Source organism: Elephas maximus, chromosome 20 (assembly GCF_024166365.1).
Source record: "Elephas maximus indicus isolate mEleMax1 chromosome 20, mEleMax1 primary haplotype, whole genome shotgun sequence".
Lineage (NCBI taxonomy): Eukaryota > Metazoa > Chordata > Mammalia > Proboscidea > Elephantidae > Elephas > Elephas maximus.
Window position 1 is genome coordinate 41522785 of NC_064838.1, and position 140037 is coordinate 41662821.

Consider the following 140037-nt stretch of genomic DNA (forward strand, 5'->3'; position numbering starts at 1 on the left):
ACATGTACATACTCCTACGTAATGAACAGGAATGTCTTTTTTCTCTGAATCTTTATAAGTACTGGGTGTTAGCACTGTTTTTAGTTTTTGCCAATCTCATGAATGAATATTATTGTTGTTCTGTGTCGTCGAGTCGATTCCAACTCACAGAGACCCTATATGATAAAGTAAAACTGCCCCATAGGGTTTCCTAGACTATAATCTTTACAGGAGCAGCCAGGTTTTTTCTCCTGTAGAGCCACTGGGTGGGTTTGAATGGCAAACCTTTCTGTTAACAGCTAAGTGCTTAACATTGCACCAGTAGGGCTCCTTGAATGAGTATTAGTATCTCATTACTGCCTGAATTTGAATTTCCCTGACTACTGAGGTTGTGCTTCTTGGATTTCCTCTTTTATGAATTGTCTGCACATATCATTTACCCATTTTCTATTGAATTTTAATTTGTAGAAGCTCTTTATGTATTAAGGATAGTAACCTTTGTGTACATATTATAATATTTCCCCTGCTTTCTCCTTTGTCCTTCTACTTTTTAATGATATCTTTTATTGTGTTGTTGTCGTTAGCTGCCATTGAGTCGGCCCCCTGATTCATGGCAACCCTGTGCACAACGGTATCAGGCCATTGTGATCCATAAGGGTTTTATTGGCTGATTTTTTTGAAGTAGATTCCCAGGCATTTCTTCCTAGTCTTATAAAATATTAAAAATTTGAAATAGTTAAATATGAATATCTTTGCTTTTATACCTTCTGGATTCTCTGATAAGCATAATGTATATATACACTTCTGTGTTGTATCTTCACTTGAGATATAATTATTCCCATTTGTTATCGTCCTCAAAATTATAATTGTTAATGGCTGCATAACATTCCATCTAGTGGATGGTGCCCTAGGTATTGACTGTGTCATGGGATTTAAAGAACATACTCAACACAATCCCAATCAAAATTCTAACAGCCTTCTTTATAGAAATGGAAAAACCAATCCTCAACTTTATATGGAATGGCAAGAGGCCCCAAACTGCTAAAGCAATGTTGAAAGAGAAAAACAAAGTAGGAAGACTCACACTTCCTGATTTTAAAACATATTATACAGTTGTAGTGATCAAAACAGGCTGGTTCTGGTATAACAATAGACATATAGACCAATGGAATAGAATTGAGAGTCCAGAAATAAACCCACACATCCAGGGTCAACTGATTTTTGACAAGGGAGCTAAGTCCATTTGATGGAGAAAGAAGAGTTTCTTCAATAAATAGTGTTGGGAAAATTGGATTTCCACATGCAGAAAAAATGAAATAAGACCCATGGCTCACACCATACACAAAAATAAATTCAAAATGGTTTAAGAACCTAATTGTATAAACTAAAACAATAAAATTCTTAGAAGAAAATGCAGGGGCAATGCTGTGTGGCCTAGCTTTTAATACCAGATTATCTAATATAATAACAAAAGCACAAACAACAAAAGACAAAATAAATAAATGGAACCTCACAAAAATTAAAAGCTTCGGTTTATCAAAAGACTTTACAAAAAAAGTGAAAAGACAAGCTACAAATTGGGAGAATAGCTTCAGAAACCATATGTCCGACAATAATCCAATAAACAAAATATATATAATACTTCGACAACTTAACAACAAAAAGACAAATCATCCAATTATAAAATGAGCAAAGTACTTGAATAGACATTTCACCAAAGAGGACATTCAAATGGCCATGAAACACATGAAAAAAATGCTCAGTGTCACTAGCCATCAGAGAGATGCAAATCAAAACCACAATAAGATACCATCTCACTCCCACTAGGATGGTTAAGATAAAACAAACAAACAGAAAACACTGAATGTTGGTGAGGATGTGGGAAAATTGGAGCTCTAATCCATTACTGGTAGGAATGCGAAACGACACGGCCATTGTGGAAAACAGTGTGGCAGTTCCTCAAAAAACTAAAAATAAAACTACATATGACCCAGCCATTCCATTTCTAGGTATACACCCAAAAGACTCTAAAACAGAGTCTCAAACAGACTTTACACCGATATTCCCACCACGTGTCTGTCAGTTTGTCATACTGTGGGGACCTGTGTGTAGCTGTGATTCTGAAAGCTATGCCACCAGTATTTCAAGTACTAGCAGGGTCACCCATGGTGGACAGGTCCCAGGCTAAGACAGCTTAGGAAGAAGGACCTGGTGGTCTACTTCTTAAAAAACTGGCCAGTGAAAACCTTACGAGTAGCGATGGAACATTGTCAGGTAGGAAGGCTCTCAAAATACGACTGGGGAAGAGCTGCCTCCTCAAAGCAGAGTCGACCTTAATGATGTGGATGGAGTAATGATATGGATGGAGTAAAGCTTCTGAGGCCTTCATTTGCCGATGTGGCACAACTCAAAGTGAGAAGAAACAGCCACAAACATCCATTAAAAATCAGAACATGGAATGTACGAAGTATGAATTGAGGAAAATCGGAAGTTGTGAAAAATGAAATGGAAAAAATAAGGTCGATATCTTAGGCATTACTTAGCTGAAATGGACTGGTATTGGCCATTTTGAATCAGACAATCATATGGTCTACTATGCAGGAATGAAAAATTGAGGAGGAATGGTATCACATTCATCATCGGAAAGAACATTTCGAGAAACCCTGGTGGCGTAGTGGTTAAGTGCTATGGCTGCTAACCAAAGGGTCGGCAGTTCGAATCCGCCAGGCGCTCCTTGGAAACTCTATGGGGCAGTTCTACTCCGTCCTATAGGGTCGCTATGAGTCAGAATCGACTCGAGGGCACTGGGTTTTTTTTGGGTTTATCCCAAAGTACAACAGTGTCAGTGATAGGATAATATTATTATTACTATTATTCAAATTTACCCAGCAACCATTAATGCCAAAGAAAAGGAAATTGAAGGTTTTACCAACTTCTGCAGTCTGAAATTGGTCAAACACGCAATCAAGATGCATTGATAATTACTAGAGATTGGAATGCAGAAGTTGGAAACAAAGAAGGATCAGTAGCTGGAAAACATGGCCTTGGTGATAGAAACGAACCTGGAGATCGCATGACAGAATTTTGCAAGACCAACAACTTCTTCATTACAAATACATTTTTTCAACATAAACAGCTACTTAAACATGGATGGAAAACACAGGAATCACATTGACTTCAACTGTAGAAAGAGACAATGGGGAAACTCAATATCATCAGTCAGAACAAGTCCAAGGGCTGCCTACGGAACAGACCATCAAGTTCAAGTTGATAGTGAAGAAAATTAAAACAAGTCCGTGAAAGTGAAAATACGACCTTGAATATATCCCACCTAAATTTGGAGACCATCTGAAGAATAGATTTGATGTACTGAACAGCAGAACTCTTAACCACTGCACCACCAGGAGTCAGAACTACCATGTGACCCAGGGATTCCTCTCCTAGATATATACCCAAAAAACTTGAAAGCAGAGACTCAAATAAATGCTTGTACACCAGTGTTCCCCACAGCACTATTCACAACAGCCAAAAGGTGGAAACAACCTAAATGCACATCAACAGATAAATGGGTAAACAAAATGTGGTACATACATACAATGGAATACTACTCAGCCAGTAGGAGAAATGAAGTCTTGATACATGATGGATGGAGCTTGAAGACGTTACGCTGATCAAAATAAGCCAATTACAAAAGGACAGATATTGCATGACCTCACTTATATAAAAAGACCAGAAAAGGCAAATGCATAGTGACAAAATTTGTTAGTGGTTACCAGGGTTGAGAGGAAGGGGGAAAAAAGGGGTTAACGGTGACGGAAAAAACGCATTGATTAAGGGTAGAGTTGCACAGCTGATTATTGTAATTGCTGTCAATAAGTCATACACCTGTAAAAAAGCTGAACTGGCAAAAATGGTGTAGTAAATATATTTACAATAATGACAAAAAAAAAAAAGAGTGGCTGGTGAGGCTGTTTATGTATAACCAAACACCTCGTGGGATTTTGTTCCTTAGTTTGGAGGTCTAGGGTCATGGTTTCATAGGATATCTCAGTTAATTAGCCTAATAACTTATTTAGTGCTTCTGTTCTACCTCCTAGCTTGTTGTGTAGTGTCTGGGGCCTTAAAAGCTTTCAAACAGCCATCCAAAGCACAACAATTGGTCTCTATTCACCTGAAGCAACAGAGGAAGAAGGAGCTCAAGAATAGGAGGAGGATATGGAATGTTTGGCTAGCTGCCTCCATGAACAACTGCCTTGAGACCAGAACTGGATGGTGCCTAGCTACCATTACTGAACATTTTGATCAAAGATTCCATAGAAAAATCCTGATCAAAATGGGGAGAATGCAGAACAGAATTTCAAATTTTCATGGACTCTAGACTTTCTGGAGCCATGGAGGGGGGTGAATGGACACCTGAAACTATTGCCTTGAGATAATCTTTGAACCTTAAAGCAAAAATAACCCCTGAAGTCATCTTAAAACCGAATACTAGTTTAGCTGAACTAGTAAAAAATATCTGCCTTGAGTGTTACGCTCTTTTAAGAGCTATCTATACGTGATCAAATTGACAACAGTAATTTAAAGGATTAGATAGGAACCTTAGGGTCAGCGAGGGAGGAAAACTCAGAAAAAAAGGCTGATAAAAAGCTAGAAATAGAAATACCATATGATCAAGTAATCCCATTACTAGGGATATATCCTAGAGAAATAAGAGCTGTCACACGAATAGACGTATGCACACCCATGTTCATTGCAGCATTGTTCACAATAGCAAAAAGATGGAAACAGCCTAGGTGCCCATGAACAGATGAATGGATTAACAATTTATGGTATATACACACAATGGAATACTATGCAACAATAAAGAACAATGAATCTATGAAGCATCTCACAACATGGATGAATCTGGAGGGCATTATGCTGAGTGAAATGAGTCCATTAAAAAAAAAATTACAAAAGGACAAATATTGTGTGAGTTCACTACTGTAAAAACTCCTGAAAAGGTTTACTCACAAAAAGAAACAATCTTTGATGGTTACAACGGAGGGGAGGGGTGAGAGGAAAAAACACTAAGTAGATTACAGATAAGTGGTAACTTTGGTGAAGAGTTAAGACAGTGCGCGATACTGGGGAAGTCAGCACAACTTGTCCAACGCAAGGTCATGGAAGCTCCATAGACACGTCCAAACTCCCTGAGGGACCAAATTACCAGCTGAGGGATATGGGGACCATGGTCTCGGGGAACATGTAGCTCAATTGGCATAACATGGTTTATAAAGAAAATGTGCTACATGCTATTTTGGTGAGTAGCGCCTGGGGTCTTAAAAGCTTGTGAGCGCTGCTGGTGGGAATGTAAAATGGTACAACCACTTTGGAAAGCTATCTGGCGTTATCTTAAACAGTTAGAATAGAACTACCATACAACCCAGAAATCCCACTCCTCGGAATATAAAAAAAAAGAAAAAACTCCTCCTTTTTTTTTTCTTTTTTTTTTTTATACCCTAGAGAAATAAGAGCCTTCACACAAACAGATATATGCACACCCATGTTTATTGCAGCTCTGTATACAATAGCAAAAAGCTGGAAGCAACCAAGGTGTCCATCAACGGATGAATGGTTAAATAAATTGTGGTATATTCACACAATGGATACTACGCATCGATAAAGAACAGTGACGAATCTGTGAAACATTTCATAACATGGAGGAACCTGGAAGGCATTATGCTGAGCGAAATTAGTCAGAGGTAAAAGGACAAATATTGTATAAGACCACTATTATAAGATCTTGAGAAATAGTAAAAACTGAGAAGAACACATACTTTTGTGGTTACGAGGGGGGGGGGAGGGAGGGAGGGTGGGAGAGGGTTTTTTACTGATTAATTAGTGGATAAGAACCGCTTTAGGTGAAGGGAAGGAAGGACAATACTCAATACATGGAAGGTCAGCTCCACTGGACTGGACCAAAAGCAAAGAAGTTTCCGGGATAAACTGAATGCTTCAAAGGTCAGCGGAGCAAGGGCGGGGGTTTGGTGACCATGGTTTAAGGGGACTTCTAAGTCAATTGGCAAAATAATTCTATTATGAAAACACTCTGCATCCCACTTTGAAATGTGGTGTCTGGGGTCTTAAATGCTAACAAGCGGCCATCTAAGATGCATCAATTGGTCTTCAACCCACCTGGATCAAAGGAGAATGAAGAACACCAAGGTCACAAGATAACTAAGAGCCCAAGAGACAGAAAGGGCCACATGAACCAGAGACCTACATCATCCTGAGACCAGAAGAACTAGTTGGTGCCCGGCCACAATCGATGACTGCCGACAGGGAGCACAACAGAGAACCCCTGAGGGAGCAGCAGATCAGTGGGATGCAGACCCCAAATTCTCACAAAAAGACCATACTTAATGGTCTGACTGAGACTAGAGGAATCCCGGCAGTCATGGTCCCCAAACCTTCTGTTGGCCCAGGACAGGAACCATTCCCGAAGACAACTCATCAGACATGAAAGGGACTGGACAGTGGGTAGGAGAGAGATGCTGATGAAGAGTGAGCTAATTATATCAGGTGGACACTTGAGACTGTGTTGGCATCTCCTGTCTGGAGGGGGGATGGGAGGATAGAGAGAGTTGGAAGCTGGCAAAATTGTCACGAAAGGAGAGACTGGAAGGGCTGACTCATTAGGGGGAAAACAAGTGGAAGTACGGAGTAAGGTGTATATAAACTTATATGTGACAGTCTGACTTGATTTGTAAAAAACGTTCACTTGAAGCTCAATAAAAGTTAATAAAAAAAAATTCTTAATGAATTTTGAAAAAAAAAAAAAAAAGCTTGTGAGCAGCCATCTGAGATACTCCACTGGTCTCACCCCATCTGGAGCAACGGAGAATGAAGAAAACCAAAGACACAAGGGAAAAATTAGTCCAAAGGACTAATGAACCATAACTACCACAGCCTCCACCAGACTGAGTCCAACACCATTAGATCGTGCCCAGCTACCACCACCAATTGCTCTGACAAGAATCACAATGGAGGGTCCTGAACAGAGAAAAATGTAGAACAAAATTCTAACTCACACACACACAAAAAAGGACTAGGCTTACTAGTCTGACAGAGACTGGAGAAGCCTTGAGAATATGGCCCCCAAACATCCTTATTGTTCAGTAATGAAGTCACTCCTGAGATTTACCCTTCAGCCAAAGATTAGACAGGCCCATGAAACAAAATGAGATTAAACGGGCACACCAGCCCAGGTCAAGGATGAGAAGGCAGGAGGGGACAGGAAAGCTGGTAATGGGGAACCCAAGGTCAAGAAGGGGAGACTGTTGACATGTTATAAGCTTAACAACCAATGTCACAAAACAATAGGTGTATTAATTGTTCATTGAGAAACTAGTTTGCTCTGTAAACCTTCATCTAAAGTACAACAAAAAAAAAAAATTAAAAAATGACTTTACAAACCAAAAAAGAGAAAAGAAAAGGAGGGTGAGAATGGTTGCACAACTCAGAGGATGTAATCAATGTTACTAAATTGTACATGTAGAAATATTGGTGTACGTTTTGCTGTGTACAATCTCAACAATAACAAAATAAATAAAATTCAGGAGAAAAAAAATACCACATCAAGATTACAAAATTGTGGTACATTTTAGATGTTTGATTTAAATAACACTTTCAGGGCATATAGACATTGCATTTGTATCAGTGTTATTCTCAAAATAACTACAGAATTTTATATGTACGGATGGAGATACATATTTCTCCTTTTTGGAATGTATAGCTATATTTTAAAGTCAGGAAATATAGGACGAGCTTATTTTTATACAGTATATTAGTTACATTTTTTAAATAATATGCTCAATATTTTTTTCTTTAATCTCTAGCTACCTTTTTAGGTAAAAAGAGCCAGTAAATTTAAAGCAATGGAGCCAGTTGTTGACTTGAAAAAGTACAATAAATACACTTCAGAGTCTCTGCAAAATCCTGAAACCCAGGGACAATTATATATAAAGAAAAAACCCAAAAACCCAGTGCCGTTATATATATGTTTTCTCCCCCTCACACTATATATATAATATACTATACACACACACACACACACAAAACACACTCATAGTGAACTCCAGGTAGTCTGGTTTGCTAAAGGAAGATTAATTGAAGGCACTATGATAAACATCTCCCTTTAACCCTGTCAGTGTCTGTCTGACTCAGATGCTCCCTTATGTGGAGATGAGGCTCTTGGACAGTGGGCAGCTTTCACCACCCCCACCCCCACCCCCACCCCAGCAGGCCCTGCTGTGAAACAGCCAAAGTTGCAGGGAGTAGAAGGGCCTGGGACTTGGAATCAAAGGACTCCGGTTGGGACTGCAGTTCTGCCATTTCTCAGTGTAGACTGTAAGCCTGTATCTTCCCCTGCAAGATGGAGATAGTAATAAAACGTTCTTCAAGGGATTGTGGGGAAGAATAACAGAAGTGATTTTCGCAAGGCACTCAGCACAGGGCTTAGCACGCGGTGTGTGCTCAGACGTTTGCTCCCTTGGACTGCCCTCCCCAGCTCAATGTGAGGATTACCTTGGATGATGTGTGTGAAAACAAACGTTAGCTATAATTAGAAACAGATACCAGGGGCCTTGAGTCCTAGTAAAGACTTGAAGCATTTGTTTGCACGTATTTGGGGAGTGGGAGTGTCTGTGCTTGAGCTGCCTCCCAACTTCCAGGACAGGGATCTTAGCTCTCAAATGCTAGAATATTTTTTAACCTTCTTCTGAGCCCCTCCCCTTTCGGCAGTTCCCAAATAGAGCTAGCTTCCTAGAATGGTTCTGGAGATGCAAAGGAAGGCTAGCTTATGGACAAGGAACTGTGGGTCACAGCTCCTGACACTCAGTGAGCTGTAGTTGTTACTGTGACTATTATTAGAAATATTCAAGGCTGCCTTCACAGGTCCCATGAGACCCCTGCCTACCCCTCTGACCTTATCTCCTACTCTCTCCAGTCTTTTCTTACACTTCAGCTACATGGGCTGTCTTGGTTTCCTAGGGCTGCTGTGACAGAAATACCACAAGTGGGTGTCTTTAAAGAACAGCAATTTATTTTCTCCCAATTTAGGAGGCTAGAAGTCCAAATTCAGGGCACTGGCTGTAGGGGAAGGCTCTCTTTTTGTCAGCTCTGTGGGAAGATCCTTGTCTCCTTCAATTTCTGTAGTCTCAGTATTCCTCGGTTCCTTGGTGATCTTCATGTAGTATCTATCTTCTTCCTGTTTGTGCTTCCTCCCTGTCTAGTGTGCTCTTTTTATAACTGAAAGTGATTAGGTTTAGGACATACCCTACACTGAGATGTCTTCATTAACATAACAAAGAAAACCTGATTCCCAGATGGGATTACATTCACAGGTATATGGGGTAGAATTCCAATGCATATTTTGGGGGGACACAATTCAATCCATAACATGGCTCTCCTTCTGTCCCTAAAATGTGTCAAACTGAGTCTTAGTCAAGGTTCCTTTCTGACTCTGATCTTGCCCTTGTGTCCTCTTCCTGGAACAGTCTCCCCCAAATCTCCATGTGACTGGTTCCCTTTCATCACTTAGGTCTCAGCTAGGCTATCCCCTCCCCAGGAAGGCCTCTCCTGACCACCTTAACTAAAGTCGTCACCCCTTAACCCCTACCAAAACCAAACCAAACTCGTTGCCATTGAGTCGATTCCAACTCATAGTGACCCTATAGGACAGGGTAGAACTGCCCCATAAAGTTTCCAAAGAGTGGCTGGTGGATTTGAACTGCTTAACTTTTGGTTAGAAGCCAAGCTCTTAACCACTGTGCCACCAGGGCTCCCCTTAACCCCTAGTCACTCTCTATCCTATTATGCTATTTTGTTTTCTGTATAGAAGTTATCATCATCTGAAAGTATCCTATTTATTTCTGTATGTATCTATTATTTGACATTCACAGGAACAGGGGCTCATCTGCCTTTTCTGTTACAAAACCCCAGCACCTCTACACTCAATAAATACTTGTAAAGTGAATGCATGAGTGAAAGCCTTTATGATACTTTTACAGCAGGATGAACTGCTTCTTGTTAGGTTATCCTACAGCAGATTGTTAATTCCTGTATGCAGTAGCTTGTTACATGGGTGGTCTCCCAAAAAATCCGTAATCCAGTATTCATGTTCTTGTGTAGGCTCTCACACACTCACGGACTCTGGGATTACCATGTGACTTTCTTTAGCCAATGTGACTTTCTTTAGCAAGCACAGGCTTGATAAGTATTTCAATACTGGGGCTTGAGTGGACTCTTGGAGCCCTGAGTTACCTTGTAAAGAAATGCAGCTGCCGTGATGAAGAGACCACACGGAGGGACAGGTGAGCTCAGCTGGCCCCATGTTCTAACCATTCCTGCTAAGATGCCAGAAATATGAGTGAAGAAAATGTCTTAGATGTTCCAATCCCAGCAAACACCAGATAGAGCAGAAGAGCCTCTAGCTAAGCCCAAACCAGACTGAATAATCATGAGAAATAAGAAATCATTGTTTTTTTTAAGACATCAAGTTTGGCATGGTTTATCACGCAACAGTAGGTAGCTGAATCACCAGCTTACCTTATGTTATAAATGGTTGTGTATGCATTTGCCTCTTTCCTCCATTAGCCTATGAGCTCAAGGCAAACGGTTGCAACCTGATTATCTTCGTATCCCCCACTTTGCCAGGCATCATGCACAAATTGAAGTCAATCCAAGAGTCTATTTAAGTCAATAATTCATTCCAAGATTTATTGAATGCCTCTATGTGCTAGTCTCTGTGCTGAACATGTGTGGTTAGTTGTGTGTGTGCATCAGGGATGGGGAGGGGCACAAAAAGAAACAGTGAAGATTTTCTCCCCAAATGCTTCACAAGGCTGTTCCATGAGATCAAACATCATGCCTGACTCCTTTTCACTCTTTCAGGCGGCACCAACACAGCGGTCCCAGTGCAAGTGGTCAACATCAGTGTCCAGAGAGGTCAACCCAAAGGTCCGAGGGAGCCCAGCAAGATCATGGTTAGCGCCACTGGGGAAATGCCCCCACTTCTTGGTGGATCTAGGAAACGACTATTGGGCTGGACATAATCTGTGTTCTAGCTACTGTCTGAAAGCACTGGGCAGTTAGCAAAGTGATTTGATACTTTTTGTCTTTGATCTTTACAGCCATCCTATGAGGTGTTAGCAGAGTCATTTCAGTTTGTCCCTGGCCACACAGTATGTGAAGGACCATGACAGCCAGGCAAAAAAGAGTGAGCTTCCTGTGGACCTCAAAGCAACCACACTGCCCTCTCCCTGGCCCCTGAGGCCTAGTGGCCAGAGGACGTGCCAGCCTCACCTTCTGTCCCTGCTTTCACAGCACTAGCCCTTTGGAGAGAGAGAATGAGGCAGGTCTGTCTAACCTTAAAAGCTCATTCTTGTCTCAGAAAAACAAAACAAAATCCCTCTGCTATGCAGCCTCCAGACTTAGTTTAAGTAGAAAGCCTTATTTTCTTCTTCTTCTTTCCCTTTTTTTCTCCAGGAAAAAAGTAAATTCAGAGTGATGACATGTTCATCACAAGTAGCTTAGAGGCTATGATTGGTTGTTCAGGAAAAAAACTAAGTAATTTAATGTTAAAAATATATACATAAAAATTAAAAAAAATAATTTTAAAAAGGGAAAAGTGAGGATTCTTTTACCTCCAAACATTTTATTGTGAAAAAAAATCAAATACAGTGGAACTCGTGAGAGCCGGAAATCGGCCGGACTGCTTTGTTTTTCTGGGTCTCACACATTTTCTGCCTTTGACAGGGTGCCGCTTACCACTTTTCTATCAGTACTTGTGGAAAAGATTTGAGTTTTCCTTCTCTGACAGATTTCCGCCTTACTAGGGTTCTGGCTTTCACAGATTTTACTGTATACTGAAATTTTTTTTTTTTAATTCAACACTTGTAAGTTGCCATATTTGTTTTACATGTGCATGTGTGTATGTATGTGTATATAGACGTACAGATATATATGGATGGATGTGTGTGTGTGTGTGTGTGTGTGTGTGTATTCGGCTCTATATTACTACCCTGCCATCTAAGAAAATTAACTATAATTAGAATCTTTGAACACACGGCTTGGGGGAAGTAAATAATGCCCTTATCACCTCTGAATCTCCATTTCTTATGTGTGAGCATAAGACAGTCTTCAGGAGCCTTCGGCCATATGTGGGGGTGGGAGTGGAAGGGTTTAGAAATCCTCCAAGCAGGCGGAGTGCATAAAGTCTGCATCTTTCAGAGGTGTGTTTAAAACTGCTTATGGCTCATAAAAAGACCAGACTTAATGGTCTGACTGAGACTAGAAGAATCCCAGCGGTCAGGGTCCCCAAACCTTCTGTTGACCCAGGATAGGAACCATTCCTGAAGACAACTCATCAGACATGGAATGGACTGGAAAATGGGTTGGAGAAAGATGCTGATGAGGAGTGAGCTACAAGTATCAGGTGGACACTTGAGACTGTGTTGGCAACTCCTGTCCGGAGGGGAGATGGGAGGGTAGAGAGGGTTAGAAACTGGCAAAATTGTCACGAAAGGAGAGACTGGAAGGAGGGAGCGGGCTGACTCATTAGGGGGAGAGTAAGTGGGAGTATGTAGTAAGGTGTATATAAGTTTATATGTGAGAGACTGACTTGATTTGTAAACTTTCATTTAAAGCACAATAAAAATTATTAAAAAAAAAAAAAAAACTGCTCATGGGAGGGAGGAGCTCAGCTGCCTGGATTCTGAGCATATGTGATTAATTGCCTGTGTGTCAACAAGCCCCAAGAAGACCCTCCTTTCACCCATAGTGTGAAAATGACCCCCCAAAAATAAAAGCAAATGAATACGTCATGGAGAGGTGGATCAGACTGTAGTCACAAGTCATCCTAGCAAGCAGGAGGAGGAGAAAGAGTGAAAGAATAAAAACATTCCGTGCAAACAATTCCTGCTGTGAATGAACATCCGTCCAGATCTTCCCAGGGGAGAGCTGGGAGGGGGTGATTTGACTGAGAAAGAAAATGAGGCTCTAGGCAGAAGGACATTCCTTGCTGTATTAAATTAATAAAGAATGTGCTGTGCGCATACACAAACCTTTCCACCTCTGCCAGCCCCCGCTACAGGGGATGCTCCTGCCCTGGAGGGTTTTTACAGAAACTTACTATGTGTTCTGTGTGGGGGGTAAAGCATACAGTACTCCCTCCTTTTCCCCATCCCCTCTCTCTCCCTCTTCACCCTCACAGACTGTACTTGAGTTCCTGAATGTCTTCACTGTGAAATGGAGATGGTGCTGTCTGCTTGCCGGGGCAGTGTTCAGGCACAGCCATGTGGAACAGTGTGGGTGACTGTGTCTGGCACAGTGGCAGGCTCATTGGAACAGGCCCTAAGTAAATGGTGTCTGAATCATTTCCTAGGGAGCTGGACTTCGCCTGTTTGTTCTAAGACCCAGTCCCCACCCTGGTGGAAACTATGTTTCCCAGGTTCCCTTCCCAATCGGCTTAAAGCTGAGCTCAGCCAACGCAAGATGCAAGTGAGAGATTGGTGGGTAGGAGGAAGGAAGAAGCTGGGGTATTTGTCCCTTCCTCTCTTTTTCTCCCTGTGCTTGGGGGTGGGGTGGGAGCTGAATCCCTCTGTGGGACAGCCCCTTCTCTGTGGCCCCAGTGGCCCCTATCTGTGGCCTCTATCACAGCTCTGCTCCCAGATGGCCCCAGCCCCCGGGGCTCTGGTAACACCAGCTCCTCCTATTGTCGCTCTAGTTCTAGAGGCAGCAGAGGCTTCTTGCCGCTTTTGCTGATCTCTGGGTTCTATCATTATCTCCTGCTTGGCTTCCCAGTTCTTCAAACACCTATACATCCAATTCCTTGTGTTAAATTCTGGTTTAAATGCCTACAGTTGATTCTATTTTCCTGACTGGACCCTTGCTAATACACATGATAACTGTTCAGACCAAGTATGTAGTAAAGCGTTAACTCAACAGGCTTGGGGTCTTCAAATCCTGCACAATCCAAAGGAAGGACTGACCCTTGACTGGCTCCTGGGAGAGAACCTATAAACCCTCAGAATATCCCACTTGATGAGAGTTGTCCTGGAGAATTTTCTCTTAAGAATAAATGCTCAGGTTTGTCACGCATAAACTCATGTAGTTTATTGCAAGGTAGTCATGGCAAGGCATGCAAGTAAGACCTCAAGACATTCATATGGCACTGGAGAACCAGAATTAACAATTACAATTTAAACGTTAGAGTCCAAATCTTTAGACTCCAGGCTTTTACCTTTAAAGTGTGGTCTCGGAGGAGACTTGACCACACCTCGAACTCAGAGGAGGTCCCTTGTAGCTAGGATCCAAGGTCAGTTGTAGCGAGCAATATCTCAGCAGGGTTCTCAGTCTTCACACAGAGTCAGAGAGATCATTTGGTTCTGTCTTCTCCAAAAATGAGCAGAAGTCCATGGGTTTACATACCCTGTGTGCTGTCATGTTCAACTATAATTGGTATGGTTTATTGCCAGTTAAAGAATTATTGTATGACATATTTATGTTTTGTTAATTTATATTGTTTTATTGCCTATTAAGGAATTGTTGTATGACATATTTATACTCCTGTTCACTACATGTTTCAAGGTCAAGTTAATTAATTAAAAATCATGGGAATGGTTTAGTGACATATTTGTGTTTTGTTAATTTATAGAGATTTGATTAATGTTACATTTCATTATCACAGAGTGCAGGTGCACAGCCCAATTAAAAATGTTATTTACAACTTTGTGATGGTTATGTGTCAACTTGGCTGGGTCATGATTCTCAGTGGTTTGGCAGTTATGTAATGATGTAGTTTGGCAGTTATGCAATGATGTAATTTGGCAGTTATGTAATGATGTAGTCATCCTCCATGATGTGATCAGCCAATCAGTTGTAAGGGGAGTTTCCTCTGGGGTATGGCCTGCATACAATATACATATGGACATTTTGGCAAAGCTTGCTTGCTTGCTTGCTCTGGATCCTGCATCTGGTTCATCATCATCTGACCTCTGGTTCTTGGGACTTGAGCCCGCTGCCTGCCATATTGCCTGCCAGTCTTGGGATTCATCAGCTCTACAGCCTGTTTGCCAGCAGCCTGCCGTCTGACCTGCTGATTTTGGATTTGTCAGCCTCCACTACCTGTTAGCCTACAGTCTGACCTGCTGTTCTTGGGTTTGTCGGTCCCTACAGCTACATAAGACAAGAGAAGCCTCCAGTCTGACACCTGACCCACGGCCTTGGGACTTGCCAGCCTCTACAACCAGGTGAGTCATTTCCTTGATATAAATCATCTCTCTCTCTTTCTCTCTACATATATATACGCTTCACTGGTTTTACTTCTCTAGAGAACCCAGCCTAAGACATTTCATACCAGGAGTGGTTCTGGAGAAACAAAATCATGAGTTTTCTAAATTGGTTCTCAAGTCTGACTAGTTTTAAAGTACTGATGATTCTGCCTCCAGTAGTAAAGAGGATGCTGCTAATCCATGGCATGAGGTGGCAATATTAATATGCAAAACATCACCACCAATAGATCAAGTATTGGTAAGAAGCAAGGCTCTGGGTGATCATTTGTTTCATACTTTTCTACAATTTTGTCAGAATGAGTATAAGGATGTTGGTTCGTTGGTCCTACTTTCACTACACAAAGTGTTGAAAGAAAGAGGTGAGCTCAGGGCTTCAGAGTCAGAGCTCAAGTGCCGCATACAAGACCTGAAAGTTGCCACTTGTGCCCTGAAAGAAAGCATTATTTTTTGTAGTAATAGAGCTGATACTGCCAAAAAACAAACCTAGAGTCTTATAGTAAGAATGGCTGAATTACAACGTCAACCGAATTCCCAAACTTGAATGGTGTCTGAAGTTAAAGTGAGGGCATTGATTGGGCAGAAATGGGATCCAGAAACTTGGGGTGGGGACACATGGGCAGATAATAAGAAAGCTGGGGACACTGAGCCCCAAAGTTCTGTTGAATCACTCCTACCAACAGAACCAGCCCTCCTACCCCCATCTGAAGAAATTACTCCATTGTTGTCTGCTAAGCTACCCTCTCCAGCAAAACCATTATCCCCTCCACCCTCATCCAATGAGATTAACCCAGCTGTGTCTGAAAGCTTTTGTCTGAGATATCACCTGGCATGGTGTCTGAGTCATTGCCTGGGCAGCATCTGAGCCATTACCCGGGGCATCACATGGGGCAGATGCCTTATAAGGTATTGCTAAATGTTCCCAAGGCCCACCCCCATCACCCATTTTTGCTTCTAGACCTATAACTAGGCATAAGTCCCAGCAAGTAAAGGCCTGTTTTTGTTCATCTGGGGCCACACTCTGTCATTTTGACCTCTGGGTGGGTGGTATCTGGAGACTAAGTAGTTAAAGTCAGTCATGAAGGTGCTTCATGCCTATGTCCTATGTGACTGATCCTCAGTAAATATCCTGGACACTGAGGCTCAGGTGACCTTCCCTGATTGGCAATACTTCATGTGTGTTGTCATACATTGATTCTGGAAGAATTAAGTGCTGTCTGTGTGACTCCACAGGGAGAGAAGAGCTGGATGCTCACGCCTGGTCTTTCCTGGACTCTGCCTTGTGCACCTTTTTCCTTTGCTGGTTTTAGTCTGTATCTTTTTACTGTGATAAACCATGACCATAACAGTTTTTCTGAGTTCTGTGGGTCTTTCTAGTGAATTATTGAACCTGAGGGTAGTCTTATTTTCAATTAAACAAGAAACACCAGTTTAAAAGGAAACTGTTTTTTACGGACAAAATGTCTGGGATCCCCAGAATTTAAGTAACTTCCCTGTACTGAATGCAGGTTCTTTTGGACTTTCAAGCCCCAGTTCCTCTACCACACTACACAACACACTGTCTTTAGTAAAGACAGAGCAGGGATGGGAGTGAGGAATGTTGAAGTAGAAAGATCACTTGACAGCAAATTTGAAGTAGATAGACATAAGGCCCGTTCAAGCTCCAACAGTCTATAAATCTGAACATCAATAAGCATTTATTGAACTCTTAGACTAAACAACTAATTGCTTGCAAGGGAGTGACTGGGGAAGACTTGTGTGGGCAAGATCACTCTGGTTGCAGGGTGGAGGGAAGATTGGAGAGGATCAAAACAGGGTGGAAGCTGTTGCAGAAACTCAGAGGAAACAGCTGATGGCCTGGCCAAGGGGGCAGCAGTGGGCAGGGAAAGCCAGGGTGGATTCAAGCAACCATGCAGGCAATGGACTACTGGACATGTCCCCATGATGCCCAAAACAAAATTTTGTTTACCATTCTAACTCACCCACACCTGGAAATGTCCTAGGAGTCTCCATGTCAATAAATGATACTGGCTTAGTGAAGCCAGAAATACACAGGCATTATTTTTTATTCTTCCCTTCCCTTTGCTTTCCCCACCCACAGCAAATCATGTCAATTGTACTTACAAAATATATCTGATACAAGTCCTGTTTTCTCCCTTTCCATTACCTCCACTTTAGTCCAGACCAGCATCACCTTTTCTCTGCCCTGCCTGCTTTCTCTCCCCATGCTTGCCTAGCTGGCACTTCCTCATCCCTCAGGTTTCACCGCAATGTGGACTCCTCAGAGAAGCCTGCCCTGTCACCCCAGTGAGAGCAGGCCCACCCTCTCAGCCTCTTCTACAGCATCCTCTTTTTGTTCTTCACCTATGGGTTTGTTTACTTTCTTTAATAACAGCCACAAGCAGTTATTGAGCACTTACTACGTGCCAGACAGTGTTCTACACACTTTATATTATCTTACCTCATTGAGTCTTCACAACAACCCTGTTGGGTAAGTTCTATTTTAAATTAGCTTCACAGATAAGGGAACAGGTTTAAAACTATCACTCAGCTAACTGTGGGCATTATGAGGGCTGAGATCTTGCCTGTCCTGTTCATTGTCGATCATAGGTATCGCTGATGATCCCTATGTCAGCAATGGTACATAGAAGGGACTCTATGTATTCGCTGAAGATATAATAATGTAGATGGATTGGGCATGGAGGAGAGGGGAGAATAGGGCATCAAGGATGGCTCCAGGTTTCTGGGTTATGCAACTGGGTGGTACCATTCTCAGAGGCACAGAGCTCTGCAGGAAGAGCTGGTTTGGGTAGACAGGGGACAGGGTGGAGAGCTGGGTTAGGGAAAAGTGGAGCTGAGAAGTCAGTGATTACGTGGCATTGGGTCTGGAGTTCAAGCGAAGGTTTGAGTGGTGGATCTAGATTTAGGAGTCATCAGAATATAGATGGTCAGTTGAGTCTGAGGGCAGTTGAGAAAAGGAAAGTCTGGGGCAGAGACTTAGAGCAATGACAACATCTAATGGGTAATGAAGAAAAAGGATTCATCAAAGCAATGAGAAGCAGTAGCCCAAAAAGTAGTGGGAAACCAGGACAGTGTGACATTCCAAAAGCCAAGAGTACAATGTAGTGCCCAAAGGCATTATTGGGCTGAGACAGGTTCTTTTTTTTTTTTTTTTTTTGTCTGCAATTTCTGCACATTTTTTTTTTAAATTGTGACTTAGGTGAAAGTTAAACAGAACAAATTAGTTTCTTATTAAACAGTTAATACACAAACTGTTTTGTGATATTGGTTGCCAACCCTGTGATGTGTCAACACTCTCCCCCCTCCACTCCAGGTTTTCCCTGATTCCATTCATCCAGTTTTCTTGTCCCATCTTGCCTTCCTGTCTTTGCTTTGGGGCTGATGTGCCCATTAAAAACATTAGTGTCATATAAATGATTGAGCTATGAGGTACGTCCCTCACATGTGTTATCGCTGGCCCTATAGACCTGTCTAATCTTTGGCTGAAGGGTGACCCTCAGGAGTGACTTCAGTACTGAGTTAAAAGGGTGTATGGGGGCCATAGTCTCAGGGTTTCTCCAGTCTCTGTCGGACCAGCAAGCCTGGTTTGTTTGTTTTGTGAATTTGAATTTTGTTCTTCATTTTTCTCTTGCGCTGTTCTTCATTTTTCTCTCACTCTGTTCTTCATTTTTCTTTTGCTCTGTTTGGGACCCTCTATTTTGATCCCCAACAGAGCAGTCAGTGGTGGTAACTGGGCATTATCTAGTTGTTCTGGGCTCAGTCTGGCGGAGCATGTGGTAGTTGTGGTCCATCAGTCCTTTGGACTAATCTTTCCCTTGTATCTTTGGTCTTCTTCATTCTCCTTTGCTCCAGCCAGGATTGGACCAGTAGATGTATCCTAGACGGCTGCTCGCAGTTTTTAAGACCCCAGTCGCTACTCACCACAGCTGGATGTAGAGTTGATCCTAATAGAATATGGCAAAGGCAATAGGATGTCACTTCTGTGATTAGGTTACAAAAATTATGACTTCCATCTAGCCAGCAGTCTCTCTCTATTGCCTTCTTGGCTTGCACAGTTCCAAGCTGCCACAGTGGAGAGTCCACATGACAGGGGACTGAGGATGGCCTCCAGCCAACAGCCAGTGAGGAAGTGAGGCCTCAGTCTAACAGCAAGTGAGGAACTAAATCTGCCAACAGTCATATGAGTGTGGGAGAGGGTCTTTCCCCAACAAAACTTCATATGAGACCCAACTCTTGTGCAGCCTTTGAGAGGCCCAGAAGCAGAGGACCCAAGTGAGCCATACCCAGATTCCAGACCCACAGAAACCATGAGAGAATGTGTGTTGTTTTAAATTGAGGTAAAGTTCACATCACATAAAATTAACTATTTTAGGGGGCCAGGATGGCTGACTAGGTAGACGCTACCTCGGATCCCTCTTGCAACAAAGACTCGGAAAAACAAGTGAATCGATCACATACATGACAATCTACAAACCCTGACCATCAAACACAGATCTAAAGAGTTGACCTGCGTGACAGGTGAGCGAAAAGCTGCGCCCTGAACCAGCGACCGCTTCTGGAACCCGTGACCCACTCCACAGCCTTGAGCCCTCGCGGTTCCCTGGTGCCAAGTGGTGGGGCTGATAGCGGCTTGCTGAGGCGGGGCAGGCACAGGACACAGCCCTAACCCCTAGCCCCCTGGGGTAACCTCCGTAGAGACTCAGCCAGCGCAAGGAGGCTGCACACTAACGGGGCTAATGAGAGAATGAACGAGCAACCACGGGGAAGCAGAGACTGTTTTTGGAGCCTGGAGCCAGCGTCCCAGTCAGAAAACCTTGGCGCCAGGCTTTGGACTATGCACAGTGGAGCTGAGCGCAGCATCCTGAGACGGCACAAACACGGGACTCAGCCCTAGCTCCCTGAAGTGACCTCCAGGGAAGCCCAGCTGGCGCATGCAGGCAGCGCATGCAGGCAGCGCAGCGGCGCAGCTGATGGGAGGAGAGGTCTCCGGGAGGCAGCAACTGGTTTTGGAGCTGGGAGTGCAGCATTCCAGCTGGGGAACCATGGCACTGGGCTTTGGACTGGGAGTGGAGGAACTGGCCACGGCTTCTGAGACAGCACATGCACAGGACACGGGCCTGACCCCTGGGGGCAATCTCGACCCACCCAATGCACACAGGCTACCCGCCCCTCGGGAATCTCAGATAAAACAGTCCTCACCAAGCAAGATAAGTAACTTTGTCTATATTCCTGGGTGCTACTCTCTCCTATCTATCTGATCCCTCCCCTCCCCTTCCCAGGCGGCTTCATTAACATTGGAATTTCCTGGGCCAGAGAGTGAACTGCTCTGCAGTTTTTTTGTTTTTTTGTTTGTTTTGTCTTTTCCTAACCCATTCTCCTGACCTGAGAGAAGCAGCTACAAAAAAACCCAGGGACCAAGAATCCTTCCCTGACTTCCCAAAATTGGACTAAAAATACTGAACCAGCTCCAGCCAAGCATATGAGATCCACAGTCTTGGGCTTTCATCCCTACAGGGAACAAGGTGGCTATTATAATGCAAAGGCAATTCTGATAGTGATCTGACTGTAATTGTTTTAGCAGATTACTGGAAAGACACGTTCCCCAGGTCTGATAGCTCTACCTACTAAAGAGAGCCCTCACTGACCCACAATGGGGAACTGAGGACTGAAGCTCCACCCAAACCACCTAACCTCCTGCCATAGGGGTCTGAGGATAGTGACATCTACCAGTCTATAGAGGTACATGCACTGGGTGCCTAAGGTACAGCTGCAGAGCCCACCCACCAAAGTGCTTTAGGAATAGAGACACACCTACCTTACTGGCACTTGCGGGAAGCCTGTCAGCATCCTGCCCCCCCCGGAATGTGACCCCCTGCTGCTACTAGAACCTGGTGCACACAACTATCACCACTACTCCTCTAAGTGAATAGGTGACAGTCTACCCACATACTTGGTGACCCAAAATCAGATTCTACTCAAGAATAGTGAATAGACTCTTAGGCTTATATTTCTCGTAACAGCCCAAACCAGCTGGTAAGAGGACATAAGTGATTCAAAGGCTACAACAATCAAGACAGCACAATCTAGTAGCCCATCTACGTATATTGAAAGAAACCAAAACAAGATAAGACTCAGTGAGCAAATATAAAATAAATCATTACAATATCTTATAGATGGCTTGGAGACAGCAGTCGATATCAAACCACATAAAGAAGCAGATCATGATTGCTTCTACAACTCCCCAAATTAAAGAATCAAAATCTTTCCCAAATGAAGATACAATCCTGGAATTGCCAGATGCAGAATATAAAAAACTAATTTACAGAATGCTTCAAGACATCAGGGATGACCTCAAAAATGAAGTAAGGCACTCTAGAGAAAAAGCCAAGGAACACACTGATAAAGCAGTGGAAGAAATCAAAAAGATTATTCAAGAACATAGTGGAAAAATTAATGAGCTACAAGAATCCAGAGAGAGACAGCATTCAGAAATCCAAAAGATTAACAGTAAAATCACAGAATTAGACAACTCAATAGGAAGTCAGAGGAGCAGAATCGAGGAATTTGGAATGCAGAGTGGGGGAGATGGAGGATAAGGCAACTGACACCAATATAAAAAAATATAGTCAAAGAAAAATCAGATAAAAGAATTAAAAAAAAAACGAAGAAACCCTAAGAATCATGTGGGACTCTACCAAGAAGAATAACTTGCGTGTGACTGGAGTTCCAGAACAAGGAGGGATAACAGAAAATACAGAGAGAACAGTTGAAGATCTGTTGGCAGAAAACTTCCCTGACATCATGAAAGACAAAAGGATATCTATCCAAGATGCTCATCGAATCCCATTTAAGATTGATCCAAAAAGAAAATCACCAAGACATATTATCATCAAACTTGCCAAAACCAAAGATAAAGAGAAAATTTTAAAAGCAGCCAGGGATAAAAGAAAGGTCTCGTACAAAGGAGGATCAATGAAAACAACTTAAGACTACTCAGCAGAAACCATGCAGTCAAGAAGGCAATGGGATGACATATATGGAGCACTGAAGGAGAAAAACTGCCAGCCAAGGATCATCTATCCAGCAAAACTCTCTCTCAAATATGAAGGCGAAATTAAAACATTTACAGATAAACACAAGCTTAGAGAATTTGCAAAAACCAAACCAAAGCTACAAGAAATACTAAAGGAAATTGTTTCGTCAGAAAATCGATAACATCAGATAGCAACCCAACACAAAGTCACAGAACAGAACATCCTGATACCAGCTCAAATAAGGAAATCACAAAAACAAATTAAGACTAATTTTAAAAAGAAAAAAATGCTCAAAACAGGGAATCATTGAAGTCATTATGTACAAGATCACAATAATCAAAAAGAGGGACTAAATACAGGAGGCATAGAACTGCCATATGGAGAGGAAAACAAGGTGATATAGGACAATACAAGTTAGGTTTTTACTTAGAAAAATAGGGGTAAATATTAAGGTAACCACAAAGAGGTCAAACAATTCCACAACTCAAAATAAAAACCAAGAAAAACATAACGACCCAGCAAACGTAAATTCGACTACTATGGAAATGAGGAACACACAATTTATAAAGAAAAACGTCTCAGCACAAAAAAGTAAGTGGAAAAATGAAATTGTCAACAACACACACAAAAAGGCATCAAAATGACAGCAGTAAACACAGACTTATCTATAATTACACTGAATGTAAATGGACTAAATGCACCAATAAAGAGACAGAGAGTCTCAGACTGGATAAAGAAACACAATCCATCTATATGCTGCCTACAAGAGACACACCTTAGACTTAGAGACACAAACAAACTAAAACTCAAAGGATGGAAAAAAATATATCAAGCAAACAACAATCAAAAAAGAGCAGGAGTAGCAAAATTAATTTCTGACAAAATAGACTTTAAAGTTAAATCCACCACAAAGGATAAAGAAGGACACTACATAATGATTAAAGGGACAATTGATCAGGAAGACATAACCATATTAAATATTTATGCACCCAATGACAGGGCTGCAAGATACATAAAACAAACTTTAACAGAACTGACAAGTGAGACAGACACCTCCACAATTATAGTAGGAGACTTCAACACACCACTTTTGGAGAAGGATAGGACTTCTAGTGAGAAGCTCAATAGAGACACGGAAGACCTAATTGCTACAATCAACCAACTTGACCTAATAGACCTATACAGAACTCTCCACCCAACAGCTGCAAAGTATACTTTTTTTTCTAGTGCACATGGAACATTCTCCAGACTAGATCACATATTAGGTCATAAAACAAACCTTTGCAGAATCCAAAACATCGAAATATTACAAAGCATCTCGTCAGACCACAAGGCCATAAAAGTGGCAATCAATAACAGAAAAATCAGGGAAAAGAAATCAAATACTTGGAAACTGAACAATACCCTGCTCAAAAAAGACTGGGCTACAGAAGACATTAAGGACGCAATAAAGAAATTCAGAGAATGCAACAAGAATGAAAACACTTCCTATCGAAACCTCTGGGACACAACAAAAGCAGTGCTCAGAGGTCAATTTATACCGATAAACGTACACATACAAAAAGATAAGAGCCAAAATCGGAGAACTGTCCCTACAACTTGAACAAATAGAAAGCGAGCAACAAAAGAATCCATCAGGCACCAGAAGAAAACAAATAATAAAAATTAGAGCTGAACTAAATGAAATAGAGAACAGAAAAACAATTGAAAGAATTAACAAAGCCAAAAGCTGGTTATTTGAAAAAATTAACAAAATTGATAAACCATTGGCCAGACTGCCTAAAGAAATACAGGAAATGAGACAAATAACCCGAATAAGAAACGAGATGGGCCACATCACAACAGACCCAACTGAAATTAAAAGAATCATATCAGATTATTACGAAAAATTGTACTCTAACAAATTTGCAAACCTAGAAGAAATGGATGAATTCCCAGAAAAACACTACCTACCTAAACCAACACAATCAGAAGTAGAACAACTAAATAGACCCAAAACAAAAAAAGAGATTGAAAAGGTAATCAAAAAACTCCCAACAAAAAAAAGCCCTGGCCCGGACAGCTTCACTACAGAGTTCTACCAAACTTTCAGAGAAGAGTTAACACCACTACTACTGAAGGTATTTTCAAAGCATAGAAAATGATGGAATACTACCTAACTCACTCTATGAAGCCACCATATCCCTGATACCAAAACCAGGTAAAGACACCACAAAAAAAGAAAATTACAGACCTATATCCCTCATGAACATAGATGCAAAAATCCTCAACAAAATTCTAGCCAATAGAATTCAACAACATATCAAAAAAATAATCCACCACGACCAAGTGGGATTTACACCAGGTATTTTTTTTTTTTTAATGCAAGGTTGGTTTAATATTAGAAAAACCATTAATGTAATCCACCATATAAATAAAACAAAAGACAAAAACCACATGATCTTATCAATTGATGCAGAAAAGGCTTTGACAAAGTCCAACACCCATTCATGATAAAAACTGTCAGCAAAATAGGAATTGAAGGAAAATTCCTCAACATAATAAAGGGCATCTATACAAAGCCAACAGCCAACATCATTCTAAATGGAGAGAGCCTGAAAGCATTTCCCTTGAGAACGGGAACCAGACAAGGATGCCCTTTATCACCACTCTTATTCAACATTGTGCTAGAGGTCCTAGCCAGAGCAATTAGGCTAGACAAAGAAATAAAGGGCATCCGGATTGGCAAGGAACAAGTAAAATTATCTCTATTTGCAGATGACATGATCTCATACATAGAAAACCCTATGGAATCCTCCAGAAAACTACTGAAACTAATAGAAGAGTTCGGCAGATTCTCAGGTTACAAGATAAACATTCAAAAATCACTTGGATTCCTCTACACCAACAAAAAGAATATCGAAGAGGAAATCACCAAATCAATACCATTCACAGTAGCCCCCAAGAAGATAAAATACTTAGGAATAAATCTTACCAAAGATGTAAAAAACCTATACAAAGAAAACTACAAAGTGCTAGTGCAAGAAACTAAAAGGGACCTACATAAGTGGAAAAACATACCTTGCTCATGGATAGGAAGACTTAACACAGTAAAAATGTCTATTCTACCAAAAGCCATCTATACATACAATGCACTTCCGATCCAAATTCCAATGACATTTTTTAATGTGATGGAGAAACAAATCACCAACTTCATATGGAAGGGAAAGAAGCCCCAGATAAGTAAAGCATTACTGAAAAAGAAAAATAAAGTGGGAGGCCTCACTCTACCTGATTTTAGAACATATTATACAGCCACAGTAGTCAAAACAGCCTGGTATTGGTATGACAACAGGCACATAGACCAATGGAACAGAATTGAGAATCCAGATGTAAATCCATCCACATATGAGCAGCTGATATTTGACAAAGGCCCAGTATCAGTTAATTGGGGAAAAGATAGTCTTTTTAACAAATGGTGCTGGCATAACTGGATATCCATTTGCAAAAAAATGAAACAGGACCCATACCTCACACCATGCACAAAAACTAACTCCAAGTGGATCAAAGACCTAAACATGAAGACTAAAACGATAAAGATCATGGAAGAAAAAATTGGGACAACCTTAGGAGCCCTAATACAAGGCACAAACAGAATACAAAACATTACTAAAAATGACGAAGAGAAACCCGATAACTGGGAGCTCCTAAAAATCAAACACTTATGCTCATCCAAAGACTCCACCAAAAGAGTAAAAAGACCACCTACAGATTGGGAAAAAAATTTCAGCTATGACATCTCTGACCAGTGCCTGATCTTTAAAATCTATATGATTCTGTTAAAACTCAACCACAAAAAGACAAACAACCCAATCAAAAAGTGGGTAAAGGATATGAACACGCACTTCACTAAAGAAGATATTCAGGCAGCTAACAGACACATGAGAAAATGCTCTCCATCATTAGCCATTAGAGAAATGCAAATTAAAACTACGATGAGATTCCATCTCACTCCAACAAGGCTGGCATTAATCCAAAAAACACAAAATAATAAATGTTGGAGAGGCTGTGGAGAGATTGGAACTCTTACACACTGCTGGTGGGAATGTAAAATGGTACAACCACTTTGGAAATCTATCTGGCGTTTTCTTAAAAAGTTAGAAATAGAACTACCATACAACCCAGAAATCCCACTCCTCGGAATATACCCTAGAGAAATAAGAGCCTCTACATGAACGCATATATGCACACCCATGTTTATTGCAGCTGTTTACAATAGCAAAAACCTGGAAGCAACCAAGGTGTCCATCAATGGATGAATGGTTAAATAAATTATGGTACATTCACACAATGGAATACTACACATTGATAAAGAACAGTGACGAATCTGTGAAACATTTCATAACATGGAGGAACCTGGAAGGCATTATGCTGAGTGAAATTAGTTAGATGCAAAAGGACAAATACTGTATAAGACCACTATTATAAGTTCTTGAGAAATAGTATAAACTGAGAACATATTCTTTTGTGGTTACAAGCGGGAGGAGGGAAGGAGGGTGGGAGAGGGTTATTTACTGATTAGTTAGTAGATAAGAACTACTTTAGGTGAAGGGAAGAACAATACTCAATACAGGGAAGGTCAGCTCAACTGGACTGGACCAAAAGTAAAGAAGTTTCCAGGAGAAACTGAATGCTTCAAAGGTCAGCGGAGCAAAGGCGGGGGTTTGGGGACTATGGCTTAAGGGGACTCCTAAGTCAATTGGCATAATAAAGTCTATTATGAAAACATTCTGCATCCCACTTTGAACTGTGGCGTCTGGGGTCTTAAATGCTAACAAGCAGCCATCTAAGATGCATCAATTGGTCTCAACCCACCTGGATCAAAGGAGAATGAACACCAAGGTCACACGATAATTAAGAGCCCAAGAGACAGAAAGGGCGACATGAACTAAAAACTTACATCATCCTGAGACCAGAAGAATTAGATGGTGCCTGGCCACAACTGATGACTGCCCTGACAGGGAGCACAACAGGGAACTCCTGAGGGAATAGAACAGTGGGATGCAGACCCCAAATTCTCATAAAAAGACCAGACTTAACGGTCTGACTGAGACTAGAAGAATCCCGGCGGTCACGGTCCTCAAACCTTCTGTTGGCCCAGGACAGGAACCATTCCTGAAGACTACTCATCAGACATGGAAGGGACTGGACAATGGGCTGGAGAGAGATGCTGATGAAGAGTGAGCTACTTGTATCAGGTGGACACTTGAGACTGTGTTGGCATCTCCTGTCTGGAGGGGAGATAGGAGGGTAGAGAGGGTTAGAAACTGGCAAAATTGTCACAAAAGGAGAGACTGGAAGGAGGGAGCAGGCTGACTCATTAGGGGGAAAGTAAGTGGGAGTATGGAGTAAGGTGTATATAAGCTTATATGTGACAGACTGACTTGATTTGTAAACCTTCACTTAAAGCACAATAAAAATTATTTTTTAAAAATTAACTATTTTAAAGTGTACAATTTAGTGGCATTTAGTATATTCACGTTAAAAAGCAAAGATGTCACTTTGAAGACTAAGGTACTCCTGACCCAAACCATGGTGTTTTCAATCACCTCGTATGCATGTGAAAGCTGGATGATGAATAAGGAAGACCAAAGAATTGATGCCTTTGAAATGTGCTGGCGAAGAAAACTGAAAATACCATGGACTGCCAAAAGAATGAACAAATCTGTTTTTGAAGAGGTACAACCAGAATGCTCCTTAGAAGCAAGGATGGCGAGACTACTTCCCACACACTTTGGACATGTTATCAGGAGGGATCAGTCCCTGGAGAAGGATATCATGCTTGGTAGGGAGTCAGTAAAAAAGAGGAAAATCCTCAACCAGGTGGATTGACTCAATGGCTGCAACAATGGGTTCAAGCATAACAATTGTGAGGATGGCACAGGACCGGGCAGCGTTCTGTTGTATGTAGGGTCGCTATGAGTCAGAACTGATCTGACAGCACCTAACAACAAGTATATGCACAATGTTTTGCAACCATCACTTCTATCTAGTTCAAAATATTTTTATCACTTTCAAAAGAGATCCCATACTCATTAAGCAGTTACTCCCCATTCTCTTCTCCTCCCAGCTTTTGGCAACCACCAATCTGCTTTCTGTTCTATGGATTTACCTAGTCTGGATATTTCATATAACTTGTATCAAATAATATGTGACCATTTGTACCTGGCTTCTTTCACTCAGAATAATGTTTTCAAGGTTCATCCACGTTGTAGCATGTGTCAATACTTGTGAAATTTTGGGAGTAATAGTAGTTTCGTAGTTAGAACCTGTCTAATTTCGGGGGGATAATGTGAACCAAGATCAGCCCCAAGCTAATCCCTATGACATGGAGGTCAGACATACCTCTACTCTCTAACCATTTTATCAATTCTGACACCAGCTGTCCCTCCCAGGACACTCTCTACTTCTCTGTTAGGTTTTATAATCCATTGCAGTGCCACACGGAACTCACAGATCATACTTACAGTTTAAGTGGTTTAAGAAAGTAACAAGGCACAACTCAGGATCAGGGTCAGGAAGCATGGAGGCAAAGTCTCTCTTCTTCAGGGCAGGACAGCTCTCTTAGCTCTTCTTAGCTATGCGGGTCTCCTCTTGGCTCCTCAGGACAGGCCTCCTCTTGGCTCCTCAGAACAGGCTCCTCTTGGCCCTGTGATTTGTCACAACCAACTCTGCCTCATGGCCGCCCCTAGGCCAGTCAGTGCTGGCTCTGCTGCTGGGCCCCTTCTGGTGTTTCACTGTCTACAGTGTTACAGCCCTTGACCTGTATTATAGATCTTTTAGGAGATTCCTTGCCTCCTCTCTCTCTGATTCATCTGTCTTCTCTCTTCTTCCTTCTGCTTCTGCCTGCTACTTCTCTTCCTGCTTTTTTCTGTTTGGAAAACCTCTGTGGGGTTGGCTGCTTATATACACAACTCCTTGTCAATTTCAAGGCATGGCCCCTCCCCGAGGGGCGCACAAACTGAACAATTCCCTCTCGGTAGGCCACAGACACTTCATTTGCATAGTAGGCTACAGTCACTTCATTCGCATAGTCTATTGACCAATCCCTGCAAGGTGCATACCAATCACAGGGCAGGGTGCAGCCCAGGACCAGACAAAAAGTATTAAGCCAAGTTGTTTACAGTTTACCCAGGAAATGTCAATCAACCTGGCAAAAAGTAACAAACCCTCTGGAGTAGAAAACTAGGGCAAAAGTAACTTCTCAGGTTTTAGGAGGAAAATAGCTCAAACTGTTTTTCCAAAGAACCAAGGCAAAAGGCCACATAAAGGAACTCATTTCACCACAATACTTCATTTCTTTTTATGGCTGGATATATTCCACTGTATGAATAAACAACATTTTGTTTATCCATTCCTCCCCTGATGGACATTTGGATTGTTCTCACCTTTTGGCTATTGTCAATAATGCTAAGCAGCTAAATTTTCAAGTAAATTTTTTCATAACAATATGTAAAAATGGTGCTGCGGAGGCATCCGACCTCCTCTAACTTCATAAGATAGAAGGAGAATCAAGGTGAACAGCCCAAGGCTGATTCCTATGAGGTGGAGGTCATAGGTCAAACCATAAGTCATACCTCCGCTCTTGGGCATCTTTACCAATTTTGACACCAACCACCCCTCCCATGGCACTTTCTACTTCTCTGCTTGGTCCGATAATTCACTGCAATGGCCACACAGAACTCACAGACAATACTCACAATTATGGGGTTTCTTAGGGAAGTAACAGGTTACAATTCAGGTTCAGGAATGCTCAGGAGACAGTTCTTCCATTAGGACACCCTCTTTTCAGCCGTGCCCAGAGGCACGCCTCTCTCTGGCCCCTCAGCCTCTGCCCTATTTAGGCAAGTGTTACAAAGCTCTTTTAGCTCTGCTGATAAGTGCCCAGAGGCACCCCATTCCACCAGTAAGCCTCTGCCTGAAGACACTCAGCTCTAGCTCCCCTGGGTCAGCAAACTTGGCACCACCAAGTGCCTGGAGGTATCCTACTCTATCAGCAAGCCTCCTGCCCAAAGGCATTCAGCTTTCTTGCTCTGTGGGACAGGACACCCACTGCACCATCCTGCCAGCCTCCTTCAGTTCCCTGCCGGTCTCTTGGTTCTGCTGCCACAGTTTCTCTGCTGCTGCTTCTCGCCATCTCCAGTGTTACAGCTCTCCCTCTCTGTCTTCCATGTTATAGCTCCTATTCTCTCACTCTCATTGTCTCCCTTAAGCCTAGCAGGATGTCAAAACTGACTAATCCTCTCATTAGGATTCCATACACCTCATTTGCACAGTCTTACACAGTAATTTGTAGGAATTACAAAGACTATGGCTAAAAAAAAAAAAAGAAGGGCCATATTAAGTAATTCACTGCACCACACAATAGATAACTAACAGCATTTAATTTTATGAGTTCCAGGGAGGGAGTAGTGATTGGTTTCAAGTGCTGAAGAAAGGCCACGTAAGAGGAGAACTGAAGCGAATGTCCCCCAGAGTTATCACAAAGCGAAGGCCAAGAACCTCGGGCAGAGCAGATTCATCTGGGGTGGGGAAAGGAGACAGCCTGGAGGCAAAGAACCAAAGACAGGGAATAAGGACAACTCTTTTTAAAGAATCATCTATGTTGTTGTTATGGGTTGCCTATATTTCCCGTGAGGCAGAGATAAGCAAAGAGGGGAGTGGATCAGAGGGAGGATATTATTCTTTTCTAAACATATTTAAATGATGGCAGAGCTGGGACTTGAACATAGGCAGTCTAGCTCCAGAGCTGGCATATTTAACCAGAAGGCCTCATTGGCTTGCCTAATTTGGAAGCAAAATAAAAAACAACTAAAATAAACCAGTAAAGCTGTGATTTTTTTCCTTGATGACAAAGTGAGTCTTTTTTTTTTTTTTTTTGGAGCCCTAGTGGTGTAGTGGTTAAGATTTCAGCTACTAGCCAAAAGGTCAGCAGTTCGAATCCACCAGCCATTCCTTGGAAGTTCTATGGGGTAGTTCTACTCTGTCCTATAGGGTCATTATTCCAAGTATTTTTTCTCTCCTTTCCTCTCCTTCCCTCCACCCCACCACCATGACTTCCTCCCCTGTGCTCCCCTCCCCCCCCACCCCTTTGGTGCTCTTGCTTGACTGGGATTCAAATACATGTCTGTGCAGGTGGAAATTTTCAAACATGGAGGCACTCATCTCAGGACAGGAATGGCGGGATCAGCATGCATTCCCTGGAAGGAAAGGTCAGGAGTTAAACAGTTTGTTCCTAGAAGAATGTGTATAACTGAACTGGATGATGCTACTCACCTAGGGGGTAAAACACACTCCCCCCTAGCCAGGTGGTGACCTTTACATTTCAAAAGACTCCCAAGCTGAAGCTGAATCAATCATTAATCCCTTAACTTTCCTTTGTCTCTATGCATAAGTATCTCTAACTTGATAGAGATAGCAGAGCACTCTGTATTCTTACTTAGTGCTGCTCAGCCTGAGCTCTATTATTCCTCAATAAAACTCCTTGTCTTTCACTCCTAACAGAGTACAAGATTTTCTTCTTTGACATCTGTCTGTTCATCTCTTCAGCAATTCAACATCATGCTGTCCCTCCTCCACCCACCAACTTTTGTTTAGATCTCCTCAGAGCAAAGCACAATGTATACATAGTAGATATGGTAGGTACCAAGGAGCCCTGGTGGTGCAATGATTAAACACTCAGCTACTAACTGAAAGGTCAGTGGTTTGAAACCACCAGCTGCTCCTCGGGAGAAAGATGTGGCAATCTGCTTCCATAAAGAGTTACAGCCTTGGACAGAGCTAGAGAAAAGTGTAGAACAAAATTCAAACTCATAAAAAAAGACCAGACTTCTTGGTCCGACAGAGGCTAGAGAAACCCTAAGAGTATGGCACCCAGACACTTTTTTCACTCAGTACTGAATTCACTCCTGAGGTTCACCCTTCAGCCAAAGATTAGACAGACCCATAAAACAAACAATAATACACAAGCACAACCACTTATACGAGACTAAGTGGGCACACCAGCCCAAGGGCAAGGACAAGAAGGTAGGAGAGGGCAGGAAAGCTAGACGAATGGAAATGGGGAACCCAAGATTGAGAAGGGGAGAGTGTTGAAAAGTTACAGGGTTGGCAACCAATGTCACAAAACAATATGTCTATTAATTTTTTTAATGAGAAACTAATTTGCTCTGTAACCTTTCATCTAAAGCACAATAATAAAAAATAAAAGGGTTACAGCCTTAGAAATTCTATGGGACAGTTCTACTCTGTCCTATAGAGTACTGTGAGTTGGAATTAACTCGACAGCAAGGGGTTTTTTGTTTTTTATAGTAGGTACCTGATGACTTTTTTATGGACAAAAAACCAAAATCACCCCAATGCCTAAATTTCCTGGAGCTTCCCAAATCCACAGCCCTTCACCAACTGCACCACAAACACCCTCCAGAGAGGACGGAACTGGGTCCTCGCATACGACGTGGGCTCCTGCTTCATTCACATGTGAGTGATCTGTGTACACCCCACAATATCATGTCTATATTTTAGCTCTTTGTAAAGGCAGACTTGTTCTGACTACAAAATCCAGACACAGGAACAACCCACTGTTTATACTGTTCACAGATGGCATGGTTTGCACAAGGGTGTGTCACGGAGGGGTGAGTGCAGGCCTTGAAGACCCCATCACAGACACTCACTTTTGGTTTACTGAACCTTCATTATTCTTAAGCCTTTGTCTGCTGGTGGGTGGAGATGTTTGTTCTAAACCCTTTCTAATCATTGCCACCACCTCCTGCTGAGTCACTAATAACCAGTCAGCCCCCACGCCCCTCCTGGAGGCAGGGAGAACCTGCAGAGGGCTGGTCCTCCTCCTGTGCGTATTCCTGAAGCTCTGCTCCAGGCCTACCCAGTTTATAGAATTGCACGCTGCTTGGGAACTGAAGCCAAGTAGTGCTCTCAGACTGCCCACCCATTGCTCATTCAACTTTATCACATGAAAAGAAAACCACCCACTTGCACACAGACATTGATTTGACTTGAGATGTTATATTACGTTTTTCTGTTCAGTAAGCCTTAAGTGATTGACAAGAAGGAATTTCTTATTGCAGAGAGATAATAAACATGGAGTTGCTCAGGCCAGGGCTGGATCTGGGCTGTCATTCATTTATTCATTCAGCTGACATTTATTAAGCACCTACTATACACTAGGCACTGGTGATACAGTAGACAATGAACTTACATTCTAAAGGTAGAGAGGAGGTGACAACAAACAAGCAAAAAATTATCAACTCAGACAGTGATAAACTGCCGTGAAGGAAAAAAAAAGAACAAGATCATGGAATAGAGAGGGGAGGGTACTTCAGCTACAGAGGTTGGGGCAACCTCTCTGAGCCAGAGACCTTTCAGCCGAGCTTGAGCAGGAGCATGCCAGTCATGCACAACGGGTGGGGGAATGATTGGGCAAAGGCCCTGAGGTGGGCACGAACTTCGGGAGCTGGAGGAACACAAAAAGTATCAGTGTGGCTGAAAGTGGAGCAATGGGAGAGGGAGACAGAGTCCAGGGCATTAGTGCCCCCACCCCGCCCCCGCCACCCACCCCAGGCCACGGGGAGATCAGATTTTATTTCTGAGTGCAAGGAGAAACCTTCGGGAGGTTTTAAGAAGACCCATAACACTCTGGTTGCTATGCATACCTAGCTTGCTATGTGATCTTGGGCAAGGAGCCTCAGGCTCCTGGGGTTGCCGCAAGGATCCAAGCAGATAATACAAGAGAATGAGTTAGCACTGTGTCTGTCCCAAATGAGCAGCTCTAGAAATGTTAGTTTTTCATCCTGGTTGTTACCAAGAGTAACAACTGGAAAATGCTAACAATGAAAAGCTGAGGAGGTGGAACTGATGTGAACTTCCTGGAAGGCAGTCAACAGCAAGAGTCTTAAAAGTGTGCACAGCCTTTGACAAGAGACTCTTGTGGTAGGACTGTAGCCTAAGGAAGCAATGGGAAACAGGGACCAACTGTATACCAAAGATGCCCATCACAATGTCATTTAAATATGGAAAAACTAGAGGCAGCTAAATGTCCAAGATAAGGGATCATTTAAAGACACACTAACACTGGCGCTTTGGAGTCAAACAGACTTGGGTTCAGGCTTTAGTTCTTCACCTATGTCACCTGGGCAACTTTTGTAAACTTCAGTTTACTTGTAAAATGAAGATAACCACAGCACCCACCAATACATAGGGCTGTCATGAGGATTAGGTTCAACAGCTCATACAAACCTAGACACAGGACCTGAATCTGTTGGTCCCACAATACATGGGGTAGCCAGGGGACAGTATAAGGATGACGATGTTAACTTTAAAAAATATTAAATTATATATACATTGATTACTACGCTAAAGATTGCTTAGATTCCTATAGATGTAGCGCAATTTTAATCAAAATCTCAACAGGGTTTTTGATGGAACAAGCTTTATTTGGAGGATATATATAGAAGAGCAAAGGCCAAGAAGAGCCAAGACACGCGCGACAAAGAAAAAAATAGGACTCCCCCTACTAGATAGTGATATCAAGACTTATTCTACTCCCTTGAGGTCATCTTTTAGCTAAATAACACTATGGCTCATAAAATAATGTCACCTGTGAGTAATAAACTCCTCTAAAAAATCATCTATATGAGACCTGATTTAGAAAATATTGGAATCATTATTCCCTGTCCTTGAGCATAGAGAACGTGCCCAGCTGGAGTTGTGCTTACAAGGGCTCACGAGGACACATCAACTGGGCCGTGAGGTATAATGACAACAGCTGGGATAATCTTGGGGTGCAGAATGTTTTCTTAATAGATGTTATTATGACAATTGACCTAGTTGTCCCCTGAAACCATGGACCCCAGACCTCTGCCCCTGCTACTCTGGCCTTTGAAGGATTTGGCTTATTCAGGAAACTTCTTTGCTTTTAGTTCAGTCCAGTTGTGCTGACCTCTCCTGTATTGTGTGTTGTCTTTCCCTTCACCGAAAGTAGTTCTTATCTACTATCTAATTAGTGAATACCCCTCTCCTTCCCTCCCTTCCCACCCTCATAACCATCAAAGAATATTTTCTTCTGTGTTTAAACTATTTCTTGAGTTCTTATAATTGTGGTCTTATACAATATTTGTCCTTTTGCAAGTGACTAATTTCACTCAGCATAATGCCTTCCAGATTCTAGGATAATCTTGGAAATTATATTTTAGGGAACTTTCACATCAGCCAGTCAAACAGAACACAAACAACTTTCCCTTCTTATCTTTCTACTAACATTTAGTGAATAGAAAATTTGTTGGACCAGTGAAGACCCTTCTGACTGCCCTTACTGAAACCTGTACCAATGATTGCTAAGAAAGGCAATTCAAAACGTAGGATCACAGTTTCCAGCCAATTTGTGAAAAGGTGAAGCTTTCAATGGTTTTGTCCATTTGTAATGTTAAAATATACTGATGACTCTGTAACATTGTTTAGACTGGGACAGACGTGGCTGTGGCAGCATGCTTGTCCATTTTCCCATTCCTGCCTATTCTGTCATATTTCCTTGGACTTGGGCAGACATGGCTATGGCAGCATGCTTGTGCATTTTCCCATTCATGCCTATTCTGTCATATTTCCTTGCACCCGTGGCAGCATGGTTGTCCATTTTCCCATTCCTGCCTATTCGGTCATATTTCCTTGGACTTGGGCGGACATGGCTGTGGCAGCATGCTTGTCTGTTTTCCCATTCTGTAATATTTCCTTGGGCTAGGGCAGACATGGCGGTGCCAGCACGTCTGTCCGTTTTCCCACTTTTCCTTTTTGAATATATGCCAAATAAAACTTTCTTTTTGCTTTACTAAACATCGTGATGTTTTTTCCCTGCAACAGACCAAATGGCCAAAAATTACTCTAAAGCAAAGATGAGATGATAAGAGAGCAGGGAAACTAGAGTACTGGAAATGGTACAACCAGAATGGAATAAATGAGAATGATGACACACTGTAAAAAAATGTAACCACTATCACTAAATAATATGTGTAGAAATTGTTAAATGGGAAGCTAATTTGCTGTGTAAACTTTCACCTTAAACATGATAAGGTATTTTTATAAAAGACTTAATCTAAGACTGTAAAAATGAAGACAATGTGAAATTGTCACAAGGATAGACAGACTGCCAATGATACAGAAAAGAGAGCCCAGAAACAGACCCATATGAATGTTATTATGCTGTTGTTAGGCGTCCTCGAGTCAGTTCTGATGCATACTGACCCTATGTACAAGAGAACAAGACACTGCCCTGTCTTGTGCCATCTCACAATCATTGCTATGTTTGAGCCCATTATTGCAGCTACTGTGTCAATCCACCTCATTGAGGGTCTTCCTATTTTTCGCTGACCCTCAACTTTACCAAGCATGGTGCCCTTCTCCAGAGACTCGCCCCTCCTGATAACATGTCCACAGTACGTGAGGTGAAGTCTCGCCATCCTTGCTTCTCAGGAGCGTTCTGGCTGTACTTCTTCCAAGACAGACTTGTTCGTTCTTCTGGCAGTCCACGGTATATTCAATATTTTTTGCCAACACCATAATTCAAAGGCATCAATTCTTCTTTGATCTTCCTCATTCACCGTCCAGCTATCACATGCATATGAGGCGACTGAAAATACCATGGCTTGGCCAGGTGCATCTTAGTCCTCAAAGTGACATTTTTGCTTTTTAAAACTTTAAAGAGGTCTTTTGCAGCATTTCTTGACTACTTCCATGGGCATTGATCGTGGATCCAAGTAAAGTGAAATCCCTGACAACCTCATTATCTTCTCCATTTATCATGATATTGCTTATTGGTCACTTGTAAAGATTTTGGTTTTCTTTATGTTGAGGTGTGATCCATACTGAATGCTGTAGTCTTTGATCTTCATCAGCAAGTTCTTCAAGTTCTCTTCACTTTCAGCAAGCAAGGTGTGTCATCTATATATTGCAGGTTGTTAACGAGTCTTCCACCAATCCTGATGCTGAGCTTTCTTCATGTAGTTCAGCTTGTGGGATTATCTGTTCAGCATACGGATTGAATAAGTATGGTGAAAGGATACAACCGTGAGACACATCCTTCCTGACTTTAAACCACGCAATATCCCCTTGTTCTGTTTGAAGGGCTGACTCCTGGTCTGTGTATAGGTTCCTCACGAGCACAATTAAGTGTTCTGAAATTCCCATTCTTCGCAATGTTATCCATAGTTTGTTATGATCCACAGAGTTGAATGCCTTTGCATAATCAATAAAACACAGGTAAACACCTTTCTGGTAGTCTCTGCTTTCAGCCAAGATCCATCTGACATCAGCAATGATATCCCTCATTCCATATCCTCTTCTGAATCCACCTTGGATTTCAGGCAGTTCCCTGTCAATGTACTACTACAATCACTTTTTAATTATCTTCAGCCAAACTTTACTCACAAGTGATATTAATGAGATTGTTCAATAACTTCTGCATTCTGTTGGATCACCATTCTTTGAAATGGACACGTACGTGTATCCTTTCCAGTCAGTTGGCCATGTAGTTGTCTTCCAGATTACTTCGCATAGAACCAGTGAGCACTTCCAGTGTTACACCTGTTTGTTGAAACATCTCCATTGGTATTTGGTCAATTCCTGAAGCCTTGATTTTGGCCAATGCCTTTGGTGCAGCTTGGACTTCTTCCTTCAGTACCATTGGTTCTTGATCATATGCTACATTCTGAAATGGTTGAACGTTGACCAATTCTTTTTGGTACAGCGACTCTGTGTATTTCTTCCATTTTCTTTTGACGCTTCCTTCGTCATTCAAGTTTTTACCTGCAACATCCTTCAATATTGCAACTCAAGGCTTGAACTTTTTCTTCAGTGCTTTCAGCTTGAGAAATGCAAAGTGTGTTCTTCCCTTTTGGTTTTCCAACTCCAGGTCTTTGCACATTTCATTATAATATTTTGTCTTCTCAAGCAACCCTTTGAAATCTTCTGTTCAGCTATTTTACTTCATCATTTCTTTCATTCCCTTTAGCTACTCCACATTCAAGAGCAAATTTCAGAGCATCTTCTGACATCCATGTTGGTCTTTTCTTTCCTTCCTGTCTTTTTAATGACCTGTTGCTTTCTTCATGTATGATGTCCTTGATGTCATCCCACAACTCATCTGGTCTTCAGGTATTGGTATTCAATGTGTCAAATCATTCTTGAGTTGGTCTTTAAAATCAGGTGGGATATACTCAAGGTGGTACTTTGGCTCTCATGGACTTGTTTTAATTTTCTTCAGCTTCTACTTGAACTTATATATGAGCAATTGAGATTCTGTTCAGCAGTTGGCTTCTGGCCTTGTACTGACTGATGATACTTGAGTTTCTTCATCATCTCTTTCCACAGATGTAGTTGATTTGATTCCTGTGTATTCCATCCAGTGAAGTTCATGTGTATAGTCACCATTCATGTTGTTGAAAAAAGGCATTTGCAATATATAAGGTATTTGTAATATATACACTCTATTATCAGAGTTGAGCCATATTTTCCAACTACTGATCCTTCTTTTTGTTTCCAACTTTTGTATTTGAATCACCAATAATTATCAATGCATCTTGATTGCATGTTTGATCAACTTCAGACTGCAGAAGTTGGTAAAAACCTTAAATTTCTTCATCTTTGGCATTAGTGGTTGGTGTGTAAATTGAAGTAATAATTGTATTAACTGGACTTCTTTGTAGCCTTATGGATATTATCCTAGCACTGACAGTGCTGTTCTTCAGGATAGATCTTGGAATATGTCCTTTTTAAAATAATTTTATTGTGCTTTCAGTGAAAAGTTTATAGCACAAATTAATTTCTCACTCAAAAATGTATACGCAAGTTATTTTGTGACACTGGCTGCAATCCCTGCATTGTGTCAACATTCTCCTTCCTTCCCTTTCCTCCCTAGGTTCCCCATTTCCATTCGTCCAGTTCTTCTGTCCCTTCCTGCCTCCTTGTGTTTGCTTTTGGGCAGGTGTTGCCCATTTGTTCTCGTATACTTGATTGAACTAAGAAGCACATTCCTCATGTGTGTTATTGTTTGTTTTATAGGCCCGTCTAACCTTTGAAAGGAAGACTTTGGGAGTGACTTTAGTTCTGAGTTAGCAGGGTGTCTGGGAGCCACAGCCTCAGGGGTTCCTCCAGTCTTTGTCAGACCAGTAAATCTGGTCTTTTGTGTGGTGAGTGTGAATTTCAATTTTGTTCTACATTTTTCTCCTGCTCTGTCTGGGGCCCTCTATTGTGATCCCTGTCAGAGTGGTCAGTGGTGGTAGCCAGGCACCATCTAGTTCTTCGGCACTGAGGCTGGTGGAGGCCAAGTTCATGCGGTCCATTAGTGCTTTGGGCTAATATTTTCCTTGTGTCTTTAGTTTTCTTCATTCTTCTTTGCTCCAGACAGGATGCGACCAATAGATGGCTGCTTGCAAGCTTTTAAGACCCCAGACACTATTCACCAAAGCAGGATATAGAACATTTTCTTTGTGAACTATTGCCTTAGTTATCTAGTGCTGCTATACAGAAATACCACAAGTGGATGGCTTTAACAAAGAGAAATTTTTTCTCTCACAGTCTAGGAGGCTAGGAGTCCAAATTCGGGGTACCAGGTCCAGTGAAAGGCTTTCTTTATCGGATCTGGGCAAGGTCTTTGTCATCAATCTTTCCCAGACAAGGAGCTTCGAAGTGCAGCAACCCTGGGTCCAAAGGATGCACTATTCTCCTGGCTCTTGTTTCTTGGTGGTATGAGGTCCCCTTGTCTCTCTGCTTGTTTCTTTCTTTTATATCTCAAAAGAGATTGACTTAAGATACAACCTGGTGTTATAGATTGAGTCCTGCCTCATTAACATAACTGCCATTAATCCCACCTCATTAACATCAAGAGGTAGGATTTACAACACATAGGAAAATCACATTAGAAAGCAAAATGGTGGACAATCACACAATATTGGGAATCATGGACTAGCCAAGTTGACATACATTTTTGGGGGGACACAATTCAGTCCACCTATATTTTCTGCCTCTGGGGTTTACTGGGAAGTTGTTTTCCTACTGAAAGTACATGTGGCCAGCAGGTGGAGACCTATATGACAATTTGAAATGAAAAAAAAATGGGTGTGTGACACAAATTACAGTTTTTACAGGGTACTGTATGAGGTGCTGCTGAATCAATGTTTTTGGTATGAAAAATATAGATTTTGACAAAAAGTTTTTAGGGACACACATGTCCCACTGGACTTTGGGGGGGGGTGGAATCAGTGGGACACATGTCTTCCTTTGGACCTTGGGGTAGGATTGATGGAATGAGGCACGAAGATACTACCATAGCATCTACCAAAAACTCAAACACACTCAATGATTCAGTATGCATTCTGTTAATGAAAACACATGGACTCAACAAAAAATTCAAAGCAAGAAATAATCGGGTCTTGAAAGGATTAAGAAATTAAACTTCCATTTATCAAAGCATACCATATACCACAAAGACAAAACACACACTGGGCAAAAATATGCACAATAAATATAATCAACAAAGACTGGCATTCACAATACATAGAGAAATCCTACGAATCAGGTACCAAAACAAACAAAAAATCAAAAGACACTAATGGGCATTTCAGAGAAGTATCATTATTGCTCAATAAACAGAAAAAAAACTCTCAACCTCAAGGAAAAGCAAATTAAACCTCAAGGAGATACCATTTATACGAACTAGATCAGTAAAGGAAACCCTGGTGGCACAGTGGTCAAGAGCTACAGCTACTAATCAAAAGTTCGGCGAAGCCACCAGGTGCTCGTTGTAAATGCTATGGGGCAGTTCTACTCTGTCCTATAGGGTCACTATGAGTCAGAACCAACTTGATGGCAAAGGGTTAGATCAGTAAAAACTAAATTTGACAATGCCAAGTTGATGAAGACGTAATTCCGTGATCAGAGTGTAAATTGATACAACCACTTCAGGAAACCACTGACATTATCTTCTAAGGTTAAATATCCTAGACAACTTCTCTTCTCAGCATATATTCAAGAGACACTACAGTATATATACATCAGAAGGCAGATATAAGCATGTTCATAGCAGCATTTTTTTTATTGTGCTTTAAGTGAAAGTTTACAAATCAAGTCAGTCTCTCATACAAAAACTTACATATACACCTTTCTATGTACTCCTAGCTGCTCTCCCCGCAATGTGACAGCATACTCTTCCTCTGCACCCTGTATTCCCTATGTCCATTCAACCAGCTTCTGTCCCCCTCTGCCTTCTCATCTCGCCTCCAGATAGGAGCTGCCCACATATTCTCATGTGCCTACTTGAGCCAAGAAGCTCACTCCTCACCAGTATCATTTTCTATCTTATAGTCCAGTCCAATCCCTGTCTGAAGAGATGGCTTCAGGAATGGTTCCAGTCTTGGGCTAACAGAAGGTCTGGGGATCATGACCTCTCAGTCAGACCATTAAGACTGGTCTTTTTAGTAGAATTTGAAGTCTGCATCCCACTGTTCTCCTGGTCTATCAGGGACTCTGTGTTATGTTTCCTGTCAGGACAGTCATGAGTTGTAGGCAAGCATCACCTAGTTCTTCCAGTCTCAGGCTGATGTAGTCTCTGGTTTATGTGGCCCTTTCTGTCTCTTGGGCTCTTACTGACCTTGTGTCTTTGGTGTTCTCTATGCTCCTTCATAGCAGCATTTTTTGGTAATTAAAACAAAACAAAACTAAAATGCCCAGCAATAAAAGAACAGATAAATATATTGTGGTATATTCACACAGGAATGTATACAGCAGTAAAAGGATGAACAACAGTTACATACCTCAAGATGACTCCTAGGTAATTTTGAGTACAGCAAACCCTAGAATACCACCTACAGTGTGATGCCATGTTTATAAAGCTTAAAACAGGCAAAACTTACAAAGTTCACTGTTTAAACATGCATCCATACGTAATATTTTTCAAAAGGCAGGGAGATGATAAATTCAAGATTACTCTGAGGGTGGGCAGGGCATGATGGCCTTGGGGAGGAGCTCTGGTTATTGTAATGTTCTAGATCTGTTTTGGGGAGGTGACTTCAAGGGTGCTTATGGCATTATTATGCTCTAAAACTTACATATATATTACACATGTTCTTTTGTATGCACCAAATGTAAACAATAATGTAATGGGGGGGGGTAAAAAAAGGAATGGCTGATTTTCTTTTCTTTTTACTTTGCAATACTTTCCAAAGGAGTCCCTGTTCCCTCACCCACCCCAAATATATACCCTTTTTTCTCATCAGAAAAAAATTACCTGGGAAATGCTTCTTGCTACATTTAGGAATCCCCCATGTGTCTGTCAGTTTGTCGTATTGTGGGGGCTCGTGTGTTGCTGTGATGCTGGAAGCTATGACACCGGTATTCAGATACCAGCAGGGTCACCCATGGAGGACAGGTTTCAGCTGAGCTTCCAGACTAAGACAGATTAGGAAGAAGGACCCGGCAGTCTACTTCTGAAAAGCATTAGCCAGTGAAAACCTTATGAATAGCAGCAGAACATTGTCTGATATAGTGCTGGAAGATGAGCCCCCCAGGTTGGAAGGCCCTCAAAAGAAGACTGGGGAAGAGCTGCCTCCTCAAAGTAGAGTCGACCTTAATGATGTGAATGGAGTAAGCTTTCGGGACCTTCATCTGCTGATGTGGGACGACTTAAAATGAGAAGAAACAGCTGAAAACATCCATTAATAATTGGAACCTGGAATGTACAAAGTATGAATCTAGGAAAATTGGAAATTGTCAAAAATGAAATGGAACACATGAACATCGATATCCTAGGCATTAGTGAGCTGAAATGGACTGGTATTGGCCATTTTGAATCAGACAATCATATAGTATTCTATGCTGGGAATGACAACTTGAAGAGGAATGGTGTTGCATTCATGGTCCAAAAGAAGATTTCAAGATCTATCCTGAAGTACAATGCTGTCAGTGATAGAATAATACCCATACGCCTACAAGGAAGACGAGTTAATACGACTATTATTCAAATTTACGCACCAACCACTAGGGCCAAAGATGAAGAAACTGAAGATTTTTATCAGCTGCTGTGGTCTGAAATTGATCAAACATGCAATCAAGATGCATCGATAATTACTAGCAATTGGAATGCGAAAGTTGGAAACAAAGAAGGATCAGTAGTTGGAAAATATGGCCTTGGTGATAGAAACAAATGCCGGAGATCGAATGATAGAATTTTGCAAGACCTATGACTTCTTCATTGCAAATACCTTCTTTCACCAACATAAACGGCAACTATACACATGGACCTCGCCAGATGGAACAGACAGGACTCAAATCAACTACATCTGTGGAAAGAGACAATGGAAAAGCTCAATATCATCAGTCAGAACAAGGCCAGGGGCTGACTGTGGAACAGACCATCAATTGCTCACATGCAAGTTCAAGCTGAAACTGAAGAAAATCAGAGCAAGCCCACGAGAGCCAAAATATGACTTTCAGTATATTCCACCTGAATTTAGAGACCATCCGAAGAATAGATTTGACGCATTGAACACTAGTGACCGAAGACGAGTTGTGGAATGACATCAAGGACATCATACATGAAGAAAGCAAGTGGTCATTGAAAAGACAGAAAAGAAAGAAAAGACCAAGATGGATGTCAGAGGAGACTCTGAAACTTGCTCTTGAGCATCGAACAGCTAAAGCAAAAGGAAGAATGGATGAAGTAAAAGAACTGAACAGAAGATTTTAAAAGGCATCTCGAGAAGACAAAGTAAAGTATCATAACGACATGTGCAAAGAGCTGGAGATGGAAAACCAAAAGGGAAGAACACACTCGGCGTTTCTCAAGCTGAAAGAACTCAAGAAAAAATTCAAGCCTCAAGTTGCAATAGTGAAGAATTCCATGGGGAAAATAAGAAACGACACAGGAAGCATCAAAAGAATAAAAAAGAAGATGGAAGGAATACACAGAGTCATTATACCAAAAAGAATTAGTCAATATTCAACCATTTCAAGAGCTGGCATATGATCAGGAACCGATGGTACTAAAGGAAGAAGTCCAAGCTGCTCTGAAGGCACTGGTGAAAAACAAGGCTTCAGGAATTGATGGAGTATCAATTGAGATATTTCAACAAACGGATGTAGCGCTGGAGGTGCTCACTTGTCTGTGCCAAGAAATATGGAAGACAGCTTCCTGGCCAACTGATTGGAAGAGATCCATATTTATGCCTATTCCCAAGAAAGGTGATCCAACTGAATGTGGAAATTATAGAACAATATTATTAATATCACACGCAAGTAAAATTTTGCTGAAGATCATTCAAAAACGACTGTAGCAGTATATCGACAGGGAACTGCCAGAAATTCAGGCCAGTTTCAGAAGAGGACGTGGAACCAGGGATATCATTGCTGATGTCAGATGGCTCCTGGCTGAAGGCAGAGAATACCAGAAGGATGTTTACCTGTGTTTTACTGACTATGCAAAGGCATTCGACTGTGTGGATCATAACAAACTATGGATAACACTGCGAAGAATGGGAATTCCAGAACACTTAATTGTGCTCATGGGGAACCTTTACATAGATCAAGAGGCAGTTGTTTGGACAGAACAAGGGGATACTGATTGGTTTAAATTCAGGAAAAGTGTGTGTCAGGGTTGTATTCTTTCACCATAACTATTTAATCTATATATCAAACAGATAATACGAGAAGCTGGACTGTATGAAGAACGAGGCATCAGGATTGGAGGAAGACTCATTAACAACCTGCGTTATGCAGATGACACAACCTTCCTTGCTGAAAGTGAAGAGGACTTGAAGCATTTACTAATGAAGATCAAAGACCACAGCCTTCAGTATGGATTATACCTCAACATAAAGAAAACAAAAATCCTCACAACTGGACCAATGAGCAACATCATGATAAATGGAGAAAGGATTGAAGTTGTCAAGGATTTCATTTTACTTGGATCCACAATCAACAGCCATGGAAGTAGCAGTCAAGAAATCAAAAGATGCATTGCATTGGGCAAATCTGCTGCAAAGGACCTCTTCAAAGTGAAGAGCAAAGATGACACTCTGAAGACTAAGGTGTGCCTGACCCAAGCCATGGTATTTTCAATCACATCATATGCATGTGAAAGCTGGACAATGAATAAGGAAGACTGAAGAAGAGTTGAATGCCTTTGAATTGTGGTGTTGGCAAAGAATATTGAATATACCATGGACTGCCAAAAGAACGAACAAATCTGTCTTGAAAGAAGTGCGGCCAGAATGCTCCTTAGAGGCAAGGATGGCGAGACTGCGTCTTACATACGTTGGACATATTGTCAGGAGGGATCAATCCCTGGAGAAGGACATCATGCTCAGCAGAAAAGAGGAAGACCCGCAATGAGGTGGATTGACACAGTGGCTGCAACAATGAACTTAAGCATAACAAAGATCGTAAGGATGGCGCAGGACCGGGCAGTGTTTCGTTCTGTTGTGCATAGGGTTGCTATGAGTCGGAACCGACTTGAGGGCACTTAACAACAACAACAACATTTAGGAATAATTTATAAGTCGAATCAGGTTACAGTTCTTAGAAGAAATGGTGTAAAGAGAGCTTATTTAAGGGGCTGATCCAACCTCCCAGGTCATCTAATAACTGTGTATTCAGGCCAAACATTCCTGAAGGGGTTTCACCCTGAGCTCTCCTTTCAGTTGACAGCTTGCAGTTTGAGAGAAGCAGCAGTCTTTGGAAGCCAGGAACCTCGGTCTGGATCTCAGCTCTGTCACTCAGTAGCTGTGCATCTATCCTTCAGCAACATACTTAACCTTTCAGAGATTCAGTTTTTGTGGCCATAAAAGCAGTAATACTTGTCTTGAAGTTCGATTGGGTGGTGTCTTAATTATCTAGTACTGCTATAACAGACATACCACAAGCAGATGGCTTTAAGAAACAGAAATTCATTTTCTTCCAGTATAGAAGGCTAGAAGTCTAAATTCAGGGTGCTGGTTCTAGGGAAAGGTTTTTTTCTCTGTTGCCTCTGAAGGAAGGTTCTTGTCTCTCTGAGCTTCTGCTACTGGGCAGTCTTCATGTGGCTTGGCATCTCTCTTCCCCCATCTCTGCTTCTCTCGCTTGCTTATTTCATCTTTTTTATATCTCAAAAGAGATTGACTGAAGACACGCCCTACACTAATACTGTCTCTTTAACATAACAAAGACAACTCATTTCCAAATGGGATTATAACCACATGCATAGAGGTTAGGATTTACAACACATATTTTTGGGGGACACAATTCAATCCATAACACATGAGTTAGACATAAAATACATAAAGTGTCTGTGTTGCGGTGAGGTCTTGTATATAGCACAATAGGTTTCTTGTATATCTAGCCCTTCTGGCCTTGGTATTATAATTCTGCCAAAAATAATTGTTTGGGTCACAACCCATGACTGGCCTATTTTATGTACCTTGCAGGGTTTGGACAGTTTACTATGCAAACAAAGTGCATAAAACTCTTGTGGGGATTGGTCAATTACTATGCAAATTATGTGACTGTGGCCTACTGAGGGGATTGGTCAGTTCGTGGTCTTGGTGGGAGAAGCAGGCATATAAAACAGCCAATCCCACAGAGTTTGAGGAGGACCTCATTACCATCCAGAAGAAGAGCTGGAGCAGAGTGCATAGCATGGACCCTGCGCTGAGAATCTCATAGACACAGGAGACAGAGGTATAACACTGAAGGCAGCAAGAGATGGTGCAAAACATTGCGAGACAGCACAGATGGTGCAGTAGCACAAGCAGCAGGAACCAGGAGACCAGTGTAAGGCAGCTCTGACTTATGGAGCAAGAGACAGCCAAGCACCTTTGAGCAAGAGGCTTGCTTGCAGAGTGGGGTACCTTTGGGAACTTGGCAGTGGAGCTAAAGAGTTGTAACACTTGGAAGCAGGGCAGAGGCCAGGCCCAAGCACAGCCCAGCAGCAGAGGCCCCAGCAGGGCCCAGTCTGTAGCACAGCTAAGAGATGGACTGTTAGCTAGCATGGCCGAGAAGGGGGTAAGGGCTGTCTTGGTTGGAAGCCATCCTGATTGAGAAACTGTATCCTATCTCCTGAGTTATAACCTGTTACCTTCAACTGGACCCTGATCCTTAGGTGTAGCCTGTTACTTCTCTAATAAACCACATAATCATGAATACCGTCTGTGAGTTCTTTGTGGCAACTGCAATGAATTATCAAACCTAATAGAGAAATAGAGAGTGCCGGGGGAGGAGGGGAAACAGCCGGTGTTACAAAGCGTGAAGAAGTTGGAAAGTGGAGGTATATCTGACCTCTGCCTCATAGGAGCCAGCTTCATGCTAGTTCTGATTCTCATCCCTCCTCCTGGATGTAGACAGGCCCTGACCTTAGTAAATTACAACTTGATAAAGGAAAGCACTTATACTGTGGTCCCCCCTGCTCAATAATGATCATCTCTTATCACAACATAGCCCTTTAAAGTCTGCAAAGGGCTAGATCCATTATCTCAAAAAAACTTCTAGTTTTTACTAACAATAATAGCTTACATTTACAGAATACTTCCCTGGATCTTTCTGGTGGGTAGCCAGGGCCTGGCATGGGGGTTCCAGCCTAGACCTGCGCTGGCTTCCAAAAAACTAGAGGGAGAAAGAGAGAGTTGGTGCCACCTAGAGGGCGAGTGTGGGCATTTGGGGGCTAAGAAACCCAGAAAGGCCTGGGTAAATTCTTGGAATAAAGTCTTTTAGTTATGGATGGAAGGGAAGGACCACATAAATAATCTCTACCTTTTTAAAAATTAAATTTTTATTCAGATAACTGTAGACTTACATGTACTTGTAAAAAATCATACAGACTAAGATACAACTATTGGTTTCTACCCATCTGGAGCAAAAGAGATGAAGAAAATCAAAGACTCAAGGGAGAAATTAGTCCACAGGACTAATGGCCCACGTGAACCACAGCCTTCTCTAGCCTGACACCAGAAGTGCTACCACTACTGACCGTTCTAACTAGGGACGCAAGAGAAGGTCCCAATTAGAATGGAAGAAAAATGTAGAACAAAACTCAAATTCACTAAAAAAAAAAAAAAAAAAAAAAAGTCAGACTTACTGGACTGATACAGACTAGAGGAACCCTTGAGACTATAGCCCTAAGATACCCTTTTAACCTGGAGCTGAAGCCACTTCCCCCTGAAGGTCACCTTTCAGCCTAATAATAGATTAGCCTATCAAATAAACAATATCTCCCATGAGGAATGTGCTCCTTTGAACAATCAACTATAGGAGACTTAATAGTCAACATTTACACAAAAGCAAAGACGAGAAGGCAAGGAGGGGCAGGGAAACTGGATGGATGGAAACGGGGCAGGCAGGGTGGAAATGGTGAGAGTACTAACACATTATGGGGATTGTAACCCATGTCACAGAGCACTTTGTGTATGAATTGTTGAATGGAACCTAATTTGCTGTATAAATTTTCACTTGAAACAATAAAATATTCAAAAAAAAAAAGAAGTAATACAGAGAGAGTTTTTGTACTCTTTACCCATTGTTACCCCCAATGGTAATATCTTGCAAAACTATAGCATACAGATTAATTGAATAGAATTGAGAGTCCATAAATAAACCCACACACTTATGATCAATTGACTTTTGACAAAGGGGAGGGAATAGTCTTTTCAACAAATGGTGCTGGGATAACTGGTACCCACATGTGAAAGAATAAAAGTCCTACCTTACGCCATATACAAAAATTAACTCAAAATGAATCAAATGCCTAAATGTAAGAGCTGAAACTATAAAACTCTTAGAAGAAAACATAAGTATAAATCTTCGTTACCTTGGATTAAGCAATGGTTTCTTAGATATGACACCAAAAGTACAAGCAACAAAAGAAAAAATAGAACTTCATCAAAATTAAAAATTTTTATGCTTAAAAGGACACTGTCAAGAAAGTGAGAAGATAATCTACAGAACGGGAGAAAATATTTGCAAATCGTTTATCTGCTAAGGGACTACTATCAAGATTATATATAAAAAAAAAACTCTTACAACTAAACAAAAAAAGACAAATTATCCAGTTAAAAAATAGACAAAGAATTTGAATAGACACTTCACCAAAGAAGATACATAACTGGTCAAAAAGCTCATGAGAAGATGCTCAACATCATTAACCATCAGGAAAATGAAAATCAAAACCACAATGAGATAGATACCACTTTACACCCACTGTGATGGCTATAATCAAGTAGACAGACAATGGCAAGTGTTGGAAAGGATGTGGATAAATTGAAACCCTCACACATGGCTGGTAGAAATGTAAAACACATGCAGAAGGCTCTGGAGAAACATTTTGACAGTACTTTAAAGAGCTAAACATAGTTCCCATATGACCCAACAATTCCATCCTTAGCTATATGTCAGAGACGCGAAAACATGCCCACACAAAACCCTGTACATGACTCTTCATAGCCACATTATTCCTAATAGCCAAAAAGTGAAAACGACCCAAATGTCCATCAATTAATGAATGGATAAACAAAATGAGATATATTCATACAATGGAATATTATTCAGCCATAAAAATGAATCCTAATTCATGTTATAATAAAAATGAATCTTGAAAACATTATGTTAAACAAAAGAAGCCAGTCACAAAAGTCTTTGTATGACTCTACTTATATGAAATGTCCAGAATAGGGAAATTCATAAAGACAGAAAGTACATTAGTGGTTGCAAGAGTCTGGAGGATGTGGTGGGGATGGAGAGTGGCTGCTAATGGATATGAGGTTTTGGTCTTTTTTTTTTTTAACTTATTTCGACCCTTTCTACACGTACAATTCGGTGACACTGATCACATTGTTTGAGTTCTGTAACCATTCTCACTCTTCGTTTCTGATTTGTTCCTCCCCTATTAGCATAAACTCACTGCCCCCTAAGTTTCCTATCCAACCTTTTAAGTTGCTATTGTCAACTTGATCCCATATAGACAGGTCTTAAAAGAACACAATGGTGCAAGAAACCAAAAGTGACATATATAAATGAAAAAATATACCAAGCTCTTGGATAGGGAGACTTAACATTGTGAAAACGTCAATACTACCCCAAGTGATATATAGACATAATGCGATCCTGATCCACTCTTGCATGAAATGAAAAAATTATATGGAAGAGAAAGAGGCCCTGAATAAGTAAACCATTAATAAAGAAGAAGAACAAAGGAAGAGGCATCACACTACGTGATTGCAGAATCTACTATACAGCCACAGTAATCAAAACAGACTGGTACTGGTCCAACAACAGACACATAAACCAATGGAACAGAATTGAGAACCCAGACGTAAATTCATTTACTTGTGGACAGCTGATCTTTGACAAAGGATCAAAGACCATTAAATGGGAAGATATAGTCTCTTCAAAAAACGGTGCTGGCAAAACTGGATATCTATCTGTAGAAAAATGAAACAGGATCTATACCTCACGCCATACACAAAAACTAACTCAAAATGGATCAAATACCTAAACATAAAATCTAAAACCATAAAGATCATACAGGAAAAAATAGAGACAGTGCAAGGTGTCCTAATATATGGCATAAATAGAATACCAAAACAACTAAAAAATGCACACACGACAGAAGATGAACTAGATAAATGGCACCTCCTCAAAACCAAACACTTAAGCTCAACAAAAGACTTCTCCAAAAGAGTAAAAAGAGAAGCTACAGACAGGGAAAATTTTTTGGCTATGATATATTCAACAAGGTCTAATCCCTAAAATTTATAGAAAACTTCAACACCTTAGCAATAAAAAGACAATCAACCCAAAGGAAAATGGGCAAAGGATATAAATAGGCACTTCACCAAAGAAGACATTTAGGCAGCTAACAAACATATGAAGAAATGTTTGTGATCATTAGCAATCAGAGAGGTGAAAATCAAAACTGCAATGAGATACCATCTCACCCTGACATTACTGGCATGGATTAAAGAAAATAACAAATGTTGACAACGTTATGGGGAGACTGGAACTCTTTTTTTTTTTTTTTAATAATTTTTATTGAGCTTTAAGTGAACGTTTACAAATCAAGTCTGTCTGTCACTCTACACCTTACTCCATACTCCCACTTACTCTCCCCCAATGAGTCAGCCCTTCCAGTCTCTCCTTTCGTGACAATTTTGCCAGTTTCTAACCCTCTCTACCCTCCTATCTCCCCTCCAGACAGGAGATGCCAACACAGTGTCCACCTGATACAAGTAGCTTACTCTTCATCACCATCTCTCTCCAACCCATTGTCCAGTCCCTTCCATGTCTGATGAGTTGTCTTCGGGAATGGTTCCTGTCCTGGGCCAACAGAAGGTTTGGGGACCATGACTGCCGGGATTCCTCTAGTCTCAGTCAGACCATTAAGTCTGGTCTTTTTATGAGAATTTGGGGTCTGCATCCCACTGATCTCCTGCTCCCTCAGGGGTTCTCTGTTGTACTCCCTGTCGGGGCAGTCATCGGTTGTGGCTGGGCACCATCTAGTTCTTCTGGTCTCAGGATGATGTAAGTCTCTGGTTCATGTGGCCCTTTCTGTCTCTTGGGCTCACAGTTGTCGTGTGACCTTGGTGTTCTTCATTCTCCTTTGATCCAGGTGGGTTGAGATCAGTTGATGCATCTTAGATGGCCGCTTGTTAGCATTTAAGACCCCAGACACCACATTTCAAAGTGGGATGCAGAATGTTTTCATAATAGTATTATTTTGCCAATTGACTTAGAAGACTGGAACTCTTATACACTGCTGGTGGAAATGTAAAATGGTATAACTGCTGAGGAAAATGGTATGGCACTTCCTCAAAATGCTAAAAATAAAAATACCATATAATCTGGCAATTCCACTCCTAGGTATATACCTTAAAGAAATAAGAGCCGTGGCTCAAATACACATATGCACACCCATGCTGATTGCAGCATTATTCACAATAGCAAAGAGATGGAAACAACCAAACTGTCCATCAACAGATGAATGGATTGACAAACTGTGGTACATACACACAATGGAATACTATGCAGCGATAAAGAATAATGACAAATCAGCAAAACATCTCACAACGTGGATGAATTTGGAGGGCATTATGCTGAGTGAAATAAATCACTCACAAAAGGACAAATATTGTGTTAAACCACAATTATAAAGTTACAACAAAAAGTTTATACAAGGAAAAACAAAAACATTCTTTGATGGTTACCAGGGATGGGACGGGGAGGGAGGGAACATTACCAAATAGATAGAAGATGCGCCTTAATATTGGTGAAGGGAAAGGCAATACACCATACGGGAGAAGTCGGCACACTATGACCAAGGCAAGAGAGGACACTGAGTGGAACACGAAAATAAAGGGCAACTATGGCAACTACAATAGCACAGACAATCACGCAACAATAATATTAACAAATAATAATTTACACATGGTTATAAAAGTAGATAGATATGCCAAGAGGTGTGGGAGGGTGTAAGGGAGCACACCCACAGCAGATACAGGTTTGGTGGTGGACACTTCTACATACATGACTATAGATGTTCCTTAAATATCAGTATAGACAACAGAGCACCTCAAGGGGCACAGTCAGGGAAACCTCTTAGGCATAACCAAACACCTCGCAGGATGAGGTTCCTAGGCTTGAAGGCAAAGGACCATAGACTCAGGGGACATCTACATCAATTGACACAACATAGTGCATAAAGATAATGCTCTGCATCCTACTTTGGTGAGTAATGTCTGTGGTCTTAAAAGCTTGCCAACAGCCATCTACGATACAATCATTTGTCTCTTCTCTTCTGGAGCAAAGGAGAGTAAGAAAACCAAAGACTCAAGGGTGCCATTAGTCCAAACGACTAATGGACCACATGAACCACAGGCTACATGATCCTGAGACCAGAAGAACTAGATGGTGCCCGGCTATCACTACTGACTGCTCTGACTGGGATCTCAACAGAGGGTCCTGCAATGAGCGAGAGAAAAGTGTGAAAAAAAAAAAATCACAAAAAAGTCGACTTACTGATCTGGCAGAGACTAGAGGGCCCCCTGAAACTACAGCCCTAAGACACTCTTCTTACCTGCAACTGAAGGCATTCCCAGAGACCACCTTCCAGTCAAACAATAGACAAACCCATAAAACAAACAGTAACACCCGGGAGGAACATGATCCTTATAATAATCAATTATATGAGACCAAAAGGGTGACATTTGCCCAAAAGCAAAGATGAGAAGGCAGGAAGGGGTAGAAAATCACGATGAAAGGAACAGGAAACCCAGGGTGGAAATGGGAAGGGTGTTTACACATTGTGGGAAATGAAACCAGAGCTCTGAAACATCTTATATACAAACAATAGGATAAGAATATAATTTACTCTTTGTAAAAAGATTACCTACAAACAGGGAAAAAGTTTTTAGCTATGACATTTCCGATCAGTGTTTGATTTCTAAAATCCACATGCTACTGCAAAAACAAACAAAAGACAAATAACCCAATTAAAAATGGGCAGAAGATACAGACACTTCACTAAAGAAGACATTCAGGTAGCTAACAGATACATGAGGAAATGCTCATGATGATTAGCCATTAGAGAAATGCAAATCAAAACTACAATGAGACTCCATCTCACTCCAACAAGGCTGGCATTAATCCAAAAAACACAATAAATGTTGGAGAGGCTGTGGAGAGACTGGAACACTTACACACTGCTGGTGGGAATGTAAAATGGTACAACTACTTTGGAAATCGATTGGGCACTTCCTTAAAAAGCTAGAAATAGAACTACCATAAAAAAATATCCTAGAGAAATAAGAGCCTTTACACAAATAGATATCTACACACCCATGTTCACTGCAGCACTGTTTATAATAGCAAAAAGCTGGAAGCAACCAAGGTGCCCATCAACGGATGAATGGATAAATAAATTACGGTATATTCAAGCAATGGAATTCTATGCATCAACAAAGAACGGTGATAAATCTATGAAATATTTCATAACGTGGAGGAATCTGGAAGGCATTATGCTGAGTAAAATTAGTCAGTTGCAAAAGGACAAATATTGTATAAGACCACTATTATAAGAATTTGAGAAATAGTTTAAACAGAGAAGAAAATATTCTTTGATGGTTATGAGAGGAGGGGAGGGAAAGTGGTACTCACTAATTAGATAGTAGATAAGAACTACTGTAAGTGAAGGGAAAGACATCATACAATACAGGCGAAGTCAACACAACCGAACTAAACCAAAAGCAAAGAAATTTCCTGAATAAACTGAATGTTTCAAAGGCCCGCGTAGCAGGGGCGGGGGTTTGGGGACCATGGTTTCAAGGGACACCTAAGTCAATTGGGAAAACGAAATCTATTAAGAAAACATTCTGCATCCGACTTCAGAGAGTGACATCTGGGGTCTTAAACGCAAGCAAGCGGCCATCTAAGATGCATCAATTGGTCTCAACCCACCTGGATCAAAGGAGAATGAAGAACACTAAGAACACAAGGTAATTACAAGCCCAGGAGACAGAAAGGACCACATAAACCAGAGACTACGTCAGCCTGAGACCAGAAGAACTAGATGGTGCCCGGCTACAACCGATAACTGCCCTGACAGGGAATACAACAGAGAACCCCTGAGGGAGCAGGAGAGCAGTGGGATGCAGACCCCGAATTCTTGTAAAGAGACCAGACTTAATGTTCTGACTGAGACTAGAAGGACCCCAGTGGCCATGGCCCCCAGTCCTTCTGTTAGCCCAGGACAGGAACCATTCCCAAAGCCAACTCTTCAGACAGGGATTGGACTGGACAATTGGGTAGAAAAAGATGCTGGTGAAGAATGAGCTTCTTGGATCAGGTAGACACTTGAGACTATGTTGACATCTCCTATGCGGAGGGGAGATGAGAGGGCAGAGGGGATTAGTGGCTGGTGGAATGGACATGAAAAGAGAGTGGAGGGAAGTCAGCGGGCTGCCTCATTAGGGGGAGAGCAATTAGGAGTATATGGCAAGGTATATATAATTTTTATATGAGAGACTGACTTGATTTGTAAACTTTCACTTAAAGCACAATACAATTTTTTTAAAAGAATATAATTTAGTCTTTAAATTTTCATTTAATGCACAATAAAAAAAAAAAGGCGCACAATGCTCAAGCAGACATTCTTTACCAGTTAAGCTAAACTATTGTTTAGTTTTAAGAAGACTTCAGAGGATATTTTTGGTTTAAGGTTCGAAGATTATCTCAGGGCAATAGTTTCAGGGGTTTATCCAGCTTCTATGGCTCCAGAAAGTCTGGGGTCCATGAAAATTTGAAATTCTGTTCTGTACTTTCCCCTTTTGACCTGGATTTGTCTATGGAATCTTTGATCAAAATGTTCAGTAATGGTAGCTGGGTACCATCCAGTTCTTTGGGGCTCATGGCAAACAAGGTTGTTGTTCATGGAAGGAATTAGCCACATATTCCATTTCCTCCTCCTCTTCCTGACTCTTCTTTTTCCTCTGTTATAGAAACCAATTGTGCCTTGGATGGCCATTTGCAAGCTTTTAAGATCCCAGGCACTGCAAAACAAACTATGAGGTAGAACAGAAGGACTAAACACATTATTAGACCAATTAACTGGGATGCCCCATGAAATCATGATCCTAACCCTCCAAACTAAGGAACCAAATCCCAGGAGGTATTGGGTTATACAAAAGCTGCCTCAGCAGCTACTCTTTTTTTCTGCCATTGTTGTAAACATATCTATCACACAATTTTTGCCAACTTATTACAGGTATACAACTTATTGACAGCAAATATATTAATCGGCTGTGCACCATACCCTATCAATGCAATTTTTCCATCACTGTAAACCAAAACTCAGTACTCCGTAAGCAGTAACCTCTCCTTTTCCCCCCTCTCCCACCCCTGGTAACCACTAATAATCTTTGGTCTCAATACAGTTGCCTTTTCTTTTCTTTTTATGTAAGTGAGGTCATAAAATATTTGTCCTTTTCTGACTAACTTATTTCACTCAGTATAATATCTTCAAGCTCTATTCATATCATAATATGTATCAAGACTTTGTTTCTCTTACTGGCTGAGTAGTATGTCTTTGTTTGTATGTATCCCATTTTCTTCCATTGTATGTACCACATTTATCCATTGATGGGCATTTAGGTTGTTTCCACATTTTGGCTATTGTAAATAGTGCTGCAACTAACATTGGTGTACAGTATCTGTTTGAGACTCTGCTTTCAAGTCTTTTGGATATATACCAAGGAGTGGAATTCCTGGGTCATATGGTAGCTCTATTTTTAGTTTTTTGAGGAACTGCCATAGTGTTTTCCACAACAGCCGTACCATTTTGCATTCCCAGCAGCAACGCATAAGCGTTCGAATTTCCCCACATCCTCGCCAACATTTATTATTTTCTGATGGCTAATGACATTTTTTTTTTTTTTAATGACATAGATCATCTACTCATGCGCTTGGTGGCCATTTGAATTTCCTTTTTGGTGAAATGTCTATTCAAGTCCTTTGCCCATTCTATGATTGGGCTGTCTTTTGGTTGTTAAATTGTCGAAGCTTTATATATTTTTTGGCTATTAGATTCTTATTGGATATATAGTTTCTGAAGATATTCTCCCAGTCAGTAGCTGGTCTTTTCACTTTTTTGGTAAAGTCTTTTGATGAAAAGAAGTTTTTAATTTTTAGTGGTCCCCTTTATTTTGTCTTTTGCTGTCTGTGCTTTGTTATTTTATTATATTGCCCCTGCATTTTCTTCTAAGAATTTTGCAGTTCTGGTTTGCACATTTAGGTCCTTAACCCATTTTGAATTTGTTTTTGTATATTTTGTATATGGTGTGAGGCATAGATCCTGTTTCATTTTACTGCATGTGCTAATCCAATTTTCCAAACACCATTTATGGAAGAGATTCTTCTTTCCCCACTGAATGAACTTAAAACTGTTGTCAAAATCAGTTGAGCATAGACGTGTGGGTTTGTTTCTAGACTTTCAATTCTATTCCATTGGTCTGTGTGCCTATTTTTATACTAGTACCAGGCTGTTTTGATTAATGTCGCTGTATAATATGTTTTAAAATTGAGAAGTGTGAGTTCTCCTACTTTGTTCTTCTCTTTCAACATTGCTTTAGCTTTTTGGGGCTTCTTGACATTTTATATAAAGTTGAGAATTTGTTTTTCCATTTCCATAGAGAAAGCTGTTGGAATTTTTATTGTGATCAAGTCGAATCCATAGACTGCGTTGGGTAGTACTGACATCTTAACTAATGTTCCCATCCATGAACATGGAACATCTTTCCATTAATTTAAGTCTTCTTTAATCTCTTTCAGCAGCGTTTTATAGTTCTCATTGTATAAATTTTTCACATCCCTGGTTCCTAGGTATGTTATTCTCTTGGATGCTGTGGTAAATGGAATCATTTTCCTGACTTCCCCTTCAGATTTCTCATTGTTGATGCATAGAACCCCAACTGATTTTTGTTAGTCGACTTTATACTCTGAACTACCGTACGACCCAGCAATTCCACTTTGCTAAATCCTTTTTTTTTAATTGCTGTAAACGTATATATGACACATTTGCCAATTCAATATTTTTCACATGTACAATTCAGTGATATGAATTATATTAATCATGTTGTACAACTATAGCCAACGTGGCATTTCTTTTTGGGGTAATAAAAATGTTTTGGAATTAGATGGAGATGATGGTGGCACTTTTTTTTTTTTTTTACTATACTAAAAGCCACTGAGTTGTACACTTTAGAGGGTTGAATTTTATGATATATGAATTGTATTTAAAAAAAAAAACTCAAAACTATAGAATAATGTCATGGATTGAACTGTGTCCCCCAAAAATGTGTCAACTTGGGTAGGCCATGATTCCCAATATTGCATGATTGTCCACCATTTTGTCATCTGATGTGATTTTCCTACATGTTGTAAATCCTATCTCTATGACGTTAATGAAGCAGGATTAGAGGCAGTTATGTTAATAAGGCAGTACTCAATTTACAGGAAGAGGTTGTTTCTTAAATCAATCTCTTTTGAGATATAAAAGGGAGAAGTAAGCAGAGAGACAGGGGACCTCATACCACTAAGACAGCAGCACCAGAAGCAGTGCACATTCTTTGGACCCAGGATCCCTGCGCTGAGAATCTCCTTGACTAGGGGAAGATTGATGACAAGGACCTTCCCCCAGGACCAACAGAGAAAGAAAGACTTCCCCTTAGGCTGGCACCCTGAATTCAGACTTCTAGCCTCCTAAACTGTAAGAGAATAAATTTCTCTTTGTTAAAGCCATCCACTTGCAGTGTTTCTGTTATTGCAGCACTAGATAACTAAAAACAAATAATATCATAACCAGGATACTGACATTGATACAACTCACCAATCTTACTCAGATTTCCCCAGTATTACTTCTACTTTCAATTCTAATACTCTATGTTTCCGCAAAGGACTTAGCAATTACCTTGAACAACATATATATATTTTATTTAAAAATAATAATTATATCAAATATAAGCTCACACATAGAGCTGGAGCCACAACCCACAATTCTCATTATCAAAAGAGTATTGTAAAAATTGTCCTTTGTATAAAGTTTTATAGAATTAATATCATAACATAAAAGCCTATTTTGTCCCAACACAATTCATCTGTATTTCACCATCTTAACAATTCAATTCTCTAGGGTTCTTTCTGGTTTCTAACCATGAAGGATTTTTATTTCACCTTAATTATGAACACTTTTACACTCTATCCTTTTTTGATACCTTGATTATTATGAGAAGTTTGCATGTGGTCTCCCAAGTTGCAAGAAACATCCCTTTGAGAGGATGTACCACAATGTTCTTTGTTGTTGTTGTTGTTAGGTGCCATCAAGTCGGTTTCAACTCATAGTGACCCTATGCACAACAGAACGAAACACTGCCTGGTCCTGCGCCATCCTTACAATCATTGTTATGCTTGAGCTCATTGCTGCAGCCACTGTGTCAATCCACCTCGTTGAGGGTCTTCCTCTTTTCCACTGAACCTGTACTCTGCCAAGCATGATGTCCTTCTCCAGGGACTGATCCCTCCTGACAACATGTCCAAAGTATGTAAGACACAGTCTCGCCATCCTTGCTTCTAAGGAGCATTCTGGCCGCACTTCTTCCAAGACAGATTTGTTCTTTCCTTTGGCAGTCCATGGTATATTCAATATTCTTCGCTAACACCACAATTCAAAGGCGTTCAACTCTTCTTTGGTCTTCCTTATTCATTGCCCAGCTTTCACATGCATATGATGTGATTGAAAATACTATGGCTTGGGTCCAGTGCACCTTAGTCTCCAGGGTGACATCTTTGCTCTTCAACACTTTGAAGAGGTCCTTTGCAGCAGATTTACCCAATGTTCTTTACCATCCCCTTATTGGTGGGCATTTAGGGTGTTTCTAATTATCTTGCTACAGATTGCTGCAGTGGGAAACTTTGTTTTCTTCTTTTGGATGGCTTCCTCAGGATAATGATTGGAGCTACTACTGGTTAAAGGTTTTTAATGTCTTTCTGGGTCTTGACAATTTCACTCTGGCTCACGACTGGCTCGTCCTCTCCCCAGCTCCCTCTTTCCCACAGGCTTAACCTCTGAACTGCCTAAGCTAAAAGACTGGCCCCTTCCCGGACACCCCTACCCCAGCCGTGCTGTCACCTCCACCTTCACTTGCAGGTCTCTGCCCCTGCACCCTGCCGCTCCTTCCAACCCCCGACTCACCAGCAGGGCTCCTTCACCTCCCTGCCAGACTGCGGGCTTCCCTCTCCCCAGGCCAGGTGATGACCTGCGTCCCAGCGCTTAACCATCCAGACTCGGTTTTGCCGCAGCGAATGCAATTGGCATGTTGGGACGCACCGTCCTTACCTTAGCCACACAGTGTCCGGTGTAGGTCCCCTATCAGGAAGATAAACCCCCCCCAAAGATAAACCCTAGTGATGTCTTTTTCCCTTCCTCTCCCGCCCCCAGCGCCAGGCGGCGCATTTAGTAAGTATTAAATAAAAGAGCAACATTGAAATTCCACACTGACCTTTTAGTTCCTTGTAAGTTAATAAAATAAAAAACAATTTGCACCAGGAGCAGATAAGATGAGAGTGGGCACATATGAATTATAACAGCAATTAAATGCATTAACTCGTTCTACAAGAATTTATTGTTCACATACTATTGCCAACATCATCCTCCGCAGTGAATAAGACAAGGAAAACAATAAAAACATTGTGTGCTAGATGGTGATTCGAGTCAAGGAGAAAATCAAGCAGGAAAGGGAGACGGAAAGTAAGGAGTGGTTAGCGAAGCTTACCGAAAAGGTGACAGTTATAATATTAATCCATAAAACTCATTGCCGTTGAGTCGATTCCGACTCACTGCGAGTCTATACAGTAGAATTGCCCCGCTGACTTTTCAAGGCTGAAATCTTTGCGGAACCGGACTGTCCCATCTTTCTCCCACAGCGGCTCGCGGGTTCAAAACCCCAAGCTTTCGGTTAACAGCCCAGAGTTTAACCACTGCTCCACCAGGGCTCCTTAATAACAGGTTACTTTAATTGGGTGGGACGGCAGGCGAGCGTGCTACGGACCTCACAGCCGAAAGCCTGTTTTAAACTCACTTCACACGCAATGAGGCAGGGGCTGCTACAACTCCCAGTGTACACAGCAGGAGGGCGTAAGGCGCCGAGCTAGGTCGCCAGCCGTCCCGAGCGTGAGAGGCTTCAGCCCCCCAGGTCTGCGGCCCTCTGACCTCTTCGGCAAGTACAGGGTTAACGCAAAAAAAAGGGACAGCGGCGGCTCAGGCGTGCGCATGCGCAGAGTGCGGAATGCGCCTGCGCAGAGCCTCGAGCGACGTGGCCTGGTCGGAGCCCGGAAGTGGCCGAAGTGGAACCTCCGCCGGGCAGCTACTCCGAACCGCACCTGCCGAGCCCAGTGCTGCATCGCGCCCTCGCCGGCCCTGCCATGCTGAAGAAATTCGACAAGAAGGACGAGGAGTCGGGTGAGGGGACCCAGCAGGCCTGGGCCTGGGGGAGGCCGAACCCCCGCGCAAGCTTTCGGGACTCTGCGCTGACTGGGAGGCCGAGGCTCGGGGAGGGGCCGGGGCTTGTGCGAAGATCCGCAGCTGGTCAGTGGCAGGCCTCGGAAAGCCAGAGCATCCTCCGCGGCCCGCCACTCGTAAGCTCGGACTGTGACCCGCCAGGTGACCTTGGGCGAATCACACTCCTCCCTGGGCCTCAGTTTCCCCATCTGCCAGAGGAAAGGCTGGGCCGAATGCTCCTCTTTCTTCGCCTGGCCTTTCGGGATTCGCCGGGACCGCGCTGGTTCTGTCCAAGCTGGAGTGTAATCTGTGGAGCCTCTGTCTTGTGGCTGAGAACCCTGACTCATTCATTCATTCATTCAGCAGACACGTATTGAGTACTTTATGTCAGGCTTTGTGCTGTGTCCTGATACAGCAGTAGAACAAAGCAGACACTCGGTTCTTGAGCTGGAAATGTTACAATGGAATGAACAAGATGGTCACAAGCGTAGTGGAGGAGACAGACATCAACCAGAGAGTCACAAACGTGATTATTACAAATGTGACCTCTGTTATGAAGGAAACTTAGTCAGGAGGAAATCGTGGTCCCTGGTCCATAGTAGGGACTCAGTAAAGTAAGGGTTGTATGAATGAATACAAGCCATGCCACCATGAGAAACAGAAGGAGGAGCGTACCAGGGCTGCTGGGTGACTGTAAGTGGTTTGGGTTAGGTTGGAGGCCCCTTGCAGGAGAGTGGTAGGATCTATAGGCAGACTGTAGAGCCTTGATTGCCGTTCCTGAGGAGTTTGAACTTTGTTGGGTAGACAATAGGGACATCTTTCCCTTCTCTGTGTTTGATAGCTTTGAAATTCAGGATGGTACTCAGTGTTTTCTATTCTCTTTAACTGTAGGTGGAGGCTCCAACCCATTCCAACACCTTGAGAAGAGTGCAGTACTCCAGGAGGCAAGTGTCATTTGTTCCACTCTGTCTTCCATCATAAATGTTCATGGTGGATATGATGGAAAAAGCAACACATTCAGTCCTGATTAGAGAAGTGTAGGAGAGAAAACCTGTGCCTGGAAAGACAGAGAAACTTTTCTTCTTGGAGAGATGATGCCTACATTTTTGTTGTTAGTCATTTCACCTTCCATTTAATAAGCATTTCCTAAGTATTTGTTGGTTATAGGTCCACACATCACTAATATTTAAAAAAAGGTTGTTAATAGATGAGTTAAGAAAAATAAAACTTCTTATGGAAATAAGCCTGTTTAGGCAAGTGTATTTATTTACCCTGGGACTTCTCAGAACCTTGAATGTGCTTGAAGGTAGTCAGTGGAAAGGAAACAAACAGGGCTAGAAGGTAATAGCCTTTGTTGCTTTTTCTTAGGCCCGTGTATTTAACGAAACTCCCATCAACCCTCGGAAATGTGCCCACATCCTCACCAAGATTCTCTATCTCATAAACCAGGTAATAGGGTGAGGTTTGAGGGTGGGGAAACTGGTGTTGAGGAGAGTACACAAGTTATCATCACTTTAAGTGATTTGACAGCCTTCGTGTGGTTGCAGCCACTGGCTCAGTTCTGGGTCGCCTGAGCACCCAGTGTGTTAGCCTTTAATGGAATTTTTGCAGGGTCCGAGGATCTGGCCTGGGCTGATCCAACAGGAAGAGCCATCTGTCCCCTCTGTCCCAGGCTGAGGCTTCTTTCTTGATTACCACAGGGGGAGCATCTGGGGACCACCGAAGCAACCGAGGCCTTCTTTGCCATGACCAAGCTCTTTCAGTCCAATGATGTAAGTACTCCGACCCCAGCTTTCCTTAAGGGGCCAGTTTGTGACATAGTCGTAGGAGACCCCCAGAAAACTGGCCCCACCAGTCAGCATGGGATGCCTTTGTGCAGACTGGAGTTTTCTTTTCCTAACTCTGGCCCTCATACTAAGCCAGAAGTGATATACGGCTTTTTCCATCTCTTTTGCAGCCCACACTCCGTCGGATGTGCTACCTGACTATCAAGGAAATGTCTTGCATAGCAGAGGATGTCATCATTGTCACCAGCAGGCAAGTCTTTGGGGGCAGTGGATGGCTTCCCTGATGGATTCATTGACACAGAGGCCATTTTTTCTCTTGTGTGTACCATGCTTTTGATGCGTATTAGACTTTTGTTTGGCATAGCTGCCTGGTGCCCTTTCCTCTTCTGTCTCCTTCATCCTTCAGGTACTGCTGCCAACCCTCAGGGAGTACTGTGCCCTTTTAATTCTCCAGCCTTAACTTGGGTACAACCCCTTCCTTCCCTTAGTTCCTCATGGTCAACTGAACCAGCCTGGAACTTTCACAAAGACATTAACGGATGCTAAAAGAGAACACTAGGAAAATAGATGTAGAGAATGCAAGTGGTATACAAACAGGCTTGCTTACTAAGTACTGAATTCTGCATTAGGCTGAGTGATTCAGGGGACAGATGTGACTAAAGTGTACCTTGCCTGTAAAAACTGGGACGTAGTCCTCTTCTTCTTGCCCCAGCTTTTTTTTGGGGTGGGGGGGCAGGGGGTGGGGTATACATTCATTTATATGTTCATGTAGAAAATATTTATTGCATGCCTGCCAATCCCTGAGTGTATCTCTGGGGATATAGCAGTCTCTGCACCTCCAGAACTGGCAGAGAAACCCCCAGGCACTCAGGCATTGAGGTCGGGTGTCCTCGCTTAATCATGGGAAGTGTGACCAGGGGGCCCCCAACTTGAGTTTGAATCAGGAAAGCCTTCTCAGAAGAACTGTCCAAGCAGAGTCCTAAGGGATGAGTAAGAACTAGCAGGATGAAGTGGAGGTGAGGGGTGAAGGATGCTCCAGGCTGAGGAAACAGCACCTGTAAGAGCCTGGAGGGAGAGCAGGGTCTATTTGGGGAACTTCCACGTTAAAGAGTTGTGCTTGATGTTTGTGGCAGTGGAAAGCCACAGAAATATTTCCGTAAGATCAGGACAGTGACCTGGTCAATTTTGGGTTTTATAGCGATTCCTTAGGCTGCTGTGTAGGAATTTGGCTTGGAGCAAGAATAGAGGGAGATCGCTAGTTAGGAAACCTCAGTAGTGGTCTAGGCCAGTGTGGGAAAGGACGAGGGCTGGGGGATGGTAGGCTCAGGGCTGAGCAGACAGGCTCCCCAAATGTTGAAGATCCCTTTCCCCCACAGCCTGACAAAAGACATGACCGGGAAGGAGGACAACTACAGGGGCCCAGCCGTGCGTGCCCTCTGTCAGATCACCGATGTGAGTTGTGCTGCCACAGCTGGGCCATGCCATCCTCCCCTCCGCTGCTGCCCTGCTGCTGACTCAGGCTCTGGGTCTCACCCTGGAATGCTTTAGCTTGGCCCTCATGTCCTGGGCTAAGCCTTGGGCCATGTGATACGGTGTGAGGGGTGGCGTATAGGAACACGCAGAAATATTTACCCTCTTCCCCTTCCCACCTGCTCCTCCACAGCGCAGTACCTGCATTCCCAAGGGCTGGTAAGAATTGACAGGGTGCTGTTGCGCCCCACTCCTTGTCTTCACAGAGCACCATGCTGCAGGCCATTGAGCGCTACATGAAACAGGCCATTGTGGACAAGGTGCCCAGCGTCTCCAGCTCTGCCCTGGTGTCTTCTCTGGTGTGTACCTGTGGCCAGGGCCCTGTGGGTGGGAGTGAGAAATCAAAGGCAATCTCAGAGCCACTTTTCAGTTAGAAAAAAATATTATGCATTCCCAAGTCTGAGAATCTCACTCACCTTCTCAGTGAAGAGATCCAGGGAAAGTCTGGGTCAATGGAGGGGGCCTGGTGGGATCGCCTTGACCTATTCCTTGGGGCTGCAGATGGTTGGAGTTTGGCTCTGGCAGGAAGTCTGTTATGACAGGGAGAGTGAGGGTGAGAGCTGTCCTGAATTTGGAGCCACAGTCTCAGGACCAGGATGACAGTGAGACCTTAGACTGTGTCTGGGGGAGACTAGAGCTGGGCTGGATTGGGCGCTGAGCCCAGGAAGTCTGATCTGGGAGGCATCCTGCCTGCCTGTACCTTAACACACCCTGTTGCCCACAGCACCTGCTGAAGTGCAGCTTCGACGTAGTCAAGCGCTGGGTGAATGAGGCCCAGGAGGCAGCATCCAGTGATAACATCATGGTACAGGTGAGGCATGGGCAGATGGTGATATTCAGAATACTTAGGCATCTGGCATCTCAGAATGGGTGCTCACCATGGAGATCGTAGAGGCCATTGGGCGTGGCAGGCTTTCATCGTTTAGTCTTTGGATTGTTGGGAGATCTGGGGGATTCTAGGGGCTTTTCTCATCCAGAGAACCATTTGGGGGTAGGGAATTTATTTAAGAGGCTGCCTTTTAGCTGGTGCTGAAAGATTCAAATATTTTAATAACCAGCTGAGTATCATTTTTTAGAGTGTGTGATGTAGCAACCTGGCCCAGGCAGGGAGACCAAAAAACCCACTGCCGTCGAGTTGATTCCGACTCATAGCAACCCTATAGGACGGAGTAGAACTGCCCCATAGAGTTTCCAAGGAGCACCTGGTGGATTTGAACTGCCGACCTTTTGGTTAGCAGCTGTGGCACTTAACCACTGCACCACCAGGGTTTCCCAGGCAGGGAGAGGGTCTCCTAAATTCAGGCCTTTGCCAAGCTAGCTTTGTCAGTGATGCGTATAAATGTATCGGTGGGACTTTCATCTCCTTAACTCTTCATCAGTGTCCTAGGCCAGTTATTTCCTCTTTCTTTTTGAATCTGTGTCCTAGTCCGTAAAATAGGACTGAAGGTCTCTTTTACAAAGTTGTGAGGATTAAATGAGGTAACGTATATAACATCTGACCTCTCTGGTGCATACCTGTAGATGCTACGTATGTGTTTATTGGTTCCCTTTCTTCTCTGCCTATTTGCTGATTCTTGTTTTCAGGTCCCTCACAACTTATCTGTGGCCCTTCACAACACTTCTCAGAGACGCTTCCCACATAGAAAGCACCCATAGCTGCCATATCTTAGCTTTTAAATGCCAATCTGGTAAGGAAACAGAGAAGGCAGGAAATAATTGTATGACACCTTACCCCTTCAGAGGGGGAGAGCACTGGACTTCTGGCTTTATAGACTTACCTTTGCCAGGACCACCCTTGGGCAAGTTGATGGGGATAAGGACATCTACCGTCAAGATTATTAGAAGATTTAACGTAGTTTAACATATAAGGTGTCCTGCGTAGGCCCTTAGAACACATGGCAGTGCCCAGGGCCCCAGCTTCCACCACTCTCTTGCAGAAAGACACCATTTCCTTCATTTCTGTTGTCACTCCCCACAACTGTATTCATAATGCCTGTCAGGACTCATGCTGGCATTGGGGGTTGGAATGAGAACTTCAGACATATTAGTATGCATTGTTAAGCTTTTGTGCCAGCGTCTGTATATACAGTGTCGTGAGGGGATTGCCCATCTGAACTAAGGAGGCTGAAGCCCAGAGAGAAACAGTGACCTGGGTTTCACACCCTTGTCCTCCACTGCTGTCCTGTCCTTTAGTACCATGCACTGGGGCTTCTGTACCACGTGCGCAAGAACGACCGCCTGGCTGTCAGTAAGATGATCAGCAAGTTCACCCGGCACGGCCTCAAGTCTCCCTTTGCCTACTGCATGATGATCCGAGTGGCCAGCAAGCAGCTAGAGGAGGAAGATGGCAGGTAACGGGCCTGTCTCTCCCCAAGGATAAGGCCTCATCCATCCCACCATGCCAGGCCATCCTAACCCCTTCTTGCTGCCATGTGTTCACCCGTAGCCGTGACAGCCCCCTATTTGACTTCATTGAAAGCTGCCTGCGTAACAAGCACGAGATGGTGGTGTACGAAGCTGCCTCAGCCATCGTTAACCTGCCTGGCTGCAGTGCCAAAGAGCTGGCCCCAGCTGTGTCAGGTAACCACACCCTCCTTCAACACATTGCTCACATTTGCTGAGTGCCTGCGGAACTAGGCACTGGAGGGGGGGAGGGGGAAAGCAAGTGCCCTTAGATAGGTCACCACCTAGTGTTCAGAAAAAGCATTAGTACTTCCTAAGCACCTGCTGTGTGCCGGACACTGTGCTGAGGTCTTTCACATGCGTTACATCTTAACCCATTGCTGTCGAGTCAATCCCAACTCATAGCGACCCTCTAGGACAGAGTAGAGTTGCCCCACAGTTTCCAAGGCTATAAATCTTTACGGAAGCAGGCTGCCACATTTTTCTCCTTTGAGCTGCTGGTGAGTTCGAACCGCCAACCTTTCAGTTAGCTGCTGAGCACTTTAACCACTGTGCCACCAGGGCTCCTTTTTTACATCTTAGGGGTGGGATATTTTTAGTCCTATCTTACACAAAAGAGGCTGAGGCCCTGGCAAATGGCAGAGGGGATTGACATCTGCTCTGGAGCTTGTTGGCCATGGGCAGAGGGTTGTGAGGAGTCAGTGAGACAAGGCATGTCAGGTGCTTCACACAGTACTTGGCACACTGCAGGTGCTCGGCAAACAAGAACCACTGGGTTCTCAGAAACACACTAAGGCTTCTCGGTTTGTGGCTCAGGTACCCAGGGAGAGGGGAGCTTGCTTTCTTGGTTGGGAAGGGAGTATCAGCTGAGCAGGGAGTTTGAGTCTGAACAGCCTGAGATCCCCTACACATCCTTGACGCCATGTCTGCCCCTCCCTGGGAGGCCTCCCCGGCAGTGTGGCCAGCCTGGCACATGGCATCTGTCTCCCTACAGTGCTCCAGCTTTTCTGCAGCTCACCTAAGGCTGCCCTCCGCTACGCCGCTGTCCGCACCCTTAATAAGGTAAGAGTCCAGGAGTAGAGAGAATGGAGTTCAGTCTCCTGGGAGGGTAGGAGGAGGTGGGCCTGGCCAGTTGGAGGTGTTCGTTTGTTAGCCCATGACCTAGGCTGTGAAAAGTGGAGCCCTGGTCATACTGGCTCTTCCATGTGCTGAGGTGAGCTCTTCCAAAGGGCATCTGACTTGACTAAACCCATCACGTGAAGTGACACAATTGGGGTCCTGCCCTTTTTGTTGCTCTTTCCTCTCCAAACAGGTTGCCATGAAGCATCCCTCAGCTGTGACAGCCTGTAATCTGGATCTGGAGAACCTCGTCACCGACTCGAATCGCAGCATCGCCACACTGGCCATCACCACCCTCCTCAAGACTGGCAGTGAGAGCAGCATTGACCGCCTCATGAAGCAGATATCCTCCTTTATGTCGGAGATCTCGGATGAGTTCAAGGTACTCAGGTGCCCCCTACAGCACGCACTGCCCCTGAGTAAGTGAGATGCTCTGCACCTGCTCTCCTTGTCCGCTGCCGCCACGCTGGTGTGGACTTGAGAGACTGCTGGCCGGGCTTGAGGATTCAGGAGAGGTTTGGCATTTGGAATTATATTCCTGTCTCTGTGCCTTTGTCCATGTTTTTGTGCTACGAAACCAGTCACTTATAGTCCAGTCAGGGATCCATTCGTTAATTCCTTTAATGTTTGTTGAACACTTACTATATAGTGTGTACAGTTTTAGGAGACGGGAGCATAGCCATGAACGAGACAGGTGCCTGCTCTCAGTAGAGCTTGCTTTCTAGTGAGGGGAGAGAAACAAGTCGACAAATGAGTAGACAGGATACTTTCAGACATACTGGTAATGCAGTGAAGAAAATAAAATAGAAATCCAGTAGAGGTTGCCAGGGGAGCACTGGGAAAGGCTTTCTGAGGCAGCAACATTTGAGCTGAGACCTGAATAGTGTGACAGAGCCAGCCCTGGGAAGGCAAGAGAGACAAGGCAGCAGCAAATCTGTCGTGAATGGGAACAAGAGAGAAGGCCAGTGAGGGAGTTGGGAGCTCTGGGGATAGTGGCAGCAGTGAATTCAGGCAGGGGCTAGATCGTGTAGGGCCTTGTGGGTCCTGATTAAGTCTTTTGATTTTAAGGAAGACATTGAGGAGTTTTTGGTTTTTAGTTCTTTTTTAACTATATTTTGAAATAATTCACAGGAAATCGCAAAGAAATGTGCTGAGAAGTCCCATCCTCCCTTCCCTCAATACCTCCCCAATGCCAACATCCTACACAACTATAGTTGAATATGAAACCCAAGAAACTGACGTTGGCACAATCCTTTGAGTTTCTTCAGATTTCACCCATTACACATGCACTCGTGTGTGTTTATGAGAGAGAAAGGCCTCTATACAATTTTGTCAAATGTGTAGCCTTCTGTAACTACCACCATAATCAAGATACTAAACTGTACCATCACTAGAAGGCTCTCTTGTGTTACCCCTTTATAGCCATACCCAGTCCCTAACGCTGAAACCACTCATCTGTTCTCAATTTCTATAATTATTTCGTAATTGCTACATAAACAGACTCATGCAGTGTGTCATTGAGAGTTTAAACAGGGCATAACAGTAATGTGAATAATTATAATGCAGTGTGGTTAAGTCCTATAGCGTGGTTTATGCAAAGTGGACAGAAACAAACTGCCTCTGGCTTGTAAGAATGCTTTGTAGACTATGAAGTGGCACAATGAGAATTGCGTATCGGAATGATCCTTCTGGCGCAGTGTAGGAGATCGACAAGTTAGGAGACCAAAGGCGAGGAGAACTGTTGCCGTAGTTCGGAGGAGACAGGAGGGTGGCCTAAACTGGGCAGCAGGAGTGGGAGAGGAGGGGATGGATTTGAGAGCTCTTCAAAGAGTCGAGCCAGTTGGCAGAGCGTGGGGTGACAGGTAAGGGACAGAATGTTGTCAAAAATAATTCCATTTTCTAGTTGGGGTTGATGGTGGTTGATCAGTTTTTGGGAAGGAGGGAGAGGTCTGGGATGAGGAGGGGGAAGATAATGCCTGTGATTGCAGACATGTTAAGTTTGAGGTGCCTGTGGGTACCAGATGGAGTTGTCAGCCAGACAGTTGGAAATACGGATCTTGAGCTCAGACAAGAAAGAAAGAATTGCGAGTTGTTGGCATGCAAGAGGTGGTTAAAGCCGTTGCAGATGAGATGATCGAAGAGACCATATGTGAGAAGAGGCCCAAAGATGGAATATCAAAGGAGGTAGGCTTGATGAAAGAGGAACCAGCAAGGACAATGCATGGGTAGGAATCATAGGGGTAGGAAGAGAATCAGAGTAGGGTGGAGAGAAGCTCATAGACTTACTTTGAGGTCTGAGTAGAAAAGCAGAGTTTGAGGACCCAGAGTCTGAATTTGGGGCTGTTGGGACTGCTGTGCATGGCACCCTGCCCTGAGTGAGCTCAGGGATTATGTGTTCCCTGAGGGCAGGGAGGGAGTTCCTCTTGTGTCCTTGCTGTTTGGTAAAGAGGAAGGACTCAGGTGGCGCTTACTGAATTGAGTAAATCAATGCTGGTGGCAGGGGGCTGCTACTCACACATGTCTGTTTGACTCAGGTGGTGGTTGTCCAGGCCATTAGTGCCCTGTGTCAGAAATATCCTCGCAAGCACGCTGTCCTCATGAACTTCCTGTTCACCATGCTGCGGGAAGAGGTAAGACCTCTAGTATAGGGAGTGACCTGGCAGCTGGCTCCATGCTCTCTTTGGGTGTACCCACATCAACGTGTTAATGAGGTAGAAGATTTCTGGTGCCTGAGGCCCTTTAAACTCCTTGGGGATGGATGGTGTGCACATGCACCAACTGTTAGTAATAACTGTAATAACTGTAATGACTCATCACCTTGGCTTTAAAGACACAGTAGATTCCCTGAGGTTATGCTTATGCAGAGGAAAGAAAATGTGTGTTCTTTACTGGTTCAGTCTAGTGCAGAAATATTCTGGGCGGTTTCAGGTGCTCTAGGGATGGTTTCTTGTGAAACTGATACTAATGATGTTGACATTGTTTCTGTTTTTGTTCCTAACATGAATTAGTACATCACTTACACAGCTTTTCTCAGATGTTGCAACAATGTTTCTTAATTGAGAGAAACAGAAGCAAAGTGTTCATGGAGTACATGGGGTCCCCAGATATTTGGCCCCCCTCCATCCAGCGCCAGTGGCCTTACTGAGGCAGTACAGGAGCCATTGCCCTGGGGAGAAGAGCACTAATATTCCGTGAGCCTTTAGCTCATGGGCCTGACACGCTATAGACATTCTACATGGTGTACACAATTTTGTGATCCTCATAACAGACCTCGTTGGCAGACATTGTTCTCCCTCTTTAAAAATCAGGGTGCTGAGGCTCAGATAGGTGAAGTGAATTGCCTGTGGCCAGCTGATCTATGAGTATCTGAGCTGTGATTGGACCCAGACCTGCCTGGCTTCAACACCACTGCTTTTCCATCCAGACCTCCCTGCCTCCCAGAAAAATATGTGGTTCTATACAACAGTCAGGAGTCCTTGGGTGGCACAAATGGTTAAGTGCTGAGCTGCTAGCTGAAAGGTTGGAGGTTTGAATCCACCCGTCTGTGTCTCAGAAGAAAAGACTGGTGATCTACTTCTGAAAAATCAACCATCGAAAACCCTATGGAGTAGTTACAGGAGCAGGAGGAAGAGGGACAGGGGAATTACTGCTTACAGAGTACAGAGTTTCGCTTTACAGTGATGAAAAAATCACGTTGATTATTGTAATTGCTGTCAACAAGTTGTACACCTGAAAAAGTTGAATAGGCAAAAGTTGTGTGATAGATATATTTACAATAATGACAACGACAAAAAAAGAGTAGCTGCTGAGGCTGCTTATGTACAAACACACACCTCCTGGGATTTCGTTGCTTGGTTTGAAGGTCGTGGTTTCACGGGACACCCCAGTTAATTGGCCTAATAACATGCTTAGTGCTTCTGTTCTACCTCCTAGTTTGTTGTGCAGTGCCTGGGGTTTTGAAAGCTTGCAAGTGGCCACCCAAGGCACAGCACTTGGTCTCTATTTGCCTGGAGCAACAAAGAAAGAAGGAGAGTCAGGAATAGGAGGAGGATATGGAATGTAGGGCTAACTGGCTCCATGAATAACTGCCTCCTTTGCCATGAGACCAGAAAAACTGGATGGTGCCCAGTTACCATTACTGAACATTTTGATCAAAGAGTCTGTAAAATAATCCTGATCAAAAGGGGGAAAATACAGAACAGAATTTTAGATTCTTGTAAGATCCAGAATTTCTGGAGCCATGGAAGCTGGGTGAACCCCTGAAACTATTGAGCTAAGATAATCTTTAAACCTTAAACCAAAAATAACCCCCATGGAGCTAGATCTGATTCACAGATGAATTTTGCTTAGATTATACCAAGTTTTAAAAGTCTTGAATTGTTGTATGCCAGCAAGTTGATTCCAACTCTTAGCGACCCTATAGCACAGAGTAGAACTACCTCGTAAGGATTCCTGGGCAGTAATCTTTACGGGAGCAGATTGCCAGGTCCTTTCTCCCACAGAGCAACTGGTGGGTTCGAACCCCCAAACTTTTGGTTAGCAGCTGAGTACTTAACCATTGCACCACCAGGGCTCCTTTTGAATTAGTAACCATTTTTTTAAATAACCAGGGAATTTCATACTAAAAAACAACTACCGCCACCACAACAGATTACTGTTTTCCCTTGAAAAAAAACATGTCAGATCTGGCAACATTAGGCTGCTAGGGCTCCCCTCTAGAGATGGGACCTCCACTCTCCATTGCCTCATGGGTCCCATCCAGCCAGCTTCTTGCTCTTAGGTTACATTCCCGGCACCTGTGGGCATCTAAGTTGCCACCTCTGTCGTTAAAATCTGTAGGTAGCAGAGCACAGATTTGAACCAGGATCTCCTGACTCTCCACTGTCCCTTTCTGCCTTTTTGTCTTATTTTAAAGTTGGGAAGGAAAGTAGAATCCACAATGTTCCTATTAAGCCATCTGCTGTCGGAACTGGAAGGGCCACAGAGAACTTTCAGTTCAAGACTTTTGTTTATACAGAAAGTTGATAGAGGCCGAGAGACATTAAATGACTTACTTAGCGTTGCCGCATAAGTTGGTAGCAAAGTTGGGACAAGGATCCAGATGCTTTGTTTGGACTCTGGGCCTCATAACTCATTTCTGGAGAGAGCAGCCCCCTTGCTCACCTCCCTTTCCCTGTGCAGGGTGGCTTCGAGTACAAGCGCGCCATTGTGGACTGCATCATCAGCATCATTGAGGAGAATTCGGAGAGCAAGGAGACAGGGCTGTCCCACCTCTGTGAGTTTATCGAGGACTGCGAGTTCACTGTGCTGGCCACCCGCATCCTGCATCTCCTGGGCCAAGAGGGACCCAAGACCAACAACCCCTCCAAGTACATCCGCTTCATCTATAACCGAGTGGTTTTGGAGCATGAGGAGGTCCGGGCAGGTGAGTCTGAGCCAGGGCTGAACCTGGGCTCATAGTTTGTCCTTGAGCTTATGTCCCTGGGAAGGCACCTGAGCCCCAGTGGGAGCCCAGGCACTTGGTGTTCTTGCCTCACAAGCTCAGTGTTTTATAATAGTGTAGGAAGGATTGTGAGGATGGTGCAGGACCAGGCAGTGTTTCATTCTGTTGTACACAGGGACGCTGTGAGTCGGAACCAACTCAACAGCACCTAACAACAACAAGGGAAGACCTTACATCTCATCTAGCTGTGTAGTTCTTAATCTCTTTACCTTGTCTTGGTTTATTTTTCTTTTTAAGTTTCACTCGATATTAGTGTTTAACATTTAACAACAGCCTTATTGAGAAATAATTCACATACCATAAAATTCACCCTTTTAAAGTGTGTGAGGCAGTGTGCAACCCAACCATCGTATTTTAAATTTACTCTTCTCATGCCTCCACTGGACAGATCTTCTTCTAGCAGTTTGTATTCATCAAGTAATAGGTCATTTTCTCATTTGTATTAATCTAAGGCTTAACTGCCAATTGAGGCCACTTGGATGCAGAAGCTGAGAAGCTTGATGTTGTTGCCAGTTTTTGTGGCCTCATCGTAGTTAATGGTAAAAATAACTCCAGGAACCCTAGAATGGGATCCCTGTTCTCCTTCAGCTCCCTTCTCCGTTATATAGATGAGGAACTTGAGACCCAGGAGGCACCAAGAAGATTTGGGCCTGGTGGCTTCAGATTGCTTTCTTTGGGGCTGTTCTGCGTAAAGACCTACTGAGCACCAGATCAGTCCAGATGGTGAATTGTCAGGGTGCACTGGGTGAATCATAATTGCCTCGTACACACAGGCGCTGTGAGTGCTCTGGCCAAGTTTGGAGCCCAGAACGAAGAGATGCTACCCAGCATCTTGGTGCTGCTGAAGAGGTAAGGTGAAGGACAGTGGCCTTTGGGTCCAGCTTTCCTTTTTCTTTTTTTTTTTTCAACCTTAAAAGAGGAGAAAAAAGTTATACAATTGATTGTGGAAAAAAAGAAAATAGACAAACATAGAAAAGCATGGAGAAAATTGTCATGCAAAATCTTGTCGCCCAGAGGTGACCATTGTTAACTTGAGTTACTTTTTCTTTTTTTAAAAACCGTTTTATTGAGATGTAATTTATGTAGCATTTAATTCACACATTAAAATGCATAATTCAGTGGTTTTTAGTGTAGTCACAGAACTGTGCAACCATCACCACAATCTAAGTTTAGAACATTGCTGTCACTTCCGAAAGAAATCCTGAACCCATTAGTAGTCACTCCCCACTCCCTCCAACTTTCTCACCCCCACCCTACACCCCCAACCCCTGGCCACCATTAATTTCCTCCGTGTTTCCATGGATCTGCCTCTTCTGGACATTTTACATAAATGGAATCATGTAATGTATGGCCTTTTGTGACTGGTTTCTTTCACTTAGAATGTTTTCAGGGTTCATCCATGTTACAGCATGTATCAGTGCTTTGTTCCTTTTTTTTTTTTTTTTTTTTGGCAAATATTCCCTTGTATGGATATACCACAATGGACTGTTACCGTGCCCGTCCATTCATCAGTTAATGGGCGTTTGGCTTGTTTCCAGCCTTTGGTTATTATGAGTAATGCTGCCATGACCAATCCTGTACAGGTTTTTGTGTGGACATCTGTTTTCGTTTTTCTTGGGTATATACCTAGGAGTGGGATTGCTGGGTCAAATTTTTTGTCATATGTTGTTGGACACGGGATGGCCTGCCTCACTGGGTGGGCTTTAGGGAGAGGGCCCAGGGAAAGTCAGTAGCGGTGAATGTGGTCACCTCCTAGTTCGAGTCTTATGGGCCCCTCAGTGCGTTTTGATGCCGTCATTCAAGAGGTGCCTGGATGCTTCATCTGGGGACCGAGTTCTGAGAACTTTAAGGAACTTGCTTCCTCTCACCACCCCCTGATGGAGCCCTGGAGGATCCCTCCTGCCACCCCTGCTGGGCCCCAGTCAGGAGCACCTTGTGTTCTGGCTGTAGGTGTGTGATGGACGATGACAACGAAGTAAGAGACCGAGCTACCTTCTATCTCAATGTCCTGGAGCAGAAGCAGAAGGCCCTCAATGCAGGGTACATCCTAAACGGTGAGTCTCCCCTCGGCTGCTGTGACCTAGCCCTCCTGGAGCTATGGCCCTCCCCATCACTCCAGAATAGGCGCCCCCTCCCTGGGCAGAGAAATCCAAGGTGGGCTATTCCCCGCTGGATGTCAGTGGTGACCTCATGACATCACTGTAGCCTCAGGAGACCCAGGGTCATGCGAGTCACACCAGTCTGGGTGAAAACGGCTCAGTAGTTTGAAGCACTAGTCATTAATAAATACTTGTTTCAAAGCACTTCACACTCATATCTATGTTTACTTCCCACGCCAATCCTATGAAGGAGGATGCAGATGAGGACATGGAAGCTCAGAGGGTTAAGTGAGTTCCTGAGGGTTGTACAACCTAGGATTTGTAATTTGAGGACCTGAGAGCCTCAGTCTTCCGTGGCAGGTTCCTGGAGTATTGTCATGCCTTCCGCATGAGTGACCTCTCTCCCACTGGCCTCTAGGTCTGACCGTGTCCATCCCTGGTCTGGAAAGGGCTTTGCAGCAGTACACTCTAGAACCATCGGAAAAACCTTTCGACCTCAAGTCTGTCCCCCTGGCTACAGCACCCATTGCAGAGCAGAGAACAGGTAATACCTGTATTTCTTTCAGGGGCCCACAGGTCCGGCCGCTCCTGAGGAGTATCCACTGGCTGTGAAACCACTAGCCCTCCCCAGGTTGAGGGGGACTGTGCTGGAAGTGGGGATCATCCCTTCTGGTCTGGTTCCAGATGGAGGGCCGCATTTTGTACACACATACCCTTGCGGTCCTTCTGAAATGGTCTCTGAAGGGTTGGAAGTTATAACCCCTGACTGGGCCACTCCACACTGTAGACCCCACATGTATCTGTCCTGCAGAAAGCACCCCCATCACAGCAGTCAAGCAGCCTGAGAAAGTGGCAGCCACACGGCAGGAGATCTTCCAGGGTGAGTAACAGTGCTGGGTGGGGCTTCCGGGGCCTGGGCTCTGTCTCCTCAGCTGTGGGCTAGTTGCTCCCCTCCGGGGAATAAGAGTAAGAGCTGTTGTTTACTGAGCCTCTCCTGAGTGCTGGGCACTGGAGACTATTTAGACATTTGAGTTAGTGGTAGAGGTTATTAGGCACACTTGATACCTGAGGAGTTGGAGGCTCAGAGAGAGTAAGTGATTTGCCCAAGGTTTACAGCTCGAAAGTGGAGGAGCTGGAATTAAGATCAAGATCAGACTCGTTCAGAGCTGGCACTCGGCCTCAGTTCTGAGCACCCCTGGACCCTAGACATATTCAGGAAGTCTGATCCAGCACAGCTGGGCTCTGAAGACAATGGTGGTTTCTCTTGGATTCCAGATGTGAGCAGTCCAGGTTACCTGGTCAGTTTCTGTATAGGTATCCTCCCTCTGGTCCTGTATTTTTTTAAGGTGAGAGACTATGTATGTGATTGCCGGACCATGAGATTTTATTAGGCACCTTCACTAGTTAGTCTGGGAATCAAGAAGCTGAGTGAATGCGTGGTCTGTGGGTTTCAGAACAATTGGCAGCAGTGCCAGAGTTCCGTGGACTAGGACCCCTCTTCAAGTCCTCATCTGAGCCTGTGGCCCTCACCGAGTCAGAGACAGAGTATGTCGTCCGCTGCACCAAACACACCTTCACTGACCACATGGTGTTTCAGGTGAGCAGGGATGGCTGAGGTCCTGTTGGGGCATGGCCTACGGAGTGGTTACAGGTCCGATGGGTCCTGTGGGGTCATGGCACCCCCACACTGAGCTGGCTGGGAGCCCTAATTGATGACAAGATCTGTCACCAGGTGGTAAGGCTCTTGTACCTCTTGCCCCAGGACCTTTCCTGCTCCTGAGTGTAAGCCTGGAGATGGGGAACCTGGAGCAGGATGACTGGGGTGGAGCCAGCTTGGCCCGTGGAGTGAGAGGTGGGCCCTCCTGGCTCTTCCCTGCAGCATAGGTTAGGCCTAGAGCAATGTCTAAGCTCCCCCTCTCCTCCCTGGTCTAGTTTGACTGCACAAACACACTCAACGATCAGACTTTGGAGAACATCACAGTACAGATGGAGCCCACTGAGGCCTATGAGGTGCTCTGTTATGTCCCTGCCCGGAGCCTGCCCTACAACCAGCCTGGGACCTGCTACACACTGGTGGCACTGCCCAAGGAAGACCCCACAGCTGGTGAGCCCCCTCCTGCCAGATACCACTCTGGGATTAGGGTGGAGTGGGCAGCTTCGACGCCAGCTGTTTGTCTTCTATTAGAGCTTCAACTCCTTGATTTCTGTCCTGAGAAAAAGAAAAATAATCGCTAAGTCCTGAGTACTTTTCATATATTATTTAATCCTCGTAACAAACCTATGCAGGTAAGTACTCCTGTCCCTATTCGTAGAAGAGGAAACTGAGACTCAGGTTAAGTGACTTGTCTAAATTTTTATGGTTGGTAAGAGGTGGAATCCATACCAGAGCAGTTGGCAGCAATGCCAGAGCTCCATGGAGTAGGGCCCTCTCAAGTCCTCACCTGACCCCGTGGCCCTCACCGAGTCAGAGACAGAGTACATCATCCCCTGCTCTGAACACACCTTCACTGACCACATGGTCTCTCTCAGACCAGTACTCTTTCATTATACCATGTTACCTCCCAAAGAAACAGGCACAAACGCTCAAACATCCCAAGTCCATTCCTCCAAATGAAACCACCAGTTTTTTGTCAAGGCCTTGGACAGTGGCCCTGTGACTATTACGTGGTTGTAGCCAGTCTGCAGTGTCTCTGCTTTTTTCTCTCTTCCTTGCCTGTGAGGCGACTCCTTGGACCTAGGACTTGACTTTCCTGTCCTTCTAAAAGGTGGTGCCCTCTGCCCAGATTCATAGGGTTGGAATGGCATGTTGCTGCTACCAATAATCTACCAGGAGCCTAGGAAGCAGGCTGTGTCTCTTCAGCTTTGGGGTAGTTGCTCCCCTCAGGGGACTAAGACTAAGAACTATCATTTACTGGGCCTCTTCTGAGTACTGGGCACGGGAGACTACTCAGACATTATCACCGTTGAGTTAGAGACAACATGATATAATGAAAGAGTACTGGTTTGAAAACCAGAGCTGGGTTCTACCTCTTACCAACCATATAAACTTAGACAAGTCACCTGCCCTAAGGAGGAACTCATCCCCACAGTGGCCGGGGGCATCCTGACCACTGAGCCTTTCTTCCTGCAGTGGCCTGCACGTTCAGCTGCATGATGAAGTTCACTGTCAAGGACTGTGACCCCACCACTGGAGAGACTGACGATGAAGGATATGAGGATGAGTATGTGGTAAGAAGCTAGGTCAGGGGTCTGTACCTGAGACTGCAGAACATCTCCCTCCAGGAGCTGGCAATCAGACTTGATTCCTTTTCTTGGCATTATAGATCTCTTAAAAGTGTGTGTGTGTGTGTGTGTGTGTGTGTGTGTGTATGTATTTACATATATTTACTTAGAGAACTACATGCTCATGTGTTCTAAAAAAAAAAAAAGAGCTTGGCAAGTACAAAAATGAAGTATAAACAAACAGGAAAACATTACCCATAATCCTTGGGAGTTATTTGGGTGGGGGGGAAGTAGCATAATTGAGGTCAGACTGTGCATTATAGATCTTGCTTTTTTCACTTAACATTATAGTGTAAGTATTTTTCCATGTCATGACAAATACTTCATAAACCCAATTTTTAATGGCTTCAAAAAAAAACAGAGATACCATAACTCACTTGACCTTTCATTCTTCTGATGTTGTACATTTGGATTTCCAAATTTCCACTTTTATAATGCTACATTAAACATTAAATTTGTCCCCTTAGGTTCAGTTTTTGATTTGCATTTTAGAGTATTTCCTTAGGATAGATTCTTAGGAGAATAATTGGGTAAACATGATTTTAAGACTTCTTGAATCATATTGTCAAATTGCTTCCTAGATAGACTGGATCAGTTTGCATCTGTGGAGCTGTCCTATTCTGAAACAGGCCTTCCATTTTCACCTCTAAGCTTGGATAGAATTGAGTGCAGGCTTACTTTGGGGTTTGACCATTGGTCAATGGTTCAGTGCCACTGGAGTGCAGACCATATGCCCAGCCTGGGACTGAGATTTTTAGAGTTCTCATGACTAGAGAGACAGTCACTGCAGAATACAGCTGATATCCACTGGTGTGTCATCCTAGAGCCGTATTTGAGGATGGGCCTTGCCTGAGTCAGAAATGAAACAGAAATGGTCCTAGACCCCAGGAACTACCCCAGGACCAAGTGAGCTCCTTGAGAGAGTTGGTTCCAAGGCATTCCTTCTTCTGTGGAGCTGAATCTTACTTATATTCACCTTAGCACCCACAGACTTAGGGGCTCAGGGAGGATCTGTTGGGTGAATGAACAGAGAACCTTTATATAGTTGTAGTCAAGGTGGGTAGGTGTATTATGTGCCAGGTTCAGGGAGGGCACAGCTGAGATGGGAGTGGGGGTTCCAGTATATGGTGGGCCAGAGGACACAGCTGAGGCAGGAGGAAGGATCTGCTGAATCAGAAATGGCTGCTGAATTTTGAGGCGCTTACAGTCCTAGGAGTGACAGTCATAGGAGGCAGACCTCGAGGAGTCTTCCATGCAGTCCCCAGACACCGGGTCCTTGAGGCACTGACTGACTCCAGGCCAGCTTTAGAAAGGATGTTCTCTCTCAGCTGACAACCCTAGCATGAGTAGAATTTTGGTAGGTTGGTACCTGGGCTCAGGGTTGAAGGGACACCACTGGGCTATACATTGAGGGTGGGTACCCAGTCAGGTTGTAATGTGTCCCCAGAGCCTGGCACAGTCCTCAGTGCATAGCAAGCACCCGCTAAGTGTGTTACAGGAAGGGGTGAGTGGGTGAGTTCAGAGTGGAGGCCTAGAGGTGTGCAGAGCAGGGAATCTCTCCTCTGGGGATGTGTCCCTAACTTCCACCTCTGTCCTTAGCTGGAAGATCTGGAAGTCACTGTAGCTGATCACATCCAAAAGGTCATGAAGGTGAACTTCGAAGCAGCCTGGGATGAAGTAGGGGATGAGTTTGAGAAAGAGGAAACTTTCACCTTGTCTACTATCAAGACGCTTGAAGGTGAGTCCTGGGGATGCCATTTCTGGTCTGCTTGCCTTTCAAGACCCTTGGTTGTTGTTGAGGTGCTCCTCCCCTTTTCTCCCTTCCCATCTCTAACCCCCCTAAGGATCCTGGGCCCTGTCTAGAGCATACACGTCAATGCCACTTGACTAAAAGCCCCTCAGAGCAGGGTTGGGGGTAGGAGAGTGGTGGTGACACAAAGGGGGAGACAAGATAAGTGGCTTAATGATGCTGGAATTTCTCCCCACAGAGGCTGTGGGCAATATCGTGAAATTCTTGGGAATGCACCCTTGTGAGAGGTCAGACAAAGTACCGGATAACAAGAACACGCACACGTTGCTCCTGGCCGGTAAGCAGCATTTCCAGGTGGGAAGGGCCCGTGTAGTTACAGCCTGGGTGCCGCTGGCTCCTGGGCTGAGGACTCCCACTGGCAACGTGGGGATTCAGAATTCACAGAGTTTAAAATTCAGAAAGTATGAAAAGATCTGTAATGAAACGTTTCCCTCCCCACCCTTGCAATCACCAGCCAGTTTCCCTCCCAGCATACACTCAATGTTACTGTTGAAACAATGCCTGTATATCCTTCCAGTTATTTTACGGATGTGAAAGCTTATACGTAAACATTTCCCTTTTTTTTTTTTAAACCAAACGTTTATGTAGAAATAGTACTTAAACGACGTTTTGCATTTTGCTTTTCACTTGCAAGTGTATCTTGGAGATCTTCCCTATTGATACATAGAGGTTCCTCATTTTTCTTTATAGCTTTTATGGTATTTTCTTCTGTGGTTGTATCATGTTTTATGGAACCAGTCCCCTAGTGATGAGCATTTAGGTTGTTTCCACTCTGTTACTATTACGAACAATGCTACAGTAGTAAATAGGCACAAGCACATATAGACATACCCCCAGGAGTCCCCCATATACACACTATATTTTGCATGTGTGCACTGAGGGTATCTGTAGCGTAAAGTCCTAAAAATGGCATTACCAGGTCAAGGGGATTTGCATTTCTCATTTGGATAAATAGTTCCGGATTGCTTTCCATAGGGATTATATTCCTTTCCCCTGACGCTCTGGGCTACACAGTGTTATCAGACTTTATGATCTTTGCCAATCTGAGTGAAAAATAGTATCTTAGTGTAGTTTTTTCAAAAATTAATTTTAAAAAAGTTAATTTTTTTATTGTGGTAAATATGTAATGTAGCAAAACATTCACCATTTCAACAGTCTTCATATGAACAATTCAGTGACAGTGGAGTTTTCATTTACATTTCTTGTATTTAGAATGAAGTATCTCCTCAAATGTCAAAGAGCCATTTGTACTCCCTTTTCTGTGAATTGTCCTTATTCCTTTTGTCTGATTTTCTGCTGGGTTGGTTGGTCTTTTCTATTAGGAATAGGATTTTTTAAAAGCATTTTAACATGGAAATCTTCAAGCATACACAAAAATAAAATAGTGAACCCCTATGTTTTCATTTTCCAGCTTCAACTAACATCTACCTATACCCCCATCCATTCTCCCCTCCCCGAGATAAAGCAAATCTCAGATAGTATAGCATTTTATCTGTAGGTGCTTCTGTAACTGTGTTTCACTAAGAGATGATGACACTTTGTTTAAAAAGAAAAGGGGGGCGCAGTACAACTGTCACACCTAAAATAGTTAATGATGAAAGGGATGGGAAGTCCGCTTCCCCCCAGTGTTTATAAACAGAGCTGGGAGGATGCTCTGCTTCAGTGCCCTGCTCCCAGCTGACAGCCCCCAAGCGCATCTGCTTCTGGCGGCACTGAATCCCTCCAGCCCCCTGGGTCTTACAAACACCTGCTCTGTGGTTCTCTCATGGGGCTGTCCCCTTCAACTGCTCTTAGATTCAGCCAACATGTGGAAGAGCCTCTGTGACATCAGGCACAAATTTTATGTGTTGTCTTAGTCATCTAGTGCTGCTATAATAGAAATACCACAAGTGGGTGGCCTTAACAAAGAAAAATTTATTCTCTCACAGTCTAGTAGGCTAGAAGTCCGAATTCAGGGCGCCACCTCTAAGGAAGCTTTTCTCTCTCCGTCAGCTCTGGAGGAAGGTCCTTGTCATTAATCTTCCGTGGTCGAGGGGCTTCTCAGTGCAGGGACCTTGGGTCCAAAGGATGCACTGTGTTCCTGGTGCATCTTTCTTGGTGGTGTGAAGTCCCCCTATCTATTCACTTCTCTTTTATATCTGAAAAGAGATTGGCCTAAGACACTATCTAGTCTTGTAAATCTCATCAATGTAACTGCCACTAATCCATCTCGTTACATCATAGTGATGGGATTTACAACACAGGGAAATCTCATCAAATGACAAAATGGCGGACAATCACACAATACTGGGAATCATGGCCTAACAAGTTGACACATGTCTTGGGGGGATATGGTTCAATCCATGACATAGGTCATTACTTCATTTGAGCCTTGGCAGAGGCCTGAAATATGGTTAGTAGTATTATTCCCTCCACTTTGTAGTGTGGGCACTGAAGTTCAGAGAGGTGAAGTGACTCGCCTAAGCTCTCCTTGTTCCAGGCCCATTGCCCATATCAGTCAATCAGTTGCTGCACCCAGCCTCATCTCTATAGCCTCCTCCTGCCTTACATATCTCCACTTCTCTCATCCTTTCCAGGTGTGTTCCGGGGTGGTCATGACATCCTGGTGCGCTCCCGGCTGCTTCTTTTGGATACAGTGACAATGCAGGTGACAGCGAGAAGCTCAGAAGAGCTGCCAGTAGACATCATCTTGGCGTCTGTGGGCTGAGGGGCCAGCCTGTAGAGGCTCTACTCCTACCCTTTTCCCCCAACACTACACAGAAGTCATACTTTCCTGGTGAACCCAATGGAAATCCCTTCTCCAGCCTCTGTATTCAGAAACAATTAGGAATCACTGAGGACTTTTTTTTTAAATCCCCCACCCCCGCAAGACTGCCAGGGGGTAATTTTTTTTTTTTTTTTTTTTTTTAAATAGATGACTTTAGCTTGTGGTAGAACTTGCTGCCCTAACTGCAGGGAGAGGGACATTGCAAATGATACATTGTAAATGAATAAAATGTTCACACCTCTTCTTAAAACTTGTCTATCTGGAAGAAACTATCTTATTCCTATAAATAAATCGGCATGTATTTATTGACTGACTGCTACTTCTATGGTCTCATGCTTAGGGGTTCACCTTCCCCTTTGTGGCCCTCCTCGTCTCCCCACCTCCAACCAGAGTACCTACAAAGGATACCCTTTGTACCCACGGTACCATAGCCCCTTGGGAATTGTACTTAGTGTGAGGTGCATCCTGTCTCACCCATCATTGTCCCCAGACCAAGCCCAGGGACAGGAGCAGTAAAAGGACTGCTGAGAGCAAGAACCAATAGGCACTGAGTTCACACTTTTATTCATGGGCTTTCACCATCATCCTCCTTTCGTAGATGACAGATGGAGGCCTCAAAGGGTTTGGGTGGTTTACCTGTTCCCTAGCATCAAATCTGAGGTAAATTTGCAGTGGGGTTCAGTCCAATCGAGAGAATGAACAGAACCCAGGGAAGGAGCACAGAGAAGAGCAGTCTCTTGGCTACAATGCAGAAATCCCTGATTCAGGTCTCAAGGAGCAGGTTCAGAAGGCTGAGCTTTAAACTCAAGCCCCGGGGGATTTTGCAGTTTTAATACACGTGGGAGGGAGGTGTGAGGGTCTTGGTCAGTCTCATTCCGGTGCCCACCAAAGTCTGAGGGTCATTTGTGTGATTGATGGAACTTTTCCTGACGGCTCCATTTTCTGCCCCGAACTATGAGACAGTAGAACTGCAAAGTTAAGAAAACGGAGTTTTCCCTTTCGACAACCTGGTGCCATAGAGCTATGGTTCCCCCCCACCCCCCCCCCCCCACTGCCAAGGGGACGCGGCTAGGGTCTCTGCAAACCGGCGGGACACGCGCGCGCTCAGCCCAGTCGTCCGGGGCCCTCCCCCACCCCCGTCCCTGCGGTTCGCGCTGGGGAAGGGTGGGCTAACCTCACAGGGGAACGGCGAACCAGAGAGAAGTGGAGCTCGGAGAACCTTGAGGCCAATCATTGTCGTCTCCCGGGGAACTTCCGCAAGACTCGGATTCCAGGGCGCCTCCCTTCCATGACGGAACTGCGCGGGATCCAGCCGCCGCTGGGAGCGTGGCTCCCGGAGCCTCTGGGGGCGTGGCTGACCTCTGGGGGGCGGGGCCTGGCGCCCAGCGTAGGGCCGCACTTCTGCGGTCCGAACCGGGCGACGCTGTTGTGCTGCCCGGGCTGAGGTGAGGCGACGCGAGACGCTCGGCGGGGGTGAGGCGACGCGGGGCAGTCGGGGCTGGGGTGAGGCGACGCGGGGCAGTCGGGGCTGGGGTGAGGCGACGCGGGGGAGCCGGGGCTCAGGTGAGGTGACTCAGGACGGTTGGGGCCGAGGTGAGGCGATGCCGGGTGGCCGGGGCTGAGGTGAGGTGACGCGAGCGGGCGGCCGACGTGAGGCGGCAGAAGCTGAGATGAGGTGGCGCGGAGCGGCCGCGAGGGCAGGTAAGGCGGGCGGACCCCAGATCCGGCAGGGAGGGGCGAGGCCGCGCTGGCGGCGGGTTCGGGCGACCTGCTGCTCTGCTGCTGACGCGGGCGGCCCCGAGAGTCGCCGCCCCTTCCTCGCTGGGGCGTGGGGGGGGGGTGGGGAGCCTGGCATGTGGGGCGCAGAGAGGAGACACAGATGGACGAGAAAGAGGCCAAGTGCCTGCGCTGGGGGTCAGCTTCCGCGCCGGCCTGGTTGCCGTCCTCGCAGGTGTGATGTGCTCATCCAGCGAGTGGGGAAGGAAGAGAAGGGGTGGGAGGACAAGATGGTGAGGATGGAGTCACCAAGAGGAAAGAGCTACCCAGAAGTGACCAGAGACCTCATTTTGCCTTTCTTTTTTTTCTTTATAATTTTTATTGTGCTTGAAGTGAAAGTTTACAAATCAAGTCAGTCTCTCACACAAAAACCCATATACACCTGGCTACACACGCCCAATTACTCTCCCCTTAATGAGACAGCCCGCTCTCTCCCTCCACTCTCTCTTTTCCTGTCCTTTTCACCAGCTTCTAACCCCCTCCACCCTCTCATCTCCCCTCCAGGCAGGAGATGCCAACATAGTCTCAAGTGTCCACCTGATCCAAGAAGCTCACTCCTCACCAGCATCCCTCTCCAACCCATTGTCCAGTCCACTCCATGTCTGAAGAGTTGTCATTTTGCCTTTCTTGGCTGAACCATTAAACCAAAGAAAATAAGCTTCTCAGAGAAATGTGATTTCTTGTATTCAATCACTAAATATTTATGAAGCACCTCCTAACTTAATATACTGACTTGCACAGTGAACAAAACGGGCATAATCTTTGCCTTGATCGAACTTCTTAGAGGAAACTTAGACAAATGGTTACATAGAACCACAGTACAGAGAGTGCTGTGGGAATCTTGAGAGTGCTGTGAATAAAGGAATGAGACCTGATATTTGAGATATACCAACTTTCTGTAATGTTTTTTCTTTTATGATTTACAGGTTGAGAGGCAGTGTTGGAAAATGTGTGGACGAACATCCTGCCACTTACCTATAGATGTTCTCACAAGAGCTTGTGCCTATCGGAACAGGCAGGGCCAGCAGCAACTCCCAGAGTGGAGGGACCCTGACAAGTATTGCCCCTCTTATAACAAGAGTCCTCAGTCTAACAGCCCAGTGCTTCTGTCTCGACTGCACTTTGAGAAGGTAACGTAACCACTTTATGTGTACCAGACCAGCCTCTGGCTCCGCATCGTGGTGGTCATCTATTCCTATGTGGTTTGGCGTATGCTCAGCCTCTGGGATGACGTTAACTACCAGCCTTTATTAATGTATTCCATTCCGCAGTTGAGAACCTCCTGGGCCTCAATGAAAGAAGTTTTATTACTGTCTTTTAACCTTAGAGAGGATACTTTAGGCGCGATTTAAGTGCCTTTTCTATACAAGGCCTTAATGCGTGCCGCATTCATTAACATGAGCCTTACATTTGAATGGAAACTCTGGTTGGCATAGTGGTGAAGAGCTACAGCTGCCAACTAAAAGGTTAGCAGTTCAAATCTACCAGGAGCTCCTTGGAAACTCTATGGGGCAGTTCTGATCTGTCCTATAGAGTCACTAAAAGTCGGAATCAACTCGACAGCAATGGGTTTGTATTTGAAAACATTTTTTTTTTTTTAAGATAGCAGCTTTCAGTCCTCACTGATCATCAGGAACATTTGAGTATCTTTTTAAGTTGCCAAGCCTTTTACCAGGCCAGCTGAATCAGAATCTCCAGGGCTGGGGCAGGATTAATATAGGCCCAGCTTAATCTAAAACATTTCAGATTATGTTAAAATTGAAAAGTGTCTCTTCTTGTGTTTTTAATCTTTCTATGTTTGTCTCTTACTGAAGCTAGGAACAGATGTATTTTGATTTGGTTTTCCGAAACTTCATTGTATTCATTGTGTTTATACTGGATACTGTAGTGTGGAGTGACCGATAATTTACAATCATGTTTTACTTCTTTTGCCTTATATTCTGAATGTTGTGTGTGTGTGTCTAGTGTAATAAAGATACTTTATTCCAAAAGTTAATAGTTTTTTCATGTCTTTAGCATTTTAAACGCCCTTGATATATTCTTTAAAAATCATTATTTCTACCCTCAATTTTGATTGTATATGGCTCATAACGCTGAAATCACTTCATAAAGTTGATTATTTTTCTGGTACATACTCTTCATGATAATATGGTGGTCAAAAAAGACTTAGTTCTATGTTACCCAAAACCCAATGCCATCGAGTCGATTCCGACTCATAGCGACCCTATAGGACAGAGTAGAACTGCCCCACAGAGTTTCCAAGGAGCGCCTGGCGGATTTGAACTGCCGACCCTTTGGTTAGCAGCCGTAGCACTCAGGGTTTCCAGTTCTGTGTTACAGGGATCACATTAACTCTAAAATAAACGTACTAAATAACATTGATCTTTTTGGTTGAATGAAACCATTTACATGAAATTATCTTGGGTCATTTTTAGAGGCTGCATACTTCCTATTGAAACTAAATTTTTTTTTAATGAGAGGGAAATCAAGATAAAATAAATATCATGGGGAGCTTTGAAGGAAAAAAGAAAAAATAAAACGTGTCAGAGGAAGGCATAATTTGGAGTGAGGAAGAAGGACTAAGTGTGTGAGCCTTACTGTTTTTTAGCCATGGTTCTCTTTAGAATTGTAGAATGAATATTAGCTGGAAGAAAAAAAATTGTTTAACAGGTATAAAGACAAGTATAGAAAGATTGTGACTTGTCCTAGGTTACCAATCAATGGGGAGCAGAATTGGGACGCAGATCCACACTACTGTTCCCACTCCAGTGAATGCCTCCTAGAACTGGGAATGGGAAAAGTGGAGCCCGTAGCAAACACAGCCTTCCTTTTGGATCAGTGGTATGAATTTGTTGATGTAGTGTTTTGTTAAGATTTCTAGGGCTTCTCAATTTTGATTAATATTTGAGGTTTCATTTTTCCCAAACCTGTAAATTATAAGGCAAAATTAGAACCATTTCAACAGTTCATTACTCCAAATCATCAACAGCCTGCACATGTGTACACATTGTGACATTTGCATTTGAAACCACTGATTTGCAAATTATTTCCTCTTTCATTTTTCTACCCCAGTGCTACCAGCTGTCTGGTCAGAGTCCAAAATGGTGGAGGAAAAGATGACTAATACTGAGCAATATTTCAGTATTTTGGCTTCTCAGACATTTTCTGTTCCTTGTGCCCAATAGGGGGCAGCCTTACGTTTAGGTTTGGTTTACAGTTGTCCAGTGAACACATTCAAGTGTTGGAGTTAAAGGTGATCGATAAAATTTGTGAAAACAGAATCTCTCAACCTTGACACTGTTGACATTTTGGGCAGAATAATTCTTGGTTGTGGGGAGCTGTCCTGTGCTTGTAGGTTGTTCAGCAGTATTCCTGGCTTCTACCCAGTAGATGCCAGTAGGACCCCTCCACAGGTCCTTACAACTAAAAATGTCTCCTGGCATTGTCATTGGGTGGGGAGCGGGGGCAGGTGTCAAAAAATTCCCCCCGTTGAGAACCACAGGTTCTCAAAAATGTCTAATGAGAAGTTATTGTATTTGGCCATTATATAATAATACCTCTTATTCTCATTTATGCTTTTTTTGAGGGTGGAGTGACTTCTGCTTGAAAGACACATTTGATTCTGGAGAAAGATTTACAAAAGCTGTGTTTTCACCCATTCCCTCTCCCTCCTATCACTGATGAGGCTAACGCTTCCATTTATTTTCTCTCCCTTCCCATTTCTTCCAGGGTCGTCTTTTCCTTAGTTTTCTTATACTGTCGTTGGTTTCATTCTTCATGCCTCTGGGTATACAGTATACCTAGGCTGCCTGTGTCTTTAAGGAAAAAATATATAGATTTAAAAAAAAACAGTGCCTTATATAGATATGAAAAGGCAAGATTCTGGAGGAAGCCGGATGGGATCATATCAGGAGCACTGTGGAGAAATTAGCTTCAGTCAGAGAAGCCCTTCTGAGACAGTACCACTACTGATGATTTCCTTCTTGGAATTCCATCTTCTCATGACTTTCCTGATTTCTGCTCTTATCTCTCTGGGTACTTAGACGCTACGTTTCTTTCTTTTCTCCTTTGTTTGTACTCCCAGGTTAAAGCTTGCACTTGATTAATCACAAGACTCCTTAAGAATTAACTTCATTTATCCTCACAGATTTAACAGTCACCTTTGTATAGAGAATTTTACCGTTTCTTTTTCATCCTAACCTTAGAAAAATATTAAACAACAATTTGAGTGCCTACTCTGTGCCACACATTTTAATCATAGTATCTTTAATTCTTAAAAAGCATCCTCAAAATAGGTATTGTTCACTCTGTTTTTGCAAATAAAGGTCCAGGAAGTTGAGACTAGTCCAGCCTCATAAGTAGCAGAGAAGGGATTTTTGAACCAAGGTCTCCTTACAAAGCCCTTGTTCTTTCCTCTGTACCAGTGGTTGACACACTATGGTCCTCAAACCAGATCTGGCCCACTGCCTATATTTGTAAATAAGGTTTTGTTGGAACATAGCTATACTCATTTGTTTACATATTGTCTTTGGTTGCATTCATGGCACCAGCAGCAGAGTTGAGTTGCTTGAGTAGTTTCCAACAGCGACTGTATGAGATATCAAAGCTAAAAATATTTACTATCTGGCCCTTTGCAGAAGAAATTTGCTGACCCCTCCTCTATACCATGCCACCTTCCTCCTAAGCTTTAATTCCACATCTCTGAGTGGAAACTCTACTTGGATTTTGTTCTAGTAGCTTAAAACAACCTTTTAATTATGTTCACCAGTTAAGAATTAGGACAGGGCATATGTGTAAACGGTTTGTCTTCTCCCTGACGTCTGCAGCATCAGATGGGAAGATGGCATCTGGGGATAGAATCATTTAGAGCAGGAGTTGGAAAACTAGGACCTGAGGGCCAAGTCCTGATCTCTGCCTGTGTTTATAAATGAAGTTTTATGGAACACAGCAATGTCCACTCATCTGTTTATGGCTGTGTTGGTGCTATAACAGCAGCGTTGAGTAGTTGCAACAGAGACGTTATGGCCCGCAAAGCCTAAAATACTATCTGCCCTTTACAGAAAATGTTTGCCAACCCCCGATCTGGAGGCATCTTCACTCATTTATCTGGCAGTTGATGTTGGTTCACAGTTGACTGGAACACCTCCATGTGGCCTCTCCACACGACATGGGCTTTCTCACAGCATGGCAGTCTTATGATAACGATTTCTTAACCGGCGACTCAGAGCTCCAAAAGCAGAGTCTCAGCAAGCAAGATAGAAATCGAAACACCTTTTCTGACCTGTCCTTGGCAATCATACGGTGCTTTTTGTGCCACTTTCTTTTGGTTACAAGGAGGTCACAAGCTAGTGCAGATTAAGGGGGAAGGGACATAGACCCTATATCTCAGTGAGAGGAATGTTAAAGATTTTATGACCATTTTTTAAAACTGCCTCAGACTTTCTCCTATTACCTGAAATTCAACACATGGTCGTTCCACAAATCAAACCACTCTTCAGATTTTTCTCTTTTGTTCCATAGTACTGTTACAATTTCAGTCTTCTAGGCTTGAAAACATAATCACCCTGTTTTATTTTTCCCTCCCAATGCAATCACTACCACAGTTTCATTTTTTTCCTATTTTTTTGATATTACTTTTATTCTCACTGCTATCACCAGACCCACCTTATGCTTACCCATGAACCACTGTAGTAGTACCCAAAATGTACTCACTACTCACTGGTCTCTTCCAATCAATAGTGTACTATACTGTGCAGAATAGTGTATATGTACATTTTAATCTGTAGATTTTATCAATTTATCAAGGTGTCTATTACCCAAAAAAAGCTTAATAACTGTGTATCAGGAGTTCCCAAAACCACCTCCACCTCACAAGACTTATAGTTGTACTTACAGCTAAGCTTTATTACAGTGAAAGGAAATACTATAGAACCAGCAAGGGAAAAAGACACAAGTCTGGAGAAATCCATGAGCAGGCTTCCTTACGCCCTTTCCCTCCAGTGAGGGGACACACTAAACATGCTACTTTCTCCTGCAGTGAAAAATGCAGTAACAGGTCTGCAATGTTTCTGCCCAGAGAAGCCCATTAGAGACCCAGGGCCCAGGATTTTTTATTGGGAGCTGATCATGAAGGGGAGTCCCTGGGTGATACAGTTAACGTGCTTGGCTGTTAATCAAAAGGTTGGAGGTTTGAGTACACCCAGAGTCACCTCAGAAGAAAAGCCTGGCAATCTACTGCAAAATCAGCCACTGAAAACCATATGGAGCACAGGTCTACTCTGATACAAATGGGGTCGCTATGAGTCAGAATCTGCTCCCCGGCAATTGGTTTTCTGGTCATGTAGGCACCCTCTGCCTCACAACTACCAAAATTGCAGACTCCCAGAAGGAAAGCAAATGTTCAGCATAAACCTCATTGTTTGCACAAACAGACTAGGCACAGTAAACTACTCATCAATTAGAGAAAGGAGGGCGCACTCTCCAGAATCTAAGTTCCCAGCTGCTAGCCAAGGGCCAACCTTGCAAGCAAGCCCTTCTAAAAATAACTGCCTCAGGCCTGCTATATTAACTTTTCTGCACAAACCATTTCCTGCACATTCCTGACATGGTCTCTTTGCTCAACTAATTTCATATCTGGTCTTCCCTCCCATCTCTTCTCTGTGTCAGTCCTGTACCTCATTTGGGACCCAGTTCAAGAACGCTCTCTCATCTCTCCCCAACTCCTTGTAAGGAGCTGGTACTTCATTCCATCTCTTGTAGATCAGTCTTCAGTGAATTCCTTTGACACTCATTGTCCGTACCACTTATCTGGCCCTTAGTGTATAGTATCTTATATTTTTAATGTTTTTATATCCATGTGGCCTCACATGCTGTAGTGTAAGCCCTTTAGGTTAAACACTCTTTTGTGTACCTCTATAACACCCTGTACATCCCTTGATTATAACATGTACCTCACTGTATTATGATTGTAACTTCTGCTTCTTGAATGCTGGGGCCATGTGAAGTATAGGGCCTAGCATTGACTCTCCCATTGTCATCGTTATCGTGTGCTGTCAAGTTGATTCACAACCCTGTGTGACAGAGTAGAACTGCCCCATAGGCTATAATCTTTTCGGGAGCAAATTGACAGGTATTTTCTCCTGCAGAGTGGCTGGAGGGTTCAAACCACTAACCTTTTGGTTAGCAGCTGAGCACTTAACCATTACACCACCAGGGCTCCTTGTCTCTCCTATCTTGTTATTATTCTGTGCTGTGAAGTCATTTCTAACTCATAGTGTCTGTATAGGACAGAGTAGAACTGCCCCATAGGGTTTCCAAGGAGTGGCTGGTGGATATGAACTGCCAAGCGTTTGGTTAACAGCCGAACTCCGAACCACTACGCCACCAGGGCTTTGTCTGTCCCATAGTAGGCTCTAATTAAAAGTTTACAGGAACTAAACTTCTTCGTATCCCCCACCTGATCCCAGCAGAATGTCTTACATTCTAATAAATATGGTTGCTAAAGAACTCAAAATTTAGTCACCTTGTGATAAATCACTAAAATTGTTTTCAAGCAGAATTTTTCACTTTTAAAAATCTCTTATTCTTTGTGTTTAATTACTAATAGTAACGTAATGCATGTGCTACATTTGGTTTTCTAAATTTCATTATGATCTCACTGGATCTTCCTTTTGTCTCTGGCAGGATGCCGACTCATCTGAGCGTATCATTGCTCCCATGCGATGGGGCTTGGTCCCGTCTTGGTTCAGAGATGATCCTTCCAAGCTGCGATTCAATACTTCCAACTGTCGTAGTGATACCATGATGGAGAAGCAGTCTTTCAAGGTAGGTGCCTGGTCTAGGGAAAAAGCACATATCCTGATCTTGTTTCTAACAGAATTATTAGTGTCCTGTATACCTGTGAAATAAAATAAGGTTCTCTTTAGAACCTCCTTAAGGTCACAAAGAATGTTCCCAGTTGTTAATGTTGAGTGGTGTTCCATTTATTACTGTGTAACAAACCATGCCAAAACTTAGTGGCTTAAAACAATTTATTGTTATCTCTCATATTCTGTGAGGTAACTGGGTTCAACTGGTGTAAAAATGGTGCTGCAGCGGCATCTGACGTCCTCTAACTTCATGATCAGGAGGGAAAATCAAGATCATCGGCCCAAGACTGATTCCTATGAGGCGGAGGTCAAACATGCCTTCTCTCTCTGCCATCTTTACCAATTCTGAGACCAACCGTCCCTCCCATCGCACTCTCTGCATCTCTGCTGGGTTTGATAATTCATTGCAGTAGCTACACAGAACTCACAGACTGTCGTAGTTATGTAGTGCTGCTATAACAGAAATACCACAAGTGGATGGTTTTAACAAAGAGAAGTTTATTCTCTCACAGTCTAGTAGGTTACAAGTCCACATTCAGGGTGTCAGCTGCAGGGCAAGGCTTTCTCTCTTTGTCAGCTCTGGAGGAAGGTCCTTGTGCTCAATCTTCCCCCGGTTGAAGAGCTTCTCAGGCGCAGGGTCCAAAGGACGTGGTCTGCTCCTGGTGCTGCTTTTTTGGTGGTATGAGGTCCCCAACTCTCTGTGCTTGCTTCCCTTTCCTTTTATCTCTTGAGAAATAAAAGGTGGTGCAGGCCCAGGGTATGTCCCTTTACCTTGGATCAGGGAGGTGACTTAGATAAAGGTGGTGTTACAATCCCACCCTAATCCTCTTTAACATAAAATTACAATCACAGAATGGAAGACAACTACAGAATACTGGGAATCATGGCCTAAACAAGTTAATAGATTTTCGGAGACATAATTCAATCCATGACACAGACCATATTACAATTATGGGGTTTATTAGGAAAGTAACAATTGAGGTTCGTGAGCGCTCAGGATACAGTTCTTCCGTCAGGACAGCCTTTTCTCACCCATGCCTGCAGGCACACCTCTCTCTGGCCCCTCAGCCTCTGCCCTGGTTGGGCAAGTGTTACAAAGCTCTTTTAGCTCTGCCAATAAGTGCCAGCTCTAGCTCTGTGGGTTGGCAAACCTAGCTCCACCAAGTGCATGGAGGCACCCTACTCCACCAGTAAGCTTCCTGCCCAAAGCCACTCAGCTTTTTTCCTCCATGGGCTGGGAAGCCTATCACACCATCTCCTGCCAGTGTCTCTGCTGCTGTTTCTCTGCCACTGCCTGTCACCATCTTTAATATTACAGCTCTCTCTCTCTCCTCTCTCTGTGTCCCAGTTCCAGGAGCTTCTCAGCACAGGAATCCCGGGTCCAGAGGACCCACTCTGCTCTTGGTTCTTCTTCCTTGGTGGTAGTGAGATCCTCTCCATCCCATCTCTGAGATGGCTTATTTTAAGCCTAGCAGGATGGCAAAATTGACCAGTCCCCTTGGTGGGCTACAGTTAAACTTTGTTTGCGCAGTGCTACCCAGTCACTTGGGTGGGAGTTACAAGATCATGGTGAGAAAGGCCACACAAAAGCCATCCATTGCACACAACTGGACATTTCTCACTTGGGGTTTCTTAGGCAGTTATAATCAGATGGCAGCTAGGGCTGGATGTCTATCTAAAATAACTTCTTCACCGACAGTCTGATGCCTCATCAGGGATGGCTAGAACAACTGGAAGCCTTTGCACATGCCTAGCTTGGCAGTCTCAGGGTAGTCAGGCTTCTTACATGGTGGCTGGCTTACTCCAGAACTTACAATCCAAGAAAGCGGGGCAGAAGCTATAGGAGCTGCAAAACTTTGTGATCTAGTCTTGAAAGTCACAAGAATCACTTCTACTGCAATCTATTGGTTATACAGAGCCAGCCCAAATTCATTTTGGGAGAGGACTACATAGAGTAGTATGTAGTAAGTCGGGGTGCCAGCTTAGGAGACGAGCCACCATAAGTGCCTGTTGTTAGGTAAAGAGCTGGTTGCTTCTATGTACGTAATTTTAATCTTTTCAACATCAGCATAACTGGATGCCATTATCACCACTTAATGCATAAGTGAGGTACAGAGAACTTAAATAACTGCTCTAAGGTCACACACGGGTGGACCTAAGATTTTAAATCAGATCATGAAACATGGTTATCACTAAGACCATATCTTCCTCCTGTTTTCCCTCAGGTGCCTCTGCAGAAGGGAAGACGCTGTGTTGTGCTAGCAGATGGATTCTACGAGTGGCAAAGATATCAGGGAACAAATCAGACGCAGCCATACTTCATCTACTTCCCCCAAATCAAGACAGAAAAGGTATCAGAAGCAAAAGAACTCAGTAGATATTTGAAGAGGTGTAAGCAAACAATTAATCCAAGGAGGGCTTTTTTTTTTCCCCTTACAAAGTTTTATTTTTTAAATAACAGCTTTATTGAGATAAAAATTCACCAGAAAGTTTACTCTTTTAAGGTTTACTCTTTTATGCCACATTACCTAATTTTGGAATATTTTCATCACCCCCCCCATACTTATTAGCAGTCACTCCCCATCTCCCCCCTTCCTCTGTCCCCTGACAACTGTTAATCTACTTTATATCTGTATGGATTTGCCTATCCTGGATATTTCATCAAATTGAATCATACATTACGTGGCCTTCTGTGTCTGGCTTCTTCCACTAAGCGTAAGTTTTTTGAGGTTTACCCATGTTGTGGTATGTATCAGTACTTTATTCCTTTTTATGGCTATATAATATTCCATTAATGGATATACTACAATTTGTTTATCCATTCGTCAGTTGATGGACATTTGGGTTGTTTCCACCTTTTGACTATTATGAATAATTCCACTGTGAACATTCACGTACAGGTTTTTGTTTGAACGCCTGTTTTCAATTCTCTTAGGTATATACCTAGGCATGAAATTGATGGGTCATATGATAATTCTGTGTTTAAGTTTTTGCTGAACCACCTAACTCTTTCACAGTGGCTGCACCATTTTATATTCCCGCTAGCAGTGTATGAGGATCAAATCCATTTTCTCTTTTTCCTCACCAACACTTGTTATTTTCCATTTTCTTGATTATAGCCATACTAGTGGATGTGTGTTGGTATCTCATTGTGGTTTTGATTTGCATTTCACTGTTGACTATTGATGTTGAGCATCTTTTCATGTGCTAAATTGGCAACTTGTATATCTTTGGAGAAATACTTTAGTCCTTTGTGTGTATATATGTATATAGGTATATATACATATATATGTATATATATATGTATATATATATGATATTGTGTTTTCGGGGTTATTGTGTTTTTGGTGAAAGTTTATACAGCAAGTTAGGTTCCCGTTTGACAATTTCCATTCAGATTGTTCAGTGACATTTTTTACATTGTGGGAGCATTCTTTTTAATTGAGTTCTGGTTATGCCTTTTGGCTATTTTTTATTTGGGTTGTTTGTCTTTCTGTTGATGAGTTATAAAAGATTTATGTAGTCTAGATACTAGACCCTTACCAAATACATGATTTGCAAATATTTTCTCCCCATTCTGTGGGTTGTCTTTTCACTTTCTTGACAGTGTCCTTTGGAGCACAAAAGGATTTAATTTTGAAGTCTGATTTGTCTATATTTTTCTTTTGTTGCCTGTGCTTTTGATACCATATCCAAGAATCCACTGCCAAATCCAGGGTCATGAGGATTTACTCTTATGTTTTTTTTCTAGGACTTTTATAGTTTTAGCTCTTATATTTAGATCTTAGATACCTTTTGAGTTGAACTTTATATATGATGTGCCTATATGTGCCTACCCATTTGTCCCAGTAACATTTGTTTAAAAGACTGTTCTTTCCCCCATTGAATGGTCTTGGTAACCTTGTTGAAAATCAATTGACTGTACATGTATGGGTTTATTTCTGGACTCTCAATTCTATTTTGTTAATTTATGTGTCTTTCCTTATGCTAGTACGTTCCTTAGTACTGTAGCTTTGTAGTAAGTTTTGAAATAGGGACATGTGAGTCTTCCAACTTTGTTCTTCTTTTTCAAGATTATTTTGGTGATTCAGGGTCCCTTGCAGTTCTATTACAGATGAATTTTTGTGAACAACTTGTCTATTTCTGTAAAAAAAGACATTTGGAATTTTGATAGGGATTACATTGTCTCTATACATTAATTTGAGGACTGTTACCATCATAATAATATTAAGTCTTCAAATCCATGCATACAGGACACCTTTCTGTTTAAGTCTTTAATTTCTTTCAATGTTTTGTAGTGTTCAATTTGCAAGCCTTGCGTCTCCTTGGTTAAATATATTCCTAAGTTTATTCTTTTTGATGCTGTTTTAAGTGGAATTGTTTTCTTAATTTCATTTAAAAATTTTTTTAACATTTTATTGTGTTTTAGGGGAAAGTTTACACAGCAAATTAGTTTCCCATTCAACAATTCATACACAAATTTTTCCATGACAGTGGTTGCTATCCCTGCAATCAGATGTCCGCATTCTCCACACTTCCACCGTGCCTTCCCTGTTTCCATCCCAGTTTCCATGTCCCTCCTTGCCTTCTCACCTTTGCTTTTAAACAAATATTGCCCATATAGTCTCGTATAGTTGATTGTTCTGAGGAACACATTGCTGACGGGAGGAATGTTTATTTTATAGGCCAATTTATTACTTGACTGAAAAGTGACCTCCAGGAGTGGCTTCAGTTCCAGATTAAAAGGGTGTCTTAGGGAGATAGTCTCAGGAGTTCCTCTAGTGTCCACCAGTCCAGTAAGTCTGGTCTTCTTCTATGAATTTTGAGTTTTGTTCTACATGTTTATCCCATAGTAACTGAGACCTTTGTTGTGTCCCTGGTCGGAGCTGTCGGTAGTGGTAGCCCAGCAGGATCTAGTTCTTCTGGTCTCAGGATAGAGGAGGTTGTGGCACGTGTGGGTCATTAGTCCTGTGAGCTAATTTTTTCTTTGAGTCTTTGGTTTCCTTTACTCTCCTTTGTTACAGACAGGAGGAGACCACTAGTAGTATATTAGATGGCTGCTCGCAAGCTTTTAAGACCACAGATGCTACTCACCAAAGTATTACACAGAACACTACCTTTATGAACTGCGTTATGCCAATTGACCTATAAAAAAAAGAAAACCAAATTTGTATACCATCAAGTCGATTCCGACCTATCACAACCCTATAGGACAGAGTAGGACTGCCCCATAGGGTTTCCAAGGAGCCCCTGGTGGATTTTGAACTGCCACCCTTTTGGTTAGCAGCCAAGCTCTTAACCACTGCACCACCAAGGCTCCTTGAAAACCTAATTTCATTTTTTGATCATTGCTATTTTATATAGAAATACAACTGATTTTTTGTGTTGATCTTCTATCATAGAAGTGGCAAGAGTAGACATCCTTGTCTTGTTCCTGATATTATGAGGAAAGCTTTCAGTCTTTCACCATTAAGTGAAAGTAAACCCTTTTATTCATGGCTTGAGTGTTTTTATCATGAAATAGTGTTGGATTTTGTCAGATGTATTGTCTGCATCAACTGAGGTGATCATTTGGCTTTTCCCCTCCATTTTATTAATATGATATATTACATTGATTGATTTTCATATTTTGAACTACCCTTCCATTCCTGGGATAAATCCTGCTTGGTCATGGCATAGAATCATTTTAATTTGATGTTGAATTCAGTTTGCTCGTATTTTGTTAATGATTTTTGCATCTATGTTTATAAGGGATATTGGCCTGTAGTTTTTTGTTTTTTCTTGTGATCTCTTTGGCTTTCTTATCAAAATAACACTGGCTTCATAGACTGCATTACGGAATGTTCCCTTCTATTTTTTGGAAGTGTTTTAGAACAATTGTTGTTAATTCTTCTTTAAAAGTTTGGTAGAATTTCCCAATAAAGCCATCTGGTTCTGACTTTCCTTTGTTGGAAGTTTTTTGATTACCCATTCAATTTCTTTTCTTGTTTTAGGTCTGTTGAGATTTTTTATTCTTAGTTTTGGTAATTTGTATGTTTCAAGGAACTTCATGTAGATAACCTAATTTGTTGGTGTACATTTATTCATAGGATTCTTCTATAATTGTTTTTATTTTTGCAAAGGGATAATAACCCACTTTCATTCCTGATTTTTTTCTTAGCATACCCATTGCCGTGATTCCTACTCATAGCGACCTTATATGACAGAATAGAACTCCCCCATAGGGTTTGCAAGGCTGTAATTTTACAAATCTATTCTTTAGATGGCCTCTAAATTCAGGCGGAATATATTCAAGGTCATATTTTGGCTCTCGTGGACTTGCTCGGATTTTCTTCAGTTTCAGCTTGAACTTGCATATGAGCAATTGATGGTCTGTTCCACAGTTGGCCCCTGGAACAGACCATCAGCTTTTCCATTGTTTCTTTCCACAGATGCAGTCAATTTGATTTTTCTGTGTTGCATCTGGCGAGGTCCATGTGTATAGTCTCCGTTTATGTTGGTGAAAGAAGGTATTTGCAATGAAGAAGTCGTTGGTCTTGCAAAATTCTGTCATTTGATCTCCAGCATTGTTTCTGTCACCAAGGCCATATTTTCCAACTACTGATCCTTCTTCTTTGATTCCAACTTTTGCATTCCAATCGCCAGTAATTATCAGTGCATCTTGATTGCATGTTCATTCAATTTCAGACTGCAGCAGCTGATAGAAATCTTTTATTTCTTCATCTTTGGCCCTAGTGGTTGGTGCATAACTTTGAATAATAGTCATATTAACTGGTCTTCCTTGTAGGCGTATGGATATTATCCTACCACTGACAGCGTTGTACTTCAGGATAGATCTTGAAACGTTCTTTTTGACGATGAATGCAACACCATTCCTCTTCAAGTTGTTATTCTCAGCATAGTAGACTATATGATTGTCTGATTCAAAACGGCCAATACCAGTCCATTTCAGCTCACTGATGCCTAGGATATCGATGTTTATGTGTTCCATTTCATTTTTGATGATTTCCAGTTTTCCTAGATTCATACTTCATACATTCCAGGTTCCAATTATTAATGGATGTTTGCAGCTGTTTCTTCTCATTTTGAATCGCACCACATCAGCAGATGAAGGTCCCAAAAGCTTTACTCCATCCACGTCATTAAGGTCGACTCTACTTTGAGGAGGCAGCTCTTCCCCAGTCTTCTTTTGAGGGCCTTCCAACCTGGGGGGGCTCGTCTTCCATCACTATATCAGACAATGTTCCTCTGCTATTCATAAGGTTTTCACTGGCCAGTGCTTTTCAGAAGTAGACTGCCGGGTCCTTCTTCCTAGTCTGTCTTAGTCTGGAAGCTCAACTGAAACCTGTCCTCCATGTGTGACCCTGCTGGTATCTGAATACCGGTGGCATAGCTTCCAGCATCACAGCAACACACAAGCCCCCACAGTACGACAAACTGACAGACTTACATGAAGAAAGCAAAAAGTCATTGAAAAGACAGGAAAGAAAGCAAAGACCAAGATGGATGTCAGAGGAGACTCTGAAACTTGCTTTCAAATGTCGAGCAGCTAAAGCAAAAGGAAGACTTGATGAAGTAAAAGAACTGAACAGAAGATTTTAAAGGGCATCTCGAGAAGACAAATTAAAGTATGATAATGACATGTGCAAAGAGCTGGAGATGGAAAACCAAAAGGGAAGAACACGCTCGGCGTTTCTCAAGTTGAAAGAACTCAAGAAAAAATTCAAGCCTCAAGTTGCAATAGTGAAGAATTCCATGGGGAAAATACTAAACGACACAGGAAGCATCAAAAGAAGATGGAAGGAATACACAGAGTCATTATACCAAAAAGATTTAGTCGATGTTCAACCATATCAAGAGGTGGCATATGATCAGGAACCGAAGGTTCTGAAGGAAGAAGTCCAAGCTGCTCTGAAGGCATTGGCAAAAAACAAGGCTCCAGGAATTGATGGAATATCAATTGAGATGTTTCAACAAACAGATGCAGCCCTGGAGGTGCTCACTCGTCTGTGCCAAGAAATATGGAAGACAGCTTCCTGGCCAACTGACTGGAAGAGATCCATATTTATGCCTATTCCCAGGAAAGGTGATGCAACCGAATGTGGAAATTATAGAACAATGTTCTTAATATCACACGCAAGCAAAATTTTGCTGAAGATCATTCAAAAACGACTGCAGCAGTATATCGACAGGGAACTGCCAGAAATTCAGGCCAGTTTCAGAAGAGGATGTGGAACCAGGGATATCATTGCTGATGTCAGATGGCTCCTGGCTGAAAACAGAGAATACCAGAAGGATGTTTACCTGTGTTTTATTGACTACGCAAAGGCATTCTACTGTGTGGATCATAACAAATTATGGATAACATTGGGAAGAATGGGAATTCCAGAATACTTAATAGTGCTCATGGGGAACCTTTACATAGATCAAGAGGCAGTTGTTCGGACAGAACAAAGGGATACTGATTGGTTTAAAGTCAGGAAAGGTGTGTGTCAGGGTTGTATTCTTTCACCATATCTATTCAATCTGTATGCTGAGCAAATAATACGAGAAGCTGGACTATGTGAAGAAGAATGGGGCATCAGGATTGGAGAATGACTCATTAACAACCTGCGTTATGCAGATGACACAACCTTGCTTGCTCAAAGCAAAGAGGACTTGAACCATTTACTAATGAAGATCAAAGACCACAGCCTTCAGTATGGATTGCACCGCAACATTAAGAAACAAAAATCCTTACAACTGGACCAATGAGCAACATCATGATAAACGGAGAAAAGATTGAAGTTGTTAAGGATTTCATTTTACTTGGATCCACAATCAACAGCCATGGAAGCAGCAGTCAAGAAATCAAAAGACGCATTGCACTGGGTAGATCTGCTGCAAAGGACCTCTTTTAAGTATTAAAGAGCAAAGATGTCACCTTGAAGACTAAGGTGCGCCTGACCCAAGCCATGGTATTTTCAATCACATCATATGCATGTGAAAGCTGGACAGTGAATAAGGAAGACCAAGGAGGAATTGACATCTTTGAATTGTGGTGTTGGTGAAGAATATTGAATATACCATGGGCTGCCAAAAGAACGAACAAATCTGTCTTAGAAGAAGTACAGCCAGAATGCTCCTTAGAGGCAAGGATGGCGAGACTGTGTCTTACATACTTTGGACATGTTGTCAGGAGGGATCAGTCCCTGGAGAAGGACATCATGCTTGGCAGAGTACAGGGTCAGCGGAAAAGAGGAAGACCCTGAACGAGGTGGGTCGACACAGTGGCTGCAACAATGAGCTCAAGCATAACCATGATTGTGAGGATGGCTCAGGAGCCGGCAGTGTTTCGTTCTGGTGTGCGTAGGGTCGCTATGAGTCAGAACTGACTCAAGGGCACCTAACAACCTAACAACAATCTTTACAAAGCAGACTGGCGCATCTTTCTCCTGTGGGAGTGGCTGGTGGGTTCGCACAGCTGAGTGCTTAACCACTGTGGGATCAGAGCTCCTGGTTAGTATAGCTAAAGGTTTATTGATTTTATTGATCATTTCAAAGAACCAGATTTTGGCTTTTGTTGATTCTGTTGTTTTTCTGTTTTCTATTATGTTTATCTTCACTCTAATTTTTACTGTTTGCTTCCTTCTGCTTCCCTTAGGTTTAGTTTGCTTTTTTTCTAATTTCTTAAAGTGGATGGTTATGTTATTGATTTGAGATCTTTTTTTAATGTAGGCATTTACAGCTATTAATTTCTCTCTGAGTGCTGCTTTCACTGCATTCCATAAGTTTTTGGTATGTTGTATTTTCATTTTCATTCATGTCAAAACATTTTCTAATTTCTCTTGTGTTTCTTCTTTGAGCCATTGGTTGCTTTAGAGTGCATTGTTTAATTTCTACATTTTTGTGCATTTTTTGTTTCCGTCTGTTACTGATCTTTAGTTTTATTCCATTTGATCAGAGAAGATACTTTGTATATCTTCAGTCAGAGAAGAATGTATAGTATGTTGTTGAGTGGAGTGTTTATATACACACACACACACATATCTGTTAAGTCTAGTCATTTACCTTTTGTCTAATTGTTCTACTGATAAGTGAAAGTAGGGTGTTGAAGTCTCCAGCTTTTGTAGAACTGGTATATTTCTCCCTTTAATTCTGTCAGTTTTTGCCTCATATATTTTGAGACTCCATTGTTAGGTAATATACTTGTATCTTCTTGATGGAGTGACCCTTTTATTATTATATAATGTCCTTCTTTGTCTCTTGTAGCAGCTTTTTACTTAAAGCCTATTTTGTCTCATACTACCATAGCCTCTGCAGCACTCTTTTGGTTACTCTTGCATGGAATATCTTTTTCTGTTTTTTCACTTTCAACTTGTTTGTGTCTTTGGACCTAAAGTGACTCTTTTGTAGATGCATGTAGTTGGATCTTATTTTATCCATTCTGCAAATCTTTGGCTTTTAATTGGAGAGTTGAACCCATTTACATTTAATGTAATTACTGATAAGGAAGGATTGACTTCTGCCATTTTGCTATTTGTTTTCTATATTGTCTTATATTTTTTTTGTTCCTCAGTTCCTCCGACATGCCTTTTTTTGTGGTAGATATTTTCTAGTATGCTATTCTTATTTCCTCATTTCTTTTACTATATGTTTTAGTAATTTTTTTTATTGGTTATGCTGGAGATTACAATTAACATCTTAATTTATAACAAGATAAGAGTTCTAATGAATACAAACTTAGTTTCAACAGTATACAAAAACTTTGCTCCTATACAGCTCCATTTTCTCCTCCTTTATTGTCACATCTTTATACATTGTGTGTCCGTTAGTGTAGATTTATAAGTATTGTTTGTTGTAGTTGTCTGTCAGATTATATAGGGAAAAAAAGAGGAATTACAGATCAAAAATGCATTAATACTACAGGTTGGTGCCTGGCTACCATTACCAAATGTTTTGATTAAAGTTTCTGTAGACGAATCCTGATCACAACAGGAAAAATGCAGAACAGAGTTTCAAATTTCTGGCTCCATAAAGACTGGATGAACCCTTGAAACTGTTGCCGTGAGATGATCTTTAAGCCTTAAACCAAAAATATCCCCTGAGATCTTCTTAAAACCAAAGAGGAGTTTATTTTAACTAGTAAATATCTGCCTTAAGCATTATGCTCTTTTAAGAACTATCAATATGGGATCGAAGTGACAACAGCAACTCGAAAGATCAGATAAGGAACCTTTGGGGATGGTGAGTTTAAGTTAATGGGGGGAACAACTCAGAAAAGGTGAGAATGGTTGCACAACTCGAAGAATGTAATCAATGTTACTAAATTGTTCGTGTAGAAACAATTGAGTTAGCATATGTTTTCCTGTGTATATTCTCAATAACTACAACAAAATGAAGTTTTAGAGGTTGGCAGTTCAAATCCACGAGCCACTCCTTGGAAACTCTATGGGGCAGTTCTACAGCGTCCTGTAGGGTCACTGTGAGTCAGAATTGACTCTATGGCAACGGGTTTGGTTTTGGTTTAGTTAGTAATTATCAGTATTGACTCATCAATTGTGACAAATGTACTGCAAGAATATAGGATATTAATCAATGGAAAAAATAGTTGCAGAGGGAAGAGTAATTATATAGGAACTTTTTGAACTTTGCACAATTTTTCTTTAAACCTTAGTTGCTCTAAAATATAGTCTATTAAAATTTTAAAAACACATAGATACTTTTATGTTTACCTATGTAGTTACCTCTGTGTAGTTATTTTTGCCAGTGTCCTTTATTTCTTCATTGTATTTGAGTTACTGTGTAGTGTTCTTTTATTTCAGATGTGAAGTATCTTTCACATTTCATGTCTTTCATCAAAAGTGGGAGTTTTTTGTTCATTATTTCTTCAAATATTCTCTCTGCCGTTTTTCTCTCTTCTCCTTTTGGGACTACAGTTATGTGTGTTGGTATGATTAATGGTATCCCACAGGTATCTTAGGCCATGTTCATTGTTCATTTTTCTCTTTTCGCAGACTGGGTAATTCCAAGTAAGCTATCTTCAAGTTTGCTGATTCTTTTTTTTGATTACTCAAATCAGCTGTTGAACCCCTTTAGTGACTTTTCCCTAAAGTTACTGTACTTCTCCACTCCAGAATATCTATTTGGTTTCCTTTTTATAATCTCTGTCTTTTTATTAATGTTCTCCGTTGTAGTGACATATTGTTCTCTGTTTTTCCTTCAACTAGTTGAGCATATTTAAAATACTTAAAGTCTTGTCTAGTAATTCCACAGTCTGGTCTTCCTCAGGGATAGTTTCTATTTATTTTTATGCAGTGTATGGGCCATACTTTCTTGTTCCTTTGTGTAATGGATTGAATTGTGTCCCCTCGAAAATATGTATCAACTTGGTTAGGCCATGATTCCCAGTATTCTGTGGTTGTCCTCCATTTTGTGGTTGTAATTTTTTGTTAAAAGGACTAGGGTGGGATTGTAACACCACCCTTACCCAGGTCACATTCCTGATCCAGTGTAAAGGGAGTTTCCCTGGGGTGTGGCCTGCACCACCTTTTATCTCTCAAGAGATAAAAAGGAAAGGAAATCAAGCAGAGAGTTGGGGACCTCATACCATCAAAAAAAGAAGTACGGGAAGCAAAGCGCATCTTTTAGACCCAGGGTTCCTGTGCGGAAAAGCTCCTGGTCCAGAGGAAGATTGACGAGAAAGACCTTCCTCCAGTGCTGACAGAGAGAAAGCCTTCCCCTGGAGCCGACACCCTGAATTTGGACTTGTAACCTACTTGACTGTGAGAAAATAAATTTTTCTTTGTTAAAGCCATCCACTTGTGGTATTTCTGTTATAGCAGCACTAGATAACTAACACAGAATTTGGTACCAAGACAGTGGGGTGCTGCTCTAACAGATATCTAAAATGTGAAAGTGGTTTTGAAACTGCGAATGATAGAGTTGTAACAGTGGCAGAGAACCTGCAGTGGCAGAGAAGCAGCAACAACAGAGGACCAGCAGCAGCAGAACCAGGAAACCAGTGCTATACTGCACTGCAGCCGACCCACGGAGCGAGAGAGCTGAGTGCCTGTATGCAGGAGGCTTCCTGGCGGAGTGGGGTGCCTCTGGGCACTCATCGATGGAGCTAGGCTTGCCGACCCATGGAGAAAGAAAGCTGAGTGCCTGTGTGCAGGGGGCTGCCTGGCGGAGCGGGGTGCCTCTAGGCGCTTATCGGTGGAGCTACAGATCTTTGGAACAGCAGGGCAGATGCAGACGTGAGGCCTGAGGAGCCAGGAGGCCAAGAAACCAGGAAGCAGAAGCTGAAGAAACAAAGAACCCTAGAAGCCAAGCTGCCTCAGCCTCGAAAGTATGGGCATGACCTCAGGGGTGTCCAAAGGGTGGAGCCATGGCCTCTGGTGTTTCTAAGGGTGGAGTTCCCACTCAGATGGAAGAGGGGAATGGTGCGCTTAAAGCACCAAGGGAGCAGAGTTGCTGACCTAGTGGGCCTGGAAGGCGGAGCTAAAGCCCAGGGCTAAGGGACCTCCACTCATAATCCAGAGAGTGTGGCCAACACCTAGAGTCTGGAGGGCAGGGCCATTGCGTTAATTGTCTCAGAGAACAGAGAATTATTTTCAAAGGTTTGAGGGCTAAAGGAATGTGTTCTGCTGACTTGCTTCGTGCCTGTTATACCTTCTTTCCCTTCAGTTTCTCCCATTTGTAATGGAAATGTCTAGCTTGTGCCTGTACTGCCATTGTACCTTTGGAGGCAGGTAACTTGTGTTCTGGATTTCACAGATGAAGAGGAATTTTTAGATTTTGGAGACTTGGAATTAAGACTTTTGCTATGATATGATGGGGCGAATATGTTTTGCATGTTGCAAGGGTGATTTTTGGGGGGCCAAAGGGTGCAATGTCTGGATTGAATTGTGTCCCCCCAAAAATAAGTGTCAGCTTGGTTAGGCCATGTGTGCTTGTCCTCCATTTTGTGATTTTCATGTGTATTATAAATCATAATCTCTGCTTGTGGTTAGAGAGGATTAGGGTGGGATGTAACACTCTTGTTCAGACCACATTCCTGATCCAATGTAAAAGGATTTTCCCTGCGGTGTGGCCTGCACCACCTTTTATCTCTCAAGAGATAAAAGGAAAGGGAAGCAAGCAGAGAACTGGGGACCTCATACCACCAAGAAAGCAGCACTGGGAGCAGAGCGCGTCCTTTAGACCCAGGGTTCTTGCGCCGGGAAGCTCCTAATCCAGGGGAAGACTGATGAGAAAGACCTTCATCCAGAGCCAGCAGAGAGAGAGCCTTCCCCTGGAGCTGGCGCCCTGAATTTGGACTTCTAGCCTACTTTGCCGTGAGCAAATAAACTTGTCTTTGTTAAAGCCATCCATCCGTGGTATTTCTATTATGGCAGCCCTAGGTGACTAAGAATTCACATAAATAGTTGACATAATTATACAATAAAATTAAATAAAAGTGAAATAAACTGAAATGAAACACCTGACCTTGCCAAATTGTATAACGCATATCCATCAAGTCAGTAGCTTCATAACACAGAGAGAAATTATTTCAAATGCCTTTAAAGCAGTGAATTGTTCTCCCAGTGGAAGATACCCTAAGAACAAAAGAAGTGCAAAGAAATCTTCACATGTTTTCAATAATCATTTAGTTAGTAATAATATTGGTAGAGCTATTCTGAAACTAAGATATATAGGTGGATGGTAGAGAGATACAGTAAATAAAAAGTATGCAGATATTACTAGGAACTATGATTTTCTGTTAAGAAAAAAAGATAAAATTATAAAATCTAACAATTTAAGCAAAAAACCCATAATCTTACATTTAAATGGAGAATATAAACTCATAATATATTTTCTCTTAAAAGTATTTCCTAGTAATGTCTATAAACAAAGCTCAACCCAGTAGCTGTAAGCACTCTAGCACCCAGATTGTGATTTGTAAATAATGTTTTCCCAAATATTCCAAACAGAATCAAGACCTTGGAAATTAGCTGATTCTGGGACAGGAAATACAGATGATGAGCCTGAAACATCTTGTCCTACCAGAAAGCAAGGAAGCTATTAAATACCTCTAGGGTCATGACAAAAGGACTCAGGAGCCAGCTTGAAGAGGCTCAGACTAGCCAAAATCGGGCAACTTGATCATGAAAAATAACAACAACTGTACAGAATTTAAGTTCATCAAATATGTTTAAAAACCCATGGGTTCAAAACGAAACTAAAAAATGTCTTTTGTCATCTTTGGAGAATGTATTAGTCATCTAGTGCTGCTATAACAAATACCACAAGTGGATGGCTTTAATAAACAAAAGTTTATTCTCTCACAGTCTAGGAGACTAAAAGTCCAAGTTTAAGATGTCAGCTCCAGGAGAAGCCTTTCTCTGTCAGCTCTGGAGGAAAGTCCTTGTCATCAGTCTTCCCCTAGTTGAGGAGCTTTTCAGTGCAGGGACCCCGGGTCCAAAGGTTGAGCTCTGTTCCCAGTGCTGCTTTCTTGGTGGTATGAGGTCCCCAACTCTCTGCTCACTTCCATTTCCTTTTATCTCTTGTAAGATAAAAGATGGTGCAGGCCACACCCCAGGGAAACTCCCTTTACATTGGATCAGGCATGTGACCTGAGCAAGGGTGTTACATCCCACCCTAATGCTCTTCAACATAATCCAATCTTGCCTCATAACCATAGTAAGAGATTAGGATTTACAGCCTACAGGAAAATCATGTCAATCACAAAATGGAGGACAACCACGCAATACTGGGAATCATGGCCGAACCACGTTGACACATACTTTGGGGGACACAATTCAATCCATGACAGAGAATGATTGAGAGTCAATTCACTCTTCTGAAAACTGGTAGATATAGGTGAAAATTCAAACATTTATTCCAGTGTTTCTATAGAAAATCTTTTTTGGGATAATAGTATATTCAACGAGGGCAAATTCTTTTTTATAGATAAGCCCCGCAAATAAATAAATGAAGAAGGAACAGTAGAATTACAGCATCACTATTTTGCCCCTCCCCTTTATTGATCTGGGCAAAGATCACTACTGCTGAAGTCGGTAAGTGACAAGCTAATGGCGCACTTCATAATGGATGACGGATGAGGCTGATGATCTGAGTCCTCGTGATTGAACTGCCACTTTACCAGAAATTAAGGTAATTGGAAGAATATGATCATGTCAAATGGATGCAGTCCACAAAATTCAGGATGTGGAAACTATACAAGGCAAAGATCTGATTTCTTCACCAAACAAGTTGCAAGAAAAGAATGAGAAAGATAGAAGTAGAATCTATAAACTGAAGGAGATTTAAGAGACATATCGAACAAATACAATATGTGGATGTTTGGATCCTGTTTCACACAAACCAACTGTAAAAAAGAAAAGTCAATAAGGGAAAAGTAAATAAGAGATATTTGATGATATTAACAGACTAAATGATATGATGTTTGGGATTTACTTTAAAATAATCTAGGGTAGTGTAGGGAGGTATAGATAAAACAAAACTTAACAAAAATTAACTTATAGTTGTTGAAGCTGCTCATTTTTTACTATCTCTACTTTTATATATGTTTCAAAAATTTCCAAAATGAAATGTTAGAAGATTTACCAATTAGTTTTAGTTTGTAAATGTTGTTCAAATCTTCTGTATGCTTTGATTTTTTTTTTTTTTTTTTTTTTTTTACCTGCCTATTCAATCAGTCACCTAGAAAGGAGAATTGAAAAATCTCTATTATGGAAATACGACACAGTGATAACAATGATGAATCTGTGAAACATCTCATAACATGGAGGAATCTGGAAGGCATTATGCTGAGTGAAATTAGTTGTAAAAGGACAAATACTGTATGAGATCACTATTACAAGAACTCAAGAAATAGTTCAAACACAGAAGAAAATATTCTTTGATGGTTACAAGGGTAGGGAGGGAAGGAGGGAGAGGGGTATTCACTAATTAGATAGTGAACAAGAACTATTATTATAGGTGAAGGAAAAGACAACACACAATACAAGAGAGGCTAGCACAACTGGACTAAACCAAAAGCAAAGCAGTTTCCTGAATAAACCAAATGCTTCAAAGGCCAGAGTAGCAGGGACGGGGGTCTGGGGACCATGGTTTCAGGGGACATCTAGGTCAATTTTTATAATAAAATCTATTAAGAAAACATTCTGCGTCCCACTTTGGTGAGTGGCACCTGAGGTCTTAAACACTAGCAAGTGGCCATGTAAGATGCATCAATTGGTCTCAACCCACCTGGAGCAAAGGAAAATGAAGAACACCAAAGATACAAGGTAATTATGAGCCCAAGAGACAGAAAGGGCCACATAAATCAGAGACTACATCATCCTGAGACCAGAAGAACTAGATGGTGCCCAGCTACAGCCGGTGACTGTCCTGACAGGGAACACAACAGAGAATCCTTTATGGAGCAGGTAAGCAGTGGGATGCAGACCTCAAACTCTCTTAAAAAGACCAGACTTAATGTTCTGACTGAGACTAGAAGGACCCCGGAGGTCATGGTCCCCAGACCTTCTGCTGGCCAAGGCTGGAACCATTCTCAAAGCCAACTGTTCAGACAGGGATTGGACTGGACTGTAAGATAGAAAATGTTACTCGTGAGGAATAAAACAATAAAATAAAAAACCTCTTTTAATGATTATGGATTTATATATTTTTCTTTTTCTTTATATTCATTCTTATTTTACATATTTTGGAGACTGTACTCTTAAATGCATACAGAGAATTGTTACATCTTCCAAGTGAATTAAACCTTTTAGCATTATAAAAGTCTCTATCTCTAATAATACTTTTTGCCTTAAAGTCTACTTTGATAGTAATACAGTCTTACTAGCTTTTTTTTATTTTTAGTGTTTGTACATGACATTTTTAATCCTGTTATTTTCAATCTTTCTGTATCTTTAAATTTAAAGTATGTCTCTTATAACCAGTATATAGATGGATTTTATATTTTCATCTAGTTTGACATTCTAGTCATTTAATTGAAATATTTAGTTCATTTACATTTAATGTGATTACTGATACATTAGGGTTTAAAACTACCACCATACTATGTGTTTTCTGTTGTGTTGCTGCTTTTTACTCTGTTTTTAGTGATTAAGCTAATTACAAATGCAATCTTTACTTATTAAAGTCTAGTATCAAATAATACTTTTACTTCTTCTTGGACAATGCAAGGACCTTATAAGACTTTATCCTCAAGGTCAATATGTAAAAATCAATATTTCTATATCTAGCAACAAACAATTGGAAATAACAGCATGTTTGTGAGCTGCTAGAAATAATCCATTAGAGAGCAGTAAGTATAAATCACTGGAGGGATGTCCTTGAGTAGGGAATGGGATTTAGTGCACAAGTAAATTGGCCTAGTAAGAAGCCTAGTAGAAAGTGGAGGGAAGGCAATGTATATGGTAAAGATACTGGTAGGTGGAATACACATTGGCGGGAATCTTGTAGAAGTTCTGAGTACTTCGTTTTATCAGTGAAATAGGAAGCCAAGTCATCAGCTGGGAGTGAGGATGGGAATTGAGTATTGGGTGTTTGAGGAGAGAAGAAAAGGTACTGAATGGTTGCCAGGAGAGAAGAATAAATGGACAAGAGAAATGTAGTAGGATTGCCAAATCATTATCTGGAAAAAAAAAAATTTTTTTTTTTGGCATAAGGAGTAAAGCATGGATTCAACTTCATTTTTTTCTCTAGATATCTACCCAGTTTTCCCAAATCTATTCACTGAATACTTTTATTACTTTTTGTTATTTTTTCTCTGCATTTACCTGGTTCCTCTAGATATAGACTAGAATTTTTCTTTGCCAGCTGGTAGTAGTGCATCTCCCAGTATGCCTGCATGTATTTAGGTTTTTTCACCAATGACAAACTACCACTGTAAAAGGTAGAGCCATTTCTGTTTTTTTCTTTTTTTGTTGTCCAACAAATACATTAGCATAGCTATGTATTACCTGTCTTCCAAGCAAAAGGAAGGCAGGCAGTTTATTTGCAGGTCTTTCACCTGGAGAGACCAGAAACCATTTGCCAGTAGCTCCTGCAGGGACTATACATAGCAAGCATATAGGTATGACTTCTGTTAAGAATTCAATTGTGTCTCCCCAAAATATATATTGGAATCCTAATCCCTATACCTGTGGATATAATCCCACTTGGAAATAGGGCTTTCTTTGTTAGGTTACTGAGGCCATATCAATGTAGGATATGTCCTAAACCTAATCACTTCTGAGTTTAGGAAGCAGCATAGACAAGTAAGTACAAAGGAGGGAAAATAGATACTAAGTGAAGATCACCAAGAAACCCCACTAAGGCTAAAGAGGCTAAGACAGAATCTTCCCGCAGAGTGGACAGAGAGCCTCCCCCTATAACTGGCACCCTGAATTCAGGTATCTAGACTCCTAAACTGAGAAAACAAATTTCTGTTCTTTAAAGCCACCCACTTGTATTTCTGTGATAGCAGCTCTTGAAAACTAAGATCACCTCTCTGAGGGTATCCCCAGGCTTCTTCCTTCCCTCCTCAAATAAAAAAGCACAAACCCACTGCCATCGAGTTGATTCCAACTCACAGGGACCCTGTAGGGCAGAGTAGAACTGCCCATAGGGTTTCCAAGGCTGCAGATCATTATGGAAGCAGACTGCCACATCTGTTTCCTGCAGAACCGCTGGTGGATTTGAACTGCTGATCTTTCAGTTAGCAGCTAGGCACTTTAACCACTATGCCACCAGGGCTTCTCCCTCCTCATGGAGCCTCTAAATCCAGCATCCTTGCCTCAGGCCTTCTCCCCACATTGAACCTTACTTTTGCCTTAGAAGAGCCAGCATGCTTGTTCTGGTTATTGTACTGTTCCAGGGATGGCGTCAAGGATGTGCGATCAGCTGACAGGTTCCCAGATTTTCCACTGTGACTTTTCCATTTAAAATTAACTGTAAGTCAGATTTTCATTCTTCTACTTCTCCATCATTAAACAAGGAATTATATAGCAAAAGAGAGAATTTTTCTCTGGCACTCCTCTTCAGAGACTGTTAGGCATTAGTGTGAAGTAGGTATTTTATTCTCTTAGATGCTATTGTAAATGGAATCACTTCCCTAATTTTCCTTTCAGATTTCTCATTGCTGGTGTATAGAAACCCAACAGATTTTTGTTTACCTTGTACCCTGTAACTTTGCTAAATTCCTCTATTAGCTCTAGAAATTTTCTTGTAGACTTGTTGGGATTTTCTATATATAGGATCATGTCATCTGCGAATAGAGAGAATTTTACTTCTTCCTTTCCAGTCTGGATACCTTTTATTTCTTTTTCCTGTCTTACTGCTCTGGCTTGAACATCTAATACAATATTAAATAGAAGTGGTAAGAGTGATCACCACACTGATTCTTTCTTACAGTTTCTATCTCTCTGCTGAAATTACATATCTGCTCACACATGTTGTCTGCCTTTTCCACAAAACCTTTAACATATTGATCATATAGTTTCAATGTCTGGGAGATGTAATCTCTTGAGTCTAATTCTTTTGATTTTCATATTTCTTGGCAATTAGTTATTATTCCTGGCATTTTTTTGTGTCTCGTAATTTTTGATTGATTGCCAGGCGTAGTGCATAGGACAGAGCCTGAGATGAGTAATATTTGTGTCTGGGAATGGGCACACTTATTCTTACAATAGGCTTTAATGTGGGAGATTGCATCAGTCTAGTCAGGAGTTGAACTGGGTTTGGGTTTTGTTGTTATGATTATCTTTGTGCACCCCAGGCTTTCAATTTCTCTAATGTTACCTTGTATTTAGAGCGGGGATTGATTTTTCTAGAGAGTTTTTCTCAATAGTTCTGTGCTACTCTCAAGTGTACGTCTTTTCTGTGAGCTTGTGTCTTAGAGAGGCTCTTCCGTGCTCTTGCCCCTCCCCAGCAGCAGTCTGCTATTGCTTGTTACTTGGTGCTTTATAATCTGAAGGCTGGGGGTGGAGGGAAGGAGTTCTCTGGTGTCTTGGTTCAAACTCCGGCTTAGGCTAGTTGATTGCCCTGTAACCTCAGTTCCCTGATAAGCTCAACAAAAGCTGTGATTTTGTAGACGATCTAGGCTTTTTTTGTTGCTGGGGTGAGAGTGAGACTCCTTCCAGCTTTCTGTATTTCTAGGCCTTAAACTGAATCTTGAATGGCAGGTAGGAGTTGACATGACGAAAAAGGGTGGGATAGGCATTTGGAGCAGAGAAAGGTGCTCAGCAAGACATACGGGCATGAAATTGCATGAGAGCCTCATTTATAAACAACTCGTTTAAGATCAAATTAACATTATGAGTGAAAGTTGGGAGGAATAGTGGACTAGGTCATGGAAGCACCTGAATGCCCAGCAAAGGTGTTAAATTGTATTCTGAAAGTACTGAGGAGCCATAAATCTACAGCTTTGGTAGGCATTTGCTATCAAGCCTCTTTTCTTTGGTGATCAAGAGGAGTTAATAAGGCATGGGATGAATTACTTCTAAATGAATTGCCATGCTCTTCAGTCGGTCAGTAGTACCCAATCTATGTGTGGAAGAGGCTGCTGAGTATCTAATTTACCCATATGTTTTGCCCCCAGTCGGGCAGTATTGGTGCTGCGGACAGTCCTGAGGAGTGGGAGAAGGTATGGGACAACTGGAGGCTACTGACAATGGCTGGGATCTTTGACTGCTGGGAGCCCCCAGAGGGAGGAGACATCCTGTATTCCTACACTGTCATCACAGTAGATTCCTGCAAAGGCCTGAATGACATCCACCACAGGTAAGTTACGCTGCTGTCCCTCAGACCAAAAGGATTAAGAGCAGTGTTTGTCCTCTTTGCTTTTAGATAGATAACTTTTGGAATTCAGAGGTTCTTTGTGCACAAATTTAGAGACTGGGAAACTAAGACAGCTGCTTCACAAAATATAATTACAGTCAGTTCTGCTGTAACATGACATGCATTCCTAAAGATCACTGCACTATGCAAAATTGTGCAATGAAAAAATAAAACTTTAAATAAATAAATAAGTGAGCTGATGGACACGACACTTAAGAACTTTGTCAGTGATACATCAAAAAAATAATGTTGTTAGGTTCTGATGCAAAAGGGCCCTATGTACAATAGAACAAAACACTATCTGGTGCTGGGCCATCCTCACAATCATTGCTATACTTGAGCCTATTGTTGCAGCCACTGTGTCAGTCCATCTTGTTGAGGGTCTTCCTCCTTTTTGCTGACCCTTTACTTTACCAAGCATGATGTCCTTCTCCAGGGACTAGTTCCTCCTGATAACATGTCCAAAGTATGTAAGTCAAAGTCTCGCCATCCTCCTTTTTAAGGAGCATTCTGGCTGTACTTCCAAGACAGATTTGTTCATTCTTCAGGCAGTCCAGGGTATGTTCAGTATTCTTTGTCAACACCATAAAAAATAATAGAAACTTAATAAAAACTGTAGCACAGTTTTATACACATTAAGTGGTTAAGAAATACAAAAATATTCCAGTAAATATGGCACTTTACCTTGAAAAACACCTGAAGTTTGCTTGTGAAAGTGGCTGTTGGAAAGATTGCAGCTCATGTGTTATGTAGTACAAGGAAGGTTATCAAAATTTGTCATCTTTTGCAGTCTTAAATCCTGGGGCATGTTTTTCTGCCTTTAAAATGTAGTTTCTTTGAGGCGTGTGTTTATAATAGATACCTATTTCATCAAAATTGAAAATTTAGACCAATACATATAGACTATTTCTTCAATTAATGGAAACCCTGGTGGCGTAGTGGGTAACGGCTTCAGCTGCTAACCGGACATGGATTTGGTTTTTTTTTGTTGTTGTTGTTTTGTTTTCTTCAATTAACATCTGTATCTCTGCTGGAAATTCTTTTGAGTTTTTTTTTTTTTTTTTACCTGTATCTATGATTTTGCCCAACAGCTGAAGGCTTTGGAAATTGTAGTGACATTTGAAACCATCAAACCAGCCACTAAACCCATTGCTGTCAAGTCGATTCTGACTCATAGTGACCCTGTAGGACTAGTAGAACTGCCCCATAGGGTTTCCAAGGAGCAGCTGGTGGATTTGAACTGCCGACCTTTTGGTTAGTAGCCATAGCTCTTAACCACTGTGCACTACTATCACTAAAAGGAGTCAATTCTGCAGGTTTTAAGGTCTTTGTATATAGATAGTGCTTTCTCTTTTCGAGAAAGATTCCAGTTGCTAAACAGTCTTTCTCCTATTCCTTTAACCAAGCCAAACCCATTGCCACTGAGTCAATTCCTACTCATAGCAACCCTATAGGACAGAGTAGAACCTGCCCCATGGGGTTTCCAAGGAGCGGCTGGTGGATTTGAACTGCCGACCTTTTAGTTAGTAGCTATAGCTCTTATCCACTGTGCCATCAGGATGCCCCTATTCCTTTTGGCATTATTAATTTAGCAGAATTTCTTGAAGATTTCCCAGCCGTGGGCCTTTTTTTTTTTTGCAGCATTGTCACTGCTGTGGATTCCATTATGCCTATTGCTCGGGAGATAGCATTTTTTATTTTTTTTTCCTTTCAGGGTGCTTTATTATTCCAAGCTTTTCTTCAATACTTAAAAGTTTTCTATTTGCATGCACTGCTTGTCATGTTGTGAACCAGGAAGAGTGTTTGAGATGTTGAATGAGTGTTTTTTAATAGAAAAATTCACAAATGCAAAAGAATAGCAAAACACAGCTTTGTAGGGTAATACGTGGCAAACTGAGATAGCTGGTAAGTATTTGAAGGATGTTCATGTGTGTGTTTTGTGTGTTCCTACAAGGTTCAGTTCATCTGGGTACAGTTTTCTGTGTTCACCTAGTGTTTTTTTACAGACAAAATCATGCATAAGCAAATACATAATCTGTGTTTTGCTCGAATTGTTCTCGTAAATTAGTCGCATTAGAATAGAGTCACGTCTTGAAAATAAGCATTTGGAGAATTGACTGTATTTGTGTAACACATTTGTAGCCTTTGCCAGATCTGAGTACCCTCACAATTGATTTTTTGATGTTTTGCTGAAAAGAATGCTGTGTTACACATACTAAGATTACCTACTTTAGCCTTATCCTACGTTTATCTGTGAAATCATGTCTTAATGTGATGTAGTAGTTATATTTTTTGCTAATTCATCTAAAAATAAGTTCCTTTAATTCATCTAATCTAAAACACCACTGATTTAAAAATATACCATTATTTTATATGCTACTATCTTTTTTTTTTAAGAAAGGTAAAGTGCTGCCAATTATTGCCAACTAAATATATCATAATACAGTGCAAAAATGCCATTCATCATAAGATGCATTTGAATTTCAGAGATTTTAAAAATATTTTTTAAAGTATCTGATTTGATGAAATACAGTATTGAAGTATGAAAATAGATTTTTATGCTTATGTCTCCTAAAATCAACTGTACCATTCACTGTTGAAGTGTGTACCACACTTTCAGTTGGCCTAGGACACAAAATTGGAAGCCAACCATAGAATAGTTTCCTAATGTCATCTTAGACAACCTCTTTGCTTTTATGAGGCATGGTTCCTTTTGTTCACAATTATGTGAATAGCCCTTTTTTAACTATAAGTCTTTCACAGGTGGTGAGGCTGGAGATTGTTGTTGACAGACACGTTTTTCAGCATCTATTTTTTCCTAGACTAGAGCATCACAGAAGGTTGTACGCTGGAATGCACAGGGCACTAAGCACTATTCACTGTCTTTGCCATGACACTGGCTCTCCTAGGGTTGGATTTGGTGCCTCTGAGGTTGTGCTTGGGGAGCCTCCATGGCAACAGTCAGCCTGTGATGCACAGTGGGAGGGAGGCTTTCCCTTTCAATGATTTGAACTATTAGTGGACTCACATCTCTCTTCCTTCTCTCCCTACCCTCATCTCACCTTTCCCAACCAATGTTGTGACTGCCCTGGCCAGAATGCCTGCCATATTAGATGGAGATGAGGCAGTCTCTAAATGGCTTAACTTTGGTGAGGTCACAACTCAGGAAGCTTTGAAGTTAATCCACCCCACAGAGAACATCACCTTCCATCCAGTCTCGCCTGTGGTGAACAACTCCCGAAACAACACTCCTGAGTGTCTGGCTCCAGTTGACTTGCTGGCAAAAAAGGTAGGGACCTGTGACCATTATAGTCCTTTTCGAGCTTTCTTTCTGTCAGTATATAGTCTTTTACAATCAGAACTTGGCTCTCATATTCCTTGTATATGGCAAGGTAGAGTAGAGCAATGATTCTCAAACCTGGTTGTGACTCAGAGCCCTTAGGGAGGGCTCTTTAAAAATGTAAATGCTGGACCCTATCTATACATACGGAATCAATATTCAAGGCTGGGCAGGGGCTTCTGTAGCATTAAGAAGCTTCTTCCGTGATTCTGATAATAAGGTAAATTAGAGGACTCCTAATCCAGAGGAACTAAGAAAAAGAAAAGAAACCCTTGGCCATTAATTGTACCTCTGTCCCCAACCCACTATCTGATTTTTTATGTCCCTTTTCTGTACCTCTTCTTTTCAAACTACAAGCTGCAGAAGGAGTTGTAGGTCTCTGTCTCCTGCAGGAGGATTTCAGAGCATCCATGTCATGAACTATAACCTCTTAGAATTAGTAAGGATCCAGAGGATCTATTTTGAAGGGAGGATGAACAGGCAAAAGGCCTACAATGGGGAGGGAGCTTCCAGAAACAAAAATGTCCAGGCTGGCCCCCACTGACATTTGAGGGGCGAGGTTTAAGAGTGGCCGTTGTTTCTAGGTGGCATAAAGGGACCTGAAATAGGACATACCTCTGAGAGTCCAAGAGTAGGTATCGTAGAATGCCTGAGAGGTGTCGGGGAGGATGATTCCAAGAACAGCTACCCCCTCCCACTTTTAAAAAAGTGTTTAAAGTTTTTCATCTCTTCAGTCAGTGTCTTTTCTTTTGTCTCGGTTCTCTGCAAACTCCCAAAACCCTGACACTTCATCTTTTCTTTTTTCAGATATCTCTAAACATGTGATTATAGATATGGATTTTGCATGTTGTCCCATCTCCGCCATAGTCTTTACTCCAAAAGAACTCCTGTTTTAGAGAGTGGCATTATGCTAATCCAGAGCTCTTCAGTTCAGGGTTGGGGTGCAGGTGTACAGGAAGCAGAGTGAGCAGTGACGGTTGTGTACAGGTGCTGAATAATGGGGAAACAAGCTAGCCTTCTCAGCTTTAGGCCCAGGATCTCTGATCATGGTAGCTGTTTGAGGCTCATCCATACCTCTCCAGCCTCATTTCCCAACACTCCTGCTGGTCACACTGAATTACCTTCTTTTTCATTCTTTGCACATGTTTGGAATGCCCTTTATCTCTTTTCTCTGCCTGGTCCAGCACATCTCTGTGAAGCCGCCTCCTAAGCCTATTCCCGTACCTATTGGAGCACACTCAGTGGGTCCTTCCTTCCTTTGTACTCCCAAACCACTTTGTACATGCCTTTACTAGCATTTATTACAGACCATGATCTGCCTCACAAATTTGTGAGTTCTTTGAGAATAGAAGCTGTGCTTTTCACCTTTGAACACTCAGAATTGACCACAGGTTTCCTTAAACTATCACTGGAGGAAGAGGAAGTGGCTAAGGAGATGGATTATTGAGAGGTATGCTGAGAGCATGCTTTTAGGACAGAAAGTTGAAGTAACAAAATATTTCCTTTGAAAAACAGATTGCAATTAATGTAATTAATTGCTATTAAGACTGCCTGGACTCATATCCCTACTCCACCTCCTACTAGCAAGGTGTGACTTTCAGCAAGTGACTTAACTTCTCAGAGTCTCAGTTTCCTTTTTTGTGAGATTGTGGAAATGATATGTTCCTCGCAGTGTTGGTGAAAAGATAAAATTAAAAAAATCCACATAGAATGGGTGGTACAATGTTGGCCCTCAGTTAAGTGTTCAATTACAATTAGGTCTATATGTATAGAGAAAGAAGGAAGAATCAAGAGGTTAAACCCATTCTGAAAATGTCCAGCCTTACTCAGTTATTTAGCTCTGGCATTAGGAGGTAGATGCTGCCTGGTCCCCAGCAGCGAAAAAGAGAACACTTCTAATTGCTGTAGCCCCATCTGGCCCTAGTAACATTTTCCAAGCCTGGGGCAGTACCTAGTGCCTCTTCCTCTTTCTTCCCTTGGAGTTAGCCACCTTCTTAGCCTTTTCCCAAATGCTTGAGCAAGGTGGTTTCAGCTTTGTCCTCCTTTCTCCTAGGAGCTCAAGGCAGGTAGCAGCAGCGAAAGGTTGTTGCAGTGGCTGGCCACAAAGTCGCCCAAAAAGGAAGACTCCAAAACAGCCCAAAAGGAGGAGTCAGATGTGCCTCAGTGGTCCAGCCAGTTCCTGCAGAAGAGCCCACTCCCGCCCAAGAGAGGCAGCGCAGGACTCCTGAAGCGATGGCTGAAGCAGGAGGAGGAGCCCCCGGCCAAGCAGCCTCATTGCCAGTAACTCAGGGCTTTAGAGACCAAGGCCACAGTTTGCTGCAGTCTTTGCTGCTGCTCCTAACAGTTTCTTAAAGTGTGTGTGTGTGGTGTATGTGTACTCCGGGGGGGGGGCAGAGTGTGGTAATTTGCTTTGGATTGTTTCTAACATGAGCGAGGAGATAGGACAGTTTTAGTTGATGGTTGTAGGCTCATGGAGGGAGTGGCTGTTCCTGGCTGTGACTAGGAACCCAGCATGGAGCTGACGGGTGGCCTTGGAGAAATGCCTACAGTTTCTGAGAGGAAGAGGAGAGGCCAACACCATCACCAGCCCCTAAGGGCCCAGGCCCAGCAGGGCAGTGTGCCTGGGCAGACCTTTCCCAGTAGGGCTGGTGGAGGAGGAGCCTGCCTTGAGGCTTGACCTTGCTGGGCGCTCACACAGCCCTGGCCTGGTGCTTCCAGCAGGAGGCTGCTTCCTGTTCAGCCTTTGGACTCTTTCAGTCTTTTAGAATTTTAAGTTCTTAAAACGTTTTTTGTTTTTGTTTTTGTTTTCACTGAATATATAAATTATATTTGATAATCTGTATTTTGGAAAGTGATGCTGGTGGGGCAGTCCCAGATTTTACCTAGTTTTCTCCTGGCATCAGTTCTAAGGAATGGGTTTTGTCACAAATGGGGAACACTGGGATTTTTTTTGGAAAAACTCCTTTTTTGGAAACAATAAAAAGGCTTGGTTGAAGGCACCTTGTTGAGTCTCTTCACATTAATACCTGGACATCTGAATCCTTTAGCTTAAAACTAACTTGGCTGAGTGCCCGTGATGAGCAGGGGCTGGGGGAGAACTTGGTGCAGAGAACCAGGCCAAGACCCTCTCCTTACCGCAGGGAGCCTATCCAGAGATTCCAACCCTGCATAGAGCAGGGCACAGAGGATGCTGTGGGTTTGGGGTTGGGACTGGGGGCTTCTTCTGAGGCCCTGGAAGTGAGGCTGCCTAGAGGGACTCCCCACCTGCCCCAGCCTGGATCAGGGCCCCCTAATGATGTGCTCCGCGGGCTGAATCACTTTATAATTAGGTATCATTTTGGTGGTTATCTAGTTGTTCATCTCCCCACCAAGACTAGTAATTCCATGATAGCAGAGACCACTTTTTCGACATTACTGTTTTCCTAACGCCGCTCCCCCCCCCCCCCCGCCGCAAAAAAACCCAAACTCGTTGCCAATCTACTCGAATCTGACTGACAGCAACCCCCGCAGGACAGAACAGAAGTGCCCCATAGGGTTTCCATGGAGCTGCTGGTAGATCTGAACTGCCGGACTTGGGGTTAGCAGCCGAGCTCTTAACCAGTCTTCCCAGTGTCGTTAATAGTAGGTGTGCAAACTTTTGTTAAACATGCCAAGCCCCTGTGCTACAGTAGGGGAAGGACAGGCATAAACCATATAGCACACCTTGACCTCTCATTTTAGTACGTGCTTGTGTACCAAAGGTAAAAAAACGAGATGTGAAGAGTGGAGAGGGCTGCTGCAGATGGGGTGCTCTGACAGGCCTCTCCTGTAAACCCGGAGGGGAAGAGAAGGTGCAGAGAGGCCGGGTGGAGCCAGCGCCTTGGTATTCAGATGTGGGACGGGTGGAAGAATCTTGAGGAGCGCCAGGGCCTGGCCCGCTCCTTCCTCTTTCGGACGTCCAGGAGGGAAGAACCCGCAAAACGCTATCCCGGGAAGCAAGAAGGACGCCAACCCCAAGGCCATCGGAGAAGAGGCGGCGATGGCCTGCCCCAGAGAGCGGCTCCAAAAGCGGCTGACGGCAGCATCTCAAGCAGGCTTGCGCCCTGCCCCCGTGCAGACCCCGCCTGCCGCCGTGCAGACCCCGCCTGCTGCCGGCGGAGGTGCGGGCGCGGACTCGGGCCCTATGCAAATCAGGGATCGGAATCTCCGCCAATCGGAGGGGAGTCTCGAAACTGAGCTGCTAATGGGAGGCGAGCGGCGCCTGGCGCGGCACGCCTCCAACAGACCTCGACGGGCGGGTGTCGGGGGGCGCGGGGCCAGCCGGGAGTCCCTCGCTCTGGCCCGCTCGCATTTCCTTTCCTCTCCGCCTTCTTTTTTTTTTTAATTCTTCTTTTGAGCGCCCTCCCTTCCGGTTGAGGAGGCGGGGTTGGGGCAGAGGGGCTTACTCAGTGACGTGTTTACTAGGAAGGGAGGAATGGTTTCGCTCCTGGCCTCCGGTTTTGTTTGGGGGAATTTGTGTGGGGTTTGGTTGTTTTATTAAGAGCTTTTAAAAATACAGTAATATACCAGAATTTTGACTGCTATGACTATTTTGTCAAGTTTGCTTTAAGTTTAATAAACAAGTGACAAAAATGAACTTCGCTTTTTCCTTACTACCTTGCCACTTTCAGAGTTGTAAATCAGTTTGGTGGGGTCTTTTCATTTTAAAATGAAAAAAATAGAATGTCTTGAGTGGCATGTATCTTTTTCATTCAGGATTTTATACTTTCACGTAGACGTGATGTCAAAAACATATCTGAGAAGTTTCCGGTTTGCATAAACAGCATCATCTTGGGCAATTTATTCTGCAACTTGATATTTTCTGTCTAGCTTATCAGGGATGTATATCCTCAGCTTTACCAGGTATTGCCAAATGGCTGTCCAATTTTTCACTTTTTTCAGGGGCATATGAATCCCCATTCCCCCAACCTTCTTGCTTACTAGAGCATCTTCTACCCTGTGTTTTTAACCAACCAAATCTAACCAACAAACAGGGCAGCTCTCCCCTGCCTGTCTGGCATTTCCTCTCTGGGTGAGGCCAGGTTAAGCCAGGACTCCAGCTGTTCTTCGGGGCAGGTTCAGCCCTAGAATGTGGCCGTCTGGCCCCAAGATGCCAGCCCGCACCCTGCCCCTCCTGCTGCAATCATCCTTGGCTCCAGTCCTTAAGGGGATTCTTTCCTGCCCTGCAACCTTTCAGGAGGCAGAGGGTACCTGGGGGCCTGTGGTGCCCATCCCCCTCGCCTGTCTAGAGTCTGTCTGGACTCATCACCTGCAAAGCTTCCGTGCCCGAAAGCCAGTCCCACTTTGTGCAGAGATAGAAACATACCAGGCAAGGGAGGGACTTGGCCAAGAGCGCACAGCTTGGAGTAGGTAAGCTGAAGACAAATCCAAGGGCTTCCTGGCCTGGGAAGGGTGTCTCAGCTTGAATTTTGACAAGATCCTGTTTGCTGCCAGGAAGGGTCTGGAGGGGACATGTCAGAGTGGAAACCAGAGATAGTAAGGGATGCCTCAGACTCTCAGATTCCCACCTGGGCCTGCCCCAGACTAGCCTGTGCCACCTACCCCTTCTCAACCAGACTGAGGAGCAAGTGGCTGAAAAGGTGGAGACCCCATTCCCTGGGAAGAGGAGCTTTGGCTCAGGCTGTACAGAAGGGTCCCCCATATATGCAAGGCTCTGACCAAGTCCTTTGCCCCCTCTGGGGCTTGGTTTGCCCATCTCTGAGTGAGGAGGGTGGGTGCTCACAATTGAACTTCCAGGAACCCAAACTAGCAGAGACAATTGGTGTTGGGGAAGGCCCAGGACCTCTTGGTGAGTTGTCCCTCCTGTGAAGACAGGTGAGGGTCCCCCTGTGTCCTGGCAAATCCAGGAAGAGAGGCTTGCTGCAGACTCCAAAGGGAACACTCTGGTGGGCCACAGGGGGCACTGGTGAAAGGGATTGGACAATAAAGGTGAACAACACAGAAGGGTTTAAAGGGCATCATTTCTCAGCTGAGGCCATGTTCTAAGCAGCCAGACTCCCAAACCCTGAGGCAGCCAAGAACCTTGGCTTACACCCAAGGCTCTGTTGGTTGATGAAGGGCAGAGACTAGGAGAGACAACAGGAAATGGGCAAGAAAAGGGACCTCTGATAGGGTTTTCTGCAGGGTGGACTGGACGAGGCTCTTGGATGCCAATGGCAATGCTTGGTGAAGGCTATGACCCCAGTGCAGACACTCAGCTGACAGGCTGGGTCTGGCTTTCACCAGCTTATGGTGTCCTTCAGCTCAGTTTCCTTCAGGACCACCACTATATGGGGCTTCTTGTCCTGTGAAGTAGCCGGAAAGGCCCTCATAGAAGACCTAGTTGAGAGATCTCAGAGTAGGAGACAGCAAGCCACACTTGGCTCACACACTTATTTTGTTTGGCCCATATAGTATTTATTTTTTGAGCCTACATTTTAGAAGTGGGAGGTTTCACGCAAAAACGTTGATTTTCACTTAGAAAAATTCTCGGGAGGTGCTTCTAACAGCTGGGCCCCATGGGGGACTGTGGTTGGGCTTTGGCATCCTTCCTGGGCTCCCTAGACTAGACGGCACAGGCCACTCCCAGGTCCAGAAGGGGACTTAGAAGCACTTTCAGAAGGCACTTCTGACTACATTTGAAAAAATTGGAAGCTCCAACTGTGCAGAGCCTACACCGCTGCTTGGCAACAGTTAGCAGGAGCAGTTAACCACTGCCCCCTTCAGGCAGGGCCTGTGTCTTCCAGCAGGCTAGACTCCCCTGCCTGGCCTGGGGCCTGTAAGCCTCTATGTTTAAGACTCTTGGTCTGGCCCCTCCTCACCCTCACCCCCATCCACCCATTTTATAACTGGGAAACTGTGATGGATTTGCAATGTGTCAACTTGGCTAGGCTGAACTACATTTCCCAGAACTCCCTTTTCTTGTATGGTTCCCGTTAGGATGGGCCACAGGCTGAATCTTGCCAGATTTGGAAGGAAGCGGCCATTTTGGTTGCTGATCTGCTGACTCACCCAGCTAGCGTCAAGCAGCAGCTGGGCCTGAAATTGCTCTAGCCTCTGCTTTCCCCGATCCTCCTTCAGTTTTTCTGACTCCTAAGCCATCCACTCAAGCCAAGTGTCTGTGTTTAGCTCTGTGGTAGAAGGTCTCAGTTTCTGCAGCCTCCTCGCATCGCCAAGGTCAGAAGAAACGAGAATGGACACAGGTTTCAGTCTGTCCTCCTGGGGCTCCAGCTCATGCTAGGGAGGTTTCAGCCTGCTCATGACCTTCCATCCTGACTGCCTGCTCTTGCACTTCCAGCTCCATCAACAGACGTGGACATACAACCTTCCAGAATGCTTAATCAGCCTCCAGAATTGTACAGGCCAATTCCTTGTAACAAACCATATACATATACATGTATATATGTATGTGTGTACATATGTATGTACATATATATTATATGAATATATGTTTATGCATGTATCTTCTAGTTCTGCTTCTCTGGTTGAACCCTGGCTAATGCAGGAACCCAAGCCCTGCCCATTCTCTGGCCTCATGACCTATCATGTCTACTCCCTGCTTTCACTACATCCAACCTTTCACCATTCCCAAAACTCAGGAGCTTCTTTTATAACTCAGGGCCTGTGCTTGTGCTGGCACTCCCGCCTGGGATGTCCCCATTCAGAAACTGCTGGTCTACCTGTCCTCCTTCACCTGGCTGAGCTCCTCGAGAGCAGGGAGGAAGTCTGATGGGTCCCCATCCTGCTCCTGCTCCCTTCTACCCCCAGCCTGGCCCAGTCAGCAGTGGGTGCCGTTGGTATGTGCAGAGAGGGTGACTGTGTACAAAGCCCTTGGCATACAAGATCTCATTTTATTCTCCAAATGCCTCTGCAAGTACCACTGCCCTGTTTTGCAAGTGGAAGTGCTCCCAATGGTGGTTCCTTTGGGAAGAACCAGGGCATCTCTGCTGCCTTAGACCGGTAGTGGTAACAGAACAGCTAATGTGCCCTCTGGCCACATCACTCAAGGCTGATACTTGGAATAAGGAGATGTCAGTGCCCTGTGACCCTCTCCAACAGGCAGAGGGACAGGGACAGGCTTGGCTGACCCAGGAGAGTTGAATGGGGAGATCCCATCCTCTGGGTAGCTAAGGCTGAACTGCCTGAAAAGGGCCTGGGTCCCTGGTCTTCTAGCACCTGCAGGATCATCCTGGAGCCAGAGAGAAATCAGATCTGGGGACGAAGAAGGCAGATCTGAGATCCCAAGGAAGTTCAATGAGGCAGGAGGCAGCATCCCGGAAAGAGGAGCCCTGTTGACAGGTAGAGAGTACAACACCTGAGGGGGTACTGATGTGCTGCAGGGAGCCTAGAGATTCTGGACAAAGGCAGTGTGTCCAAAAAAACCAAAACCAAACCCACTGCCGTCGAGTCGATTCTGACTCAGCGACCCTATAGGACAGAGTAGAACTGCCCCATAGAGTTTCCAAGGAGCGCCTAGTGGATTCAAACTGCTGACCTTTTGGTTAGCAGCCATAGCACTTAACCACTATGCCACCCCTCCCTAATCAGCAGATAAGGGATTAAAAGAAATTTTTGTTGGCTCCTGTGGCGAAATGAATTCCTTTATGTGGCATTTTTCCCTGGTTCTTTGGAAAAACTGCTTGGAAGTTTTTCCTCCCTAACCCCTGAGGAGTTTTTACCTTTGCCCTAGCTCTTTGGAGAAACTACTTGGGGGACCTCCCAGGTTGCTTTTTACCCCAAAGGGTGGGTTGTTAGTTTTGTCCCGGGAAGAAGGCAGTCTCTGTCAGCTGAAAAAGGTAGTTTTGTACAAGACCTAAGTTAATTGACATCTCATGGGCTTGTGACTCTCCCAAAGTGATTGGCTGGGCCACAATCTTGGAAGGGATTGGTTGCTTTACTATTCAAATAGTGGCTTGAAAATCCACTCAGTAGGGTTAGTAGATTTGCAGTCCACCAGGGGGATTGGTCAATTCATGGTCCTGCTGGGAGGCTCGTGCCTTGCAACTGAGAAGTTTACTTATATAAGCCGCTAACCCCAGAGGATGTTAGCGAGAAGAGGCTAGGAGGGAGCCTCAAGGCCAAAAAGAACCTGGAGCTGAGCTGTTTGGACCTGGAGTTCCTGCAAAATGAGCCTCCTAAAAGAGCTGTAATATGGGCCAAGGGCTATAACACAGAAGATGGCAAGAGGCCCAGAAGAGGGACCCAGTGGCAAAACCCATGGGGATGGCAAAAAGCTCCTGCTAGGAGAACAGCAGCCAAGCAAGCTGCTACAGTGGCTACAGTGAGCTGGGCCACTTAGCAACAGAGAGGCCTACACGGCCAAGAGGGAGCATGCACCACTGAGAGGGCCTGCTAGCCTGGCAGAGAGGAGGTGAGAGAGCTGTCCTGGTTGGCAAGGTGAATCCTGTCCTGAGTTGTGTCCTTTTAGTTCCAAATTGATCCAAGTCTGAATTGTCTCCTGAGATGTATTCCAATAAACCACTTAACTGTAAGTACAGTTCATGAGTTCTACGGCCATTGCAATGAGTTACTGAACCCAGCAGAGAAGTATAGAGTACCATGGGGGGGGGGGCACAGGTGTGGTGTCAGAAATGGCGAAGAAGTTGTAGAGTGAAGGTATGCCTGACCTCCACCTCATAGGAACCAGCTTTGTGGTGATTCTGAGTCTTATCCCTCGGGAATTTAGACAGTTCCTGACACTAGATTACAGTTGGCATCAGAAGTGGGATTACTTGCAATGGCTCCTGACTCATGGAAGCTTGAAGCTTTGGAAGAAAAAGAATGAGCATGTGTGAGATGAGAAACTTTTGATTCTTAGATGGTTATTTTGGTTGCTGCTATCTATAATGGCTAAAGGGAATGTAAGACATGTTATGATGGGGAAGCTGCATCTGGAGTGGCTTGGGGCAAAAGCCTGGCAGGTTAAACAAGGTGATTGATAGGGACCAGGGTCTTCTGGCTTAACTCAACCAGAGACCGAAGTCCATATGCTTACCAATGGGTAAGTTAGACAGGAGGTGGAAAAGAAGATGATACTGGAGTATTTTAAAAGGTTATATTATATGTTTATCTAAATGTACTATAAATATGTCTGACTGAAGGAATGTTCCCCCTACCTGGTATAAAACCGGTCTGAATGTATGATAGACATGAATAGTAGGTACTGTTAAAAGAAAAGTGTAACTCTACCCTTTAGGCAATACTTGATTGGATATGCTAAGAGGAGAAATAGTAAATGGAACTTATGCCAAAAGCCTGTGAAATCAGGAAATTTGCATTTGAGACAATTATATTGGGCTTTGATTGAAAGTACCATGATGGTTGAAGGAACAATTGATCAAAGAACTGCTTGTTGAATGAACAGTAAAAGGATGTCTGTGTGGGAGACAGCCCTATGGAATCTGAAGGGTGTGTTGGAATAGGACATGTCATTGGCCATCAGAAGAGCCCCCTTCCAAGACAGGAAGTTAATGAGAGCTGGTGAATATATAGTCTGGTATGCTTGCTTGAGTTGACCACCTGGGTCCACAGGATTAGTGGAAGTGGGGGAGGTGCAACAATGAAGAGATGGGCTTGAGTTTGGACATGTTCCTCTGGCACCTGTTGACCTATCCCCAAAAGTGGCTAGGGATGAGAAGAAGGAGAAGGGGCTAGCTGGTCCAAAGGGCAGGGAGTTGTGTGGACTCCCAAGCCCACAGCTGGTACCCATTGACCTAGCCTGACGTCTAGGGGTGAGATGACCTGACCCTGGTAAAGGTGGGAGAGAGAGAGATTTTTCTTTTTTTAAGTTTATTTATTGTGCTTTAGGTGGAAGTTTACAAATCAAGTCAGCCTCTCATACAAAAAGTTATGCACACCTTGCTGTGTACTCCTAGCTGCTCTCCTCTTAATGAGACGGCACATTCCTCCTCTCCACCCTGTATTCCCCAGGTCCATTCAACCAGCTCCTGTCTCCGTCTTCCTTCTCGTCTGGCCTCCAGACAGGAGCTGCCCACACACTCTCATGTGTCTACTTGAACCACGAAGGTCACTCCTCACCAGCATCCTTGTCTATCTTATATTCCAGGCCACTCATTGTCTGTGGAGTTGGTTTTGGGAATGGTACCAATCTTGGGCTATCAAAGGGTCTGGGAACCATGACTGTCAGGGTCTCTCCAGTCTCAGTCAGGCCATTAACACTGGTCTTTTTATGAGAACTTGAGATCTGCATCCCACCGTTCTCCTGCTCCATCAGGGATTCTCTGTTGTGTTCCCTGTCAGGGCAGTGATTAGGGGTAGCCGGGCACCAGCTAGTTCTTCTGGTCTCAGGGTGATGGCAATCTCTGGTTTATGTGGCCCTTTCTGTCTCCTGGGCTCATATTCACCTTGTGTCTTTGGTGTTCTTCATTGAGAGAGAGGTTTTTGATGTCACAAAATCTGCATAGGCAGCAGAATTCTCTGCAATTTTGTGGCTTGCCCCGGACTGGACTGTGTTTATAGATTCAGATGCTCAGTTCCAACTGGAACAGACGTTTCTTCAGACCAGGGAACATAGTTTTCTCTTCAGAGTACGGTTTTGGTAGGGACAGGCTAGTTAAACATTGGTTGTCTAACATGGAGGAAGATAAAAGGCATGAAGTCCCTGGCTTATACATTTTTATGAGTGTGCTTATACTCAAAACGAGAGGGACAAGAGAGTGTCCCCAATGAATAGATTCTTCTTTTCCTGATGGGTCTGGAGCAAAAACGGTGAGTGAAGATGCTAATATGGCTATATGATTCAGCTGTGAGTAATGATTGACAAAAGGAGGCAATTGTGATTGTAAAAATTGGAACTATAGAAGCTATTTAACTGTGAAAGAGTGGGCTAAGGGGGAGGCAAGGGCTGGGCTAGACCAATACAGTGGCTGAATCTGAAGTCCCTTAAATGTGTTGCTATGCTAGTATCCCAGGAGAAGCTCAGAGCAAGAGAATAATATTCTCTATTAAATTTTATCAGACACTGGAAAGGGTGAAGCTGGTATGACCTTTTGAAGGAACTGACCAGATAAGATTGACACCTGCACAGAACTGAGTGGCTGGTACCTGAATGATCTCACCATGAAAGGAGTTTTTCTCCACCAAAGAACAAATTAATGACTGATTTGGACTTGTAAATGTCTGGGGAGGGGGAAGTAACCTTCCAAATGATAACTATGTGAAAGAACCCATGGCCAAAAGGCCAGAGGGTGGTCTGTGGTGAAATTCCTTTATATGGCCTTTTGCCTTGGTTCTTTGGAAAAACAAGTTTGGGAGATTTTTTTTTTCCCCTAAACCCTGAGGAGTTGTTACCTTTGCCATAGTTCTTTGGAGAAACTACTGGAGGAACCTGCCAGGTTGCTTTCTTCCCCTGAGGGTTGTTATTTTTGCCCTGAGAAGAAGGCAGCAGAAAATGTTACTTTTGTATAAGACCTGAGTGAATTGACATCTCATGGATTTCTGACTCTCCCGAAATGATTGGCTGGGCCGATGGTGAGGAGGCAGAAGGCAGAAAGGCCTACATAGCAGAGAGGGGGCCTACACAGCCGAGAAGGGCCTGCTAGCATCACAGAGAGGAGCTGAGAGAGCTGTCCTGGCTGGAAGCTGTCCTGATTGACAAAGTTGATCCTGTCCTGAGTTGTATCCTGTTACTTACAAGTTGATCCCAGTCTGAGTTGTCTTCTGAGTTGTATCCCAATAAACCACTTAGCTGTAAGTACAGTTCGTGAATTCTGTGGCTACTGCCATGAATTATTGAACCCAGCAAAGAAGTATAGAATGACATCGGGGGCATGGCTGGGTGTCAGAAATGATGAAGAAGTTGGAGCGTGCCTGACCTCCACCTCATAGGAACCAGCTTTGTGCTGACCCTCATTCTTATCCTTTGGGAATTCAGACAATTCCTGATGCTAGGTTACAGCTCCATTTATAGATGCTTAGTTTGGGGAAGAACAATCTTGGATCACACCAAAAGACCACAGTGGGGTCATGCCCAGAACGCTGACATCAGCTTCCAGGGACCTGGCCCCACTGACTCCATGTCCTGACTAGTGGGCACAAAGAGGGGATGAGGCCTGGGTTGTTGCTACACCCCTATTTTATAGACAAGTAAACCAAAGGTTTTGCACCTGGTCCTTTGCCTCTTCTCTGCACCAGGGTGGCCTTCTTCAGGAAGCCCTCCTCTTTGACCTGGCAGTGTCAGGTGCCTCCAATGTTCAACAAGAATTGAGGCTCCCTGAAGCCAAGTCAAGGAGATACAGTGAGTAAATGGTGGGGACAGGATCCCCCCCCAGCCCAGTGTAGAAGCTGAGGGTGGTGTCAGGCTTTGGAGTTGAGTAGACCAAGTTTGAACCCTGGCCTGGCCATTTGCTGGCTACTTTTTTTTTTTTTTTTTTGACCTCCCAGAGTCTCAGCAGCCTCCTCGTTAGGGTTATTGAGAGTTAAGGCCTGTGTGGCCCTCCTGAAAGTGCCTGGCACACCGGGAATGCTCACATGTGGCTGGTTACTGCCACTGACTCTTCAACTTGGGATACCCCTCAAGGCCAGGACCCCTCCCACCACGGAGGTCCCAGGAAGTCAGAAGACAGCTCAGCTGAAGAGTCTGAGTAAACAAACTAGAAAGAGAGGCATACCCTATGGTTAGAAAGTGGGGCACTAAAAGGGTGGTTTTGCAGTTAGAGTAATTTCAAAGGGTGATAATGTTCAGGATGTGTGTGTGGGAGTGTAGGGCGAGTCAAAGGAGTAGGAGACCAGGATGAAAGTGACAGAGACCCAGGCATGCTAGCATACATAAAAAGCAATTTATCAGCTCACATGATAGTCCAGGTCTACACTGGTTTCAGGCATGGCTGGGTCCAGGCGCTCCCCTGATGGTAGGCTCCTGCCCCTCCACCTCTTGGCTCCTTTCTCAGGTGGGCTCTCCCTATGTGTTGATAAAGAAGGCCATGGGCAACTCTGGCCCCATGTCCCTACAGTTTGGTGATCCCTGTGGAAAGACAGCACATCTTTCTCAATAATTATGGAAAAAGTCCCAGGATTGACTCAGGTTGGAACAGCTGGGGTCAGAAACCCATTTTTGACTCAGTCATTGTGACTATGTGAACAACTGACTGAATATCCATCCGCCAGGTCTTGTGTCGAGACCATCCATGGTGCTGGAGGTACATCAGACCAGAGTCTGAGAGTGGAGCGTGGGGGTTTGAAAGCAGGACCACTGCATGCTCCTGAAAGATGCAGGCGCAAGGGTGGAGAAGACAGTGCCCAGGGCCCACGTCTTTAAGGAATGGTGAGGGGACGACAGCAGAGAGGCAGTGTATGTGGGGAGCAAGGGGTGGGGGGGAGGCAGTAGCACCAAAGAGGAGGCAGCTGGTACTGCCAGGTGGTGTAAGCATCAAAGGGCAGACTTTGGTGGAAAACATGGAAAGGCAATGAGGAGGACCAAGGATGATCAGCATGACACTCTGGGGACCTGAAGGACCCTTTAGGGCCCTGGAGTTCATGGGATGTCCTCAGGGGATGTCCTCAGGGGACAGGCAGTCAGCAGGGTGGAGGGCTTTGATTAGGAAGGGCAGTTAGTTCAGGGGAAGAGTTCAGAGAGGGGGCTGATGCTCACGGGTCACGGAGCACCTGGTGAGCAGTCAGGGCAGAAAGAGCGGTGTCCATGGAGGGCAGATGCTGAGAGGCCTTGGCGCCACGGAGGGTTGCAGCAGCTTTCCCAACCCTCCGAACCTTGGAACCACCTTGGGGGCTGGTCAGAAGACAGATTCCCAGGTCCAGCCCCAGAGATTCAGATTTGGACAACTGGGTGGAGCCCAGGTTCCATCCTCCAGGCATCTCCGCCTTAGGAGATGGATGGCGGCCCACCGGAACCTGAAGCATCCCACTTAGCTAGCCAGTAGCCCCCCTCCTCAGAATCCTGGGTAGGCTAAGGCCTCCCATGGCTGCTAGCTGCTGGTGACCTATCTGCCGGCCCCGCAGCAGTCTGGACAGAGCTAGGCTGACATAGTGAACCTGCAGTAAGCATGCTGCCCTCCGAGCAGAACTGCAAGTAGCTGAGGCTGTTACTGGTCAGCAGGAGGTGGAGGGGTGGCTGGCAGGGAGGGTGGAGCTGTCAGCCCCTGCCCACAAGTGCCGCAGTCTCCAACCTGGGCATGCCTGCCTCCTGGATGCCCACAGGTACCCAGGCCCAAAACACCCACAGCAAAGTCTAGCATCACATTTCCAGCTTTGCCCTCATGACTGCACTCCCTGCCTGCATCAGTCTGCCCACCTCAGTCACCACAGCCAGAACTCTGTGGGACCAGGCCTCGCACTCAGGTCAGTCCCATAACACTCTGAACTGCTTACAGAATAATGGAGTACTGAGGGGTGCGTCTGGTGACTTCTGTCTCCCAGACTCTGGGAAGGACGGGCAAACACTGGTTTTGCCCAATGCTGTGTTGAGTGCCTAGTACAGGACAGGGCAGGGAAAGCCTCAAATTGGCACCTGGCCCTGCAGTTCCCTGAGGTAGGGAGCAGTGAGGAGGAGCCCTTAATGGAGTATGAAGGGACCTGATGGAGTAGCCAGTGTGAGCGAAGGGAGTTTCCAGACAAAGGGCTGGGAATAGCGCTGCAGGATGGTAAGTATTGGAGGGGTCTGGCCCTGGCCTGGGTGGGGCCTGCCCTATGTGTCAGGGGAGGACAATGGCTGGCAGGGCAGGGAAGCCTGGCAGAGGTCATGCGGTAGCAGGTCAGCAGCAACACTCCAGCTATGCTCCCCTCTGCCAACCTACTCTCACTGAGAGGCCCTGTAGTTTCCTAGGTCTCCCTGTTCCCTCCTCCCCTTCCTCAACTGCTTTCAGGATGAAGTGTGACAGAGGCAAAAAGAGCTCCCCTGTGTCTCTCACCTACATCCAGCCCTGGCTCAGCCAGACTGGAACACTGGAACGTGTCACCCACTGTTCTGGAACATTCCCTGGGTCCTACTGCCTCCAGAGTCTTCCCTGTTTTCCAAGGTTTTCCCTTCATCAGGACATCTGTCAGAATAGGCCTCAGCCTCTCGTCCAACCCGATGAACAACCATCCCAACATCCTATACGCTGGACACCAGAGTGTCCCTGGGATGAGGGTCAATCTCTAATTTTCCCAGTAACTCTCTGAACAAACATGGTTTGCACTGATAACCCTTTTTGCAGATTAACAGGCTCAGAATAAATTTGTAGCCCAGGTGAGCCAGACTCTGGGGCCTCACCTCCCTGACCACACCTCAGGGTTCCTGTGGTAAAATGAACACGAAGTCTGCCTGGATTCAGAATACCAAGCCTGAGGCGACCTGGCAAGGGCTGCCCCGCGGGACGCAAGGTGGACTCCCCAGGGAGGGGCTTGACCAGTAAATCCCAAAAAACCCACAGCCCCCTCACCACCAAGTGGCCTGTAGACCACTGTAAGGATAAGTGTGCCGGCCATTCCCTCCAGGGTGACAGGGACAGCCTGTCTCCACGCCCCCAGCTCCCACCCCCGCTCTGTGAGAGTGGGCGGTGACATCTCGCGCATCTGTCCACTTCCACTCCGAAGAGGTCCTCTGAGTCCTGCCTCCCGGATCAACCCAGCTGCCCCCTCTCCTGTAGCTTTCACTCCTTGCTTCTCCTAGCGCCAACGAAAACCGGTACCGAGACTTCCGCTGTTATCCCCGAGGATGCCTGGACCCACTATCCAACCCAAGCCACGCACCGACCGAGACCATCCCTATTCCATTAGAAAGAAAATGAGAGTGGTTCAAAGGTTTAAACAATTTATTGTGCCAAAAAATTAAAAGAAAAAGACTGACGGGATGAAGGGAAGCGCTGCTCAGCACCGCGCCCCGAGCGATTGTTTGTCGCGCACCCAAAACCAGAGGAGTGGGGGCTGGGGAGCGGCGGCCGCGTCCCGCTCGCCTGGGCCCCCGCCAACCTGCGGTCGCGCCGGGGCCGGTAGGCGCTGCCTCGGCCATTGGCGCCTAGAGGCCGGTAACCATGGCGACGGCCGTTGCCAAGGGCGAGAGCCAATAGAGGCGTCGCCGGGGCTGTTTCAAAAATCCAAAGCAAACAACAACAAAAAAAACTACATTGTGGGAGAAAGGGAAGGACGGAGAACGGGCGGAGGGAGGCCCAGAGTAAATCGTATAAAACCTACAGACGCTTGGGATAGAAAAAGAAAAAAAAAAAAAAAAGACCCAGCAGGCCCGAGCGGGCACCTCCCATCAGGCCAGCGCGCTCACTTGCGGCCCTTGGGTACTTTGGGGACGCTGGGCTTCGCCGCCTTCTTCACCTTCTTGCCCCCAGCGGCCACCGCCTTCTTGGCCTTGCTGCCTTTGTCCTTCTTGGAGGCGGTGGCGGCACCGCCGCCCGGGTCCTTCTTGTGCGAACGCTTCTCGGGCTTCTTGCTCTTCACGGGTTTCTTATCCGCGCGCCGGGAGCCAGCCGCGCCGGGGGCCGCCTTCTTGGCCTTGTGCGCAGCGGCCGCGGGAGCGGGGGCGGGCGCGGAGGCCCCGCGCCGCTCCCCGCCGCCCTCCAGCTTTTTGCGGTTGAGCTTGAAGGAGCCGTTGGCGCCGGTCCCCTTCACCTGCAGGAGCGTGTCGTTCTGCACCAGCGCCTTAATGGAGTACTTGAGGTAGGTGCGCCCGTTCTGCTGGTCGAACCAAGGCACCTTCTTGGCCTCGGTGTAGATTTTTGCTAGTGACGAGCCGTTGCGCTCGCCCAGCCTGCGGATGGTCTCCACCACCAGTTGGCTGTACTTGCCCGGCTGGTTCTTCTTCTTGCTGTTCTTCCTTTTTTTGGATGGAGACAGCGCCGCCGAACCGCCAGCCTTGGCCGCTTTCTTGGCCGTCCCCTCGGCGGGCGTCAGTGGCAGGGCCTCCTCAAGCTCCACAGACATGGTGGCGAGCGGGTTGGTGGCGGGCGGCGCACGGAAGCCGGGGGGCCGCGCCGGGAAGAGGAAGGCGAGAGGCCTTGGGGGCGCCGGGGGGCTGGGGGCGCGCGGCGGCTCCAGGCGGGAGCGGCCGCGGCCGGGCCTGGGGCCGGGCGGCAGGGCTGGGGCGGGGGCCGGGCCGGAGCGGAGCGGGGGGCCAGAGAGGGGGCCCGGGAGCCGGGACAGGAGCTGAGAAGCGGGGCGGGAGTCCGGGTCTGGGCTGGAGTCGGAGAGCGAGAACCGAACGAATCGAGGGCTGCTGCTGCTGTTGATGCCGCCGCCTGGGCTCACTGGGCGTGCGCGCAGCGCTTTTAGCGAAGAGGGCGCCCTGCTCCGTTTTTATGGCTCCACGGCGGACCACGTTGAGAACAACAACAGCCTGGTCCGGAGCCAGCGCCAACTTGTGCTTCTTAGAGCCCCTTCCCTGGCCGCTGGCTTCCCGGACCGCGCCTCCCCGGCGCCGCTGCTTGGGCAGCGGTGCACCCGGGACGAAGCCCGAGGTCGCGGCGCAGCAGAGAGGCGGCCTGCGCCCAGGGAGGGCTCGGCAAAGGGGAATGGAGTGGAGCACCCTAGGCTGCGGGAGCGCGAGAGGAGGGGGGCACCCCATTTGGATACGAATAGCGCGGTCCTGGAGGGAGGTCCCACGACCCGGAGCTTAGCTGCCCTTAGCCAAAAGTACGCCACAGACACCGGAGCCCTGGCCGGGCCCAGGGGGCCCAGGCCTGCTCGCAAGGCGAGGTTTAATTTGTCCCAACTAACACAGGGCACGCCCTCACGTGGTCGGCTGGAGCAATGTGGTGCTCTAGGACATCTCCGAGGGGGGTCTCCGCCCAATCCAAAGAGGCTAAAGGATGGGAGGCGCCCTTCAGCGGTGCGCCCGGGGTCTTGTTATACCTCTGGAGACCTGGCCGCAACATCAGGGATGGGGGACGACCCCGATATTTCCTAGCCGCCCTCCCGGCTGCTGATGCTCGAAGTACTCTATTTTGTGATCTGCAAGTAGCCGCCGCCATGGACCCCAAAGCCAAATGGGGGTTGCAGGGTGGGTGGTTGTAGGACTGCGACCCCTGGAGTAGCCCCCGTGGAAGGATGGGGGAAAGAAATTGCTCCTAGTTGCCTTGCCACCCTTCACGCTGTGGTCTGGAGAGGAAAATTATCCAGGGGACACTGCAAAGGAGAGTGGGTCCCGCGGAGGGGCCTCCAGGCTGCAATGTCCCGCAACATGGACCCGGTGTGCTGAAGCTGGCAAAGTCCCTCGGGGAGACCTGTGCAAGCCTGGAGGCCCTGAACTCTGCCGAGTCCAGGGTGGGGGGCGCTGAGGAGACACCAGTCTTTCTCGAAACCAGAGAAACCTCCACTGAGGGAGCTGAGATCACGGGAGACTCTTGGGGGAGGAAAGAGGATCCCTTTGGGGGGCGTGATTTTAGGGCCAGGCACCCGTGAGGGGCTGGCGGGGCTGGGGCTGCGGACAGTAAAGTGGTGGAGCAGGTCAGGACTCGAGGGAATTGGGGTTCCAGGATTGAAAGAAAAGCTGCTGAAGGGAAGAGCTGGAGACAGTAAGGTACCGTAAAACGGGTGGATCCTAAGTCCCAGTTCTGAACTTGGGCCCCAGCAGGCTCCCCTGCACCCCCCACATGAGGCACCCTGGTCGCCACTCCTCTTCTAGGTGCTCACCCCTTTCACAGCTCTTTCACAGACAGGCTCCCTTTTTGTCCTCCCACCAAGCTAGAGAATAAGCCCCCAGAGATGAGGAAAGAGGCTGGAAAAGGGGGAAGGCACAAGAACACCTGAGCCTGGATCAGGGCAGGTGTCAGGCTTCTGCCCTCGGGGCAGTGGGTATACTGGGGGAGAAAGGGGGAGGCAGACTGGAGCCCACAGGTCTGCAGGCCTGCAAAGGAGACCCTGGCACTCAACCAGGAAGAAGGACCCACTGAATGGACTGTCTGACAAGGGACAGGTAAACACTGAGGACCGGAGACCTCAGACAAGGTGACAGTAGACCATTGCATTTCCTAACAGAGAGGAGGAAGGGATTTCTGAAAGTGCCACCAGCTGTGAGCTTTGGAGGCTGCACTGGGGAGTGCCAAGGACCTTGTAGATTGTGCCCAGCTTGAGGAAGGACCTCTAGTTCTGGAAACACAAGGTCTTTCCGGATGGGCTGCATGGAGGTGCAGGGGCAAGCATGTAATAAGCTAGCAGCTGCAAGATGTCGATGCTGAGGCCACATGGGCCCTGCGGGTCCCTAGGGCCCGCTGAGGAGCAGTGTCCCAAGGAATTAGGAGCTATCCAAGAGATCTGTTGTGGGGAGATGATATGGCAGCTTTATCTGGGGTACATATCTGGCAGAATGGGAACAGGGAAGCCCCCAGAGAGAGATGGCCCAAGGAAACTAACTAGATGGCCTCCATGATAGGTGGAGGGGGGCAGTCCTGTGACTGGGAGAGACAAGTTTGTGCTTGGGTCTCTTGAAGGATCACAGGGGAGAGGAGAGGGTTGTAGAGGTTGATGGAAACCCAGCTGTGGGACTGAACCTTGTCCAGCCACCCATGGTGAGAGACCCAAAAGGTCACTGGAAATGTGAATCTGGAGCTGGTCGAAGCAGGAGCCTGGGCCAGGGATACACCCCTGGGCCAACTGTGGAGCAAAGAGAGGGTGCTGGAATGGTAGGGACTGTTGTAGACAGAGGAAGAACAGTCAGAGAGGAAGGAGGAAAACCGGGTGTGCCTGCCATGGAAGCTCAGGAGGAGGGAGTTTCAAGAAAGAGGGCTGGTCCACCCCAACACAGCATGCTTAACCACCCAGCCTCCAGCCATGAAGGCTCAGCTCACCAACCCAAGGGCCTGGCACTGGGCCCTACCCATTTGGAGCAGTTTTACAAAAACCTAAATTACTTCCTAGAATAAAAAACCAGGCAATTTCAGATAAACTGCAGTCCAGATTTCAGATTTCCCTTAACAAATCTGAAGTTTCTGCTTGAGGGGCTAAGCAAGTAGAAGGTCCCTCTAGGTGATGGGCCTGGCTCCCAGCACCTGGGTCAGTGTGTGTAGGAGTGCAGGTCCCAGAGAAAGAGAAGAAATCCAGGGAGGGGGAGACACATGTAGGCTACACTGTGCGGCCCAGTACTGGTGAGGAGGGCCCCAGGCAACCTAGGGAGAAGCTGGGTGGGCTTGTCAGCCTGGGCAGTGGACAGCAGGCTATTAGAGGGGACAGTCTGTGACGGGGTTGGGAAGACTAATTCTAGTCTTTGGGAGCTGGTAGAGAGAGAGTCTTATCCAGCTGGCCTCGTTATACACATGAGGAAACTGAGGCCTGGAGAGGGAGTGTAGTGCTTTGTCCAGTTGGTCAGGAGGAGAGCAGGACTCTAGAGCTGGCGCCTCGCCAGCTTTAGGGACGCCTCACAAAACCCATCACCTCCCTAAGGAAACCATCGATGGGGAAGACCCCAGGTGGTGGGTAAAATATGACAAAAGGAGCATCTAGAAGTGGTGGGCCTAGCTGAGTCCAGGGCAAGACCGCGTGCCCAGCCCCAGACAG

General features: G+C 44.0%; 4 protein-coding genes and 1 long non-coding RNA gene across 7 annotated transcripts; 2 read left to right on the forward strand and 3 right to left on the reverse strand.

Annotated features, from left to right (window-relative positions):
- Nucleotides 1-30026: 30026 nt before the first annotated feature.
- Nucleotides 30027-61188, reverse strand: LOC126064287 (uncharacterized). Its single transcript, XR_007514468.1, has 3 exons — nucleotides 61051-61188; nucleotides 31529-31605; nucleotides 30027-30950 (listed from the first exon to the last, which is right to left on the reverse strand). It is a non-coding gene; the product is annotated as an uncharacterized LOC126064287 (long non-coding RNA).
- Nucleotides 61189-61279: 91 nt separating this feature from the next.
- Nucleotides 61280-84092, forward strand: COPG1 (COPI coat complex subunit gamma 1). Its single transcript, XM_049863133.1, has 24 exons — nucleotides 61280-61430; nucleotides 62361-62413; nucleotides 62838-62918; nucleotides 63170-63241; nucleotides 63427-63506; nucleotides 64633-64708; nucleotides 64993-65085; nucleotides 65511-65597; nucleotides 66980-67137; nucleotides 67233-67366; nucleotides 68184-68251; nucleotides 68502-68690; nucleotides 70843-70938; nucleotides 73490-73733; nucleotides 74585-74660; nucleotides 75762-75865; nucleotides 76329-76454; nucleotides 76722-76790; nucleotides 77365-77507; nucleotides 77843-78014; nucleotides 79041-79138; nucleotides 80792-80930; nucleotides 81181-81279; nucleotides 83579-84092. The coding sequence occupies exons 1-24, from the start codon at nucleotides 61394-61396 to the stop codon at nucleotides 83707-83709; spliced, it is 2625 nt and encodes an 874-aa protein (XP_049719090.1). The 5' UTR covers nucleotides 61280-61393; the 3' UTR covers nucleotides 83710-84092.
- Nucleotides 84093-84319: 227 nt separating this feature from the next.
- Nucleotides 84320-86302, reverse strand: LOC126064391 (uncharacterized). Its single transcript, XM_049863417.1, has 3 exons — nucleotides 86279-86302; nucleotides 84944-85590; nucleotides 84320-84737 (listed from the first exon to the last, which is right to left on the reverse strand). The coding sequence occupies exons 1-2, from the start codon at nucleotides 86300-86302 to the stop codon at nucleotides 85000-85002; spliced, it is 615 nt and encodes a 204-aa protein (XP_049719374.1). The 3' UTR covers nucleotides 84320-84737; nucleotides 84944-84999.
- Nucleotides 85137-121565, forward strand: HMCES (5-hydroxymethylcytosine binding, ES cell specific). 3 transcript variants are annotated; one of them, XM_049863142.1, is made up of 7 exons: nucleotides 85137-85214; nucleotides 86472-86675; nucleotides 93229-93369; nucleotides 95639-95764; nucleotides 114988-115169; nucleotides 118323-118515; nucleotides 120620-121565. In XM_049863142.1, the coding sequence occupies exons 2-7, from the start codon at nucleotides 86493-86495 to the stop codon at nucleotides 120848-120850; spliced, it is 1056 nt and encodes a 351-aa protein (XP_049719099.1). In that variant the 5' UTR covers nucleotides 85137-85214; nucleotides 86472-86492; the 3' UTR covers nucleotides 120851-121565. The 3 variants fall into 3 exon arrangements, with proteins under 3 accessions (XP_049719099.1, XP_049719098.1, XP_049719100.1); XM_049863141.1 differs by having other exon boundaries at nucleotides 85183-85242; XM_049863143.1 differs by lacking the exon at nucleotides 85137-85214 and adding an exon at nucleotides 85383-85470.
- A 13775-nt stretch (nucleotides 121566-135340) lies between these two features.
- LOC126064278 (histone H1.10) lies at nucleotides 135341-136807 on the reverse strand. The gene has a single exon (XM_049863149.1). The coding sequence runs from the start codon at nucleotides 136468-136470 to the stop codon at nucleotides 135811-135813; it is 660 nt and encodes a 219-aa protein (XP_049719106.1). The 5' UTR covers nucleotides 136471-136807; the 3' UTR covers nucleotides 135341-135810.
- Between the last annotated feature and the right edge of the window lie 3230 nt (nucleotides 136808-140037).

Bases quoted from the DNA above. Each gene is read 5' to 3' on its own strand.
- COPG1 (XM_049863133.1), top strand. From the start codon at position 61,394: ATGCTGAAGAAATTCGACAAGAAGGACGAGGAGTCGG. The intron at 67,138-67,232 runs GTAACGGGCCTG...GTTCACCCGTAG, and splicing joins CTAGAGGAGGAAGATGGCAG to CCGTGACAGCCCCCTATTTG. The intron at 81,280-83,578 runs GTAAGCAGCATT...CATCCTTTCCAG, and splicing joins GCACACGTTGCTCCTGGCCG to GTGTGTTCCGGGGTGGTCAT.
- LOC126064391 (XM_049863417.1), bottom strand. From the start codon at position 86,302: ATGCCCGTTTTGTTCACTGTGCAA. The intron at 85,591-86,278 runs GTCAGTATATTA...CCCACGCCCCAG, and splicing joins CCGTTTTGTTCACTGTGCAA to CGAGGAAGGGGCGGCGACTC.
- HMCES (XM_049863142.1), top strand. From the start codon at position 86,493: ATGTGTGGACGAACATCCTGCCACTTACCTATAGATGTTCTCACAAGA. The intron at 86,676-93,228 runs GTAACGTAACCA...TGTCTCTGGCAG, and splicing joins CTCGACTGCACTTTGAGAAG to GATGCCGACTCATCTGAGCG. The intron at 95,765-114,987 runs GTATCAGAAGCA...TTTTGCCCCCAG, and splicing joins CCCAAATCAAGACAGAAAAG to TCGGGCAGTATTGGTGCTGC.
- LOC126064278 (XM_049863149.1), bottom strand. From the start codon at position 136,470: ATGTCTGTGGAGCTTGAGGAGGCCCTGCCACTGACGCCCGCCGAGGGG.